General features: G+C 46.0%; 1 protein-coding gene across 1 annotated transcript; it reads left to right on the top strand.

Moving 5' to 3' along the window:
• The first annotated feature begins 63,655 nt into the window (after window positions 1-63,655).
• LOC135050099 (zona pellucida sperm-binding protein 4-like) lies at window positions 63,656-119,594 on the top strand. The gene is made up of 12 exons (XM_063956257.1): window positions 63,656-63,866; window positions 65,013-65,131; window positions 71,537-71,633; window positions 74,506-74,661; window positions 74,737-74,924; window positions 96,391-96,488; window positions 100,339-100,466; window positions 100,686-100,875; window positions 109,962-110,103; window positions 116,767-116,842; window positions 118,757-118,852; window positions 119,450-119,594. The coding sequence occupies exons 1-12, from the start codon at window positions 63,671-63,673 to the stop codon at window positions 119,584-119,586; spliced, it is 1,623 nt and encodes a 540-aa protein (XP_063812327.1). The 5' UTR covers window positions 63,656-63,670; the 3' UTR covers window positions 119,587-119,594.
• The last annotated feature ends 2,302 nt before the right edge of the window (window positions 119,595-121,896 follow it).

Here is a 121,896-nt window from a genome sequence, read left to right on the forward strand (position 1 = left end):
ACCATGGGGAATAGCGGCTCCGCAGGAGACTGGGCACAAACGTAAAAGCTTTAAGACTACCTGGTGTGCACTGGCTCCTCCCCCTATGACCCTCCTCCAAGCCTCAGTTAGATTTTTGTGCCCGAACGAGAAGGGTGCAGTCTAGGTGGCTCTCCTGAGCTGCTTAGAAAAAAGTTTAGTTTTAGGTTTTTTATTTTCAGTGAGACCTGCTGGCAACAGGCTCACTGCATCGAGGGACTAAGGGGAGAAGAAGCGAACTCACCTGCGTGCAGAGTGGATTGGGCTTCTTAGGCTACTGGACATTAGCTCCAGAGGGACGATCACAGGCCCAGCCATGGATGGGTCCCAGAGCCGCGCCGCCGTCCCCCTTACAGAGCCAGAAGAGCAGAAGAGGTCCGGAAAAATCGGCGGCAGAAGACGTCCTGTCTTCAATAAGGTAGCGCACAGCACCGCAGCTGTGCGCCATTGCTCTCAGCACACTTCACACTCCGGTCACTGAGGGTGCAGGGCGCTGGGTGGGGGCGCCCTGAGACGCAATATAAACACCTTAGGGGGCAAAAAATGCATCACATATAGCTCCTGGGCTATATGGATGCATTTAACTCATGCCTGTTTTTCCATAAAAAAGCGGGAGAACGGCCGCCGAGAAGGGGGCGGAGCCTATCTCCTCAGCACACTGGCGCCATTTTTCCTCACAGCTCCGTTGGAGGGAAGCTCCCTGACTCTCCCCTGCAGTCCTGCACTACAGAAACAGGGTAAAACAAGAGAGGGGGGGCACTAATTTGGCAGATAAATCTATACAGCAGCTATATAAGGGAAAAACACTTATATAAGGTTATCCCTGTATATATATAGCGCTCTGGTGTGTGCTGGCAAACTCTCCCTCTGTCTCCCCAAAGGGCTAGTGGGGTCCTGTCCTCTATCAGAGCATTCCCTGTGTGTGTGCTGGGTGTCGGTACGTTGTGTCGACATGTATGAGGAGGAAAATGGTATGGAGGCGGAGCAATTGCCTGTATTAGTGATGTCACCCCCTAGGGAGTCGACATCTGACTGGATGGTCTTATGGAAGGAATTACGTGATAGTGTCAGCACTTTACAAAAGACTGTTGACGACATGAGACAGCCGGCAAATCAGTTAATACCTGTCCAGGCGTCTCAAACACCGTCAGGGGCTCTAAAGCGCCCGTTACCTCAGGTGGTCGACACAAACCCAGACACGGACACTGACTCCAGTGTCGACGGTGAGGAAACAAACGTATTTTCCAGTAGGGCCACACGTTACATGATTACGGCAATGAAGGATGTTTTGAACATTTCTGATACTACAAGTACCACAAAAAAGGGTATTATGTGGGGTGTGAAAAAACTACCCGTAGTTTTTCCTGAATCAGATGAATTAAATGAGGTGTGTGATGAAGCGTGGGTTTCCCCCGATAAAAAACTGCTAATTTCTAAAAAATTATTGCCATTATACCCTTTCCCGCCAGAGGTTAGGGCGCGTTGGGAAACACCCCCTAGGGTAGATAAGGCGCTCACACGCTTATCAAAACAAGTGGCGTTACCGTCTCCTGATACGGCCGCCCTCAAGGAACCAGCTGATAGGAAGCTGGAAAATATCCTAAAAAGTATATACACACATACTGGTATTATACTGCGACCAGCAATCGCCTCAGCCTGGATGTGCAGTGCTGGGGTGGCTTGGTCGGATTCCCTGACTGAAAATATTGATACCCTGGACAGGGACAATATATTATTGACTATAGAGCATTTAAAGGATGCATTTCTATATATGAGAGATGCACAGAGGGATATTTGCACTCTGGCATCAAGAGTAAGTGCGCTGTCCATTTCTGCCAGAAGAGGGTTATGGACGCGACAGTGGTCAGGTGATGCGGATTCCAAACGGCATATGGAAGTATTGCAGTATAAAGGGGAGGAGTTATTTGGGGTCGGTCTATCGGATCTGGTGGCCACGGCAACGGCTGGGAAATCCACCTTTTTACCCCAGGTCACCTCTCAGCAGAAAAAGACACCGTCTTTTCAGGCTCAGTCCTTTCGTCCCCATAAGGGCAAGCGGGCAAAAGGCCACTCGTATCTGCCCCGGGGCAGAGGAAGGGGAAAAAGACTGCAGCAGACAGCCTCTTCCCAGGAACAGAAGCCCTCCCCCGCTTCTGCCAAGTCCTCAGCATGATGCTGGGGCCTTACAAGCGGACTCAGGCACGGTGGGGGCCCGTCTCAAGAATTTCAGCGCGCAGTGGGCTCACTCGCAAGTGGACCTCTGGATCCTGCAGGTAGTATCTCAGGGGTACAAATTGGAATTCGAGACGTCTCCCCCTCGCCGGTTCCTGAAGTCTGCTTTACCAACGTCTCCCCCCGACAGGGAGGCGGTATTGGAAGCCATTCACAAGCTGTATTCCCAGCAGGTGATAATCAAGGTACCCCTCCTACAACAGGGAAAGGGGTATTATTCCACGCTGTTTGTGGTACCGAAGCCGGACGGCTCGGTGAGACCTATTTTAAATCTGAAATCCTTGAACACTTACATACAAAGGTTCAAATTCAAGATGGAATCACTCAGAGCAGTGATAGCGAACCTGGAAGAAGGGGACTATATGGTGTCTCTGGACATCAAGGATGCTTACCTCCATGTCCCAATTTACCCTTCTCACCAAGGGTACCTCAGGTTTGTGGTACAGAACTGTCACTATCAGTTTCAGACGCTGCCGTTTGGATTGTCCACGGCACCCCGGGTCTTTACCAAGGTAATGGCCGAAATGATGATTCTTCTTCGAAGAAAAGGCGTCTTAATTATCCCTTACTTGGACGATCTCCTGATAAGGGCAAGGTCCAGAGAACAGTTAGAGGTCGGAGTAGCACTATCTCAAGTAGTACTACGACAGCACGGATGGATTCTAAATATTCCAAAATCGCAGCTGATTCCGACGACACGTCTGCTGTTCCTAGGGATGATTCTGGACACAGTACAGAAAAAGGTGTTTCTCCCGGAGGAGAAAGCCAGGGAGTTATCCGACCTAGTCAGGAACCTCCTAAAACCAGGCCAAGTGTCAGTGCATCAATGCACAAGGGTCCTGGGAAAAATGGTGGCTTCTTACGAAGCGATTCCATTCGGCAGATTCCACGCAAGAACTTTTCAGTGGGATCTGCTGGACAAATGGTCCGGATCGCATCTTCAAATGCATCAGCGGATAACCCTGTCTCCAAGGACAAGGGTGTCTCTCCTGTGGTGGTTGCAGAGTGCTCATCTTCTAGAGGGCCGCAGATTCGGCATTCAGGACTGGGTCCTGGTGACCACGGATGCCAGCCTGAGAGGCTGGGGAGCAGTCACACAGGGAAGAAATTTCCAGGGCTTGTGGTCAAGCATGGAAACGTCACTTCACATAAATATCCTGGAACTAAGGGCCATTTACAATGCCCTAAGTCAGGCAAGGCCTCTGCTTCAGGGTCAGCCGGTGCTGATCCAGTCGGACAACATCACGGCAGTCGCCCACGTAAACAGACAGGGCGGCACAAGAAGCAGGAGGGCAATGACGGAAGTTGCAAGGATTCTTCGCTGGGCGGAAAATCATGTGATAGCACTGTCAGCAGTGTTCATTCCGGGAGTGGACAACTGGGAAGCAGACTTCCTCAGCAGACACGATCTCCACCCGGGGGAGTGGGGACTTCACCCAGAAGTCTTCCACATGATTGTGAACCGTTGGGAAAAACCAAAGGTGGACATGATGGCGTCCCGCCTCAACAAAAAACTGGACAGATATTGCGCCAGGTCAAGGGACCCTCAAGCAATAGCTGTGGACGCTCTGGTAACACCGTGGGTGTACCAGTCAGTGTATGTGTTCCCTCCTCTGCCTCTCATACCCAAGGTACTGAGAATCATAAGAAGGAGAGGAGTAAGGACTATACTCGTGGCTCCGGATTGGCCAAGAAGGACTTGGTACCCTGAACTTCAAGAGATGCTCACGGAAGACCCGTGGCCTCTACCTCTAAGAAAGGACCTGCTCCAGCAGGGACCATGTCTGTTCCAAGACTTACCGCGGCTGCGTTTGACGGCATGGCGGTTGAACGTCGGATCCTGAAGGAAAAAGGCATTCCGGATGAAGTCATCCCTAGCCTGATCAAAGCCAGGAAGGATGTAACTGTGCAACATTATCACCGTATTTGGCGTAAATATGTTGCGTGGTGTGAGGCCAGGAAGGCCCCTACAGAGGAATTTCAACTGCGTCGTTTCCTGCATTTCCTGCAAACAGGACTGTCTATGGGCCTAAAATTAGGGTCCATTAAGGTTCAAATTTCGGCCCTGTCAATATTCTTCCAAAAAGAACTAGCTTCAGTTCCTGAAGTTCAGACGTTTGTCAAGGGGGTACTGCATATACAGCCTCCTTTTGTGCCTCCAGTGGCACCTTGGGATCTCAATGTAGTTTTGGGGTTCCTAAAATCACATTGGTTTGAACCACTCACCACTGTGGACTTAAAATATCTCACATGGAAAGTGGTAATGCTGTTAGCCCTGGCCTCAGCCAGGCGTGTCTCAGAATTGGCGGCTTTATCCTATAAAAGCCCTTACCTAATTTTTCATACGGACAGGGCAGAATTGAGGACTCCTCCTCAATTTCTCCCTAAGGTGGTTTCAGCATTTCACTTAAACCAGCCTATTGTGGTGCCTGCGGCTACTAGGGACTTGGAGGATTCCAAGTTGCTGGACGTAGTCAGGGCCCTGAAAATATATGTTTCCAGGACGGCTGGAGTCAGAAAATCTGACTCGCTGTTTATCCTGTATGCACCCAACAAGCTGGGTGCTCCTGCTTCTAAGCAGACTATTGCTCGTTGGATTTGTAGTACAATTCAGCTTGCACATTCTGTGGCAGGCCTGCCACAGCCAAAATCTGTAAAAGCCCATTCCACACGGAAAGTGGGCTCATCTTGGGCGGCTGCCCGAGGGGTCTCGGCTTTACAACTTTGCCGAGCAGCTACTTGGTCAGGGGCAAACACGTTTGCTAAATTCTACAAATTTGTTACCCTGGCTGAGGAGGACCTGGAGTTCTCTCATTCGGTGCTGCAGAGTCATCCGCACTCTCCCGCCCGTTTGGGAGCTTTGGTATAATCCCCATGGTCCTTTCGGAGTCCCCAGCATCCACTAGGACGTCAGAGAAAATAAGAATTTACTTACCGATAATTCTATTTCTCATAGTCCGTAGTGGATGCTGGGCGCCCATCCCAAGTGCGGATTGTCTGCAATACTTGTACATAGTTATTGTTACAAAAAATCGGGTTATTATTGTTGTGAGCCATCTTTTCAGAGGCTCCTCTGTTATCATGCTGTTAACTGGGTTCAGATCACAAGTTGTACGGTGTGATTGGTGTGGCTGGTATGAGTCTTACCCGGGATTCAAAATCCTTCCTTATTGTGTACGCTCGTCCGGGCACAGTATCCTAACTGAGGCTTGGAGGAGGGTCATAGGGGGAGGAGCCAGTGCACACCAGGTAGTCTTAAAGCTTTTACTTTTGTGCCCAGTCTCCTGCGGAGCCGCTATTCCCCATGGTCCTTTCGGAGTCCCCAGCATCCACTACGGACTATGAGAAATAGAATTATCGGTAAGTAAATTCTTATTATTACTCACACAGATTTGGTATCTGCACACTCAATACAATATTAATATTTTATGGGTGTGTGAGATTCATCACCACACATCCATTGGAAGAAAACCCCTCTTATTCCAAATAGTGGATAATATCCTATATTTACAGGGGGTGCTGTCAACTACAGTATGTATTAACTGAGGTTTGGAGAGAAAATAGAAACAGAAGAATCTGTAATATTGACGCACTTACTAGAACTATTATTAAAATATAACCTTTATTCGATATTCATTAAATGAGATTTATGTTGTGAATAATTGATCCAGACTACAGCGAAACATAGAATTAAAAAATAACAAGGACTAACATATATGTGAATTGAAGAAATGAAGAGATGTGAATAAAGATTTAAAAAGTGTGTCCACATGTGTGTTTCAATATGAGATCTTATCAGATAGCTGTGTGGGCATATATATTGCCAATATCTGTAATTTTTATTATCCCAAATGATCTATCCCCACTGAGTCTCTATTTAAATGCGTATATCACAAATCGCTGGGAAAGGATCCCTATTTATTGGGAAGATTCCTTCTATTGTGGTTTGTCTAAGATGAAAGTTATGGTCCTGACATTAGAGTGATGTTCCCTCAATTTAAGCTGATAAAGTTGTTTTAAAGATGTTTATTAAGGATTAAGGCAGTTCCTGTTTTCAAATCTCGCAGCCCACATTTATATCGATGTTTGGCCAATATTCAATCAGGCTGGAGATATCAACAATGTATATTGCTTTCATTAGAGGTATGCCAACCCCAATTTTATTAGAAAGCCAACTGTCTGTCAGCACAGAACATCACTTTCATTACTCACACTGTTAAAGGAAATGATCCTTATTTATCCTACAGTGTGATAAACTACCATATAGGGATGTAATAATCCTACTTTTTGTGTATATATAGTAGTAATAGTCTAGATTCAGTGGTTGGTAATATGGATAGAATCATTCATTTGATGGCAACATATGCCCTCCCACTAATATAAATGAGGAGAGTTTAATTTAAGTTGTATGGCTGGACAATTCAAATCTATGCATATTGAATATAGTTATATATATATAGAGAGTTGAATCCAATCTCTTAAAAAAAAATTGCATTAATAGTGAATGGATAAGAGCATTATATGTAGTCAATCAAATACTGACTTTATTATAGCATATCAATTAGATTGTGCTATCTCACTAATGGCTTGTATATTTTTCAGCTGCTAGCTGGCTCATAAATGTTGCCAGTGAGATTGTTACAATGTGCTCAGTTAACTGTGCCTGTGAAGTATGTTACTGTTTCTTGATTCTCCTGTATTGCCAGTTGTACTTGTTACAATGTATGACATTCCACTAGAGCATGAGACTGCTCACATCACATTGTTTACTATAAATCTGTAATTCTTCTGTGGTGCAGATATAGTAATTACCACAGGTACTTAAATAGCTGGTATTATTTTAGTGTATTATGACATATAAAGCATATTGCAGCTATCAGTTATGCCATTTACTCATTATCAATTATATATGTTCAGAGATATTATGGCATACACATTCATCCGTTTTTAATATTCAATCTAGAATCCAGTCAGGCTCTGCTGGATAGCTATTATATGATACAGTCAGACTCTGTCAGTGGATATATATCAGTGGTCTCTCCACTATCCACTGGCACTATTAACATGTAATAATCATAATATGCCTTCTCATCCATTCACTAGTTGTAAAGCCACATCTCTCTCATAAGTGGAAGCAGCTTTGTTTTATACACTCATATATATTCTTTTAACATTCATATATTTTGAGTACACACACGTGGACACCCTGTGTCTCTAGTGGAATGTCATACATTGTAAGAAGTACAACTGGCAATACAGGAGAATCAGGAAACAGTAACATACTTCACAGGCACAGTTAACTGAGCACATTGTAACAATCTCACTGGCAACATTTATGAGCCAGCTAGCAGCTGAAAAATATACAAGCCATTAGTGAGATAGCACAATCTAATTGATATGCTATAATAAAGTCAGTATTTGATTGACTACATATAATGCTATTATCCATCCACTATTAATGCTATTTTTTTTTAAGAGATTGGATTCAACTCTCTATATATATAACTATATTCAATATGCATAGATTTGAATTGTCCAGCCATACAACTTAAATTAAACTCTCCTCATTTATATTAGTGGGAGGGCATATGTTGCCATCAAATGAATGATTCTATCCATATTACCAACCACTGAATCTAGACTATTACTACTATATATACACAAAAAGTAGGATTATTACATCCCTATATGGTAGTTTATCACACTGTAGGATAAATAAGGATCATTTCCTTTAACAGTGTGAGTAATGAAAGTGATGTTCTGTGCTGACAGACAGTTGGCTTTCTAATAAAATTGGGGTTGGCATACCTCTAATGAAAGCAATATACAGTGCTGATACTCCCAGCCTGACGGAATATTAGCCTAATATAGAAACAATCGTGGGCTGTGAGACCTGAAAACGGGAACTGCCATATTCCTATCAGCTCAAAGTGAGGAAACATCACTCCAGTTTTAATTAGGATTATTATATCCTTATACAGCAGTTCGATCACACTGTAAGACAAATAAGGATTATCGTCTTTAACAGTGTGAGTAATGTAAGTGATGTTCTGATGTTTTGGCGTATGCAAATCCTTTCTCTAGTGAAATTATTCAAACTACAAGAAAATCTGTGCTGACAGATAGGAGGCTTTCTAACGAAATTGGGGTTGGTACACCCCTAATGAAAGCAATATACATTGTTGATATCTCCAGCCTGATTGAATATTGGCCAAACATCGATATAAATGTGGGCTGCGAGATTTGAAAACAGGAACTGCCTTAATCCTTAATAAACATCTTTAAAACAACTTTATCAGCTTAAATTGAGGGAACATCACTCTAATGTCAGGACCATAACTTTCATCTTAGACAAACCGCAATAGAAGGAATCTTCCCAATAAATAGGGATCCTTTCCCAGCGATTTGTGATATACGCATTTAAATAGAGACTCAGTGGGGATAGATCATTTGGGATAATAAAAATTACAGATATTGGCAATATATATGCCCTGATAAAGCTAAATATTTATCTTATATAATACCCTTTATGAGGTCTAAGAACACTGTACGCTATCTACGTATGAAGTACCGTAAGGGTACGCTCGTTGCGTAACAATCGCTTTGCCGTAGTCGAGACGCTCAAGCGTCACGTTCGCTCACGGCCAAGAGATCACAGGCAGGCACGCTATTGGCTGCCGACTAACGTAATGATTCGCTATAGCGTAGCGGACGCTCGGGACCACGAGGAGATCACCAGCGGCGCTGACGCTAACAATGTTAAACCTTTAAATCTAAACCATAAACAATGTAATATGCTGTAAAACCTTAGTGTATAGATAGAGTGTAAATGCAACACAGTGTAACCTTATTAACTCAAAAGCTGTATGAGCGTCACCGACGCTCTGAGAATACTTAACACTATAAGAAATACACAGATACCTGGGCTTAGGGTCCAACGCCTAATATATATATATTATGAATGATATACTTGCAAAAGAATTAATACAAATACAAATCATACACTACAATATAACATAGACTACCTAACCAGATAACTACACAGGAAATATAATACAATTACTATTTAAGAGAAAATAAGAGAGAAAGAGGAGAAGAGAGAGAGAGAGAGAGAAATTGGCCCACAATAACAAGAAGATCAATATAGTTGCGGAGAAACACTTACGCACAAGGGGAAATGATCGCATGCGCCTCGATATCCAGCTCCCGATTATCAGCAATGAGAACCGTTGAAGAGAGTGAACTGGATATGGTCGGCCTGCCTATTTATGCCCCACACACAATACAATTCAATGGTCCCTACAATCTCATTGTTCATTGGACACAGGAATTCGGCTTCGCATTATAACAAAGGGTCATAGGTTGATTCATACAGGTGGGCTGTGACTGCTTCCAACTGTTCAGGTGGGTGGGATACTGGGTTTCCCGCCGCATGACTAAATAAGAACAAATAATAGTAAATGGACATAAACTTCTTATATCCATAACTATTCGCACGAGCGATTAATCCGCTCCAAACCAACACCGGAATATTGCTATTTAAATACTCTTCCGATGGGTACCAAACACCACTGTATGACCCCTGTTAGACCCTTCGTACAATACAAAGAGGGATCTCTCTGTTCAGGAACATGCTATGTTAACTAAACTTTCAGAATCTATCAAAGGGACCATGATCTACAAAATACATTATATAGTGAAAATATGTAACGATTGAGTCGCACGCTACGATCACATAAACTCTACCGTAAATACGCATACCGTGCGCCTGCGGGTGCCCGCGACTGTGAGTATGCGCACGTATGGGAGAGCGTACGCATGCGCAGCACGGACCTGTGTGAGGTGCAAATATGGTAGTGTGCATAGAGATATTTTTCTGACTTTGACAGTCCACCCTTTGGCAGTCAACAATAACTGCCACCTTCTAAAACATTTCAAAAAGAGAAAAATATATGTCAGGGGTTAATACATTTACATGGTTGGGTAGGGGAGGAGAGGAGAAGGTAGGAAAAGGGTATGACCTAGTGAGATAGCAGAAGCATGTGTGTATGAATCCGTGTTTGGGGGTCATGTATCATCATGCCGTACGTGTTTTAAATCAAGCTTCGAGGTATTGCGAAGTATACATTTGAATTCCTTCTTATCCCGTGGTACGGGTCTGTGGATGGGCTGTCAAACTTTACCGAGCTCTTTTCGGCTTTGGTTGTAACAAAATGGGGGAGCACATTTTAGTTGATGATACATGAATGGGGGAGATATGTGATTGCTGATATCTGTGCCTGTATTCCCTATCGACTATGTGTGTCATTACCTGAGGGTTGTAGAAATGAAGAAAAGACATAATTACGGTAAATGCGGTGGTATTCTATGTCAGGTAAATGTACATTCGTCGATTGAGGTCTTGTTTGGTGTCTGTTGAATGCAGTCTTCTTTGTGCTTTTGCCCACAAGGTGCGAGCAAAAGCTGTCAATGTCCATAGATTTACAAAAGTGTTGGGCTAGCGTAATTTTAAAATTTCTAGGGAAACTGGGGATCCATGGCATAGTTCATCAAAAATCTGTGTATCAGGTTGTCAAAACTTCTTCTTTAATCCCTCTGTTGTCTGTATATCGGCTCATCAAATTCCTCGTCCAAGTGGGTCTTTTTACCTTGGAGGAAACGGAAAAACAGGTGAAAGAAACGGACCGTATAATCGCATTTTCATCACATCATTGTTTCTACATTTGGGTCGTAAATCAAATCCATTGGAATTACAGTTTCCTCACTCCTTAAACTCATTACCCTAGTACGACGATTGCACCTCATTAAAGCCTGACCGCATCTAAATATCAAACCAATCGTTATGACAACACCTAAGATACATAGGAGAAACTTCCCAACATCCATTATGACTCCTTGAGCCCAGTCTCCTAAACCAGAGAACCAATTTCGCGGGTTCAACCATGACACCCAACCAGTCAGCTCATTACCTACAGCAGCAAGAGTGAGATTGTGTCTCCTGCGAAATTCCCACTTCAGTTGGAGAATATCGTCCATCTTTTGGTCTATGACCTCGACCGGGTCCTCGGTGCTATTCGTAATATATGTGCAACATTTCACGCCGTATTGTGTTGCCAGTGTGACACAATATCCGCCTGTCACTGCTGTGAGGTAATTAAGAACCATTCTATGCTGTACCAGTTCTGTTTTATAAGCCTGAAGTTCTCTTCCAGTATACCTAAACGTGTCATCATACATTTCAGTGATATTATCTAACAAATTGGCGAGCGCAGATATGTATTTATAATTCAACACTCCTCTAGCGGTGCGAGTGATATCTAACGCGATTAGAAACTGAATCCCGGTGGATTCATGGATCATGTCAGAGGCCGGATGCTCTGTTCTTTCTATCAGGTGCCGTTTAACTACGTGCTCGTAATGGGTGTGAGTATAAGGAGTTTGGGCAACACGGTGTATGTCTTTCATTTTGTCATGTGATACAGTCATTACTTCAGGCAGTACTTTTCCAATATAACACAATCCTTCAGAGTTTGGGGCAAGCCACTTATACGCCTTTCTCCCGCATATGAAATATGCATCATCGGGGAGAACATATGGGACGGAGTAGGACATAACCATATTACACACCTTCCATGTGAAATCTCCTAACCCTAATTCTTCCATCTGCTTAGTACACGTATCAGGTTGTACGATATGTGCACAGTATCCTGGTGATACCTCTCCAACTCTCGTAATCCTATTTCCTAAGGTATACCTATACCGGAAAGATTTTCCTCTACTGGCTATGTGGCGTATAAGCTCTGTATCTGTAGGCATTCTATCTGCTCTATGCGAAAAGGTCATGGTTTGATTACTCCATGACACTTCCCAATTTCCCGGCTTTCGGGGATTGGAGATGTTAAAACATAATAGGGACCTATCCACATGGTATTGGTGGAGCTTCAAACTAGGAGGGCTGGAGATATTAAACCTCCTGTCCACCGGTCTCCCACCACTTAACTCAAGTACCTCCCCTAACGTTAAAGGAAATGGTACTAGCCCTGATTTGCTATGACCTTGAGGTACTTGAGAGCATACCCAACAATCTGTTTTATTTAACACACTACCCACTAAGGAGTGATAGTCACTCAATGGATGCCGGTCCATATGGATATTAAAACTGGATTGGCATTTCTTTATGCACCCATCCTCAATGACATTGTTACAGAGCCGACAGATACAGTTTTCTTCAGCTAACAATCCTTCACAATTCCTTCTATGGTCAATGCTATCGGATCGTTTTCTGATACTCGCCTTTGCTTGTTGATTATGATGTTCTTGGAAAACTACGCCTCCATCTCTGTCATCAGAACCCATTCCAGAACCTCTCTCGACCTCCATGGTACTCTCGCCGGAACAGACTGTTCTGGTCAACATCATGGTCAACAGGAAAATCCGGATCACAGTCTCTTGGGGCAAGTCCATCTTGTAGGAGGAAACTGAGAAGAATGAGAAGGGGGAAAAAATAATTTGAGGGAGAGGGGATGGGAAGTTGGAGAAAAACAATAAAAGGGCACAGGGGATCGACAACTGCTTTTGGTCTTGTGATTTTCAATGCTCAGGTGCCGCCTCAGTCCTCCTGGAACAGACACTCCAGTGATACAACCTCTACCGTCTGTTCCTTATCACGGGGCCTCTCTGGATCAGCAACCTTCTTACAGTGGGACGAATGAACCCAAGTCTCTCTCTCAGCAACCTTCAATGCTGTAGTGCTAGTCAATAAGACCTGGTATGGTCCTTCCCATCTGTCAATAAGGCAACCTGAGCGTAGAAAATTCCGTATCATTACATAATCCCCAGGTTCAATGTCATGACAATTACTATCTGGTAAATCAGGAATCACTAACTTCAGATTATCATTTTGATTCCTTAACTGTTTACTCATGTTAATCAAGTATTTTACAGTCACTTCATTGTTACACTTCAAATCATCCTGAGGGTTAATCATAACATGCGGTTGTCGACCAAACAAGATTTCAAAGGGAGACAGATTAAGAGGGGACCTGGGAGTGGTTCTGATGCTGTACAGTACAATGGGTAAAGCTTCTGGCCATGTCAATCCTGTCTCTGCCATCACTTTACTCAGTTTATTTTTAATAGTGCTGTTCACTCTTTCCACTTTCGCACTCGCCTGTGGACGGTATGGAGTGTGCAGCTTGCTATCAATTCCCATCAATTTACACATTCCTTGGAAGACATCACCTGTAAAATGGGTACCCCTATCACTTTCGATAATTCTAGGGATACCGTATCTACATACAAATTCCTGCACAATTTTCTTAGCAGTAAACATAGCGGTATTTGTGGCCGCTGGAAATGCTTCGACCCAATTTGAGAAAACATCTATACAAACAAGTACATATTTCAAATTTCGACAAGGGGGTAATTGAATAAAGTCAATCTGTATTACCTGGAAAGGGCCGCCGGCAGGTGGGATATGAGATGGTTCTGTAGGTATTGCCTTTCCGATGTTCTTTCTCAGACAGGTAAGGCATGACATTGCCCTTTTACTCGCATGAGATGAAAATCCTGGGGCACACCAATATGCTCTTACCAACTTGCACATCCCTTCCTTGCCCAGATGAGTCAGCCCGTGAGCTGCCTCAGCTAAACATGGAAGGTATGCTCTGGGGGCCACTGGTTTACCGTGTCCATCCGTCCAGAGTCCTGAGGACTCCTGGCCATATCCTTTTGCCTTCCAGACTGCCTTTTCCTGTGTGGAACACAAATTTTGCATCTCACACAACTTCTGTGTGTTGATGGTATTAAATACCATCAGTTGTGTGGTGTCTGTCTGTCTGGGGGTAGCAGCTACTAATTTAGCAGCTTCGTCTGCTCGGCTGTTACCAAGTGATACTGGGTCTTGGCTACATGTGTGTGCTTTACATTTGATAACAGCCACTCTGTCGGGTTCCTGTATCGCTGTTAGAAGCCTTTTTATGTGAGCTGCATGCGCTACCGGTGTACCAGCTGCCGTCATGAAATTTCTGAGGCGCCATAGGGCTCCGAAATCATGGACTACCCCGAATGCGTATCTAGAATCGGTGTAGATATTGGCTGATTTGCCCTTAGCCAATTCACATGCTCTGGTTAGGGCGACCAGTTCAGCAACCTGGGCTGAGTGAGGTGGGCCTAGCGGTTCCGCTTCTATGGTGCCTTGGTCATCTACGACTGCGTATCCAGTACACAAGTCTCCCGAGTCTGACTGTCTATGACAACTACCGTCCGTGTAGAACGTAAGTTCTACATCTTCCAGTGGGTTGTCACTGATGTCAGGCCTTGCGGTAAAATTTTGGGTCAAATATTCCATACAATCATGTGTGTCTTCCTTTGTATTAAATTCTCCTTCCCCACCACTCTCATCCTCCACCCTTTGTGCCTGTCCAGGCACACCTGGGAGATATGTTGCAGGATTTAATGCACTGCATCTCCTTATGGTGATGTTTACGGGGGCCATTAGTGCCAATTCCCATCTTGTAAACCGCGCTGATGAGACGTGTCTGGTTTGGGCAGAATTTAACAAGGCTGACACTGCATGTGGTGTATGAATTGTGAGGTTGTGACCTAGCACGACGTCTTCGCTTTTCGTTACTAGCAATGCTATCGCAGCAACGCTTCGCAAGCATGTGGGGAGGGATCGCGCTACCGTATCTAGCTGAGCGCTGTAATATGCTACCGGCCTGCTGGCATCACCGTGCTTTTGGGTTAGTACGCCTGCCGCGCAACCAGCACTTTCTGTTCCGTATAGTTCAAAGGGTTTCCCATAGTCTGGCATACCCAATGCTGGTGCCTGCGTTAGGCACTGTTTAAGTCTCTCGAATGCTGTCTCAGACTCGTCTGTATGCGAAATCCGATCAGGTTTGTTTGAGGAGACCATCTCCTGCAAGGGTAACGCTAGAATGGAAAACCCTGGGATCCAGTTACGGCAATACCCACACATTCCTAAAAATGTTCTGATCTGTTGTTGGGTTTGTGGCAGAGTCATGTCTCTAATTGCTTGAATTCTATCAGCGGTCAGGTGTCTCAGTCCTTGTGTTAGACAGTGTCCCAAATATTTTACCTTAGTTTGGCATAATTGCAACTTGTCTTTGGAAACCTTGTGTCCTGTGTCTGAAAGATGAAACAGGAGCTGTTTCGTATCCTTCAGGGATGCTTCCAATGAATCAGAACACAGTAGTAGATCATCCACGTACTGTATTAATACTGATCCACTCACTGGTTGGAAAGACTGTAAACAATCATGCAAAGCCTGAGAAAATATACTTGGGCTATCTATGAATCCTTGTGGTAATCGAGTCCATGTGTATTGGACTCCTCTGTATGTAAATGCAAACAAATATTGACTGTCAGGGTGCAGAGGTACCGAAAAGAAAGCGGAGCAGAGGTCAATAACAGTGAAAAATTTCGCAGTGGGAGGGATTTGCATTAGGATGACAGCTGGATTTGGCACTACGGGGAACTGACTCTCAACTATTTTGTTTATCCCCCTTAGATCCTGCACTAGCCGGTAACCCCTCCCCCCACTCTTTTTAACAGGGAAGATGGGACTATTGGCAGTGCTGGACGTTCTTACCAGAATGCCCTGTTGTAGCAAGCGCTCTATTACGGGATACACTCCTAACTCCACCTCTGGCTTCAGAGGGTACTGTGGGATTTTTGGAGCTATCCTACCATCTTTTACTTGTACAACTACCGGAGCTACGTTTGCCATTAATCCAGTGTCCTGTCCATCTTTAGTCCAAAGTGACTCTGGTATCTGAGATGTCATTTCTTCTACTTGGGAGGGAGTCCTATTTGTCATAATGGTATGTGACATTCATTTTGACGGGGAGTCTAACATGTCTCGCACTTCCTGAGCGTGATTCTCAGGTATGTCCAAGAATACACCTTCAGGAGTACAATAAATGACGCACCCCATTTTACACAGTAAGTCTCTTCCCAGGAGATTAGTCGGTGCCGATGCAGCCAGCAAAAAGGAATGCTTGGTATGTAAAGGCCCTACTGTAATCTCGGCTGGTTTGCTAACAGGGTAGTGCTGGACTACTCCCGTTACCCCTATGGCTGGAATTGTCTTACCAGTGGTTCTCATGCCCACTGTCGAATTTATCACTGATTTGGCCGCCCCTGTGTCTACAAGAAAGTTTAATGATTTACCAGCTACATTGATTGCAATTTCTGGTTCACTTCCAAGGCTTGCAATCAATTTTACTGGCTGCAGATTACAGGTATGGCCACACCCCTATTGGGTATGGTGACCTCCCTGAATCCCGCTGGCAGCAACTACTTGTGATGGAGTTAATTGGGAGCTACCAGAGGCTTGCCAGTCTCTGTTCGGGGGATATCTTTTTGTTTCCCCTGCCTGTGGCTCATAACTCCGTTTCTGCGGACCCTGATCCCAATGTCGTGTGTCGTGTTGTTGTCTAGGGGGTTGGTATGAGTTTCGTGAATTCTTCACTCTACAATCTCGTGCCATGTGTCCCTGTTTATGACAAGAATAACAAGTAACCACATTTGACTTACCCACAGGGTTTGGTGATATAAACAAAGGCTGCCTTGTGGTCAGGGCCTGTATACTTACTGCCATTAACTTATCACCTTGTTGTTCCCTGTGTCTGGTGATGTTCCTATCGTGATCAATAGCAGCCTCTCTCAAAGTAGCCACAGACAGACCTCGCCAACATGGTTGTGTGGTCTGTACCCTAGTCTTCAATGACTCTTTTAAACCATCCATCAGTACCGATACTGCTACTTCTCGATGGTTTATGTTTGTTTTAATGTCCTCTATGCCTGTGTATTTTGCCATTTCTGATAATGCTCTGTGAAAATACTCTGCAGCTGTTTCTGACTCCTTCTGTTTAATGGAGAATATTTTGTTCCATTTAACTACGGTTGGGAAATACTCCTTTAACTGTAAACTTATTCTTTTTACATTGTCTTTGTTGTATACTTCTGTAAGAGGTACATCCTGATCTAATCCACAGTCAGCTAAAAATTGAGCTGCGTCGACATTGGAGGGTAAACATGCTCTCAGCAATATCTGCCAGTCTTTATTGTTGGGCTCTACAGTGTTACCTAGGTCTCTGATGTATTTTTGGCTGGCAACTAAGTCTTTTCTAGGGTCAGGGAATTCAGACACTATCGTCCTTAATTCCATTCGGGAAAATGGGCTGTACATGGCAATGTTCCTAACAGGAGTGACTCCTGAAGTGTCTGTTTTCCCATTTGGAACTACTATTACCTTAACAGGATTAACTCTAACCACCTCATTCTGTGTAGATTCTACAGGCTGTGGTGAAATAGTTTCAGCATAGTGTATGGTGCCGTACTTACCCGTTGATACGACCTCACCTATCCCTCCGCTAGGGGCCTTTGTTACTAATCTCGGGGGTGGAGCTGTGCCTACTGTGGTCTCTGCTATGGTGGCTGCTAGAGAGAGCGCTGAAATTGTTGCCGACTCGTCCTCTTGATCACACTCCTGAGGAAAGTTCAAAACAGGGTACAACTTGCACGGGTTAATACTTGCATTGGTTAATTGGTTAACATTATCTTTAACATTTACACAGTTGCTAAGTGTTTGTTTGTTACACCTTAATGCGTCATTCTCCGCAACCAATTTTTCTCCCGATATACATGGTGGCGGTGGGGCCGTGGCTATCAGTTTTCTGATCGAGCCAGATCCCGCCGCCTGAGCCAATCCTCTCTGTATGTCACCCTCCTGTTGCCACAACTGTAAATAATCGTAATGTTTGATTCGTCTCTTGGCTGATTTAATGAGACATTTCCTTCTCCTTAAATTCGTTAACACTTCTGTGCTGAAGCTACCTACTCTTGGGAATTTCTCCCCGTCATGTACCGTCATTCTCTCCCATTCATCACATAAAGCTTCTGTGTGACTTCCGTATTTCTCACACATTACGTACCTTGCCGACCCGACTGGTCGGTTCACTGAATCAACCCGAACCGAGGTTGATCGCCCCCTACCTGAACAAGTGGCCCCCATAGTTCGAAGGTGTTGCTTTATTCAGCCAACCCTTACGCAAACCAAAATGTTCAAAATAGGCTGACGGTGGCGGTTTACCGAGTACCCCACTCACTCGCCCACGCCGACCAATACGACCTGATCACACCGATATGGTGCTGGCGTACTCGACCCAGGGCCCCTGCGACCTGAACCTCTATTTACTGGAACCTGTGAGGGTGATCCGAAGAACACTTACTCTTTCCAGTAACTATTGGTTGTTGGATAGTTCCTGAGTGAGCAGCGAACCTCCCTTAAAATAAAAAAAATTACACAAATCACGTTAGAATGTACAAATAGCGTTTATGGCCTTCGTACACAAATAGTACCGGTCAGGTTTACTAATGTACACAATTACGTGCGGTACAATCGTTCAGCACATAAGCAACTAATCTTATGTACGGAGCGACCAGTGGAATCGAAAATTACGGCTGCGAATTCCTTCAGCCAGAGCTTGTATGGCCTATATGGGTGTTGCACCAACCCTTTCTTGGTGTTGTGCCTGTGGACTGTATAGCGGACTTCCTTGTCTGCTGTACCTAAACCTGCTGGTCTGCTATGACCTCCTGGTCTGTTACAGTATGACCTCCTGGTCTGCTACACTCTAATGCTCAAATTGTATGTTTTAACCAGGGATGCCTCCCTAGCCACCATGTACGTCACTTACACGCATGTACCTCACGAGAACTCGACTTTTCTTGTGGTTCAACCTCAAAAATTGTAAAAACAAACACTCACTCACCACATATACACTTTTGTTTCTATTTCTATTTCTGCGCAGAAATTTTCTTTAGACCAGATGTGTTACCAATTAGGAGAAGGATCTGTTAATTTAAATTTCGAATGTTAAAATAGATTTGCGCGATTTATCGCCTTGCGTTATTTACCGCGTTGCGCTATTTATCGCGTTGAAAAAAAATTTAACACTTGTGATTTGAGTTACGTGGGCGTACCCGTACGCTCCGTTGCGTAATATACGCTGCGTGCGTCGGCCCTTGGGTTGCGTACGCAAGTCTCAGTCCTTTGTTAGAGACACGTGTACGCAAAGCAAAGATCCACCGTAACACAATTTATACGTTTATCAATGTAGATGATCCTTTATCATCTACCACGCACCACACTGACTTCGCGTTGTCTCTCAGGCACAGCTGTGTTTGTCTATACTTTAACTATATTACCTTTTTACTCTTAAACTATAAAATAGCAGCAAATCTCTCTTAGCACGTTTATCAACTATAAAACTGGCAAACAGGAGAGTGATATACGAAAATACACAAATGAAAAAAAAGAAATGCAGATATATATGTGTGCGTGCGTGTGTACGCAAGACAGAAAAATAAACAGTTTTAAAAGAGACTAGCGTGTTGTTCTTACCTCCGGTTCCCGGATTCCTTCAGCACCCTTTACTAAGAGAAGCAGACGCTTATCCAAACAGCACTACGAGGAATATGATCTCCCGCCCTTTGCTGCTGGATAATGTCTGCTGAAATTACCTAGTGCAGATATGTGAAGGACAGGACGAGCCCGCAATTGATAAAGCTAAATATTTATCTTATATAATACCCTTTATGAGGTCTAAGAACACTGTACGCTCTCTACGTATGAAGTACCGTAAGGGTACGCTCGTTGCGTAACAATCGCTTTGCCGTAGTCGAGACGCTCAAGCGTCACGTTCGCTCACGGCCAAGAGATCACAGGCAGGCACGCTATTGGCTGCCGACTAACGTAATGATTCGCTATAGCGTAGCGGACGCTCGGGACCACGAGGAGATCACCAGCGGCGCTGACGCTAACAATGTTAAACCTTTAAATCTAAACCATAAACAATGTAATATGCTGTAAAACCTTAGTGTATAGATAGAGTGTAAATGCAACACAGTGTAACCTTATTAACTCAAAAGCTGTATGAGCGTCACCGACGCTCTGAGAATACTTAACACTATAAGAAATACACAGATACCTGGGCTTAGGGTCCAACGCCTAATATATATATATTATGAATGATATACTTGCAAAAGAATTAATACAAATACAAATCATACACTACAATATAACATAGACTACCTAACCAGATAACTACACAGGAAATATAATACAATTACTATTTAAGAGAAAATAAGAGAGAAAGAGGAGAAGAGAGAGAGAGAGAGAAATTGGCCCACAATAACAAGAAGATCAATATAGTTGCGGAGAAACACTTACGCACAAGGGGAAACGATCGCATGCGCCTCGATATCCAGCTCCCGATTATCAGCAATGAGAACCGTTGAAGAGAGTGAACTGGATATGGTCGGCCTGCCTATTTATGCCCCACACACAATACAATTCAATGGTCCCTACAATCTCATTGTTCATTGGACACAGGAATTCGGCTTCGCATTATAACAAAAGGTCATAGGTTGATTCATACAGGTGGGCTGTGACTGCTTCCAACTGTTCAGGTGGGTGGGATACTGGGTTTCCCGCCGCATGACTAAATAAGAACAAATAATAGTAAATGGACATAAACTTCTTATGTCCATAACTATTCGCACGAGCGATTAATCCGCTCCAAACCAACACCGGAATATTGCTATTTAAATACTCTTCCGATGGGTACCAAACACCACTGTATGACCCCTGTTAGACCCTTCGTACAATACAAAGAGGGATCTCTCTGTTCAGGAACATGCTATGTTAACTAAACTTTCAGAATCTATCAAAGGGACCATGATCTACAAAATACATTATATAGTGAAAATATGTAACGATTGAGTCGCACGCTACGATCACATAAACTCTACCGTAAATACGCATACCGTGCGCCTGCGGGTGCCCGCGACTGTGAGTATGCGCACGTACGGGAGAGCGTACGCATGCGCAGCACGGACCTGTGTGAGGTGCAAATATGGTAGTGTGCATAGAGATATTTTTCTGACTTTGACAGCCCACACAGCTATCTGATAAGATCTCATATTGAAACACACACGTGGACACACTTTTTAAATCTTTATTCACATCTCTTCATTTCTTCAATTCACATATATGTTAGTCCTTGTTATTTTTTAATTCTATGTTTCGCTGTAGTCTGGATCAATTATTCACAACATAAATCTCATTTAATGAATATCGAATAAAGGTTATATTTTAATAATAGTTCTAGTAAGTGCGTCAATATTACAGATTCTTCTGTTTCTTTTTTCTCTCCAAACCTCAGTATATTACTCAGCCTTACATGTTTAGAGAACAGGATGGCAACACCTTTGGCCTTAGCCCCTGAGAAAGCATTAAAATATCCCTGTGGGAAATGGCAAGAACAGAACGTCGGGGAGGTACCTTTTTTTAAAATGCATCTCCTGGAGGAATACCACATCTGCTCTATCAGTATGCAGGGAGTGGAGGAGCCTAGATCTTTTCTCAGGAAGATTCAGGCCCTTCACATTAAACGATATTAGTTTTAAAGTAGCCATATGAAAAAAATAGTAAAAAACCGCCAAAGTATCTACAACACCATTGTATCATGTGAAAAGAGTAAACCTACATAAGGAGAGCGAAATGACTGCATAGGAATAGAGAGAGTTAAACCTCCTGTGAGGGGTGGACCTAACTGTGAGGAAAAGTACAGCCCATGGTAGAGAGGGGAGGGTTCAGTATATATAGGGACTGCTAGGCCAGCTTGGTCTCTCTTGCTGCTGAATTGCCTTTGGTGAGTGCTGCATTGCAGATTCACTAGACTGTTAGCTTGTTTTACTAGCTTTGCATTACTTTGTGTTTCTTGCCACCCTCCTTCAATCACACTCTGCTTGGGATGGCCGCCTCTTGCCCTCGCCGTGCCGCCGGGACCCCAGCTCGCTACCGCTCATCTGGCGGTGAGGCTGGGCCCGAGGATGGGCTGGCTGGCCCTGCTGCCGGCTACCCGTCTTCCGGGGCCGACGCCGGTGCCGGTGCATACGGGGCGCAGCGGACTCGGTCCTCCTTGCTGGTTTCCGGTCCGGTCTTACCGGCCGGGCGCGGGCGGCGGGAAGGGCTGGGGCACAAACAGGACGCCCTGAGGTGGCCGGGCATCGGCCCGTTCCTCCGGGTGCAGTGTTGGCGGCTCCGGTGCTGCGTTCGGGCGCCCGCGCGCCAAGTTGGGCGGCCGACAGAGGCTGCCATTTCGTCTCCCCTCTCTTCCCCCTTGTCGCGGCCGCAAGGTGGTGCCGGGCGAGGGGGGCAGAGCGGGCGGACGGCGGTGGCGAGTCGGACGAGGCCTGTCGCGGGGTCTCGTCCGACTATCCCCTCAGCGGGGCCCAGTAGTGGAAGGTTAGTGGCGGGAAGCGGTGGGCCGCGCGCACAGAGTGCACGCATGCCCGCGCTCTCGACAGATGGTGCTGTTCGCGCACGTGTGCGCGCAGCGGTGCCACTGGTGTCCTTATCTCCCCTGCTGCCTCCCTTGCAGCCGGAGTCCGGCGGGGAGCGGCGGCAGGGGGGACGTAACGGGGGCGAGCAGGGCAGCAGGGAGCTCCGGCCTGCAGGGGGAGGGCGCGCGCGGGAGGGCCGATAGCGGCAGGAGCAGCGCTAGCGACGGACAGCAGGCACAAGTTGGGAGCAGTGACTGGTGGGGGACCGCGCTGCTTGTGGTCAGGGGCGCCACCGGTTCCCCAGTGGGCCAGTCGGAGCTTCGGACATCGGGCCCCCTGTTGGCGCCTGCCAAGCGCCGGGCAGGGAGGCGCGCGCCGGCATCCGCGGGGGGCTCCCGCGGGTGCCGGCAGTGACTTTTGGGGAGGTCGGGACCCCTCCGGAGAGTTGGCGTCGGCCCTGTCAACGGTGGTGGCGGCATTGGGCCCGCTGGCCGCTGCCGCATCCCCGGGGGCGGCAAGGCATTCCGGTACGCGCGCGGTAGCGAGCGAGTCTGGTGCGCGGCCGGGGTTGGTGGCTCAGCGAATTGCTCGCGCTTGCCGTGATCTGGGGGCGGCTGCTGCGCAGCTGGGACACCGTCCCGTACGGGACGAGCGGGGGCGCAAGGTGGGGACACCTTCGCCCTGGAGTGCTAGGCATGCGCCCCGAGTGGTTTCTGGGTCCTTTGCTCCGTCTTCTTCTTCAGGTGATCGCGGTGAAGTCGAAGTGGTTGGGAGCGACGAGGAGGATTTCGCAGTTTCCACACCGGAGGATTCCCAGTCCGAGCAGTCGACAGCATCAGGTGAGGTTGAGCAGTCGGCGTCTGGCTCCAGCACGCGCTCCAGTTCTCTCAGTTCTTCCTCTTCTTCTTCCCTGTCGTCGCCGGCGTCCGAAGTCAGTAGCACGGCTAGGGCGAAAAAGCGCGCGACAAAATACGCCAAGATGGCGGCGGGGCAGCAGGAGAGGCGGAAGAGACGTAAGCGGCTTAGCGAGGACGCTCGCAGGGCAAAGAAGCGCCGCGATTTGCCTGGGGTAGTCCACTGCGATTACACGGCCGTGCTGCGGGATAGCTGCCGTAGGAAGATCTGCAGGGGCGATTACGTTGATATGTTTGTCCTGACGAAGGACGCAAAGAAGGACTATAAGTCAGCGACAGCTAAGAAGGGCATCGAAGCTGAGGCTTTCCGTACCTTCGACAACTGGCTGGCCGGTTTTTGCATCTTTGCGGCTTGTTACCTAGAAGATAGGCCTGACGAACATATGAACGTCATTAGATACCTGCACTTAATACACGATATGCAGCGCACATCGTCAGGCATCGAATGGCGGATGTATGACGAGAAATTCCGGGAGAAACAGGACTGCTTGCAGGTGATTGACTTTGGTTGCAAAGACGTGGAAGTCTGGCTCCAGGTCACCCGGACTTCTCAACCCGCTAGGGAGCCCCGAAATCCGGGGGCGGACGGGCACCGCGCAGGGTCGTCCGCCCAAGGGACCAGCGCGGTCGGCGGATCGGGCAAGACAGGTAGATTGGCCGTCCGTGTGGGGGGGGGGCAGGCCTCCGCGAAAGGGAAGTGCTTCGCATTTAACAATGCGTCCTGTTCCTTCGGCAAGCAGTGTCGGTTTCGACATTTGTGCTTGCAATGTGGCGGCTCCCACCCAGCCTCTACCTGTTTTAAAGGCACTCGCCAGGGTGCGCGGGGTAAGCAATGTTACGCAAGACCCGGCGCGAGCGGAAGCGCTCCGCAGGGCACCAACGCCAATTAATTTGGATGCAATGGCCAAATGGTTGGATTGGTATCCAAATAGTGCAGACGCTCAGTTTTTGTTTCAGGGTTTTCAGTTTGGTTTTCGCTTGCCTGTTGCGAGCGAGGTTTCGGTCCGGGCTCACCGGAACCTCCAGTCTGCTCGGGCCTTGCCGTCGGTTCTGCGAGAGAAAGTTGATAAGGAGTTACGGCTGGGTAGGATGGAGCCCCCCGGTGGATGACTTGGTCATCTCCCCAGTGGGGGTAGTTCCCAAGAAGACTCCAGGTGCTTTTCGGCTCATTCAGCATCTTTCTTACCCGTCGGGGTCGTCGGTCAACGACGCGATACCACCGGCTCATTGCTCTGTGGTGTACCAGTCGTTTGATGAGGCGCTAGAGTTGGTCCGTAGTTACGGCCCTGGGGCCCTGATGGCTAAGATCGATGTGGAATCCGCGTTTCGGTTGCTACCGTTGCATCCGGACTCATTCCGTTTTATGGGTTTTCGGATCGGAGCGGAGTATTTCATCGACAAATGTTTGCCGATGGGATGTTCCGTTTCCTGCTCGTTTTTTGAACGTTTTAGCACATTTTTACATTGGTGCGTGGAGTCTTCGTCAGGGGGTCATGGAGTCGCACATTACCTCGATGACTTCCTGTGTGTGGGTCCGGCGAATTCGCCACGCTGCGGCGACTTGCTGTTCAGCATCCGAGCTCTGTTTTTTCACTTTGGCGTTCCTGTGGCCGAAGATAAAACGGAGGGGCCGGTTTCCTGTTTGTCATTCTTGGGCATCGAAATTGACACGGTAGCGGGGTCGTGTCGCCTGCCTCAGGACAAGGTTGCGAAGCTCCGCGAAGCTATCTGCCAGTTCGTAAGGTCGCGCAAAGTCACGCTGCAGCAGGCGCAGTCCTTGCTGGGCCTTTTGAACTTTGCTTGTCGGGTAATCCCGATGGGCAGGGTTTTCTGCCGGAAGCTGGAGAGGGCGACTGCGGGGTGTGCCAGGCCGCATCATTTCATCCGCTTGTCCTCCGAGATTAAGAGGGATTTGGTCGTATGGGCCTCGTTCCTGGGGGACTTCAACGGGGTGCGTATCTGGCAGGCCCCAACGGTCGACAGCGCTCGGCTGCAGCTGTTTACCGACGCGGCGGGTTCCTCTGGGTTCGGTTGCTACCTTGAGGGATCTTGGTGCGTGGCCTCGTGGCCGGAGGAATGGCATCGCGAGGGTTTAACTAAGGACCTTTTGCTGCTGGAGCTTTTCCCCATTATGGTGGCGCTGGAGGTTTGGGGCGATCGTCTGGCTCATCGCAGCATCTTGTTTAGATGTGACAATATGGGCGTGGTGCATGCGATCAATAACCAGAGGGGGAAGTTGCTGGTGGTCCTGAGGGTGCTGGGGCGGTTGCTGCTGACATGCTTGCATAGGAATGTGTGGTTCCGCGCGCAGCATGTGCCTGGTCTGGAGAACGGAATTGCCGACGCGTTGTCACGAGGTCAGTGGGAGAGATTTCGTTTGTTGGCACCCGAGGCCGATGAGCAAGGGTTTCAATGTCCCGGTTATGTCTGGCAGGTGATCGGGCCGGACTGGAGGGTCTAGCGATGCGGTCAGTGGCTCCGAACACGCTCAAGGCTTACGGACAAGCTTGGAGCGAGTGGGAGGAGTTTGTCCGAGGACGAAGTCAACAAGGTAAGAGCGGGCATCGGATGATGCTTTCTTTTATTTGGCAGCTGTTTGTTACGGGTAGGTCCAGACCGGTGGTGTCCCGGTACTTAGCTGGTATTTCGTTCTTTAATAAAATCAAGGGTGTCCCTGACGTGACAAAGAGCGGGCTTCTGCTTAAGGCGATGAAGGGGTGGGCACGCGTGGCGCCAACGCCGCCTGATAGGCGGCGGTCATTGATGCGGCCTTGCTACCGGCTGTCATCAAGGCGGTTGGCGGTATCGCGTCGTCTATTTTTGAATCACTTCTGTTCCGGTTGGCGTTCTCCATGGCTTACCATGGAGCCTTTCGGGTTTCAGAGCTGGTAGCGCCATCTAAGCGGGCGGATTCGCGCATGCTTCTCGAGGACGTGGTGGTGGGTGAGAGGTCCTTGCTGTGCAGATTGCGTCGCTCTAAGACGGACCAAGTAGGTAGAGGTCGATGGGTCACCTTGGTTTCGTCGCTGGAGGAGAGCATTTGCCCGGTGAGGTTGGCATCGAAATATGCGGCAGTTCGGCCCAGTGGGCGGGGGTCGTGGTTGCTGCATTATGACGGTCTGCCCTTGACGAAATATCAGTTTCGTTGGATGCTGGGTCGCTGTCTGGTGAGCTTGGGCCTTCCACCCGCTGCTTTCGGGACGCATTCCTTCCGCATCGGGGCTGCGACGTCGGCTGTGTCGGCAGGGCTTTCCGTGGCGGAAATCCAGGCAGTGGGGCGATGGAAGTCGTCGAGATACAGACGATATATTCGCCCCGTTGCATGATTTGTTTGTTTGACTAACGGTTCTGTTTATTTGTAGTTGTATAAGTCATGTTGTAAAGTTCAGTACGTCCTTGTGTTGTGTGTCTGTTTGTGTCCCCTGTTTATCCTACTCAGGGATTAGCCACTCGCCGCTGCTGGCAGCGGGGGTCTGGAGTTCTTTTGCGATTTTTTGCCTAACTTGACGGACTGAATTCTAATGTACAATTCGGCTGATCAGTTCAAATCAAAGTCCCTCAGCAGGTTTTTACGCTTTCACCTCCAGCTGAGTTCTTACATGTTTTTTCCAATTTTATACCCCCCCCCTGTTTATTTTCCTTATATTATTTAGATTTTTCCCGTTGTGTTTTTATGTTCTGCTTCAATTGGCTGGAAGCTTGTGCAGATCGGCTAGGCCGTGATTCTGCAAGACACGAAAACCCCATTTTTTCTTTTGGCAGATCCTTCAGGTTAATGCGTTTAAGAAACTCTGCTTTAGATTCTTATTTACCGATTTTTTACCCCTTTCCTTCTCTTCAGGTTGGGTAGAAGATGATTTGGCAATCTGGGTGGTTGGCCACTCTTATGTGTACTGGGCAGTCAGGTTTTTGGCCTCGGAGGGGGCACAGATGCTTCCTAGGGCTCATGGCGTTCGTTGGCTTGGTTGGCGGGGGATGATGTGGAAAGATCTGAAGAGTAGATTGGTCAGTCAGGTCAGCGAGCATGGAGTCCCTAGGGTGCTGGTTGTCCATTTAGGTGGCAACGACCTGGGGAAGAGGACATCTTTGGAGCTGCAGTGGGCCATGATGAAGGATCTGGCCAGTGTGGCCGCAGCGTGGACCAATTGTGTCTTGGTGTTCTCTATGATGGTGCCAAGGTTGAGTTGGCGAGGTGTGGCGGACGGTCGCCTGATTGATGAGGCCAGGCAAAAGGTGAATGGGGCGGTGGCGAAGTGAGTGTTGACCCACGGAGGCAAAGTGGTTCGCCACCCTAGGATTCGGTTTCGTGACAGTCACCTTTTTCGGCCTGATGGTGTGCATCTGTCCAATGAGGGGATGATGCTTTTCCTGGAGGATCTGTTCCTGGTGTTGCAGGAGTTAGGTTGAGGGTATGGTGGCGGTGCGAAGACTCTGGGGAGGAGTCTTTCGCTGTTGGCGGAAAAGAACGGCAGGTTGTAGTTTGTCTTGTTAGTTGCAGTGATTTTCAGTTTGGTGTGGTTTAGGTGCACTCACCTCCATTGACTTTTAAGGCCGCTTGACCACCCGTCCGGGGGCAGCGTCATCGCCCATCAGGGTGGGTAGTCACCGTGGGGGTCTGAGTCGGGCACCTATTACCTATTTTATAGTTTGTGTTAAAATTAGGATCGTTTGGAAATTTAATGTTTTGAGGTTATCGTCAGTTGAATATAGCCGTTCTTTTTTCTGCCACCATATGCCGGCTGAATCGGCATGTTAACTAAAATTTTCATTTTACAGGTTTTCTAATGGTTAGGGTACAATAAATAGCTAACAATTTTCTGCCAAATTCAAGTCTCCGTGTCATTATTTCTTGGTATTAAAGGTACTGAATGCTTTACTTTTGAATAAGGGGTCCACACATTATCATTAGGAGGTTTAGGAGAGCGAAATGACTGCATAGGAATAGAGAGAGTTAAACCTCCTGTGAGGGGTGGACCTAACTGTGAGGAAAAGTACAGCCCATGGTAGAGAGGGGAGGGTTCAGTATATATAGGGACTGCTAGGCCAGCTTGGTCTCTATTGCTGCTGAATTGCCTTCCCGCCCTCCCACCCTGTTTGGTAGAGGTTCTGGCACGGAGTGCCTTGGCTTTGAATTGTTAGTATGGTTTTATCGTTGGCTATTTGTTGGCGGAAAAGAACGGCAGGTTGTAGTTTGTCTTGTTAGTTGCAGTGATTTACAGTTTGGTGTGGTTTAGGTGCACTCACCTCCATTGACTTTTAAGGCCACTTGACCACCCGTCCGGGGGGCAGCGTCATCACCCATCAGGGTGGGTAGTCACCGTGGGGGTCTGAGTCGAGCACCTATTACCTATTTTATAGTTTGTGTTAAAATTAGGATCGTTTGGAAATTTAATGTTTTGAGGTTATCGTCAGTTGAATATAGCCGTTCTTTTTTCTGCCACCATATGCCGGCTGAATCGGCATGTTAACTAAAATTTTCATTTTACAGGTTTTCTAATGGTTAGGGTACAATAAATAGCTAACAATTTTCTGCCAAATTCAAGTCTCCGTGTCATTATTTCTTGGTATTAAAGGTACTGAATGCTTTACTTTTGAATAAGGGGTCCACACATTATCATTAGGAGGTTTACACCATGCCCAATCAGGGGAGAGGAGGGGAAGGGTAAAAATAGGAAAACACAGGAGGAAAAACATGGGAAAAGAGACAATGAAAAACAAAAAAAGACTACTGTAGGTAGATGAATAATACTCTGCATTATTAGTTATGAGAAACCAAGGACGGCCCATGATCTACAAGTGTTACAGCAGAGCATGGGGGGAAGAGGGGAACAAAGACACATCACCAGTATATAGTAATAAAACGTTGAATAAAATTAAGTAGTAAATAGAATAGCTCGAAGAAACTAGTGAAAGCTGGACCAATACAACACAGAACTAAGTGAAAAAACTAAAGACCATATATAAATTGGTATGGCACATAATATCAAAAATCGTAGAACAGACAGCATACCCAAAGAAAACCGTATAGGGCAGGACAATGTCCAAAGAGCCTCTAAAGGTCGTTGGGTAACTACACAATCACGGACAGTGATTAGCTTATTTATCAATCGAAGGGTGTAGAGGAATATAACAGAAACAATATAAACATAAACAATATTCACGTGTCCATGGAGACCGAAGCAGGCACGTCAACCTGCTGGTGTCGTCTTGTGTCGCTGTTAACATTAGTGGCAAGTTCGGAGGCTCCATCTCGACGTCATCGTCTAGCATTACGGGCCTTCTGCCATTGTTCCTTATGAGGCGGAGACGATGTCGAGAGTTCCAATGGATCTAGCCAATTCGGGAGAACGGGGGCAGGGAATCCTAGAGCGGAGCAAAAGTCTTTCAGACTCTCAAAGTCCTGCAAAACAAGATGGGCCGCTTTAAGGGTTAATTGAATGCTCAAGGGGAATCCCTGGCGAAATTTGATATCACGTTTCTTGAGTTCCTCTGTAAGAGAGCGCAAGAGGCGCCTCTGTTGCAAAGTAGACCACGAGAGGTCTTGAAAGATTTGTATCCTATGGCCACTGAAATCTATGTCCGGAGCATGCCTGGCCACCCGAAGGATCTCCTCTTTTTCCTGAAAATAGTGGAGTCTACAGATAACGTCACGTGGGCTCTCCATTGGAGCTCCTCTAGGGCGTAAGGCCCGGTGTGCTCTGTCAAACACAATCTGGTAATCAGGATCTGCACCCAAGAGTTCATTAAATATTTTGGTCAGAGCATGTTCAATGTTTTGGGGAGCAACGTCTTCAGAGAGGCCCTGCACCCTGAGATTATTTCTATGCCCTCTGTTGTCTATATCATCCAATCTGCGACCCATGGTTAGCAGAGAGCGTGATTGATGAGCTATTAGATCATGCAAATCACACATCTTAGAGTCCACCTCCTCGCTGTGGTCTTCTAATGCCACCACTCTATCCATGACTTGTGTAACATCAGAATGAATAGAAGAGATACGAGCCTGTATGGAATCCTGTATCCGTTGTTCAATGGACTGTAGGTCTTGTTGCAGATCCTGACGGGTTGGAAGAGATCCACTGAAGACACAGATGGTGGATTGAGAGCAGGGGGCCCTGCAGCCACACTTTCCTCCATAATGCTGGGAGTCAGAGTGGTAGTCGAGGGGACTGACGAGGTGGAATCAGAAACAGGAGTCCCAAACAATGAGCGGAATGCCGCAGCTTGAGAGGAGGCGGCTGGAATATTCGTCAGTTTCTTGGAAAAACGACGTCTTGGCATGAGGCAAGGTCTCTTAAGTGCAATCAAAAGGAATTATTGTCGAGCTGAATAGTAACGTGTAGGTGATACATCACATGTTCCCCTCAGCGCGGTCTGGTCAGGTCATGAGAGCTCAAAGCACCGACATCACACAGGAAGTAGTAGATGCAGAGGCAGTCTGGGAGCAGGAAGGGCAGTTCAATAGAGCCTGAGACTTATGGAAAGGGTTTCAGCCACCTGAGCTCCAGTACCATATGATCCCCTCCTTTATCAGGGCAGGAAAGGCAAAACAGACAGTGAGAAATGATAGATGACCCTGTGGAGGCCAGTGGCCTATAGAAATGGTGTAAAGGGGCCCACACGGTGAGTAAAGGTATTACCGGAATCATTCGGTGTGATGTGCCGGACCACCACGCCGGATGTGCATCGCTACTGGGTCCCGGCTGGAATTGAAGACCGTGGCGCCACCAGGGAGGCTAGGCCGCAACTCGTAGGTGGCACCGACTGAGTCCATTTACCATGGGGAGGAGTCTGCAATGTCCAGGGGGGTCATTTAGCAATACAAGGTGCTCCCAGAGCGCAATCTCTTCGGTGCAATTGCATCCATGCCGTGTGTCCTCCGCCGCTGGGTCTCGCCCGTTATTCCAGGCCACATCTTCACTCTTCACCCAGGAGACCAGGCCGCGGATGGCAGTTGCAGGGTCACCTCACCTCAGGGATGTAACTATAAGGTCCAGGGGGGGCACTCTGCAACCCAGGGCACCCCCAAAGAGCAAGAGTTGTGGCGCGCTGGTCACCGCGCTGGGCACTCTCCGCTGCCAGTCCTGCTGGATATTCCAGGCCGTGGCTCCACCGGGGGGACCAGACCGCGACTTGCGGGTGGCAGCATCAGGGTCTCTCCAGCTCGGGGGTAAGTCTATGGGGTCCAGGGGGGTTCAGCAGTGACTCAGGGCACCTCCGAAGCATGGTATCTGTGGTGCATGGACCTTCACGCCAGACACCCCCCGCCGGCGGGTCTCGGCGAGTACTACAGGTAGTGGCTTCACCACCGAGGATAGGCCGCAGCTCGCGGGAGGTGACTTGCGGGTCCCCGGGCTCCAGGAGCAAGTCCACCCTGCTCAGCAGAGTCGTCGCAGGCGATTAGACAATAATGGGCTCTCCACAGGGCAATGTAGAGCCTGAGTTCATCCAGTGGAGCGGGAGCTCTCCAAAACAATTGCTACTCAGTATGCCGGCCGGGCCACGTCCCACGTACAATACATTTTGAAGTATATCTATCAAATAAAATGTACTTTCAATAAGAACATCAAATAAAGACATGCTATAGCCCAGGTTTTAAGAACAGACATACTTGAGCACAGGTGACTTAATTAGTACCTTAGTCAAATTGATTTAATCATCTAGACTCAAGCATGGATAACCTTAAACCATGGACTGTAATGGCGGAGTTTGAGAAACTCTGCCTTAAATACATTTTCAATATAATGACCCGTCATTGCTCTTCCATCCTATAAACTGTACAGACAATTGTCAGACTCATTTCAATCCAATAATATACATTGAATTGATCCCATGCAATTTGCAAAACCCAAGCAGAAAGCTAGAAGTAATGACTTTTATCATACATGTATGAATATTTATTCTTTACAACTAAGTAGTTCCTGTGTTTATAACGCACAATGACAGGTGTTTGCCTTTGCCAGGAGAGTTATACATGTTTCAGAGTACATTCATGTTTTATGATCTGTGCAGACAGTGAGGCCGGTCACTCGTTGATGTCAGGAAAACACCAGTGACGTTACATGTCAAAAGCCATCGCATGATTGGACATGTGGTGGTAACCAATGCTTTCACACACAGTCGGGGTGGACCAAATGGGTCCATTGACCCAGTAGCATTAAGTTGCAATTAATGTAAAGAAACAGAGCAGGCATTCAAAAGATGTGGCTGCACAACCGTGACTCATAACACTGCTGCAAGTGGGTACTGCTACTAAGAGATGTCACTATGGGGGTGCAGGGGGTGTGGACCACACCCAGAAGTCACCCTCGAAGGGGGTGACACCAATATGCCAGCTCCTCTACCGTTGCAGGGAACAGGGTGCAGCAGTGTGACATTAACTAGCAGCGCCTGGCTCCTGGTGGAGCACTGTAAGAGTCTCAAGGGGGATGGGTGGGCATCTTCCCAGAAGGCCATGTCCCCTTCCAGCTAGGCCATGCACCTGGATTGAGGCCATTATGCCACACATCAGTGTCCCCAGTACACCATAACGCCAAACATCTGTGTCTCCAGTACACCATAATGCACACATCAGTGCCCGAATACACTATAATGCCACACACCATTGTCCCCATTACACCATAATGCCACACACCAGTGTCCCCAGTACACCATAATGCCACACATCAGTGTCCCCAATACACCATAATGCCACACATCAGTGTTCCCAATACACCATGATGCCACACATCAGTGTCCCCAGCACACCATAATGCCACACATCAGTGTCCCCAATACACCATAATGCCACACATCAGTGTTCCCAATACACCATGATGCCACACATCAGTGTCCCCAGCACACCATAATGCCACACATCAGTGTCCCCAGCACACCATAATGCCACACATCAGTGTCCCCAGTACACCATAATGCCACACATCAGTGTCCCCAGCACACCATAATGCCACACATCAGTGTCCCCAGTACACCATAATGCCACACATCAGTGTCCCCAATACACCATAATGCCACACATCAGTGTTCCCAATACACCATGATGCCACACATCAGTGTCCCCAGCACACCATAATGCCACACATCAGTGTCCCAGTACACCATAATGCCACACATCAGTGTCCCCAGTACACCATAATGCCACACATCAGTGTACCCAGTACACCATAATGCCACACATCAGTGTCCCCAGTACACCATAATGCCACACATCAGTGTACCCAGTACACCATAATGCCACACATCAGTGTCCCCAGTACATCATAATGCCACACATCAGTGTACCCAGTACACCATAATGCCACACATCAGTGTCCCCAGTACACCATAATGCCACACATCAGTGTCCCCAGTACATCATAATGCCACACATCGGTGTATCCAGTATACCATAATGCCACACATCAGTGTCCCCAGTACACCATAACGCCAAACATCTGTGTCCCCAGTACACCATAATGCCACACATCAGTGTCCCCAATACACCATACTGTCACACATCAGTGTTCCCAGTACATCATAATGCCACACATCAGTGTCCCCAGTACACCATTTATTTCAAACATCGGTGTCCCCAGTACACCATAATCCCACACATCAGTGTCCCCAGTACACCATAATGCCACACATCAGTGTCCGAAATACACAATATGCCACACATCAGTGTTCCCAATACACCACAATGCCACACATCAGTGTCCCCAATACACCACAATGCCACACATCAGTGTCCCCAATACACCTTAATGCCACACATCAGTGTCCCCCATACACAATATGCCACACACCAGTGTCCCCAGTACACCATAATGCCACACATCAGTGTCCCCAATACACAATATGCCACACATCAGTCTCCCTAATAAACAATATGCCACACGTCAGTGTCCCCAGTACACCATAATGCCACACATCAGTGCAGAGGCGTAACTAGGGTAGGGCGAGTGGGGCACGTGCCCTGGGCGCCTTGGCAGGTCCAGGAGAGGGGGGCGCCACCGGCGGCCAGGGCATCATGCCCCACTCGCCCCCGTCACGCCGAAATGTGAGGGGAGGAGAGCGCAGCATCTCTCCCTCCCCGCACCGCTGCTGCCAGCACTAGCAGCACTGCGTGTTTCCGGTTCCGGCAACGTTAGCCATTCAGAGCTTGCGGGCCGGCTCCTGATTGGCTGTTGGTCCGCGAGCTCTGATTGGCTAGCGAACTGGCGCCACATAGCCGCCGCCGGAGACCTGCAGTGGTGAGGGGCAGGAGAGGCGCTGCGTTGCACTTTCCTCTCCTCACATAGCAGAGGGAAGCGCCGCAGCGGTGTGAGACTGACGGCCGGGGGGGGGGGGGGGGGGAGAGTCTAGTAACTGGCAGTGTGGGGCAATGTATCTGGCAATGTGGGGCATGTATCTGCAACTGTCGGGCACTGTATCTGGCACTGTGGGGCATTGTATCTGGCACTGTGGGGCATGTAACTGGCACTTTGGGGCATGTAACTGGCACTGTGGGGCATGTATCTGGCACTGTGGGGCATGTAACTGGCACTGTGGGGCATGTATCTGGCATGGTGGGGCATGTAACTGGCACTGTGGGGCATGTATCTGGCACTGTGGGGCAATGTAACTGGCACTGTGGGGCATTTTCAGTGGCTGCACCCCTTCTGGTGCGTGGCCACACCCCTGGTGTGTGGCCATGCCCATTTTTTCGCCGCACATACTTCATTTGGTGTGGTTTTTTTTTTTGGGGGGGGGCATTTTTTATCTTGCCCTGGGCTCCGAAAACCCTAGTTACGCCGCTGGTGGTGAGATCCTGTGTTGTGCTACATTACACCTGAAATACGGTGACTCTGATACCTTGAAGCACTTTACCAACTACACTTACATAGATTAGACTGTGTTCTGTTTTTAGGGGGTTGTACTGGCGTATAAGTCCAGTCCAGTGATTACTGCCGTATATGTCCAGTAATACTGCCGTACAAGTTCAGTGGTACTGCCGTATAATTCCAGTGGTCCTGCGTATAATTCCAGCGGTACTGCCGTATAAGTCATGGGGTACTGCCATATAAGTACAGTCCAGTGGTGCTGTCTTGTGCTGCCATAAGTCCAGTGGTGGTGTCCTGTGCTGTATATTATTTACTCTAAATAAAAGGCTTAAATACATTACTTATATAATTATCCAAATCATTTTTACTAGAGATGAGCGGGTTCGGTTTGTCGAGATCTGAACCCCCCCGAACTTCACGTGTTTTACACGGGTCCGAGGCAGCCTCGGATCTTCCCGCCTTGGTCGGTTAACCCGAACGAGGCTGAACATCATCATCCCGCTGTCGGATTCTCACGAGATTCGTATTCCATATAAAAGAGCCGCGCATCGCCGCCATTTTTACTCGTGCATTGGAAATTGAGCGGAGAGGACGTGGCTATGCTCTCTGCCTGAAAAGCTCAATATCTGTGCTCAGTGTGCTGCAAATATCTGTGCTCAGTGTGCTGACCACCAGTATATTATAGTAGTACAGTGCAGTAGGCCATTGCTGTATCTTGCAGCTCTGTGTCAGACTCCGTTCTAGACAGTATCGTGATAAGTGCTCAATATCTGCTGCATTGTTGTGTGACCAGTATATACTATATAGTAGTACAGTGCAGTATTTTGGTGACCACCAGTATAAAGTGGTACAGTACAGTAGGCCATTGCTGTATCTTGCAGCTGCGTGTCTCTTCAAGTATCCATATCTGTGCTGCATTGTTGTGAGCAGTATATAGTAGTGATGAGCGGGTTCGGTTTCTCGGAAACCGAACCCCCCCGAGCTTCACCCATTTTACACGGGTCCGAGGCAGGTTCGAACCTTCCCGCCTTGCTCGGCTAACCCGAGCGCGCCCGAACGTCATCATCCCGCTGTCGGATTCTCGCGGGATTCGAATTCTATATAAGCAGCCGCGCGTCGCCGCCATTTTCACTCGTGCATTGGAGATGATAGGTAGAGGACGTGGCTGGCGTCCTCTCCGTTTATTGTTGAACTTGATTGCTTTATTGCTTAATTGTGGGGAGGACTGGGGAGCAGCTGTTAGGAGGAGTACAGTGCAGAGTTTTGCTGATCAGTGACCACCAGTTTTATCCGTTCTCTGCCTGAAAAAAACGCTCCATATCTGTGCTCAGTGTGCTGCATAATATATCTGTGCTCACACTGCTTAATTGTGGGGACTGGGGAGCAGCTGTATTATATAGCAGGAGTACAGTGTAGAGTTTTGCTGACAGTGACCACCAGTATACGTTGTCTGCCTGAAAAACACTCCATATCTGTGCTCAGTGTGCTTCTTTATTGTGGGGACTGGGGACCACCAGTATAATTAATATTATATAGGAGGAGTACAGTGCAGAGTTTTGCTGACCAGTGACCACCAGTATACTATATATAGCAGTACGATACGGAAGGCCACTGCTGTGCCTACCTCTGTGTCGTCATTAAGTATACTATCCATCTACATTCTATACCTGTGGTGCATTTTAGTTTTGCAGTTTGCTGACACAGTGACCACCAGTATACTATATATAGCAGTACGATACGGAAGGCCACTGCTGTGCCTACCTCTGTGTCGTCATTAAGTATACTATACATCTACATTCCATACCTGTGGTGCATTTTAGTTTTGCAGTTTGCTGACACAGTGACCACCAGTATACTATATATAGCAGTACGATACAGAAGGCCACTGCTGTGCCTACCTCTGTGTCGTCATTAAGTATACTATCCATCTACATTCTATACCTGTGGTGCATTTTAGTTTTGCAGTTTGCTGACACAGTGACCACCAGTATACTATATATAGCAGTACGATACGGAAGGCCGATGCTGTGCCTACCTCTGTGTCGTCATTAAGTATACTATCCATCTACATTCTATACCTGTGGTGCATTTTAGTTTTGCAGTTTGCTGACACAGTGACCACCAGTATACTATATATAGCAGTACGATACGGAAGGCCACTGCTGTGCCTACCTCTGTGTCGTCATTAAGTATACCATTCATCTACATTCTATACCTGTGGTGCATTTTAGTTTTGCAGTTTGCTGACACAGTGACCACCAGTATACTATATATAGAAGTACAATACGGAAGGCCACTACTGTGCCTACCTCTGTGTCGTCATTAAGTATACTATCCATCTACATTCTATACCTGTGGTGCATTTTAGTTTTGCAGTTTGCTGACACAGTGACCACCAGTATACTATATATAGCAGTACGATACGGAAGGCCACTGCTGTGCCTACCTCTGTGTCGTCATTAAGTATACTATCCATCTACATTCTATACCTGTGGTGCATTTTAGTTTTGCAGTTTGCTGACACAGTGACCACCAGTATACTATATATAGCAGTACGATACGGAAGGCCACTGCTGTGCCTACCTCTGTGTCGTCATTAAGTATACTATCCATCTACATTCTATACCTGTGGTGCATTTTAGTTTTGCAGTTTGCTGACACAGTGACCACCAGTATACTATATATAGCAGTACGATACAGAAGGCCACTGCTGTGCCTACCTCTGTGTCATCATTAAATATACTATCCATCTACATTCTATACCTGTGGTGCATTTTAGTTTTGCAGTTTGCTGACACAGTGACCACCAGTATACTATATATAGCAGTACGATACGGAAGGCCACTGCTGTGCTTACCTCTGTGTCGTCATTAAGTATACTATCCATCTACATTCTATACCTGTGGTGCATTTTAGTTTTGCAGTTTGCTGACACAGTGACCACCAGTATACTATATATAGCAGTACGATATGGAAGGCCACTGCTGTGCCTACCTCTGTGTTGTCATTAAGTATACTATCAATCTACATTCTATACCTGTGGTGCATTTTAGTTTTGCAGTTTGCTGACACAGTGACCACCAGTATACTATATATAGCAGTACGATACGGAAGGCCACTGCTGTGCCTACCTCTGTGTCATCATTAAGTATACTATCCATCTACATTCTATACCTGTGGTGCATTTTAGTTTTGCAGTTTGCTGACACAGTGACCACCAGTATACTATATATAGCAGTACGATACGGAAGGCCACTGCTGTGCCTACCTCTGTGTCGTCATTAAGTATACTATCCATCTACATTCTATACCTGTGGTGCATTTTAGTTTTGCAGTTTGCTGACACAGTGACCACCAGTATACTATATATAGCAGTACGATATGGAAGGCCACTGCTGTGCCTACCTCTGTGTCATCATTAAGTATACTATCCATCTACATTCTATACCTGTGGTGCATTTTAGTTTTGCAGTTTGCTGACACAGTGACCACCAGTATACTATATATAGCAGTACGATACGGAAGGCCACTGCTGTGCCTACCTCTGTGTTGTCATTAAGTATACTATCCATCTACATTCTATACCTGTGGTGCATTTTAGTTGTGCGCAGTATATATAGTAGTAGGCCATTGCTATTGATACTGGCATATAATTCCACACATTAAAAAATGGAGAACAAAAATGTGGAGGGTAAAATAGGGAAAGATCAAGATCCACTTCCACCTCGTGCTGAAGCTGCTGCCACTAGTCATGGCCGAGACGATGAAATGCCATCAACGTCGTCTGCCAAGGCCGATGCCCAATGTCATAGTAGAGAGCATGTAAAATCCAAAAAACAAAAGTTCAGTAAAATGACCCAAAAATCTAAATTGAAAGCGTCTGAGGAGAAGCGTAAACTTGCCAATATGCCATTTACGACACGGAGTGGCAAGGAACGGCTGAGGCCCTGGCCTATGTTCATGGCTAGTGGTTCAACTTCACATGAGGATGGAAGCACTCATCCTCTCGCTAGAAAAATGAAAAGACTTAAGCTGGCAAAAGCACAGCAAAGAACTGTGCCTTCTTCTAAATCACAAATCCCCAAGGAGAGTCCAATTGTGTCGGTTGCGATGCCTGACCTTCCCAACACTGGACGGGAAGAGCTTGCGCCTTCCACCATTTGCACGCCCCCTGCAAGTGCTGGAAGGAGCACCCTCAGTCCAGTTCCTGATAGTCAAATTGAAGATGTGAGTGTTGAAGTACACCAGGATGAGGATATGGGTGTTGCTGGCGCTGGGGAGGAAATTGACAAGGAGGATTCTGATGGTGAGGTGGTTTGTTTAAGTCAGGCACCCGGGGATACACCTGTTGTCCGTGGGACGAATATGGTCATTGACATGCCTGGTCAAAATACAAAAAAAAATCACCTCTTCGGTGTGGAATTATTTCAACACAAATGCGGACAACAGGTGTCAAGCCGTGTGTTGCCTTTGTCAAGCTGTAATAAGTAGGGGTAAGGATGTTAACCACCTCGGAACATCCTCCCTTATACGTCACCTGCAGCGCATTCATAATAAGTCAGTGACAAGTTCAAAAACTTTGGATGACAGCGGAAGCAGTCCACTGACCACTAAATCCCTTCCTCTTGTAACCAAGCTCCTGCAAACCACACCACCAACTCCCTCAGTGTCAATTTCCTCCTTACACAGGAAAGCCAATAGTCCTGCAGGCCATGTCACTGGCAAGTCTGACGAGTCCTCTCCTGCCTGGGATTCCTCCGATGCATCCTTGAGTGTAACGCCTACTGCTGCTGCTGTTGTTGCTGCTGGGAGTCGATCGTCATCCCAGAGGGGAAGTCAGAAGACCACTTGTACTACTTCCAGTAAGCAATTGACTGTCCAACAGTCCTTTGCGAGGAAGATGAAATATCACAGCAGTCATCCTGCTGCAAAGCAGATAACTCAGGCCTTGGCAGCCTGGGCAGTGAGAAACGCGGTTCCGGTATCCATCGTTAATTCAGAGGCAACTATGGACTTGATTGAGGTACTGTGTCCCCGGTACCAAATACCATCTAGGTTCCATTTCTCTAGGCAGGCGATACCGAAAATGTACACAGACCTCAGAAAAAGACTCACCAGTGTCCTAAAAAATGCAGTTGTACCCAATGTCCACAAAACCACGGACATATGGACAAGTGGAGCAGGGCAGACTCAGGACTATATGACGGTGACAGCCCACTGGGTAGATGTATTGCCTCCCGCAGCAAGAACAGCAGCGGCGGCACCAGTAGCAGCATCTCGCAAACGCCAACTCGTTCCTAGGCAGGCTACGCTTTGTATCACCGCTTTCCATAAGAGGCACACAGCTGACAACCTCTTACGGGAACTGAGGAAGATCATCGCAGAATGGCTTACCCCAATTGGACTCTCCTGGGGATTTGTGACATCGGACAACGCCAGCAATATTGTGCGTGCATTACATCTGGGCAAATTCCAGCACGTCCCATGTTTTGCACATACATTGAATTTGGTGGTGCAGAATTATTTAAAAAACGACAGGGGCGTGCAAGAGATGCTGTCGGTGGCCCGAAGAATTGCGGGCCACTTTCGGCATTCAGGCACCGCGTACAGAAGACTGGAGCACCACCAAACATTCCTGAACCTGCCCTGCCATCATCTGAAGCAAGAGGTGGTAACGAGGTGGAATTCAACCCTCTATATGCTTCAGAGGATGGAGGAGCAGCAAAAGGCCATTCAAGCCTATACATCTGCCCACGATATAAGCAAAAGAGGGGGAATGCTCCTGACTCAAGCGCAGTGGAGAATGATTTCAACGTTGTGCAAGGTTCTGCAACCCTTTGAACTTGCCACACGTGAAGTCAGTTCAGACACTGCCAGCCTGAGTCAGGTCATTCCCCTCATCAGGCTTTTGCAGAAGAAGCTGGAGACATTGAAGGAGGAGCTAAAACAGAGCGATTCCGCTAGGCATGTGGGACTTGTGGATGGAGCCCTATATTCGCTTAACCAGGATTCACGGGTGGTCAATCTGTTGAAATCAGAGCACTACATTTTGGCCACCGTGCTCGATCCTAGATTTAAAAACTACGTTGTATCTCTCTTTCCAGCAGACACAAGTCTGCAGAGGTTCAAAGACCTGCTGGTGAGAAAATTGTCAAGTCAAGCGGAACGTGACCCGTTAACAGCTCCTGCTTCACATTCTCCCGCAACTGGGGGTGCGAGAAAAAGGTTAAGAATTCCGAGCCCACCTGCTGGCGGTGATGCAGGGCAGTCTGGAGCGAGTGCTGACATCTGGTCCGGACTGAAGGACCTGCCAACGATTACTGACATGTCGTCTACTGTCACTGCATATGATTCTGTCACCATTGAAAAAATGGTGGAGGATTATATGAGTGACCGCATCCAAGTAGGCATGTCAGACAGTCCGTACGTATACTGGCAGGAAAAAGAGGCAATTTGGAGGCCCTTGCACAAACTGGCTTTATTCTACCTAAGTTGCCCTCCCTCCAGTGTGTACTCCGAAAGAGTGTTTAGTGCAGCCGCTCACCTTGTCAGCAATCGGCGTACGAGGTTACTTCCAGAAAATGTGGAGAAGATGATGTTCATCAAAATGAATTATAATCAATTCCTCCGTGGAGACATTCACCAGCAGCAATTGCCTCCAGAAAGTACACGGGGACCTGAGATGGTGGATTCCAGTGGGGACGAATTAATAATCTGTGAGGAGGGGGATGTACACAGTGAAAGGGGTGAGGAATCGGAGGATGATGATGAGGTGGACATCTTGCCTCTGTTGAGCCAGTTTGTGCAAGGAGAGATTGACTGCTTCTTTTTTGGTGGGGGCCCAAACCAACCAGACAGACCCTGTCACTGAAATGATGGGTTCGTTAAAGTGTGCATGTCCTGTTTATACAACATAAGGGTGGGTGGGAGGGCCCAAGGACAATTCCATCTTGCACCTCTTTTTTCTTTCATTTTTCTTTGCATCATGTGCTGTTTGGGGACAATTTTTTTGAAGTGCCATCCTGCCTGACACTGCAGTGCCACTCCTAGATGGGCCAGGTGTTTGTGTCGGCCACTTGTGTCGCTTAGCTTAGCCATCCAGCGACCTTGGTGCGCCTCTTTTTTCTTTGCATCATGTGCTGTTTGGGGACTATTTTTTTGAAGTGCCATCCTGCCTGACACTGCAGTGCCACTCCTAGATGGGCCAGGTGTTTGTGTCGGCCACTTGTGTCGCTTAGCTTAGTCACACAGCCACCTTGGTGCGCCTCTTTTTTTCTTTGCATCATGTGCTGTTTGGGGACAATTTTTTTGAAGTGCCATCCTGCCTGACACTGCAGTGCCACTCCTAGATGGGCCAGGTGTTTGTGTCGGCCACTTGTGTCGCTTAGCTTAGTCACACAGCGACCTTGGTGCGCCTCTTTTTTTCTTTGCATCGTGTGCTGTTTGGGGACAATTTTTTTGAAGTGCCATCCTGCCTGACACTGCAGTGCCACTCCTAGATGGGCCAGGTGTTTGTGTCGGCCACTTGTGTCGCTTAGCTTAGCCATCCAGCGACCTCGGTGCAAATTGTAGGACTAAAAATAATATTGTGAGGTGTGAGGTGTTCAGAATAGACTGGAAATGAGTGGAAATTATGGTAATTGAGGTTAATAATACTATGAAACCAAAATGACCCCCAAATTCTATGATTTAAGCTGTTTTGTTAGGGTTTTTTGAAAAAAACACCCAAATCCAAAACACACCCGAATACGACAAAAAATTTTCGGTGAGGTTTTGCCAAAACGCGTCCGAATCCAAAACACGGCCGCGGAACCAAAACACAAAACCTGAAAAATTTCTAATCTTTACAGGGTTTGCCCTGTGTGGTGTAGGGGTATGCTCACCTGTGCTGCATATTGGGGGGTCATTCCGAGTTGATCCCTTGCTAGCTAGTTTTAGAAGCTATGCAAACGCTATGCCGCCGCCCACTGGGGAGTGTATTTTAGCTTAGCAAAAGTGTGAACGCTTGTGCAGCCGAGCTCTGCAAAAAAAGTTTGTGCAGTTTCAGAGTAGCTCTGACCCTACTCAGCGCTTGTGATCACTTCAGCCTATTCGTGTCCGGATTTGACGTCATACACCCGCCCAGCGAACGCCCAGCCACGCCTGCGTTTTTTCAGACATGCCTGCGTTTTTGCAAACACTCCCTGAAAGCGGTCAGTTGACACCCAGAAACGCCCCTTTCTGTCAATCTTCTTGCAGCCTTCAGTGCGAAGGAAAACTTAGCTAGAACCTGTGCACAACCACAACGGGCTTTGTACCCGTACGACGCACGTGCGCATTGCGGCCCATACGCATGCGCATAAATGCCGTTTTTGCACCTGATCGCTGTTAAAATCTTCAGCAAGCGATAAACTCGGAATGACCCCCATTATTATAATAGCTCCAAATAAAAGGGTTATTATTATCCAAATTAATTTTACAGGCTTTGCTGTGTGTGTGTGTGTGTCTGTGTGTGTGTGTGTGTGTGTGTGTGTGGTTTAGGGGTACGCTCTCCTGTGCCACCAAAATTGGTGGTCATTCCGAGTTGTTCGCTCGCAAGCTGCTTTTAGCAGCTTTGCACACGCTAAGCCGCCGCCTAGTGGGAGTGAATCTTAGCATAGTAAAATTGCGAACGAAAGATTAGCAGAATTGCGAATAGACACTTCTTAGCAGTTTCTGAGTAGCTCCAAACTTACTCGGCATCTGCGATCAGTTCAGTCAGTTTCGTTCCTGGTTTGACGTCACAAACACACCCAGCGTTCGCCCAGACACTCCTCCGTTTCTCCAGCCACTCCCGCGTTTTTCCCAGAAACGGTAGCGTTTTTTCACACACACCCATAAAATGGCCAGTTTCCGCCCAGAAACACCCACTTCCTGTCAATCACATTACGATCACCAGAACGAAGAAAAAAACCTCGTAATGCCGTGAGTAAAATACCTAACTGCATAGCAAATTTACTTGGCGCAGTCGCACTGCGGACATTGCGCATGCGCATTAGCGACTAATCGATCCGTTGCGAGAAAAAAATAACGAGCGAACAACTCGGAATGACCCCCGTTGTGCGTGTATTACATCAAATTCCAGCACGTCCCATGTTGTTTGTGCCGCTTAGCTTAGTCATACAGCTACCTCATTGCACCTCTTTTTCTTCTTTGCATGATGTGCTGTTTGGGGCCTAGTTTTTTTTAAGTGCCATCCTGTCTGCAACTGCAGTGCCAGTCCTAGATGGGCCAGGTGTTTCTGCCGCTCACTTGTGTCACTTAGCTTAGTCATACAGCCACCTTGGTGCAACCTTTTGGCCTAAAAACAATATTGTGAGGTGTGAGGTGTTCAGAAAAGACTGGAAATTAGTGGAAATGAATGTTATTGGGGTTAATAATACCGGATATGGGTCGTTAGGTCGACCCAACTTAGGTCGACACTCATTAGGTTGACAACTAAAGTTCGACATTGCCATTAGGTCGATATGGGAGTTAGGTCGAAATGTACTAGGTCGACAGGTCAAAATGTCGACAAGATGTTTTTGGTGTCGTTTTCTCTGTAAAGCAGGGGTGGGGAAACTTTTTTCTACCAAGGGCCATTTGGATATTTATAAAATCCTTTGGGGGCCATACAAAAATTATCAACTTAAAAATGAGCATGCCCCCAGTAGATATGCCCCCAGTAGTTATTCCCCCAGTCAGTAGTTATGACCCCAGTCAGTAGTTATGTCCCCAGTAGATATACCCCCAGTCAGTTGTTACGCCCCAGTAGATATGCCCCCAGCAAGTATGCCCCCAGTCACTTGTTATGCCGCATTAGATATGCCCCGTCACTTGTTCTGCCCCATTAGATATGCCATCAGTCACTTGTTATGCCCCATTAGATATGCCCCCTAGTAGCGATGCTTACGTACACACATTAAAAGAAAAGAAACACAATACTCACCAGCCCCGCTCCTGCTTCCGGACCGTTGCACTCCGCCTGGCCGCCCGCGCCTCAGAACTATGGGAGAGAAGTCATGACATCTCTCCCATAACACCGCACAGCAGCACACGCACGCTGCCAGAGCTGGAGCTCAGGAGTGAGCTCCTGCCTCCGGCTGCTACTGAGGGTAAGAAGCCAGACGCCCACTAGTAACAAAATCTCAGCGGGCACCCAACTAGGTGAGCCTGGCCGGGCCGGATCAAGTGGCTCTGCGAGCCTTATACTGCCCTCGGGCCTGAGGTTCCCCACCCCTGCTGTAAAGTGACGGGGAACCCAAATTAGTGCACCGTGTCACCTGGCATGGGCTTCGGGCAAGGTGCCTTGCTTCGCTTGGCACAGATTACCATTCCAATCGTAGTCCACGTGGATCATTAAGTATGAAAAAATCCAAAAAATGAAGAAGAAAAAGTGAAAAACTCATGTCGACCGTTTGACCTGTCGACCTAGTACATGTCGACCTAACGGCCATGTCGACCTAATGGTACTGTTGACCTTCAGTGGTCAACCTATAATAACAATAATAATACCGTGGGATAAAATTACCCCTAAATTCTGTGATTTTAGCTCTTTTTATGTTTTTTTCAAAAATCATCCAGATCCAAAACCAAAACCAAAACACGAAAGGATGGTTTTGGCAAAACCAATCCAGATCCAAAACACGAGGATGGAACCAGAACCAAAACACAAAACACGAAACGTGCCTGCCGCACATCTCTAATTTATATAGCAATACTGACATCTATGGGCAACAAGACGGAACTATGTAACAGTAAATAAAATAATATACAGTACCATGGAAATAAATGTATTTGGAAACTTCAACTCTGTACCTACAGTATGTATAGACTTGCCATGCTTTCCCATTAAATCAAGGCACTTGTGAATTACACAGGTTCTGTGGCTGGCTGACTGCAACCCTGAATATCAGCTGGTATAAACTAGAGATGAGCGCCTGAAATTTTTCGGGTTTTGTGTTTTGGTTTTGTGTTCGGTTCCGCGGCCGTGTTTTGGGTTCGAACGCGTTTTGGCAAAACCTCACCGAATTTTTTTTGTCGGATTCGGGTGTGTTTTGGATTCGGGTGTTTTTTTCAAAAAACACTAAAAAACAGCTTAAATCATAGAATTTGGGGGTCATTTTGATCCCAAAGTATTATTAACCTCAAAAACCATAATTTACACTCATTTTCAGTCTATTCTGAATACCTCACACCTCACAATATTATTTTTAGTCCTAAAATTTGCACCGAGGTCGCTGTGTGAGTAAGATAAGCGACCCTAGTGGCCGACACAAACACCGGGCCCATCTAGGAGTGGCACTGCAGTGTCACGCAGGATGTCCCTTCCAAAAAACCCTCCCCAAACAGCACATGACGCAAAGAAAAAAAGAGGCGCAATGAGGTAGCTGTGTGAGTAAGATTAGCGACCCTAGTGGCCGACACAAACACCGGGCCCATCTAGGAGTGGCACTGCAGTGTCACGCAGGATGGCCCTTCCAAAAAACCCTCCCCAAACAGCACATGACGCAAAGAAAAAAAGAGGCGCAATGAGGTAGCTGTGTGAGTAAGATTAGCGACCCTAGTGGCCGACACAAACACCGGGCCCATCTAGGAGTGGCACTGCAGTGTCACGCAGGATGTCCCTTCCAAAAAACCCTCCCCAAACAGCACATGACGCAAAGAAAAAAAGAGGCGCAATGAGGTAGCTGTGTGAGTAAGATTAGCGACCCTAGTGGCCGACACAAACACCGGGCCCATCTAGGAGTGGCACTGCAGTGTCACGCAGGATGTCCCTTCCAAAAAACCCTCCCCAAACAGCACATGACGCAAAGAAAAAAAGAGGCGCAATGAGGTAGCTGACTGTGTGAGTAAGATTAGCGACCCTAGTGGCCGACACAAACACCGGGCCCATCTAGGAGTGGCACTGCAGTGTCACGCAGGATGTCCCTTCCAAAAAACCATCCCCAATCAGCACATGATGCAAAGAAAAAGAAAAGAAAAAAGAGGTGCAAGATGGAATTGTCCTTGGGCCCTCCCACCCACCCTTATGTTGTATAAACAAAACAGGACATGCACACTTTAACCAACCCATCATTTCAGTGACAGGGTCTGCCACACGACTGTGACTGATATGACGGGTTGGTTTGGACCCCCCCCAAAAAAGAAGCAATTAATCTCTCCTTGCACAAACTGGCTCTACAGAGGCAAGATGTCCACCTCATCTTCACCCTCCGATATATCACCGTGTACATCCCCCTCCTCACAGATTATCAATTCGTCCCCACTGGAATCCACCATCTCAGCTCCCTGTGTACTTTGTGGAGGCAATTGCTGCTGGTCAATGTCTCCGCGGAGGAATTGATTATAATTCATTTTAATGAACATCATCTTCTCCACATTTTCTGGATGTAACCTCGTACGCCGATTGCTGACAAGGTGAGCGGCGGCACTAAACACTCTTTCGGAGTACACACTTGTGGGAGGGCAACTTAGGTAGAATAAAGCCAGTTTGTGCAAGGGCCTCCAAATTGCCTCTTTTTCCTGCCAGTATAAGTACGGACTGTGTGACGTGCCTACTTGGATGCGGTCACTCATATAATCCTCCACCATTCTATCAATGTTGAGAGAATCATATGCAGTGACAGTAGACGACATGTCCGTAATCGTTGTCAGGTCCTTCAGTCCGGACCAGATGTCAGCATCAGCAGTCGCTCCAGACTGCCCTGCATCACCGCCAGCGGGTGGGCTCGGAATTCTGAGCCTTTTCCTCGCACCCCCAGTTGCGGGAGAATGTGAAGGAGGAGATGTTGACAGGTCGCGTTCCGCTTGACTTGACAATTTTGTCACCAGCAGGTCTTTCAACCCCAGCAGACCTGTGTCTGCCGGAAAGAGAGATCCAAGGTAGGCTTTAAATCTAGGATCGAGCACGGTGGCCAAAATGTAGTGCTCTGATTTCAACAGATTGACCACCCGTGAATCCTTGTTAAGCGAATTAAGGGCTGCATCCACAAGTCCCACATGCCTAGCGGAATCGCTCCCTTTTAGCTCCTTCTTCAATGCCTCCAGCTTCTTCTGCAAAAGCCTGATGAGGGGAATGACCTGACTCAGGCTGGCAGTGTCTGAACTGACTTCACGTGTGGCAAGTTCAAAGGGCATCAGAACCTTGCACAACGTTGAAATCATTCTCCACTGCACTTGAGACAGGTGCATTCCACCTACTATATCGTGCTCAATTGTATAGGCTTGAATGGCCTTTTGCTGCTCCTCCAACCTCTGAAGCATATAGAGGGTTGAATTCCACCTCGTTACCACTTCTTGCTTCAGATGATGGCAGGGCAGGTTCAGTAGTTTTTGGTGGTGCTCCAGTCTTCTGTACGTGGTGCCTGTACGCCGAAAGTGTCCCGCAATTTTTCTGGCCACCGACAGCATCTCTTGCACGCCCCTGTCGTTTTTTAAAAAATTCTGCACCACCAAATTCAAGGTATGTGCAAAACATGGGACGTGCTGGAATTTGCCCATATTTAATGCACACACAATATTGCTGGCGTTGTCCGATGCCACAAATCCACAGGAGAGTCCAATTGGGGTAAGCCATTCCGCGATGATCTTCCTCAGTTGCCGTAAGAGGTTTTCAGCTGTGTGCGTATTCTGGAAAGCGGTGATACAAAGCGTAGCCTGCCTAGGAAAGAGTTGGCGTTTGCGAGATGCTGCTACTGGTGCCGCCGCTGCTGTTCTTGCGGCGGGAGTCCATACATCTACCCAGTGGGCTGTCACAGTCATATAGTCCTGACCCTGCCCTGCTCCACTTGTCCACATGTCCGTGGTTAAGTGGACATTGGGTACAACTGCATTTTTTAGGACACTGGTGAGTCTTTTTCTGACGTCCGTGTACATTCTCGGTATCGCCTGCCTAGAGAAGTGGAACCTAGATGGTATTTGGTAACGGGGGCACACTGCCTCAATAAATTGTCTAGTTCCCTGTGAACTAACGGCGGATACCGGACGCACGTCTAACACCAACATAGTTGTCAAGGACTCAGTTATCCGCTTTGCAGTAGGATGACTGCTGTGATATTTCATCTTCCTCGCAAAGGACTGTTGAACAGTCAATTGCTTACTGGAAGTAGTACAAGTGGGCTTACGACTTCCCCTCTGGGATGACCATCGACTCCCAGCGGCAACAACAGCAGCGCCAGCAGCAGTAGGCGTTACACGCAAGGATGCATCGGAGGAATCCCAGGCAGGAGAGGACTCGTCAGAATTGCCAGTGACATGGCCTGCAGGACTATTGGCATTCCTGGGGAAGGAGGAAATTGACACTGAGGGAGTTGGTGGGGTGGTTTGCGTGAGCTTGGTTACAAGAGGAAGGGATTTACTGGTCAGTGGACTGCTTCCGCTGTCACCCAAAGTTTTTGAACTTGTCACTGACTTATTATGAATGCGCTGCAGGTGACGTATAAGGGAGGATGTTCCGAGGTGGTTAACGTCCTTACCCCTACTTATTACAGCTTGACAAAGGGAACACACGGCTTGACACCTGTTGTCCGCATTTCTGGTGAAATACCTCCACACCGAAGAGCTGATTTTTTTGGTATTTTCACCTGGCATGTCAACGGCCATATTCCTCCCACGGACAACAGGTGTCTCCCCGGGTGCCTGACTTAAACAAACCACCTCACCATCAGAATCCTCCTGGTCAATTTCCTCCCCAGCGCCAGCAACACCCATATCCTCCTCATCCTGGTGTACTTCAACACTGACATCTTCAATCTGACTATCAGGAACTGGACTGCGGGTGCTCCTTCCAGCACTTGCAGGGGGCGTGCAAATGGTGGAAGGCGCATGCTCTTCACGTCCAGTGTTGGGAAGGTCAGGCATCGCAACCGACACAATTGGACTCTCCTTGTGGATTTGGGATTTCAAAGAACGCACAGTTCTTTGCGGTGCTTTTGCCAGCTTGAGTCTTTTCAGTTTTCTAGCGAGAGGCTGAGTGCTTCCATCCTCATGTGAAGCTGAACCACTAGCCATGAACATAGGCCAGGGCCTCAGCCGTTCCTTGCCACTCCGTGTGGTAAATGGCATATTGGCAAGTTTACGCTTCTCCTCCGACAATTTTATTTTAGGTTTTGGAGTCCTTTTTTTACTGATATTTGGTGTTTTGGTTTTGACATGCTCTGTACTATGCCATTGGGCATCGGCCTTGGCAGACGACGTTGCTGGCATTTCATCGTCTCGGCCATGACTAGTGGCAGCAGCTTCAGCACGAGGTGGAAGTGGATCTTGATCTTTCCCTAATTTTGGAACCTCAACATTTTTGTTCTCCATATTTTAATAGGCACAACTAAAAGGCACCTCAGGTAAACAATGGAGATGGATGGATTGGATACTAGTATACAATTATGGACGGGCTGCCGAGTGCCGACACAGAGGTAGCCACAGCCGTGAACTACCGCACTGTACTGTGTCTGCTGCTAATATATAGACTGGTTGATAAAGAGATAGTATACTCGTAACTAGTATGTATGTATAAAGAAAGAAAAAAAAAACACGGTTAGGTGGTATATACAATTATGGACGGGCTGCCGAGTGCCGACACAGAGGTAGCCACAGCCGTGAACTACCGCACTGTACTGTGTCTGCTGCTAATATATAGACTGGTTGATAAAGAGATAGTATACTCGTAACTAGTATGTATGTATAAAGAAAGAAAAAAAAACCACGGTTAGGTGGTATATACAATTATGGACGGGCTGCCGAGTGCCGACACAGAGGTAGCCACAGCCGTGAACTACCGCACTGTACTGTGTCTGCTGCTAATATATAGACTGGTTGATAAAGAGATAGTATACTCGTAACTAGTATGTATGTATAAAGAAAGAAAAAAAAACCACGGTTAGGTGGTATATACAATTATGGACGGGCTGCCGAGTGCCGACACAGAGGTAGCCACAGCCGTGAACTACCGCACTGTACTGTGTCTGCTGCTAATATATAGACTGGTTGATAAAGAGATAGTATACTCGTAACTAGTATGTATGTATAAAGAAAGAAAAAAAAACCACGGTTAGGTGGTATATACAATTATGGACGGGCTGCCGAGTGCCGACACAGAGGTAGCCACAGCCGTGAACTACCGCACTGTACTGTGTCTGCTGCTAATATATAGACTGGTTGATAAAGAGATAGTATACTCGTAACTAGTATGTATGTATAAAGAAAGAAAAAAAAACCACGGTTAGGTGGTATATACAATTATGGACGGGCTGCCGAGTGCCGACACAGAGGTAGCCACAGCCGTGAACTACCGCACTGTACTGTGTCTGCTGCTAATATATAGACTGGTTGATAAAGAGATAGTATACTCGTAACTAGTATGTATGTATAAAGAAAGCAAAAAAAAACACGGTTAGGTGGTATATACAATTATGGACGGGCTGCCGAGTGCCGACACAGAGGTAGCCACAGCCGTGAACTACCGCACTGTACTGTGTCTGCTGCTAATATATAGACTGGTTGATAAAGAGATAGTATACTCGTAACTAGTATGTATGTATAAAGAAAGAAAAAAAAACCACGGTTAGGTGGTATATACAATTATGGACGGGCTGCCGAGTGCCGACACAGAGGTAGCCACAGCCGTGAACTACCGCACTGTACTGTGTCTGCTGCTAATATAGACTGGTTGATAAAGAGATAGTATACTCGTAACTAGTATGTATGTATAAAGAAAGAAAAAAAAACCACGGTTAGGTGGTATATACAATTATGGACGGGCTGCCGAGTGCCGACACAGAGGTAGCCACAGCCGTGAACTACCGCACTGTACTGTGTCTGCTGCTAATATAGACTGGTTGATAAAGAGATAGTATACTACTAATATTATATATACTGGTGGTCAGGTCACTGGTCACTAGTCACACTGGCAGAGATGAGCGCCTGAAATTTTTCGGGTTTTGTGTTTTGGTTTTGGGTTCGGTTCCGCGGCCGTGTTTTGGGTTCGAACGCGTTTTGGCAAAACCTCACCGAATTATTTTTGTCGGATTCGGGTGTGTTTTGGATTCGGGTGTTTTTTTTCCAAAAACACTAAAAAACAGCTTAAATCATAGAATTTGGGGGTCATTTTGATCCCAAAGTATTATTAACCTCAAAAACCATAATTTACACTCATTTTCAGTCTATTCTGAATACCTCACACCTCACAATATTATTTTTAGTCCTAAAATTTGCACCGAGGTCGCTGTGTGAGTAAGATAAGCGACCCTAGTGGCCGACACAAACACCGGGCCCATCTAGGAGTGGCACTGCAGTGTCACGCAGGATGTCCCTTCCAAAAAACCCTCCCCAAACAGCACATGACGCAAAGAAAAAAAGAGGCGCAATGAGGTAGCTGTGTGAGTAAGATTAGCGACCCTAGTGGCCGACACAAACACCGGGCCCATCTAGGAGTGGCACTGCAGTGTCACGTAGGATGTCCCTTCCAAAAAACCCTCCCCAAACAGCACATGACGCAAAGAAAAAAAGAGGCGCAATGAGGTAGCTGTGTGAGTAAGATTAGCGACCGTAGTGGCCGACACAAACACCGGGCCCATTTAGGAGTGGCACTGCAGTGTCACGTAGGATGTCCCTTCCAAAAAACCCTCCCCAAACAGCACATGACGCAAAGAAAAAGAGATAGTATACTCGTAACTAGTATGTATGTATAAAGAAAGAAAAAAAAACCACGGTTAGGTGGTATATACAATTATGGACGGGCTGCCGAGTGCCGACACAGAGGTAGCCACAGCCGTGAACTACCGCACTGTACTGTGTCTGCTGCTAATATATAGACTGGTTGATAAAGAGATAGTATACTCGTAACTAGTATGTATGTATAAAGAAAGAAAAAAAAACCACGGTTAGGTGGTATATACAATTATGGACGGGCTGCCGAGTGCCGACACAGAGGTAGCCACAGCCGTGAACTACCGCACTGTACTGTGTCTGCTGCTAATATATAGACTGGTTGATAAAGAGATAGTATACTCGTAACTAGTATGTATGTATAAAGAAAGAAAAAAAAACCACGGTTAGGTGGTATATACAATTATGGACGGGCTGCCGAGTGCCGACACAGAGGTAGCCACAGCCGTGAACTACCGCACTGTACTGTGTCTGCTGCTAATATATAGACTGGTTGATAAAGAGATAGTATACTCGTAACTAGTATGTATGTATAAAGAAAGAAAAAAAAACCACGGTTAGGTCACTGGTATATACAATTATGGACGGGCTGCGGAGTGCCGACACAGAGGTAGCCACAGCCGTGAACTACCGCACTGTACTGTGTCTGCTGCTAATATATAGACTGGTTGATAAAGAGATAGTATACTCGTAACTAGTATGTATGTATAAAGAAAGAAAAAAAAACCACGGTTAGGTGGTATATACAATTATGGACGGGCTGCCGAGTGCCGACACAGAGGTAGCCACAGCCGTGAACTACCGCACTGTACTGTGTCTGCTGCTAATATATAGACTGGTTGATAAAGAGATAGTATACTCGTAACTAGTATGTATGTATAAAGAAAGAAAAAAAAACCACGGTTAGGTCACTGGTATATACAATTATGGACGGGCTGCCGAGTGCCGACACAGAGGTAGCCACAGCCGTGAACTACCGCACTGTACTGTGTCTGCTGCTAATATATAGACTGGTTGATAAAGAGATAGTATACTCGTAACTAGTATGTATGTATAAAGAAAGAAAAAAAAACCACGGTTAGGTCACTGGTATATACAATTATGGACGGGCTGCCGAGTGCCGACACAGAGGTAGCCACAGCCGTGAACTACCGCACTGTACTGTGTCTGCTGCTAATATATAGACTGGTTGATAAAGAGATAGTATACTCGTAACTAGTATGTATGTATAAAGAAAGAAAAAAAAACCACGGTTAGGTCACTGGTATATACAATTATGGACGGGCTGCCGAGTGCCGACACAGAGGTAGCCACAGCCGTGAACTACCGCACTGTACTGTGTCTGCTGCTAATATATAGACTGGTTGATAAAGAGATAGTATACTCGTAACTAGTATGTATGTATAAAGAAAGAAAAAAAAACCACGGTTAGGTCACTGGTATATACAATTATGGACGGGCTGCCGAGTGCCGACACAGAGGTAGCCACAGCCGTGAACTACCGCACTGTACTGTGTCTGCTGCTAATATAGACTGGTTGATAAAGAGATAGTATACTACTAATATTATATACTGGTGGTCAGGTCACTGGTCACTAGTCACACTGGCAGTGGCACTCCTGCAGCAAAAGTGTGCACTGTTTAATTTTAATATAATATTATGTACTCCTGGCTCCTGCTATAACCTATAACTGGCACTGCAGTAGTGCTCCCCAGTCTCCCCCACAATTATAAGCTGTGTGAGCTGAGCAGTGAGACAGATATATAATATATATAGATGATGCAGCACACTGGCCTGAGCCTGAGCAGTGCACACAGATATGGTATGTATGTGACTGAGTCACTGTGTGCTGTGTATCGCTTTTTTCAGGCAGAGAACGGATTATAAATAAAAGTGGTGGTCACTGGTCACTATCAGCAAAACTCTGCACTGTACACTACTGAGTACTCCTAATGCTCCCCAAAATTAGTAAATCAAGTGTCTAAACGGAGAGGACGCCAGCCACGTCCTCTCCCTATCAATCTCAATGCACGTGTGAAAATGGCTGCGACGCGCGGCTCCTTATATAGAATCCGAGTCTCGCGATAGAATCCGAGCCTCGCGAGAATCCGACAGCGTCATGATGACGTTCGGGCGCGCTCGGGTTAACCGAGCAAGGCGGGAAGATCCGAGTCGCTCGGACTCGTGAAAAAAACCATGAAGTTCTGGCGGGTTCGGATTCAGAGAAACCGAACCCGCTCATCTCTAAGTGGCACTCCTGCAGCAAAAGTGTGCACTGTTTTAATATAATATTATGTACTCCTGGCTCCTGCTATAACCTATAACTGGCACTGCAGTAGTGCTCCCCAGTCTCCCCCACAATTATAAGCTGTGTGAGCTGAGCAGTCAGACAGATATATAATATATATAGATGATGCAGCACACTGGCCTGAGCCTGAGCAGTGCACACAGATATGGTATGTGACTGACTGAGTCACTGTGTGTATCGCTTTTTTCAGGCAGAGAACGGATATATTAAATAAACTGCACTGTGTGTCTGGTGGTCACTCACTATATAATATATTATGTACTCCTGGCTCCTGCTATAACCTATAACTGGCACTGCAGTAGTGCTCCCCAGTCTCCCCCACAATTATAAGCTGTGTGAGCTGAGCAGTCAGACAGATAATCAGATATATATAATATTATATATAGATAATAGATGATGCAGCACACTGGCCTGAGCCTGAGCAGTGCACACAGATATGGTATGTGACTGAGTCACTGTGTGCTGTGTATCGCTTTTTTCAGGCAGAGAACGGATTATAAATAAAACTGGTGGTCACTATCAGCAAAACTCTGCACTGTACTGAGTACTCCTAATGCTCCCCAAAATTAGTAAATCAAGTGTCTCTCTAATCTATTCTAAACGGAGAGGACGCCAGCCACGTCCTCTCCCTATCAATCTCAATGCACGTGTGAAAATGGCGGCGACGCGCGGCTCCTTATATAGAATCCGAGTCTCGCGATAGAATCCGAGCCTCGCGAGAATCCGACAGCGTCATGATGACGTTCGGGCGCGCTCGGGTTAACCGAGCAAGGCGGGAAGATCCGAGTCGCTCGGACCCGTGAAAAAAAACATGAAGTTCGTGCGGGTTCGGATTCAGAGAAACCGAACCCGCTCATCTCTAGTATAAACAAGAGGTTTTGTCCATTTTCCAGTGTTTGGTAGCAAATGGTGGATTGTCATTTGCTCTCATCCATTACCAGGATTTCATTTCAACCACATATTATCCATACCTCCCAGCATGACCCTCTCCAGGAGGGACAGAATGCTCTGTTCCTGGACTTTTCTCTTAATTTATGATTGCCACCACCTGTGCTGAAACACCTTTCTTATCCATTAACCTGTTCAACACAGGTGCTGGCAATTTTAAATTAAGAGAAAAGTCCAGAAGCAGAGCATTGTGTCCCTCCTGGAGAGGGTCATGTTGGGATGTATGGATTATCTGAAAGATAATTGTATAGTGTATGCCCAGTTTTATATTTGGGTGGGGTGTGTTCAAACTGAAATCTAAATTGCAGTGTAAAAAAATAAAGCAGCCAGTATTTACCCTGCACAGAAACAATATAACCCACCCAAATCTAACTCTCTCTGCACATGTTATATCTGCTACACCCAGGCCCGGCGCTACCCGCTCAGCGAAGGGATGCAGCGCAGGGAGGCGCTGGGACGGAGAGGCGCTCCCCCTGCTCTGCATTCCTTCCCTGCTGCGCCGTCCTGGCCAGGGCCGGATTAACAATGGGGCTGATGGAGCTGCAGCTCCAGGCCCATCCTCCAAATTTAGGCCCACAGATCTCTGTGCTACAGTAGGCAGGAAAGAAAATTCCTTCAACTTAAGCAGCCTGCGGTGTCCTAAGGGGGCCGCGCCCCCTCCGCCCTCAACATCGGAGAGGGGACCCCACTCTCACGGCCGCGCCACTGGCGCCACTCACACGGGGACAGAAAGCTTTCCCTGCACCGCATACACAGTTGAATCGGCGGCACCTGAGGCAGGTGACGTCACAGCGCGTGACGTCTAAAAGGGTCCGCCCCGCTACTATCGCACCCAGCCTCCAGGACTCCACTACACACTCACCAGCCCAGGGCTCTAAAAGCAAAGCAGCCCCTCAGTGAAGGCATCCTGGGGTCGACTCAACAGCAGGGTGTCTGATATCCTCCAAACTAAGGTGAGGCATCAGACCTGTCACCTGCTGGCTGCTGCTGATGTAATATAGTAATGTGGCATACTGATGCACTATTGATTACACAGGTATGTATATATATATATATATATATATATATACTATATAAAAAAAAAATATATATGTTTGTGTCTGTATGTGATATATATATATATATATATATATATATATATATAATGGTGTATATTTTTTAAAGGAAGACCAGTATGTATAAATGTATGTGTGTATATAAATATATTTATTTCCAATCAGGTGGTTGCCCACCCCACCACCTGACGGGGAATATAATAGTATGGCGAGCAAAGATCTAATAGTGTGGCCACTGGGCCCAGAGCGTGGTGAGCCTGCAAGGACAGTCACTGCGCTTGCTGCCGGGATTATCATTCCAGCTGTCGGGATCCCGGCGTTGGTCTCCTGACCACTGGGCTCTCGACCGCTGGCATTTCTTTCTTACCGAATCCATTTTTACCAAAGAGAACTGCCAGCACTCACAATAACAATGGCAGCTTGCCCTGAAGCACAATTATAATGGGACATACAGATAGAGCCACCCTTGCGGCAAAGTAGTCTCGCTACGTGTGCCAGTGAATGGCTGTGTGCGTGTGTATGTGCACGGCCATAGCGAATACATTAACTAGGCACCGGGTGCAAATAATTGCAGCTCAGCGCACCAAATTGCACCATAATGCATACGCCCACGGACGAGGCTGGCTACATCTGTATGTCTCCAACAAACAGCACCCAGAGACTTCTTGCTGGCAAACAAGTATATTCCACTATTAACATTTGGACATTTACCCTGTTGTCAGGACCACATACAATGCATTGTATGTACTGTATGTGGTCCTGACAACTGTGCGGATGCCCTGAAACATTCATTGTGAAATATATTTGTTTGCCAGTATATACAGTACATAGTGTTCACAATGGGCTGTTTTAGCCCTTCAGCAACACCCTGCTAAAATAACCTGCCGCGCCGCCATCTCCACCGTGTAAATAGGTTCACATGACATCATGGCATCACTGATGCCGAGAGCAAGACCCTGCACCTATATATATTAGAGATGAACGGGTTCGGTTCCCTGAGAACCGAACCCTACCGAACTTCACTACCCGAGCCAGGACGAGGCAAAACGTCATCATCCCGCTGCTGGATTCTCGTGGGGCTTCGATTCCATATAAGAAGCCGCCCATCGCCGCCATTTTCACTCCGGCATTGGAGAGTGTAGAGACAGGACATGTCTCCGTCCTAAGTGTCTGTGTGGGAGGGAAAGTGGGGTGGTGATTCCAGTGCTGTCTTGCGCTGCTCAGTCCAGTGTAGTGTCTTATGTTGCATCATTCCAGTCACAGTGGTGGTGTCCTCTGCTGCCATATGTCCAGTGCTGCTGTATAAGTCCAGTCCATTGCAGTGGTGCTGTGTTGTCCTGCATCAGTACAGTGGTAGTGTCCCTGTGCTGCCGTATAAGTCCAGTGGTACTGCCGTATAAGTCCAGTGGTATTGCCGTATAAGTCCAGTGGTACTGCCGTATAAGTCCAGTGGTACTGGCATAGAAATCCAGTCCAGTGATTCTGCCGTATATGTCCAGTGATACTGCCGTATAAGTCCAGTGGTACTGCCGTATAAGTCCAGTGGTACTGCCGTATAAGTCCAGTGGTACTGCCGTATATGTCCAGTGGTACTGGCATAGAAATCCAGTCCAGTGATTCTGCCGTATATGTCCAGTGATACTGCCGTATAAGTCCAGTGGTACTGCTGTATAAGTCCAGTGGTACTGCCGTATAAGTCCAGTGGTACTGCCGTATAAGTCCAGTGGTACTGCCGTATAAGTCCAGTGATACTGCCGTATAAGTCCAGTGGTACTGGCGTAGAAATCCAGTGGTACTGGCGTAGAAATCCAGTCCAGTGATAATGCCGTATATGTCCAGTGGTACTGCCGTATATGTCCAGTGGTACTGCCGTGTAAATCCAGTGGTACTGGCGTATAAATCCAGCCCAGTGATATTGCCGTATATGTCCAGTGGTACTGGCGGATAAATCCAGTCCATTGGTACTGCCGTATAAGTCGAGTCCAGTGGTGCTGCCATATAAGTTCAGTGGTGCTGTTGTATATTATTTACTCCAAATAAAGGGGTTACTAATATTTAATCCAAATAATTTTTACAGGGTTTGCCCTATGTGGTGTAGAGGTACGGTCTCCTTTGCTGCATTTTGTCATATAACTCCAGAAAAATAATGGAGAACAAAAATTTGGAGTATAAAACAGGGAAAGATCAAGAACCAATTCCTCCTACTGCTGGCGCTGCTGTTGTTGCTGCTGGGAGTCGATCGTCATCCCAGAGGGGAAGTCGGAAGACCACTTGTGCTACTTTAACTAAGCAAATGACTGTCCAACAGTCCTTTGCGAGGAAGATGAAATATCACAGCAGTCATCCTGTTGCAAAGCGGATAACTGAGGCCTTGGCAGCTATGTTGGTGTTAGACGTGCGTCCGGTATCCTCCATTAGTGCAGTGGGACTGTAGTGCCAACCCTAGATGGGCCAGGTGTTTGTGCCGCACACTTGTGTCGCTTAGCTTAGTCATACAGCCACCTCGGTGGAACCTTTTGACCTAAAAACAATATTGTGAGGTGTGAGGTGTTCAGAATAGGATGGAAATGAGCGGAAATGAATGTTATTGTGGATCAAAAGTTACCCCCAAATTCTGTGATTTTAGCTGTTATGCTTTTTTCAAAAATCATCCAGATCCAAAAACCAAAATGCGAAAGGGTGTATGTATATATGTGTGTATGTGTGTATGTATGTATGTATGTATGTATGTGGTTTCGGTTCAGTAGAACTACAGTAGTAAGGTCTACAACAATAGGTTGACACATGAAAACGTGTCGTATTTGCTGTCAGAGCACAGGGAACCCCAATGAGTGCTTACTATTCCCAATCGTAGTCCATGAGGATGGTAAAGGATGAAAAAAAAATCCAAAACAAAACATATTGACCATTTCAACCTGTCAACCTTATGTACATATCGACCATTTACACATTGACCATGTCGACTATTTGGTGTCAACCCATTGACTGTCTACCTAGACACTAGACCTATAGATTGCATTATATATATATATATATATATATATATATATATACACAGGGTGAGTCTCCCATATCCAAAATGCTTGGGACCAGGAGTAGTTTGGATATCGGATTTTTCCGTATTTTGGAATAATTGCATACCATAATGAGATATCATGACGATGGGACCCAAGTCTAAGCACAGAATGCATTTATGTTTCATATACACCTTATACACACAGCCTGAAGGTCATTTTAGCCAATATTTGTAATAACTTTGTGTACATTGAGCCATCAGAAAACAAAGGTTTCACTATCTCACTCTCACTCAAAAAATTCCGTATTTCGGAATATTCCGTATTTCGGAATATTTGGATATGGGATACTCAACCTGTATATATATTTTAGTAAATCCGTGTATCCAGCATTAGATTGAGATGTTTGAAGGTAGGTGGATCGCTATGTTCTCCGTGATGCCACACCCTGCGGCACAGGCCACACCCCCATATCAGTAGTCACTCCCCCACCATACTGGTCACACACTCTGTGGCGACGCACAATAGGCCTTTTATACATTTCAGCTCCAGGCCCATCAAGACCTTAATCTGGCACTGGTCCTGGCCCCCCTGCTGCTGCTGCTGTGTCTGTCACTGTATGACTGTGACAGTCACTGGCAGCGGAGCCTGCAGCGTGAAAAGCCTCCTCCCTCCCCTCCCCTCACCTCACCTGTGTGGCAGCGGCTGTGTACGGGACGGAAGGGGGCGGAGCTAAACGGGACGGAAGGGGGCGGAGCTAAACGGTCCAGAAGGGGGCGGGGCTACACTGACCAGGCTGCTGTACCGAGGGAGACTGGCTTAGGTAAGTAGAGGGTGAGAGAGAAGTGTGTGTGTGTGTGTGTGTGTGTGTGTGTGTGTGTGTGTGTGTATATGGTGGGTATATATGTGTGAATTGTGTGTGTGTGTGAGGTATGTCTGTGTACGCGCACTTTATGGATGGTAGTACTGGGGGGGCATTACGTATAATGACGCTATTACTGGGGGGGGGGCATTACATGTAAGGACGCTACTACTACTGGGGGGCATTTTGTGAAACAACGCTACTACTGGGGGGGCCATTACGTATAAGGACGATACTACTACTAGGGGGGGAATTACGTATAAGGACGCTTCTACTACTGGGGGTGCACTACGTATAAGGACGCTACTACTACAGGGGGGCATTACGCGTAATGACGCTACTACTACTGGGGGGGGGCATTACGTATAAGGACGATACTACTACTAGGGGGAAATTACGTATAAGGACGCTTCTACTACTGGGGGTGCACTACGTATAAGGACGCGTCTACTACTGGGGGCGCACTACATATAAGGATGCTACTACTACTGGGGGGGCATTATGTATAAGGATACTACTACTACTGGGGGGCATTATGTATAAAGATGCTACTACTACTGGCGTGCATTACATATGACGATACTACTACGGGTGGGGCATTATGTATAAGAGGAATAAGATTGTGCTACATTGTGGCGTAATTTTAAATGGGGGTACTATTGTGTGGCCATGCCCCTTACTTGTGAGCCCACACCCCTTTTCCCGGCGCGAATATGGGAGGGCGCAAATTTATAGTTTGCAGGGGGGCGCCGAACACCCTAGCACCGGCCCTGGCTACACCTGCACTGAAACATGGTTTGCCCAGTTCCTTACATTTTTGCTTTGCTATCCAACCTGAATAGCTCCCAATGTCATACCTCCTAACTGTCCCGATTTTCGCGGGACAGTCCCGTTTTTTTGGGACTGTCCCGCTGTCCCACGGTAGGGGGGCAGTTGGGAGCCTCCTGTAGTCACTGCTCTGCTTAGCAGAGCAGCGCTGAATAGACGCTGTGCACATGCGCACAGCATCTATTCACAGGAGACAGAGGGAGAGGGGGTATGCCAGAAGCTCACAGAGCGCTGGCCATGCCCCCAGAGTGACAGAAAATAGGGGGCGTGGCAGGCAGTTGTGGCATTGCCGCGAAGCCACGCCCCTTTAGTCGTGGTCATGCCACCTTTTCAGGCGGCCGCGGCTTCACTGCAGAAAGGAGTCCCGCTTCAACTTAATTCAAAGTTAGGAGGGATGCAATGTACACATACATACCTCCTAACATGACCCTCTCCAGTAGGGACAAAATGCTCTGCTCCTGGACTTTACTCTTACTTTAATTTAGGATTGCCATCACTTGTTTTGAACAGGGTAATTGATAACAATGGTGTTTCAACACAGGTGCTGGCAATCCTAAATTAAGAAGGAAGTGCAGGAACAGAGCATTTTGTCCCTCGTGGAAAGGGTCATGTTGGGAGGTATGTTGTATACGTATAACCTAAAAAGTCCAACAACCTGGAACGCATGGAATTTTGTAAAAAATCATACATACTGCAACAGAGAAATAACTATTTAAATGGAAATAATAATGGTATATTGCAAAAATTGCTTTCAAATATCTCCACACAGTATCATATATACATAGTCTTATTATATTATCCCTTTACACTGTGACACTCATGAATTACACAGATTCTGTGGCTGGCTCAATTCAAGCCTGCATTTCACTTCATTTTAATCAGCCACAGAAGTTGAACCTGTGTAATTCATGAGTGTTCAGGGTTAAAGGGATGGTATGCTAAGCCTACATATATACAGCATACTTGCCTACCTGACCCTCTCCATGAGGGAGAAAATGCTCTGTTCCTGGACTTTCCTGGTAATGTATGATTGCCATCACATGTGGTGAGCTAGTTAATTGATAAGAAAGGTGTTTCACCACAGGTGATGGCAATCATACATTACCAGGAGAGTCCAGGAACAGAGCATTTTCTCCCTCATGGAGAGGGTCAGGTAGGCAAGTATGATATACAGTATATACCCCTTTCAGACTTACCCAGCAAACTCTCAAGTCTCAGCCCTGACCATGGTAAAGAGCAGGGCCAGACCTACCAATATCCCTGGCTGATGCACATTCATGCGTAAAATCCCGGGATTTAGATGCTAGTGTGACAGGAGTAATAGACACAGCCCAGTACCCCAATAAACCATTTAATAGCTTTTTTAATAGTAATGTTCCAGTCTGAGTTCTATGGAAGTACATATAAAATAGATCACTAGTGAGAGGCTTTTTCCATTGTACAGTATTAGTACAAACACATCAGTAACATGTTGCTATTCCACATGCAGCCTGACCACTAGTGCTCCTTATAACACTACTGCAGGGATCGTACAATGACAGCTGCTAACTGATGGGACTACACAGCCCTAATGTTATGCTAGCAACACCTGAGCCGGCTCTGCCCTCCAGCAGGGAATAAATACAGGCTATCTGCTGCTCAACTGTGAGTGCAATGTCTGGGTGGGGGAAATGGTTGTGGGTCTGGGGTACAGCCTTGTTAGGGGGTTGGTTTCTTGCTAGTGCACAGAGGTTTACTACAAGTAGTTCTTTTTATGAGGAGCCCTCTCTGGTCTGTGGGGATGACAGCTTGGAGTATAGTCTTCAAGTTATGACCAGTGCAAATGGTTCTGTTAGACTTTCAGTTCAAGGTAAGGCTATATGTTCTGTTGTGTCTACTAAATTGAAAAAGGTAGCAGTGGTGGACTCTTACATGTGTCCCTTCCTTTTTCTTCTATGCAGTCAAGCCCACTTGTGCATGTGCTGTACCACTTCTGAACTGGTGGGGTGCTCACAAGCTACTGTACTTGCCTTACTACCCCACCATGGGGGTAATTCTGAGTTGATCGCAGCAGGATTTTTGTTAGCAGTTGGGCAAAACCATGTGCACTGCAGGGGAGGCAGATTTAACATGTGCAGAGAGAGTTAGATTTGAGTGTGGTGTGTTCAATCTGCAATCTAAATTGCAGTTTAAAAATAAAGCAGACAGTATTTACCCTGCACAGAAACAAAATAACCCACCCAAATATAACTCTCTCTGCACATGTTATATCTGCCTCCCCTGCAGTGCACATGGTTTTGCCCAACTGCTAACAAAATTCCTGCTGCGATCAACTCAGAATTGCCCCCATATCTTAAACCGGTCCCTGGTAGCAGTAGCAACACTGTGACATGCAGGCTAAGTCTGTAACATCTGAATGTGTTCCTTCTGTTTCTTATAGGGCTGCATTTCATGGCAACCAATTTGGTTTTACGTAACCTTTTTCAAATGCATTCTATAAAACTGTACGGAGCAGCTGATTGGTTGCCATGGAAAACTTCTCCACTGGTTCACTTCTCCACTCTTTTCACTGCTTTATGAATAGACCCCGCTCTGTATCATAGCGGAACCCAAAGCAGAAAATCCATTATTAACCAGGGAGTGACAATGTGACAAACCCACTTCTGATTATTTAGAGCGTGCTGTCAAGCCTCATAAAGACTGTAGAAGTTGCCCATAGCAATCAATTCACATTTACTTTAACACTGGGATATTGTCATAATGTTAACACATTAAATTAAAGTAAGACTGCAGTAAAAATGTTGACCGTCCTATTTTAGCCTAACCTAAACTGTTGACATTGACTATGAATGTCAACATTACGTACTAAGTCCCTGTAATTTTATTGAATGTACTTTTATAAATGCTAACTAGAAGCGGTCAGCTGTCTCTGCCTGGGTCATAATTTGTCTTGAACGTTTGTACACTTCCTGGGAAAGGTGACCAGAAGTGACTTATGCCTGCTTTATATTTCTAGATGCTGAAGGTGAGCTAACTCCTCTCATTACTGAGGAGTCCTGTGGTATTTGGGCTGTCCCAGAGTCTGGATCCATGCAAATTCTGGTGCGTTATGACAGCTGCTACATGAAAAAGATGGTGAGGATTTGGCTATGTTCTGTTCAGTAAACTAAGGCCCTGCCTACATGGGGCAATCTTAATTGGATCAGGGTCTTGCAACACAACCAAAAACTGTGTGGCTTCCTTCCAGAATAACTATATAACTGAAGTTTGAGAGTGCCAGTTAAAATGAACTACAAACCAACTTGTTGATAATGTCAAGTAATGGGGGGAACTATTGTTAACGCCATCATAGTCTAGTAGATGGCCCAGGTGTAATCGGTACTGGCTTGGTTAATATTAGAGATGTGCACCGGACATTTTACGGGTTTTGGATTCGGTTCCACGGCCGTGTTTTGGATACGGAGGCCTTTTGGCAAAACCTCCCTGAAAATTTTTTTGTCGGATCCGGGTATTTTTAATTTTTTTAAAAACCCTCAAAAACAGCTTAAATCATAGAATTTGGGGGTAATTATGATCCTATAGTATTATTAACCTCAATAACCACAATTTCCACTCCTTTCCAGTCTATTCTGAACACCTCACAATACTATTTTTAGTCCTAAAATTTGCACCGAGGTCGCTGGATGACTAAGCAAAGCGACCCAATAGGGCGGCACAAACACCTGGCCCATCTAGGAGTGGCACTGCAGTGTCAGACAGGATGGCACTTAAAAAAATTGGCCCTAAACAGCACATGATGCAAAGAAAAGAGAAAAAGAGGTCCACTGTGGTCGCTGGACGGCTAAGCTAAGCGACACAAACACCTCAATTTCACAGCAATTATTCGTTCTAATCAATGGTATTATTGGTCCAAATCACTGGAAGAAAATGACAATCACAGGAATTATTCGTTCTAATCAATAGTTATTGGTCCAAATCACTGGAAGAAGACTGACTTTTTGGGATTATGGAGACATAATGGTTTTTGAATATAAATCCTAAAGCAGGTGGTGTATTAGAGCAAAAGAGTGCAAGAGACCAGCCATGCAGTTTCTGAAATATTATGACAAAATGTTACTGTATTTCATAAGCACTCATTCCTAACTCTGCTAAGTACTGTTTGGTATACTGTATCTGGCTTCCATGAGGTAGTTGTCCATTATTTTAGCTTCCATTGACCTTTTTGAAAGCGGTAGAAGTTATCGATTTTTTTTTTATTTTTATGTTCCCCTATTTTTAATTTTCTCCTGCATAGCCCAGTAAAATGTTGCAATGTTAAGTATTGACTTGTGCCTTCTGGGGGTCCACTTCTTCACCAAACCAAGCCAAATCTCATCCTGATTCCTAACCCTCTGTTCCACGTTCTCTATGTACCCCATGTCTGTCTACCCCTCCCCTTTAGATTGTAAGCTCTCACGAGCAGGGCCCTCTTCCCTCATGTGCTTATATACTGTTGGTCACCAAAATGCTGCACTATAATACTATATATACTGCTCACAAAAATGCAGCACAGATATGGAATGGATACTTGCAGTGACACAGAGCTGCAAGATACAGCAATGGCCTACTGTACTGTACTACTAGTATAATTATATACTGGTGGTCCCCACAATGCAGCACACTGAGCACAGATATGGAGCGTTTTCAGGCAGAGAACGTAGATATTTTCAGCACACTGAGCACAGATTTGCAGCACACTGAGCAGATTACGGAGCTTTTCAGGGAGAGAACGCTACCACGTCCTCTCCGTTCAATCTTCAATGCACGAGTGAAAATGGCGGCGACGCGCAGCTCCTTATATAGAATATGAATCTCGCGAGAATCCGACAGCGGGATGATGCCGTTCGGGCACATTCTGGTTAACTGAGCAAGGCGGGAAGATCCGAGGCTGCCTCGGACCCATGTAAAATAGGTGAAGTTCGGGGGGGGGGGGGTTTGAATCCCGAGGAACCGAACCCGCTCATCTCTAGTTAATATGCTACCTCCAGTGTTAGTACCTGTAATGTTACGTAATTATAACATTGTCTAGGTAGAATATTAATTTTACTTGTTTAAAAAGTAATTAGTTAATATGATGTGGAGCCACAAGGGGTCAGTTCAGGAGTGTTACAAAGTACATAAGCAGAGGCCACAAGGGTGCAAAAGACGTGCAGTCCAAAGCATTACAGGACATGGGTACAATCTTGAAAAACATTGCTTCCTATACAGTCCTAATACCCAAACTCAAGAGGGGGAGGGGTGGGCAGCGGCACTGGGCAAGATGCATGTTGTGTTATGGTACCCATACACTTGTGCAATGCCCCACGACGTGACATCGCGGGGCATCACACCGGCAGTTCAGATGCGATGAAATCGCACCTGAACTGTCAAAGTGATTATCATGCGACAGATCACATGGTAATCACGTGATGGGCACGTCACTGCCGAGTGGGAGCGATGTCTGGCCGCTTCCGGCGGGTGCCCATCGCAGTGCGATATATTGCATGTGTTTTAAAAATCACTGCGATTCAAAAAATATTAAGTGCAGCACACACTATCTTGAGACACGAGATTCGACCAGTGTGCACGCGCATTGCGTCGCATGGTACCTAAAATGTGCATACAATCCTTCGATTTCTCTCACAGATCTGGTGGAAATTGAAGGTTAGCACCGATTATCACAAGTGTATGGGCACCATTAGGATGAGAGCTGGAAAGGCTTCTATGAAGAAGTGGAGTTTAATAAACTGTTTGAAGCTTTGGAGAAGGAGAGAGATCAGTGGTGCTGAGCAGGAGGAATACATCGTTTGGGAGGAGAGATGGTAGTTGTTTGCAAAGTGGGTGGGCATGTGGAGGGAGTTGCTGTGGTAGATGTAGTGGGGAGAGGATTGGTTGAGGGCTATATAAGTGAGTAGGAGGAGTCTGAATTGTGGTCTGTATTGGCAGACCCTAAAGCTGGTATAGGTGGCAGCAGTACATGATGGCGGTCTGTCCATTTGATATATAACTTAAGCGGGTCTTTGGTTTATTAACCATGTAGAACAAGGTGACCATTAATGCAACAGACTTGTAGATCAGGTACATAGCACCAGGGCCATAATTAGGGCGGTGTGGTTGGTGTTGCTGCACACAGTGCAGGTGCCCTGTGGGCAGAACCGCTCACAACAATATCTGTTTGCCAATACAATGGATATTAATAGTGGTGCACCCGGCTCCTTTTCTGACAGACGCACCACTACGAATATACAGTGACTGCAGTAACAGTCCATATCTCAATGCTGAGCTCCACCTCCCCCTGTTCCCGCACGGTCTGCAGGGAGACACCATGCCAACCTGAGTATCGAGTGTGGAGCGCAAGCAAGGTAGCTTCATACTCTGCAAAGTCCCGGTGGCTTGGATATGTGCAGAGTCCAGGCAGACTGAGGCTAAAGTCACAGATATATTGGCTGGGTGAGTTCTGTGTGGGAAGGGAGAGGGGGAGGCCTCTTTAAGGGACTTTACTGTGTGGCACAATGTGTATAAGGGTACTACTAATGTTTGGCATTATGTGTATAAGGGTGCTACTACTGTGAGGCGTAATGTGAGTAAGGGACACTGCATGTGGTGTAATGTGAATAAGGAACAAAACTGTGACGTAATGTAAATAAGGTTGCACTACTGAGTGATGTAAATTGAATTGGGAGTACTATTGTGTGTGTGGCCATCTTCCTTCCCAGTGAGACCACACCCCTTCTTTGGGGCACACCCTGTCCCTATTCAGAATATTGGTGAGTGGGGATAGTGTCGCACCAAACTTTTGCTGACATAGGGCACTAGGTGGTGTAGGAGGGTGCAGGTGGTGTACAGACTAACATGAGCGCACAATTGTGTGTTTGCATGCACTGGCTCATATATTGTCTCTGCAAAGGAGTGTATGAGACCATTTCAGGGGCAAGTACTTTCAGTATGGAGAATAGAGCTGAAGATGTGTGGCATGGTTGCGCATGCACAGTAGCGCACAAGGTTAGAGGTCGCACCTCTGGCAGTCCACTGTCATAGTGCCGGACGTGCGGCGCAGGGCGATCTCGCCTAACAGTCTGAAGGTGAGCTAGTGTAGGGCATGTATAGAGGGGAGCAGAAGCAGTGCTTTGTAGAGGGAAATGAGACAGAATTTAAGTCAGATTAGAGAGGAAACAAACAGGTCTAAGGCAGGCCAGATGAGAGGAAGATACGGTAGTCCATTTTAAAGGTGACCAATGAGTGGTTGAGGATCTTAAGATGGGTAAAAACCTGACCGATATGGTGGCGAACCTGCCATTGCATCGACCAAGTGGCCAATCCAGGTAAGTATACTCACTTGCTATCAGCTGCTCGACGTGTCTGTCAGAACACCCAGCTGGGCGGGCATGTAGATTTTCCCAGATGTGACGTCAGCCCTCCGCAACAAGTGTATGGACAGTTGGCAGATCGCCCATACACACAGCCAGATGTGGTGATGTATCGACCATAAGCTATGCTGCTCAGACTTATCGGTCTACACCCGCTGACGGGCTTGTGATATATCACCTGTTGTGTACATAGCTTTAGTTGCCTCCTCTGATCCTGGAGATATTTTGAAGGCTGAAGTGGCAAGAATGGGATAGGGACTTGAAGGCAGAGTTGGACTGGCCCACAGGGATCAGGTTCCAGACTGTGCACTTGAATTATACATGTTACCAGTGGTTAAAGTGGGGGGACACGAGGCGGAACTAAGTTCCACCTTCTTTAATTGTAGGGGGAACTTGTTCCCCCTCCTCCATTGCCCTGCACAGTTATTCCAACAGAAAAGCCTGCCCCATCACCTATGTCAATCGATGATGCCGGCAGCGCTAGTGTTGCTGATGAGCTGCAGCCACCTCCCATTTCCTCAGGTGGCTCCATGGTCATCCATCTACAGCCCACCCCTCCTGGTAATCGCACATGCTGTGTCTGTTGGACAGCATTCATCCCCTCCTCAGGTCCCAGTGGCTTTCTTTTTCTGGAACTGCGTATATGAGGTCATGCTGTCATCGCTGCTGAAGTGAAGAAGAGCCATGAAGTGAAGCAGGTGCTGTACATCTTGAAGACTCTGTGTGATGTAATTTGAATTGGGGGTACTATTATGTGACCACACTGCTTCTTTGTGAGATCAATGTCCCTTTAAAATGTATGGGAAGTAGTGCACTAACTTGTAATTTGCAGGGGGGTGCCATAAACACTAGCACTGGCCCTGGCTCCGCTTAATGCAGACCTGGGCAAAGTACGGCCCACGGGCCACATACGGCCCTTTGGCAATCCCTGTGTGGCCCGCGTAGGCTCTCCGCCCACAGGCTCCCTGCACCATGGATGCTCGGGTCCTGCAGGACGCGCTGTGAATCAGTCCTGTGTGTACCTGCCCTCAGCCAATACTGAAATGCTATTGGCTGAGGCGCACACAGGACGAGTGACTCACAGCGCATCCTGCAGGACACAATCGTTCCCCATTGCCTGCCCCCCCTTTCAGTCACCGCCAGCATGTTCCAAAGGCGCCTCCTAATACGTCTGTCATCCTTCCTTGCCTGACAGTGCGCTGCTCAGTCAGCACCATGCTGTGTGACAACTGCACACAGCAAGATCAGTCCGGGGGCCGGCACGTACTGTATGTAACCGGTTCGATTGACTCTTAATTTTCTCCTATAAATACCCAGCGCTGGATCTGGTGCACTTAAGACCTTCTTAATTAGGTTGGCATCTTCCCCTTATTCCCGTATCCACCGTCATCAGGTAATGTGTGCAACTCGATTAAAAAGAACCACAGTGCATAAAACCACAAATTTATTAGGACAACCACGTACAATTAAGTATAGAATCACGTACTAACAGTGGCGGTATAAACCACCGTAAGTTACATCAGCATCATTGGTTCGGCCCTCCAACACAGTTCAGATTTTTCATATGGCCCCCTATAGAAATTAATTGCCCACCCCTGGCTTAATGTGAGGGAGAGGAGATAGGTGGTGGGTTAATGAGTGCCCCCACCTCTCCAGGACCCCATTCAGCCCTGCATGTTACATTATATTGCACAGGACTACTGTATGTTGTGGTCTCTAGAGTGCAATGCTTTTATTAATCCGATCTATAAAATGCTCAGACCATACACTCTCGTGGTTACCCAAGCTGGCCACACCCCCTCTGTAGGCTGGTAACACCCTAAGTATGGGCCTCTATCAATGCATTCTCCCGATGGGCCCTTCATGCCCCAGTCTGACGCAGCTTGAAGGAGAGGGTGGAGTCAACAATAACATAAAGACAAAACTTGTGGGATAAAATGCATAAAGAAAGTGTGTAGATGTTGCCTATACTTGATGTTTAGGTTATTATTGGGGCCATAGCAGATCACTTAATGTTTCTAAGAATAAAATAATGGAAATTATTCCATGCATGCTGTTAATGGGGGAATCTGTTAGGTTAACACTTTAATAAGTACGTTGCAGATATATTATATATAGGATTTTTTTTTAAATTTATTTATTTTTTCTTATGCAGGCTGACTACTACATAATGGCTATCGTCCTGGAGGTCAACATCACAGGCTACTGGGAGGTCTATGAGAAAGAGGATCTGAGGTGCCCAGTATTTCAAGGTTGGCACTCGGGAAGCTTTTTTTTTTATTTTTTGTTTTTCCTGCACATTATATATTTGTATTTTTTAGCATTATTGACAAAAAATGAAAATATAACCAAGCACAGGGACATTGCATGAAAAGTCAATAACTATTCAACGAAACATGTACAAATGCCACGTCTAAGAAAATTAAAACATAACATTTTATTCAGTATACAGTGTGTCACCTGTGCACAATAACAACAAAATGGTAAACATTGTTATAAAACTCATAACGTAGTTTTGTATCAAATAAGGAATACAAAGAAAAGAGGAAAAACTTAGCAGAAAAAAAGAATATGGAGACAGGAGGAAAAAAGGGACAAGCTAAGAAAGAAGAAGGAAAGGAGAGGAGTCTCGCATCCGGAGATAAAGGAAAGTCATCCTAATAAGAAGTGGATAACCTGTCCAATCAAGATGAGGAAATTCAGATTGTAGAAGCCCAGTCAGTCTGGTGTTTCCATCCACCCACTAATTGTTTTTTTCCATGCAAGGACTTCTAATGGTCAGGAACCAAGTCATAGTAAAATTCCTACGGTGTGAGGACAAAGATGAGTTCATCCATAGTCCTATCATGGTCTATACGAGCGCACTATTCAAACGGGTATGGGACTTTTTGTGTCATTTTCTTCTTAAAGTGACCCGGAACCCCAATCAGTGAACCGTGTCCCCTTAGAACAATTAAGCTGTGCGCTCGGTGAGTGGTGGTGTATGTGATTGTCAGCAGCGACTTGGAAAGGGAATGCCAATCCCTCATAAAAACACTCAATAGTACAAAAACCAAGTTGCGCTCAACAATCAAAGATGAAAAACATTTATTTTAAAATTTTACAACAATTCTCCCGGGAGTACAAATAAAATGAATCAATTATCATAAATCTACACGGTACAAAATCACTGTGCCCAAATGGGTTGTAATAGTGGAATTCTTATTAGGCAATTCCTGATGTTCTAAAACATATGACCCTGAGAATATTGTAGTAAATACAACAACAATAATAATTTTTGGACTCTTATGATCAACAAATGGGTCTATGTGCCGATGGTAACTCACTTATTATGTGGAAGTCCCAAACAGTCCTTATTCCGTACGGACGTGTATCAATTCCAATATTCCTATAGTGGAAAGAACCCTTGCAATAGGATTTTGATGCTCAAATGGATGCAAGGGTAGATAGACTGTGTCCGACAAAACCAGGCTGCTGTGATGGTAATAGCAGGGAGAGCCCGGAGTGATGTTAATACAGCCAGCCGTTTGCCCCCGCATGGAGGAGGGAGAGCAGTGTCTGCAATAACCGCCGGGTTGAGGTGGAATGCAGCCGTGTGCAGGCTGTCGGACCCGGACCGCTGGATGTTGCCTGTGCGACACGATGTCAGTGAGCTCTCACCTGACCTCCCACGGGCAGCTCCGATTGAGCCTCCCTGCACTTCACCTTGTGTAGAAGGAGAATGGTGTTGGAGCCACGGATGTGTTGCGCTGGCTGTGTGTGGAAGCCAGCCACGCTCTGAATAGCGGTGTTGGGGCTGCGCTTCCACGCCGGGCTCCAAATCAGCCTCACTGGAGTGTGCCGCCGACTGGATCAGAAGGCACCGGAGCCCCGGCACCTGAACGTAAGCTGGGCAGTGGAGGGCTGTAAGACACAGCGGCCGTTGAGGACTGGTCGTCTGTGGTGGCTCAGACTGAGCCTGACTTCAAATGATGAAAGGGTACACCTGTATCCTTAACGAGTTTCAACGCCAACAGGGCGTCTTTTTCCAAAAGGCAGGTAACCGTGTCCCCTTGCGTGGCTCTTTGCTAACCATGCTTCGGGCAAGGTACCTCGCACAGGTTACCGTTCCCAATCGTAGTCCACATGGTTGTAAAGTATGGGAAGAAAAAAGTTCCAAGAAAAATGCATGTCGACCTATTCACTGTCTACCAATGGGTCGACCTAAGTGGTGTCGAACCAGAGTCCAGATACCATTCAACTATGGTAGGGATAGACCGATTTCCAGTGCATTGGTACGACTGCCTAAGAAGCACTAAGAATATGTCTGAGCTGCTTCCTTTTACCGAAATATGGGCATGGAGAGATTGAGGTGAGAAAGGGCAACAATCCAAAACCTCATTAAAAGCCAAAGCATCATGGGTGTCAGAAGATCACCAAACCTCTTAAAATATGCAATAGAGTAACCATCCAGGCCTGGGTTTTCACCATTCGGAATAGACTGACTAGCCTTCTCCAATTCAGTTAAGGTGAACGAGGTCTCCAAGGCTTTTGTCTCTGCCTCAGTAAGAGTCGGAAAACCGACCTCCGTAAAGTGAGCTTTAATAGAGGCCTTCCGAGACGACTCCTCTATCTCCCCAGTCTGGCCACTCAGATTATATAATTGGGAGTAATAAGACTGAAAGCGCGCAGCTATGTCTATTGAGTTACAAACCAGATCCGGTATGGAATTTTATTTGGGCAACAAACGAAGCTGCACTCAGTGCCTTGACCAGCATCTTGCCTGGTTTATTTCCCCAAAGAAAATACTTACTACGGCACTTGCAGGTGTTGAGATAGTTCCAAGCATTGGTGAGGGAATGAAGATTCTCTGGAGAGAGGGATGATTTGTGTAATAGTTCTAGTATCTGTATCTTTTGCAATAATGCCTCCGTGCTTTCTCAAATATGCCCCAACTGGATAAGTTTACAGTGGATTCATTTTATAGGCTTTCTTATTGGTGTAGGTACTGATAATATTCTCAATGTAATGTAGAATATAATTCCCTGATCTCGATGCAATTGAAGACCTTACTTTTAAACTTCCATAGACTGAAAATTGCAAATCTTACATCTACAAATGACCATTGTCTTTCTGACTTTCTAGTAAAGGATTCTCCAACCTCTGGTGAGTGCTCCGATGTCCCTATAGGAAGCAGACTCCCATGTGCTAGTTCTGCAGTTACCCAAGACATTTGCCTGCAGAATGGCTGCTGTTATGACCAAACTAATTCCATGGCTCCCTGCTACTATGGCAACAAAGGCAAGTAATTCTCGTTTCTATGTTCCCAATTAAAGTGATCTTTAATAATTAACATGTATTTCTATTTCCTTGCAGTTACTGCCCAGTGCACTACTGACGGGAAACTTACAGTTGCTATTTCCATGGGTGTAACTGTGCCGGCACTAATACTGGCGTCTGTCAAGTTTCAAAGAGCAAGTGGTCCGGAATGTGACCCTATTGTTAAAAATGATGCATTTCTACTCTTCAGTATTCCACTCTCAGCCTGCGGTACCAGGCAAACTGTAAGTGACCATTTGGTATTAGTACAATACTCTAAAACTTGTCCTCTTTACAGCTTGTCGTTTTGCTTATACATATACGTAAAATAATGTTCTGTCCATTTATAAAGCCTCAGTAGCTCTTCTTAACTGGCTAGCCATGATGTTTACATATATCAGTCTCCTCCTAGACTCACAAATAAACAAGATTTTCAGGTATTGAGAATAGACCAATCTTAAGTTGAAAGGCGAAAATTCCCAGGTGATTCTTAACAAATTTGATATTTGAACTTCAGCTAACTTTCAAGAATCTCTCCATTATAAACGATACTTTATAGTAGAGTCAGGTCTTGTCCAAGGAGGAGGTGTGAGCAGATTTATTGTGGGATGTGTTAAAAAGATGAAAATAACTGTTTGTTACAATCCAAGGACTGGAGGAGCAGGCACAGCTTTATCTTGTGTTCTTACGCCCAGAACCTTTGTCTTGGATTAATTCTCTAGCTCAGAGGTTCTCAGACGCAGTCCTCAATGGTCCAGGTTTTAGTTATACCCATGGCTCAGCACAGATGGTTAAATGAATTTGACTGAGGTGCTAATTAAGTCACCTGTGGCAAAGCATGGATAACCTTAAAAGCCGGACTGATCCTTGAGAACAGTATTTGAGGACCTCTGGTCTAGCTGTAATGTCTGTCATCAAGTTGGTAGTTAATACAACCATGTGCTTCATTAAAATGATACCGGTTTAATTTCTCCCTAAGTAAAAGATCTATCAAACCTTCTAAAAAGGCAAGAGATGTTGCCCACAGCAATTAATCCTATTCTAGCAGTCGAGAAAATTATAGCTAGAGTCTGGTTGCTATGGGCAACACATCTACTCTTCCTTAGAAGGCTTGATAAAGGTCTGCTCAAATCTTTAACTGGAATTCTTGCTGTTCCAGTTTTCAATTTGATATATTCTGTTTTCTGAGTATCGACCTAATGACTAATGTGATATCTGGATGGTAGGTCAACATAATAAAGTCAACAGATTCAATAGGTCAACACAAGTTTTTTTTTTGGTGGGGGTAAGGGGAGGTTTGTTCGTTGTTGTGGTACTTGCTTTACCACTAGCTCACATTAGTAATTGTAATTGGTGTGGTAAAGCATAGTGATTACCTACAAGACAATGACTACATGCGGTGGTGTATAATATAATATAATATAATATATATAATTTTTAGAGATGTGCAGCGGGCATTTTTCAGGGTTTGGTTCCGCGGTCATGTTTTGGATTCGGACGCATTTTGGCAAAACCACCCTTTCGAATTTTTGTCTGATTCGGATGCGTTTTGGATTCGGGTGTGTTTGAAAGGGGGGAAAAAAACTGCTTAAATCATAGAATTTGGGGGTAATTTTGATCCTATAGTATTAAGCTCAATAACAATCATTTCCAGTCTATTCTGAACACCTCACAATTTTTTAGTCCTAAAATTTGCACCGAGGTCGCTGGATGACTAAGCTAAGCGACCCAAGTGGGCGGCACAAACACCTGGCCCATCTAGGAGTGGCACTGCAGTGTCAGACAGGATGGCACTTAAAAATAAAAAAAAATAAAAAAATAGTCTCCAAACAGCACACAGGACATGTACACTTTAACAAACCCATCATTTCAGCGACTGGGTCTGCCACATGACTGGCTGAAATGACTGGTTGGTTGGTTTGGGCCCCCACCATAAAAGAAGCAATCAATCTCTCCTTGCACAAACTGGCTCTACAGAGGCAAGATGTCCACCTCATCCTCATCACCCGATTCCTCACCCCTTTCACTGTGTACATCCTCCTCCGAGTATTAAATCCTCCCCATTGGAATCCACCATCACAGGTCCCTGTGTACTTTCTAGAGGCAATTGCTGGTAAATGTCTCCATGGAGGAATTGATTTTAATTCATTTTGATGAACATCATCTTCTCCACATTTTCTGGAAGTAACCTCCTACGCCGATTGCTGACAAAGTTACCGGCTGCACTAAACACTCTTTCGGAGTACACAATGGAGGGGGGGGCAACTTAAGTAAAATAAAGCCAGTTTGTGCAAGGGCCTCCAAATTACCTCTTTTTCCTGCCAGTATATGTACGGACTGTCTGACATGCCTACAGTGATGCTGTCACTCATGTAATCCCCCACCATTCTTTCAATGGTGTGACAGCCTAATATTTATCCTATATTAAACACTATAAAAGGTTAAGAGACACAGTACGCAATTGGCGCACGAGGTACCGTAAGGGTACGCCCTTAGCGTAGCGGACGCTGTATCGGGAGCGAGCCGCTCGAGCGACACAAACGCTCGCGAGAATACGCTGTTGGTATCGGGCACACTATAGGCGGCTGATCACCGTAATGTTACGCTAATAGCGTAACGGACGCTTGTGAACAGGAAACGAACACAAGCGGCACTGACGCTCACAGAATTAAACCCTAATAACTATACCTTAAGGAATGTACTTATACTGTAAACCTTTGTGCAGTGATAATGTGTAGATGCAATGCAGTGTAACCTTGTTAGTTCAAAAGCTGTATGAGCGACTGAGACGCTCAGAGAACCCTTAGCAATATAATAAACACTCAAATACCGGTCTAAGGTTCCAACACCTTTAAGGGAGAGAATGAACGTTCAATTGCAAAAGAATACACAATACAGTTTATACACTACCATGCTAACATTAATACCTAACAGAATAACTACACATTAATATACAATAGTGGCACAATAACATTTAAGGGGGAGGAGAAAAGAATGGCTTACAACAAATAGGAGGTAAAATGTCTGTAGAGAACTTACACATGTGGGAACGATCGCTGCGCAGTTAGTCAATGCTGAGAACCTTTGTGGAGAGAAAAGTGAGCTGGCCCAGGCTGGCTGTCCTTATATACACAACATACAGTAACAATACAATGGTCCCTACAATACCGCATGGGACAGAAGCTAGACTCCATTTTGGGAAAAACTCCCATGATTCCAAAGTCTGTAACATATGGTTCAAAAGGGAATGCCAGCAGCCATTTTTAGATTTGCAAGTCCAAACACATGGCATTCTTTGCTACACCATAATCACTTAGCAGAAGACATAAGACTCCACTATATTCCAAAATGTCTAAGCTTCAATATAATGCATATGTGCTGATTTTACAATTCCAAACAATCTAATCACCTTTCACAATTTCAAGCCAACACAGAATCTCAATAACCAGAGCATATGGTATGCGGACTATGCTATCCTTCCAGAATCAGCACCACATATCTCATGCTGTCCATATGAGCCATCACAAGACCAGATCACCAGGTACCCACAAGTATCAGCATGCCATTGCTACAAGCACATGACTACAGTAACAAAAGGAAGTATGTTTTGACTTCTAACCTTCAGCAAGATGCATCATGTAAAACTACTATAATCTGTTATAAATCACCATCCATAAATGTATACCAGAGATGCTATGCTACAGATTGTCTACTGTTCCAATTCATTACAGATTTCATAGAGTATCATCACAAACACACAACAATCACATAACTGCACAAGCACCACCAACCCCAAGCCATTTGTATCTCCATATCAACTATTCTATGATAATCATTTCACAACTACTTTACCACAAACACATATTTAACTATTCTATGTTATTTATCTATGAGATATTGGGTATGATACTTAGCCTTAGTAAGGAGATCGGTCCCGGTGAGGAGCATGCCATGCTTCTGGATGCTAGGTTGGTTCTCAGTGAGAGTGAGCTCTGATTTCAAGTGAGTACAGTATATTCATACCGGTGGGTGTGTCCCTCACAGCATGCGGGCCAGCTGCATCAGTGAGCTGAGCTGGCCATGTGATCTTGGTTATTCAAAACGTTGGGTGATGACTAACACTTGTTGTTATTTCAAATTCCTGTCTTGTGGGAAGCTATTGTTTGGGGAATACAAAACAAACCCTGTCTCTGGGTTTTGTTTTGTTTTCTCACTGTCTACTTTCAGTTGAGACAATGACATCTCAGCAATCATTCTTCTGGAGAGAAACCTAGAGCCATTCATAAACAAAGGTGTCAGCCCTCTTCATAGAATCTCAAAGCTTAGTGTAATTAGAGGCTATTGTATTCCGTCTGCGGGAAAGAAACTGACTGGTCTTAGGTGTAATTTATTCGGAATACAATTAATCTTCAATTACTATTCCTGTGCTTAACTATGCATAAGAACATGTGAAGCCCTCCCAACATGCAAAGGGGAATCTCTAAGGTCAAAGAGCCATTTCAGACCCACTGATACCTGCTGAACTCAGGGGAATATTAACTTCTAAAATACATTATTTTGATTAAATATGTAGCGATCGAGTCGCATGCTAGACGCGCACAAACTCTACCGTAAATGCACATACCGTGCGCCTGAGCATGCACGTGACTGCGAATATGCACACACACGGGAGGGCCCGTGCATGTGCAGCGGGCACACGCATGGGGATAAAACAAGGCAATGTAGGTTTCTATATTTTTCGACTTTGACAGGTGACAGAATCATATGCAGTGACCGTAGACGACATGTCCGTAATTGTTGGCATGTCCTTCAGTCCGGACCAGATGTCAGCACTTGCTCCTGACTGCCCTGCATCACCGCCAGCGGGTGGTTTGGGAAATTTTATCCTTTTCCTGGCAGCTCCAGTGGCGGTAGAAAATGAAGGAGGAGCTGTTGGCGGGTCACGTTCCGCTTGACTTGATAAGTGTCTCATCAGCAGGTCTTGTGTCTGCCGGAAAGAGATACAACGTAGGCTTTAAACCTAGGATCAAGCACGGTGGCCAAAATGTAGTGCTCTGATTTTCAACAGATTGACTACCTGTGAATCCTGGTTAAGCGAATTAAGGGCTCCATCCACAAGTCCTACATGCCTAGCGTAATCTCTCCATTTTAGCTCCTCCTTCAATCTCTCCAGCTGCTTCTGCAAAAGCCTGATGAGGTGAATGACCTGACTCAAGCTGGCAGTGTCTGAACTGACTTCATGTGTGGCAAGTTCAAAGGGTTGGAGAACCTTGCACAACATGGAAATCATTCTCCACTGCGCTTAAGTCAGGTGCATTCCCCCTCCTTTGCCTATATCGTAGGCAGATGTATAGGCTTGAATGGCCTTTTGCTGCTCCTCCATCCTCTGAAGCATATAGAGTGTTGAATTCCACCTAGTTACCACCTCTTGCTTCAGCTGATGGCAGGGCATGTTCATGAGTGTTTGCTGGTGCTCCAGTCTTCAGAACGCGGCGTCTGAATGCCGAAAGTGGCCTGCAATTCTTCGGGCCACCGACAGCATCTCCTGTACACCCCTGTCGTTTTTTTAAAAATTATGTACCACCAAATTCATTGTATGTGCAAAACATGGGACATGCTGGAATTTACCCACAATTAATGCACGCACAATATTGTTGGCATTGTCCGATATCACAAATACCCAGGAGAGTCTAATTGGGGTAAGCCAATCTGCAATGTTCCTCAGTTTCCGTAAGAGGTTGTCAGCTGTGTGCCTCTCATGGAAAGCGGTGATACAAAGCGTAGCCTGCCTAGGAACGAGTTGGTGTTTGCAAGATGCTGCTACTGGTGCCGCCGCTGTTGCTGCAGGAGACGATACATCTACCCAGGGGGCTGTCAGTCATATAGTCCTTAGTCTGCCCTGCTCCACTTGTCCACATGTCCGTGGTTAAGTGGACAGTGGGTACAACTGCATTTTTTAGGACACTGGTGACTCTTTCTGACGTCTGTGTACATTCTCGGTATCGCCTGCCTAGAGAAGTGGAACCTAGATGGGATTTGGTACCGGGGACACACTACCTCAAGCAATTCTCTAAGTCCCTGTGAACTAACGGTGAATGTCGGACGCACGTCTAACACCGACATAGCTGTCAAGTCCTGAGTTATCCGCTTTGCAACAGGATGACTGCTGTGATATTTCTTCTTCCTCGCAAAGGACTGTTGGACAGTCAATTGCTTACTGGAAGTAGTACAAGTGGTCTTCCGACTTCCCCTCTGGGATGACGATCGACTCCCAGCAGCAGCAACAACAGCAGCAGTAGTAGGCGTTCCACTCAAGGATCCATCGGAGGAATCCCAGTTAGAGCACTCGTCAGACTTGCCAGTGACATGGCCTGCAGGATTATTGGCGTTCCTGTCTAAGGAGGAAATTAACATTGAGGGAGTTGGTGGGGTGGTTTGCAGGAGCTTGGGTACAAGAGAGAGAAGGGATTTAGTTGTCAGTGGACTGCTTCCGCTGTCGCCCAAAGTTTTTGAATTTGTCAATGACTTCATTGACACATTGACTTCAATGACGCATTATTCCAGGTGACTTATAAGGGAGGATGTTCCTAGGTGGTTAACATCCTTACCGCTACTTATTACAGCTTGACAAAGGCAACACACGGCTTGACACCAGTTGTCCGCATTTCTGTTGAAATAATTCCACACCGAAGAGGTGGGGTGTTTATTTAAAAAAAAAAAAATATATATATATATATATATATAATTTTTTTTTTTTTTTGTGTGTGTGTATTTTGACCAGGCATGTCAATGGCCTTATCCCATGGACAACAGGTGTCTCCCCGGGTGCCTGACTTAAGCAAACCACCTAACCATCAGAATCCTCCTTGTCCATTTCCTCCTCAGCGCCAGCAACACCCATATCCTCATCCTGGTGTACTTTCAACAGTGACATCTTCAATTTTAATATCAGGAACTGGACTGTGGGTGCTCCTTCCAGCACTTGCAGGGGGCATGCAAATGGTGGAAGGAGCCACCTCTTCCCGTCCAGTATTGGGAAGGTCGGGCATCGCACCCGCCGACACATTTGGACTCTCCTTGGGGATTTGTGATTTAGAACACACAATTCTTTGCTGTGCTTTTGCCAGCTTAACTCCTGGGTTTTTTTTTTTTTTTTTCATTTTACTAGCGGGAGCATGAGTGCTTCCATCCTCATGTGAAGCTGAACCACTAGCCATGAACATAGACCAGGGCCTCAGCCGTTCCTTGCCACTCCATGTCGTAAATGGCATATTGGCAAGTTTACGCTTCTCCTCAGACGCTTTTAATTTAGATTTTTGGGTCAATTGACTGAACTTTTGCTTTTTGGATTTTACATGCTCTCTACTATGACTTGGGCATCGGCCTTGGCAAACTACGTTGATGGCATTGAATCGTCTCTGCCATGACTAGTGGCAGCAGCTTCAGCACTAGGTGGAAGTGGATCTTGAGCTTTCCCTATTTCACCCTCCACATTTTTGTTCTCCAATTTTTAATGTGTGGAATTATATACCAGTAATATATCTGGAATTAGACGGTGGTAATGTCTGGCATTAGATACCACTAGATACCAAATACCACTGTGACTGGAATGGAAGACCTATGCACAGTGACAGGGCACTACCACAGCACCCTACAGCAGCAAGATGCAGCACTGGACTATTGGTAATGTACTGTAGTATACTGAGCACCACAATGCAGCACAAGACAATGGGGGTCATTCCGAGTTGTTCGCTCGTTGCTGATTTTTGCAACGGAGCGATTAAGGCAAAATTGCGCATGATACGCAGTGCGCATGCGCTAAGTAATTAAGCACAAAACTTAGTAGATTTACTCGCGTCCGAACGAAGAATTTTCATCTTTGAAGTGATCGGAGTGTGATTGACAGGAAGTGGGTATTTCTGGGTGGAAACTGACCGTTTTCTTGGAGTGTGCAGAAAAACGCAGGCGTGCCAGGATAAAACGAGTGTCTGGAAAAACGGGGGAGTGGCTGGCCGAATGCAGGGCGTGTTTGTGACGTCAAACCAGGAACGAAACGGGCTGAGCTGATTGCAGTGTAGGAATAAGTCTCGAGCTACTCAGAAACTGCTAAGAATTATTTATTTGCAATTCTGCTACTCTTTCGTTCGCAATTCTGCTAAGCGAAGATACACTCCCAGAGGGCGGCAGCCTAGCATGTGCAATGATGCTAAAAGAAGCTAGCAAGCGAACAGCTCTGAATGAGGGCCTATGAGCAGTGATACTGAGCACTGATGAGGATAATACTGAGAACTGACACTGAGCAGCAAGATGAAGCACAAGACACTGGACTATTAGTAATGTACTGCAGTATACTGAGCACCACACTGCAGCACCAGACAATGAGCAGTGATACTGAACACTGATAAGGATACTACTGAGAAGTTGTGCTGCATCTTGCTGCTCAGTGTCCGTTCAAGAGAGACACACTACTAGTATTACTGAGCAGCAATAAGTAAGCACTGATACGGAGTACTGTTATTGAGATTTCCACTGAGAGAATGTAACCACGTCCTCTCCGCTCTCTACAATGCGCGAGTGAAAATGGTGGCGACGCGCGGCTCTTTATATGGAATCCGAATCTCTCGAGAATCCGACAGCAGGATGATGACGTTTTCCGAGTCAGGCGGGAACAACCGAGCCTGAATCGGACCCGTGTACTGGAGTTCGGGAACCGAACCCGCTCATCTCTAATAATTTTGTAATTTTTTTATTTTTATGGTTTACAATAACTCTCCAATGCCTAGCTTCCATACATTTTACCTTCAGCAAACTTAAGTGATACACACTTAATTAAACCTAAAATGTAGCGATGAGCAGGTTCGGATTTAACGCCAGAATTAACACCAGTTTGGTTTTATCTGGATTTTTCTTGTTGGCTAACCAAAACATGTGACATCCGTGAGCCAATAAGATGCCGTTTTGAGATCCGAGTAAATCCGAACCCGCTCATCTCTACTAAATTAATATCCCCCCCCCCCCCTTCTGTGTCACCCTGGTCTGTCAGCCCTTCACCTTTTTTAGATTGTAAGCTCGTAAGAGCAGGGCCTTCTTTCCTCATGTACCTTTCCTTTTTTTACTTGCACTATCTTACACTGCATACTCTTTGATGGCACCTAACCCCTGGTTTTTGTCAAAGTCAGAAAAATATCTCTATGCACACTGCCATATTTGCACCTCATTCAGGTCCGCGCTGCGCATGCGTGCGCTCTCCCGTGAGTGCGCATACCCGCTGTTGCGTGCACCCGCTGGTGCTCGGTATGCGTATTTACGGTAAAGTTTGTGTAGTCGTAGCGTGCGACTCAATCGTTACATATTTTCACTAATAAGGTATTTTATAGATCATGGTCCCTTTGATAGATTCTGAAAGTTTGGTTAACATAGCATGTTCCTGAACAGAGAGATCCCTCTTTGTATTGTACGAAGGGTCTAACAGGGGTCATACAGTAGTGTTTGGTACCCATCGGAAGAGTATTTAAATAGCAATATTCCGGTGTTGGTTTGGAGCGGATTAATCGCTCGTGCGAATAGTTATGGACATAAGAAGTTTATGTCCATTTACTATTATTTGTTCTTACTTAGTCATGCGGCGGGAAACCCAGTATCCCACCCACCTGAACAGTTGGAAACAGTCACAGCCCACCTGTATGAATCAACCTATGACCTTTTGTTATAATGCGAAGCCGAATTCCTGTGTCCAATGGACAATGAGATTGTAGGGACCATTGAATTGTATTGTGTGTGTGGGGCATAAATAGGCAGGCCAACCATATCCAGATTCACTCTCATCAACGGTTCTCATTGCTGATAATCGGGAGCTGGATATCGAGGCGCATGCGATCGTTCCCCTTGTGCGTAAGTTTTCTCCGTAATCATATTGTCTTACTGTGAGCCATCTCTCTCTCTCTCCCTACTCTTTCTCTCGTATTTTCCTTTAATTGTATTGTATTTCCAGTGTAGTTATCTGGTTAGTTGGTTTATGTTATATTGTAGTGTATCATTTGTACTGTGATTCCTTTTGCAAGTATAATAGTTAAAATACATATAATAGGTTTTGGACCCTAAGCCCAGGTATCTGTGTATTCTTTATAGTGTTAAGTATTCTCTGAGCATCGGTGACGCTCAAGCAGCTTTGTAGTTAATCAGGTTACACCAGGTTGCACTTACACTCTGTCTCTACACTAAGGTATACTGTGTATCTCATTGTTAAAGGTATAGATATAAAGGTTTTAACGTTGTAAGCGTCTGCACCGCTGGTGATCTCCTCGTGGTCCCGAGCGTACGCTACGCTATAGCGAATCATTACGTTAGTCGGCAGCCAATAGCGTGCCTGCCTGTGATCACTGGGCCGTAAGCGAACGTGACGCTTGAGCGTCTCGACTACGGTTGAGCGATCGCTACACAACTTGCGTACCCTTACGGTACTTCTTACGTAGATAGCGTACAGTGTTCTTAGACCTCTTAAAGTGTTTTATATACGATAAATATTTAGCTTTATCAATTGGCGGCTCGCCCGTCCTTCACATATCTGCACTAGGTAGATCAGCAGACATTATCCCTCAGCAAAGGGCGGGAGGTTGTATCCCTCGTAGTGCTGACAGGATAAGCGTCTGCTTCGCTTAGGTAAAGAGTGCTGAAGGAATCCGGGAACCGGAGGTAAGAACAAAACGCTAGTGTCCTTTTAAAACTGTTTATTTTTCTGTCTTGCGTACACACGCACGCACACATATATATATCTGCATTTCTTTTTCATTTGTGTATTTTCGTATATCACTCTCCTGTCTGCCAGTTTTATAGTTGATAAAAGTGCTAAAAGAGAGTTGCCGTTATTTCATAGTTTAAGAATAGATAACATAGTTAAAGGATAGACAAACACACAGTTTTGCCTGGGAGATAAGGCGAAGTCAGTGTGTTGTGTGGTAGATGATCAAGGATCATCTACATTGATAAAAGCATAAATTGTGTTACGGTGGATCTTTGCTTTGCGTATACGTGTCTATAACAAAGACTTGCGTACGCAATCCAAAGGCCGACGCACGCAGCGTATATTACGCAACGGAGCGTCCGGTTACGCCCACGTAGCTCAAGTCACGATAAGTTGATAAATAACGCAAAGCGATAAATAACGCGAGGCGAGAAATAACGCAAGTCTATTTTTGGGTGTCCGAAATTTAATTAACAGATCCTGCTCCTAATTGGTAACACACCTGATCTAAAGAAAAATTTCTGCGCAGAAATAGAAATAGAAACAAAAGTGTACATGTGATGAGTGAGTGTTTTTACAATTTTTAAAGGTTGAACCACAAGAAAAGTCGAGTACTCGTGAGGTACATGCGTGTAAGTGACGTGCACGGTGGCTAGGGAGGCATCCCTGGTTAAATATACAATTTTGAGCATTAGAGTATAGCAGACCAGGAGGTCATACTGTAACAAGACCAGGAGGTCATAGCAGACCAGGAGGTCCAGGTACAGCCGACAAGGAAGTCCGCTATACAGTTCACAGGCACAACACCGAAAAGGGTTGGTGCAACACCCATATAGGCCATATAAGCTCTGGCTGAAGGAATTCGCAGCCGTAATTTTCGATTCCATTGGTCTTTCCGTACATAAGCTTAGTTGTTTGTGTACTGAACGATTGGACCGCACGTAATTGTGTACACTAGTTAGTAATCTGACCTAATACCATTAGAGTAAAGGGGTCACAAACGCTATTTGTACACTCTAACATGATTTGTGTAATTTTTTTTATTTTAAGGGAAGTTTGCTGCTCACTCAGGAACTATCCAGCAACCAATAGTTACTGGAAAGAGTAAGTGTTCTTCGGATAACCCTCGCAGGTTCCAGTAAATAGAGGTTCAGGTCGCAGGGGCCCTAGGTCGAGTACGCCAGCACCATATCGGTGTGATCAGGTCGTATTGGTCGGCGTGGGCGAGTGAGTGGGGTACTCGGTAAACCGCCACCGTCAGCCTATTGTGGACATTTGGTTTTGCGTAAGGGTTGGCTAAATAAAGCAACACTTTCGAACTATGGGGGCCACTTGTTCAGGTAGGGGGCGATCAACCTCGGTTCGGGTTGATTCAGTGGTCCGACCAATTGGGTCGGCCAGGTATATAATGTGTGAGAAATACGGAAGTCACACAGAAACTTTATGTGATGAATGGGAGAGAATGACTGTACATGACGGGGAAAAATTCCCAAGAGTAGGGAGCTTCAGCTCAGAAGTGTTACAAAATTTAAGGAGGAGGATATGTCTCATAAAATCAACAAAGAGACGAATCCAGCATTATGATTATTTACAGTTGTGGCAACAGGAAGGTGAGATACAGAGAGGTTTGGCTCAGGCGGCGGGATCTGGCTCTAACAGAAAATTGATTGCCACGGCCCCACCGCCACCATATATATCAGGAGAGAAGTTGATTGCGGAGAAAGACGCACTAAGGTGTAACACAAAATCACTTAGTAACTGTGTAAATGTTAATGATAATGTTAACCCATTAACCCATGCAAGTATTAACCCGTGCAAGTTGTACCCTGTTTTGAACTTTCCTCAGGAGTGTGATCAAGAGGACGAATCGGCAACGATTTCAGCGCTCTCTAGCAGCCACCATAGCAGAGACCACAGTAGGCACAGCTCCACCCACGAGATTAGTAAAGGCCCCTAGCGGAGGGATAGGTGAGGTCGTATCAACTGGTAAGTACGGCACCATGCATTATGCTGAGACTATTTCACCACAGCCTGTAGAATCTACCCAGAATGAGGTTGTTAGAATTACACCTGTTAGAGTAATAGCAGTGCCAAATGGGAAAACAGACACATCAGGAGCCACTCCCATTAGGAACATTGCCATGTACACTCCATTTTCCCGAATGGAATTAAGGACCATAGTGTCCGAATTTCCTGACCCCAGAAAAGACTTAGTTGCCAGTCAAAAATACATCAGAGACTTAGGTAACACTGTAGAGCCCAACAATAAAGACTGGCAGATATTGCTGAGAGCATGTTTACCCTCAAATGTCGACGCAACTCAATTTTTAGCTGATTGCGGACTAGATCATGATGTACCTCTTACTGATGTGTACAACCAAGATAATGTGAAAAGAATAAACTTGCAGTTAAAAGAGTATTTCCCAGCAGTAGCTAAATGGAATAAGATATTCTCCATTAAACAGAAGGAGTCCGAGACAGCTGCAGAGTATTTTCACAGAGCATTATTAGAAATGGCAAAATACACAGGCATAGAGGACATTAAAACAGACACAAACCATCGGGAAGTAGCAGTATCGGTACTGATGGATGGTTTAAAAGAGTCATTGAAGACTAGGGTACAGACCACACAACCATGTTGGCGAGGTCTGTCTGTGGCTACTTTGAGAGAGGCTGCTATTGATCACGATAGAAACATCACCAGACACAGGGAACAACAAGGTGATAAATTAATGTCCGTAAGTATACAGGCTCTGACCACAAGGCAGCCTTTGTTTGTATCACCAAATCCTGTGGGTAAGTCAAGTATGGTTACTTGTTATTCTTGTCACAAACAGGGACACATGGCACGAGATTGTAGAGTAAAGAATCCACGAAACTCATACCAACCCCCTAGACAACGACACGACACACGACATTGGGATCGGGGTCCACAGAAACGGAGTTATGAGCCACATACAGGGGAAACAAAAAGATATCCCCCGAACAGAGACTGGCATGCCTCTGGTAGTTCCCAGCTAACTCCCTCACAAGTAGTTGCTGCCAGCGGGATTCAGGAAGGTCACCATACCCAATAGGGGTGTGGCCATACCTGTAATCTGCAGCCAGTAAAATTAATTGCCAACCTTGGAAGTGAACCCGAGATCGCAATTAATGTAGCTGGTAAAACTTTAAACTTTCTTGTAGACACAGGGGCGGCCAAGTCAGTGATAAATTCGACAGTGGGCATGAGAACCACTGGTAGGACAATTCCAGCCATGGGAGTAACAGGAGTAGTCCAGCACTACCCTGTTGGCAAACCAGCCGAGATTACAATAGGGCCTTTGCATACCAAGCATTCCTTTTTGCTTGCTGCATCGGCACCAACCAATCTCCTGGGAAGAGACTTACTGTGTAAAATGGGGTGCGTCATTTATTGTACTCCTGAAGGTGTATTCTTGGACATACCTGAGAAACACGCTCAGGAAGTGCGAGACATGTTAGACTCCCCATCAAAATTAATGTCACATACCATTATGACAAATAGGAATCCATCCCAAATAGAAGAGATGACATCTCAGATACCAGAGTCACTTTGGACAAAAGACGGACAAGACACTGAATTAATGGCAAACGTAGCTCCAGTAGTTGTACAAGTAAAAGATGGTAGGATAGCTCCAAAAATCCCACAGTACCCTCTGAAGCCAGAGGTGGAGTTAGGAGTTTACCCAGTAATAGAGCGCTTGCTACAACAGGGCATTCTGGTAAGAACGTCCAGCACTGCCAATAGTCCCATCTTCCCTGTTAAAAAGAGTGGGGGGAGGGGTTACAGACTAGTGTAGGATCTAAGGGGGATTAACAAAATAGTTGAGTCAGTTCCCCGTAGTGCCAAATCCAGCTGTCATCCTAATGCAAATCCCTCCCACTGCCAAATTTTTCACTGTTATTGACCTCTGCTCCGCTTTCTTTTCGGTACCTCTGCACCCTGACAGCCAATATTTGTTTGCATTTACATACAGAGGAGTCCAATACACGTGGACTCGATTACCCCAAGGTTTCATAGATAGTCCAAGTATATTTTCTCAGGCTTTGCATGATTGTTTACAGTCTTTCCAACCAGACAGTGGATCAGTATTGATACAGTATGTGGACGATTTACTGCTGTGTTCAGATTCACTGGAAGCATCTCTGAAGGATACGAAACAGCTCCTGTTTCATCTTTCAGACACAGGACACAAGGTGTCCAAAGACAAGTTACAATTATGCCAAACTAAGGTAAAATATTTGGGACACTGTCTAGCACAAGGACTGAGACACCTGACCGCTGATAGAATCCAAGCAATTAGAGACATGACTCTGCCACAAACCCAGCAACAGATCAGAACGTTTTTAGGAATGTGTGGGTATTGCCGTAATTGGATCCCAGGGTTTTCCATTTTGGCGTTACCTTTGCAGGAAATGGTCTCCTCAAACAAACCTGATAGGATTTCGCATACAGACGAGTCCGAAACAGCATTTGAGAGACTCAAACAGTGCCTAACGCAGGCACCAGCACTAGGTATGCCAGACTATGGGAAACCCTTTGAACTATACGGAACAGAAAGTGCTGGTTGCGCGGCAGGTGTACTAACCCAAAAAAACACGGTGATGCCAGTAGGCCAGTTGCATACTACAGCGCTCAGCTAGACACGGTAGCGCGATCCCTCCCCACATGCTTGCGAAGCGTTGCTGCGATAGCATTGCTAGTGACAAAAAGCGAAGATGTCGTGCTAGGCCACAACCTCACAATCCATACGCCACATGCAGTATCAGCCTTATTGAATTCTGCCCAAACCAGACACGTCTCATCAGCGAGGTTTACAAGATGGGAATTGGCACTAATGGCCCCCGTAAACATCACCATAAGGAGATGCAGTGCATTAAATCCTGCAACGTATCTCCCAGGTGTGCCTGGTCAGGCACAAAGGGTGGAAGGTGAGAGTGATGGGGAAGGAAGATTTAATATAAAGGAAGATACACATGATTGCATGGAATATTTGACCCAAAATTTTACCGCAAGGCCTGACATCAGTGACAACCCACTGGAAGATGCAGAACTCACGTTCTACACGGACGGTAGTTGTCATAGACAGTCAGACTCGGGAGACTTGTGTACTGGATACGCAGTCGTAGATGACCAAGACACCATAGAAGCGGAACCGCTAGGCCCACCTCACTCAGCCCAGGTTGCTGAACTGGTCGCCCTAACCAGAGCATGTGAATTGGCTAAGGGTAAGTCAGCCAATATCTACACCGATTCTAGATACGCATTCGGGGTAGTCCATGATTTCGGAGCCCTATGGCGTCTCAGAAATTTCATGACGGCCGCTGGTACACCGGTAGCGCATGCAACTCACATAAAAAGGCTTCTAACAGCGATACAGGAACCCGACAGAGTGGCTGTTATCAAATGTAAAGCACACACATATAGCCAAGACCCGGTATCACTTGGTAACAGCCGAGCAGACGAAGCTGCTAAGTTAGCAGCTGCTACCCCCATACAGACAGACACCACACAATTGATGGTATTGAATACCATTAACACACAGAAGTTGTGTGAAATGCAAAATTTGTGTTCCACACAGGAAAAGGCAGTCTGGAAGGCAAAGGGATATGGCCAGGAGTCCTCAGGACTCTGGACGGATGGACATGGTAAACCAGTGGCCCCCAGAGCATATCTTCCATGTCTGACTGAAGCAGCTCACGGGCTGACTCATCTAGGCAAGGAAGGGATGTGCAAATTGGTGAGAGCATATTGGTGCGCCCCAGGATTCTCCTCTCATGCGAGTAAAAGAGCAATGTCATGCCTTACCTGTTTGAGAAAGAATATTGGAAAGGCAATACCTACAGAACCATCCCATATCCCACCTGCCGGCGGCCCTTTCCAGGTAATACAAATTGACTTTATACAATTACCCCCTTGTCGGAATTTGAAATATGTACTTGTTTGTATAGATGTTTTCTCAAATTGGGTCGAAGCATTTCCTGCGGCTACAAATACCGCTATGTTTACTGCTAAGAAAATTGTGCAGGAATTTGTATGTAGATATGGTATCCCTAGAATAATCGAAAGTGATAGGGGTACCCATTTTACAGGTGATGTCTTTCAAGGAATGTGTAAGTTGATGGGAATTGATAGCAAGCTGCACACTCCGTACCGTCCACAGGCGAGTGCGAAGGTCGAAAGAGTGAACAGCACTATTAAAAATAAATTGAGTAAAGTGATGGCAGAGACAGGATTGACATGGCCAGAAGCTTTACCCATTGTATTGTACAGTATCAGAACCACTCCCAGGTCCCCTCTTAATCTGTCTCCCTTTGAAATCTTGTTTGGTCGACAACCGCATGCCATGATTAACCCTCAGGATGATTTGAAATGTAACAATGAAGTAACTGTAAAGTACTTGATTAACATGAGTAAACAGTTAAGGAATCAAAATGATAATCTGAAGTTGGTGATTCCTGATCTACCTGATAGTAATTGTCATGACATTGAACCTGGGGATTATGTAATGATACGGAATTTTCTACGCTCAGGTTGCCTTATTGACAGATGGGAAGGACCATACCAGGTCTTATTGACTAGCACTACAGCATTGAAGGTTGCTGAGAGAGAGACTTGGGTCCATTCATCCCACTGCAAGAAGGTTGCTGATCCAGAGAAGTCCCGTGATAAGGAACAGACGGTAGAGGTTGTATCACTGGAGTGTCTGTTCCAGGTGGACTGAGGCGGCACCTGAGCCTTGAAGACCGAGAGCTGTTGTCGACTCCCCACTCCCTTTTATTGTTTTCCTCCACTTCCCATCCCCTCTCCCTCAAATTTCTTTTTCCTCCTTCTCATTCTTCTCCGTTTCCTCCTATAAGATGGACTTGCCCCAAGAGACTGTGATCCGGATTTTCCTGTTGACCAGAGCAGTCTGTTCCGGCGAGAGTACCATGGAGGTCGATAGAGGTTCTGGAATGGGTTCTGATGATAAAGATGGAGGCATAGTTTTCCAAGATCAACCTAACCAACAAGCAAAGGCGAGTATCAGAAAACGATCCGATAGCATTGACCATAGAAGGAATTGTGACGGATTGTTAGCTGAGGAAAACTGTATCTGTAGGCTCTGTAACAATGTCATTGAAGATGGGTGCATTAAGAAATGCCAATCCAGTTTTAATATCCATATGGACCGGCATCCATTGAGTGACTATCACTCCTTAGTGGGTAATGTGTTAAACAAAACAGATTGTTGGGTATGCTCTCAAGTACCTCAAGGTCATAGCAAATCAGGGCTAGTACCATTTCCTTTAACGATAGGGGAGGTACTTGAGTTAAATGGTGGGAGACCGGTGGACAGGAGGTTTAATATCTCCAGCCCTCCTAGTTTGAAGCTCCACCAATACCATGTGGATAGGTCCCTATTATGTTTCAACATCTCCAATCCCAGAAAGCCGGGAAATTGGGAAGTGTCATGGAGTAACCACACCATGACCTTTTCGCATAGAGCAGATAGAATGCCTACAGATACAGAGCTTGTACGCCACATAGCTAGTAGAGGAAAATCTTTCCGGTATAGGTACACCTTAGGAAATAGGATTACGAGAGTTGGAGAAGTATCACCAGGATACTGTGCACATATCATACAACCTGATACGTGTATTAAGCAGATGGAAGAATTAGGGTTAGGAGAGTTCACCTGGAAGGTGTGTAATATGGTTATGTCCTTCTCCGTCCCATATGTTCTCCCCGATGATGCATATTTCATATGCGGGAGAAAGGCGTACAAGTGGCTTGCCCCAAACTCTGAAGGATTGTGTTATATTGGAAAAGTATTGCCTGAAGTAATGACTGTAACACATGATAAAATGAAAGACATACACCGTGGTGCCCAAGCTCCTTATACTCACACCCATTACGAGCACGTTGTTAAAAGGCACCTGATAGAGAAGACAGAGCATCCGGCCTCTGATCTGATAAGTGAATCCACCGGGATTCAATTCTTAATCGCGTTAGATTTCACCCGCACCGCTAGAGGAGTGCTAAATTATAAATACATTTCTGCGCTCGCAAATTTGTTAGATAATATCACTGAAATGTATGATGACACATTTAGATATACTGGAAGGGAACTTCAAGCTTATAAAACAGAACTGGTGCAGCATAGAATGGTTCTTAATTACCTCACAGCAGTGACAGGCGGATATTGTGTTACATTGGCAACACAGTACGGCGTGAAGTGTTGCACGTATATCACGAATAGCACCGAGGATCCGGTCGAGGTCATAGACCAAAAGATGGACGATATTCTCCAATTGAAGTGGGAATTTCGCCGAAAACACAATCTCACTCTTGCTGCTGTAGGTAATGAGCTGACTGGTTGGGTGTCATGGTTGAACCCGCGAAATTGGTTCTCCGGTTTGGGAGACTGGGCTCAAGGAGTCATAATGGATGTTGGGAAGTTTCTCCTATGTATCTTAGGTGTTGTCATATCAATTGGCTTGATATTTAGATGCGGTCAGGCTTTAATGAAGTGCAAACATCGTACCAGGGTAATGAGTTTGAGGAGTGAGGAAACTGTAATTAACCTGGATTTGATTTATGACCCAATGATAGAAATAATGATGTAATGAAAATGCGATTATACGGTCTGTTTCTTTCACCTGTTTTTCTGGTTTTTCTCCAAGATAAAAAGACCCACTTGGACGAGGAAGTTGACGAGACGCTATACAGACAACGGATAGACCAAAGAAGAAGTTTTGACCACTTGAGATACGGACATTTGATGAACTTTGCCATGGATCCCCAGTTTCCCTAGAATTCTTAAACTTACGCTAGCCCAACATTTTTTGTAAATCTAATGGCATTGACAAAGCTTTTTGCTCACACCTAATGGGCAACACAGCGCAAAGAAGACAACTTTCAACTGATACCGAACAAAACTTCAACCGACAGATGTACATTAACCTGACATAGAATACCACCGCATTTACCGTAATTATGTCTTTTCTTCATTTCTACAACCCTCAGGTAATGACACACATAGTATAGGGAATACAGGCACAGATATCAGCAATCACATATTCCCCCATTCATGTATCATCAACTAAAATGTGCTCCCCATTTTGTTCAAAATCCGAAAAGAGCTCGGTAAAGTTTGACAGCCCATCCACAGACCCGTACCACGGGATAAGAAGGAATTCAAATGTATACTTCGCAATACCTCGAAGCTTGATTTACAACACGTACGGCACGATGATACTTGACCCACCCAAACATGGACTCATACACACATGCTTCTGCTATCTCACTAGGTCATACCCTCTTCCCACCTACTCCTCTCTCCTCCCTTACCCAACCATGGAAATGAATTAACCCCTGACATATATTTTTCTCCTTTTGAAATGTTTTAGAAGGTGGCAGTTATTGACTGCCAAAGGGTGGACTGTCAAAGTCAGAAAAATATCTCTATGCACACTGCCATATTTGCACCTCATTCAGGTCCGCGCTGCGCATGCGTGCGCTCTCCCGTGAGTGCGCATACCCGCTGTTGCGTGCACCCGCTGGTGCTCGGTATGCGTATTTACGGTAAAGTTTGTGTAGTCGTAGCGTGCGACTCAATCGTTACATATTTTCACTAATAAGGTATTTTATAGATCATGGTCCCTTTGATAGATTCTGAAAGTTTGGTTAACATAGCATGTTCCTGAACAGAGAGATCCCTCTTTGTATTGTACGAAGGGTCTAACAGGGGTCATACAGTAGTGTTTGGTACCCATCGGAAGAGTATTTAAATAGCAATATTCCGGTGTTGGTTTGGAGCGGATTAATCGCTCGTGCGAATAGTTATGGACATAAGAAGTTTATGTCCATTTACTATTATTTGTTCTTACTTAGTCATGCGGCGGGAAACCCAGTATCCCACCCACCTGAACAGTTGGAAACAGTCACAGCCCACCTGTATGAATCAACCTATGACCTTTTGTTATAATGCGAAGCCGAATTCCTGTGTCCAATGGACAATGAGATTGTAGGGACCATTGAATTGTATTGTGTGTGGGGCATAAATAGGCAGGCCAACCATATCCAGATTCACTCTCATCAACGGTTCTCATTGCTGATAATCGGGAGCTGGATATCGAGGCGCATGCGATCGTTCCCCTTGTGCGTAAGTTTTTTCCGTAATCATATTGTCTTACTGTGAGGCTTCTCTCTCTCTCTCTCCCTACTCTTTCTCTCGTATTTTCTTTTAATTGTATTGTATTGTATTGTATTTCCAGTGTAGTTATCTGGTTAGTTGGTTTATGTTATATTGTAGTGTATCATTTGTACTGTGATTCCTTTTGCAAGTATAATAGTTAAAATACATATAATAGGTTTTGGACCCTAAGCCCAGGTATCTGTGTATTCTTTATAGTGTTAAGTATTCTCTGAGCATCGGTGACGCTCAAGCAGCTTTGTAGTTAATCAGGTTACACCAGGTTGCACTTACACTCTGTCTCTACACTAAGGTATACTGTGTATCTCATTGTTAAAGGTATAGATATAAAGGTTTTAACGTTGTAAGCGTCTGCACCGCTGGTGATCTCCTCGTGGTCCCGAGCGTACGCTACGCTATAGCGAATCATTACGTTAGTCGGCAGCCAATAGCGTGCCTGCCTGTGATCACTGGGCCGTAAGCGAACGTGACGCTTGAGCGTCTCGACTACGGTTGAGCGATCGCTACACAACTTGCGTACCCTTACGGTACTTCTTACGTAGATAGCGTACAGTGTTCTTAGACCTCTTAAAGTGTTTTATATACGATAAATATTTAGCTTTATCATTTTCCATACCTGTCCTAAATTGTCTTGAACTGTAAGTGCTGTTTTCTTGTTTGCTCATTTGATTATGTACTGTGTAATGGGTGCTGCAGATCCCTTGTGGCGCCATATAAATAAAGGATAATATTGATTTTATCTTTTCAAAGGCGGATGGTACCACAGTGGTTTATGAGAATGACCTGGTAGCTGATAGGGATGTAATAACTTGGGGAGGATCATCAATAACCAGAGACAGCCTCCTCAGGTGAGCAATAAAGATTGTTTCCAATCTCCTTAAACAAGGGAGAGAAAAAAGTGTGGCAATTGCAAAACTTCTCCCTTACCTGATGTGTGTTTACAACCAAAACTACAGGGTGATTCAAAAGTTGCAGCACACCCTTTTGTTTCAAAAACTGCAGGAAATGGGGGGGGGAAATGAATACTCGAGTAAGGTATGGGTGAGGTGGGCTATCTTTTAGGGTATGTACCGAACATGGGCGCCAACTTGAAATCGACCATCTTTATCGAAGTCAGTTTTTTTTTTTTTTTTTTTCCCCCCCAAACCTCAGAATTTGCTTTAAAGTGTATTGCTGCAAACAGATTTGAAATGGCAGTTATGGTTCAAAAGTTTCAACACTTTTTTTTTTTTTTGCAGGTAACTGAAGGTGGCTTTGACAAAAGAGGAGAGAATTGAGGTCCTTTTGATGTCTGGAGAATAAACGTTGTGGGCTCTTCACGAATGATGCCAAAATCATTGATGTTGTCTCGTCAGTAGCACTTTTTGGACGACCATACCGTGACTTGTGAGCCACAGTCCCAGTTTCTCGGAATTTGGAAATTAGGCACCTGACAGTGTCTTGAGAAAGTTGGAGGTCTTTCTGGGTGCCGGTTGTTAAAATCTGCAGCTATGACATGGAAACTTCATTCTCCAGTCCTCAAATGACCTCCATTTTCTCCTCTTTAGTCAAAGCCATCTTCAGTTACAGGCAACAAAAAAGTGTTGTAAATTTTGAACCATAACGGCTATTTCAAATCTGTAAAACTTTTCAGAAAATTCTGATAGACATGTTACACGACCCCCTTTCCATTTAAAAAAAACAAACAAAAAAACAAAAACTGACTTGGATTCAAGATGGTGCCTCGCCCATACCTTACTGGAGTATTCAGTTTTCCCATTTCCTACAGTTTTTGAAACAAAAGGGTGTGTACTGCGACTTTTGAATCACCCTGTAGAATAAATCCTGTATTGGCAGCATGGTTCATACCATGTTCCCTGTGGGCAGGATTTTTATTCCCTTGCTCCTTTAACTCCATGGCAGCCATTCACAAATGGCATAACACCTCATTCAGCTCTGTAAAGATGAGGAAATGCCCTGGGAAGTATATAGCCACTCCTCCTGTCCAGTGCAGTTAAGTCGCTGACACCTATAGTACGTGTGATGGGGTGTTTTTTTTTTTTTTTTAGGGTAGTGTGCTTAGCCCACTGCCAAGAAGCTTAAGATCACTATGCCCATCAAATACCTTGGTTGGAGTACTTTGTTGTATCATCTAATTTAAAATGGGTAGATTTGATAGTTGCTTGTATCTTCTGTGGAGCCTGCTAAAATAAAATTCTAAATATAGGGTATATGTGATATCCTAATTGGATTATGTTGGGCAATTGTACAAACTGTATTTCTAAGGCTGCTCAGCCACCTGGAGAAATTTTAGAAATGTCCTGACATTAATGAGAGAATATAATTAATACATAAGTGGAGGTGAGACTCAGATGCCCAGAGTAGTTCCCCAGGAGCAAATGAAACCCTTGGTCCTCAAGTGGATTGTACACAATGATTTAAAGTCAATGGAGGGAAAGTCCAATAAATTTGCCTTAAGATAGAAGTATAAAGTTTACCTTGGTCTTCTCCCTAATAGTTCCTAAAACAAAGCTTTCTAGTAGGATAATGATTAAATGGCCTTTTCATTCCTCCAGGAATAGGGAAGATTAAGCAGCCCCCTCACCCTTCACCTTCCTCTGAATAATTTTCATTTACCATAGGCAGTAGTCCTTGGGCAAAGTTGCCTAGAAACTTAATTTGGACATGCGTAGTCTGGATCACAAACATCTCTAAATCAACTCTTCAAACGGACCCTGGTCACAAAACTAGTTTAGACAAACTACAGTACTTAATGGATTATGGAGTTGTCCCTGTTGGGGCCAAAATGGATTTTGATCACCAGGTGTGGATTCTCCTCCATTTGTACAAGTTGATCAGTGAGTGCGGCTACAGCACACGGTCAGCAGGCAAACATTCTGGAAATTATTGCAATATGACCTAAATAAAAAAAACTTGCCGCACTGTTTTCTGATAACCAGACATTGCTTTCATAAAACGGTGGCACAAGAAGCAGGACCACAATGGTGGAAGCAGCAACAATAGGGTAATGGACCTTTAAAGGCTTTTAATTGTCTGAATTGTAGCGGATCTTCTGTTTTTGCGAAACCACCTGTTTGAAGTGGTTTTGGTAATGCTGCTGGAACAGCCTTAGACTATACTACAGGTTTAGTCTCCCATATTCAAAAGTCTGAAATACAGAATTTTTTTTTTGCGCACAACTGAGCTAGTGACACCTTTTTGCTTTCTGGTAGCTTAATGTACAAAAATATTATGGTGTATAAAATTTATTGCATGAAATTCTCTTCAGGCTGTGTCTATATAACACATAAATGCATTCTGTGTTTAGACTTGGATCCTATCAAGCGATATCATTATGGTATGCAAATATTCCAAATACAGAAAAATATGATATCCAAAATACTTCTTGTCCCAAGCATGTTGGGTGTAGGAGGCTCCACCTGTACGTGAATAACAAGTAGCTGATGTACTTTAGAGCTAGAAAGCCATATTCTTCTATATACTACAACATTTGGGAAACTTTCATTCTCTGGTGCAAAACTAAATAAGGGGTGTGTACTGGGCCATTTTTTCGGGTTTTGGATCTGGATTGGTTTTGTCAATACCACCCTTGCTTGTTTTGGACTTTGTTTTCGAAGGGGGGGGGGGGAATAATCATCAAAACAGCTGAAATAACAGACTTCAGGGGTGTTTTTGTTCCTACAGTATTAACCTCAATAACATTCATTTTGGTCTATTATGAACAGCTCGCAATATTTTTAGGCCAAAAGGCTGCACCGAGGTAGCAGGATGACTAAACTAAGCGACAGAAGTGGGCGGCACAAACGCGTGGCACTGCAGTGGCAGGATGGCAGCTTTACAAACTATGCCCAAACTACGCACCAATGGAAATATAATTTTTGCTTTGGATCACACACAGATATATAGCAGTAATGTACGGCAGTACTGGTAGTCGTCACTGAGTGACGCACCAATAGAAATATATTTTTTGCTTTGGATCATACACAGAGGATATAGCAGTAGTGTATGGCATAGTGGCTTTTTAGTTTTCTATTTGATTAGCTATCATCAAATGAGAGCTTACAACCAAAGTAATAAAATTAGGCAAGGGGAGGGGCTTTACTGTTGTGCCTAGGTGCACTCTCATCCCTAATTCCACCCCTGCATACAAGGGAGAACCGCTAAAAGGTTACAGAAGCAACAAGTGCTTTCTACAAGAGCAGTGGCAATCTCCTGGGGCATCTTGGGCTCAGGCTTCAGCAGATTTATGTAAAGCAGAGCCCAGAGTTTTGGTTCCTTTTTCTAGACCTTTATCTTTTATGTGAGATCTTCTGCCCATGCTCAGTCTGGCAAGATTATCATCCACACCGTTATAAAAGGATAGTTTTCAGTTGCATTTATTTGTACTGTTGGTAGTAACACACTGTTCTTGTATACTGATTGGGTATGTTTCATTCACTGATGCCTCCAATGGAGTATGACATTAGTTTTCATCAAAGTCCATGGCAGCTCTACTTTTCTACGTGTTGCTGAATAGCTTCCCAAGCTGTACTAAACGGGCACCAAAGGGAAGGAAAAATCCTTACCTTCCTGTGTGTGGGGATTCCAACCTCCCATAATGTTGAAGAATTTTCCCATTAGTGGATGGCTGAAATGGAGTGTTTCCAAAAAATGAGTTAAGGGTAACAATCTATAAAACATTGTTTGTTATTCTTTTAGATTGCACATCCGCTGTAGATTCATTGCCCGTGGATCAGTCCCTCTGAAGGTAGAAGTATTCACGTTGCCACCTCCACGTCTAGGAATAACTTCTGGCCGATTGACCTTAGAAATGAGGATAGCCCAAGGTACAATTAGTAACTTGTTTCATGATATACTGTAGTCACTCTGAATTTGTATGTCTGGTGTTCCAGCCCTAAGGCTGCATATGATGAGGGAGGGGATATACTGTATCTAGCTGGCTCTACTAGAACCATTATTTCCAGGAGGCTGTGTATGGGTTATAATTAAAATGATGTGACTAAACGTCCTAATGTTTAATCTCTCATCTTTGTATGAATGTATAGACGCTCGGTACACTCCGTATTATGCTGATGGGGACTACCCTATATTGAAGGTCCTGAGGGATCCAGTTTTTATTGAAGTGCGTATCCTAAGGCGCAATGACCTTAACTTGGTGCTGATGTTGGAACAATGTTGGGCCACCACATCTGAAAGCCCTGTAGAGCTACCACAGTGGCCTATCCTAGTAGATGGGTAAGAATGAATTTTACTTTACTTTTTATTTTTTTACATTGCATGATTTAGGGGCCTATTTACACGGTTCTTCACAAAATGAAATGCAGCAGTTTCTGTATTACTTTATGTATTCCCAATATTTACTGACTGCCTGCTGCAGGAGATTTCACAGTAATATCCTGCAGTATGCTAATTGGTGCTGCAGATGGCAGTCCCCATTATTATCAATGAATACTACGGTCTGACCCCTAATCAACAAAGTCCGAAAAGTAAATCTTTTGGGAGTTTGGCCTCGTTATTTTACTTTATCCTCAGATGGTGAAAATTACTCTTACTACAGTATCCCTCTCCCACTGCTCGTCTGTCTATGGAAGCACATTGTGTACACCAGGGACGTGTGGCTCAGGAGGCACTATCGAGTACCAGAGCTAGATTTACACTCAAAATATGAGCCCAAGGGTACATGTGGTCATTATACACAGGTGCAGCAGTATATACATCTGGGCATTATACACAGGTGCAGCAGTATATACTGCTGGAAATTTGGTGGGTTTTGATCAGAGATGTACAGAAAGGGTAGATGGGGGTGGAACTGCCTCACCTGCCGTAGACTTTTAACTCCAAAGTTTTGACTAGAAAAAGTATTAGGATAATGTAAAGAAGATATTTCAAATATATTCTTTGTATTTTTCATAAACTTTATATAGTCTAACTACTGGTGTATACAGTAGGTTAGTATGACACTAAAGGCTCTTACTCCCCTCACGTCACTGGTGTACACAAGCAGTGTCTGATTCCCAGGAGGAGTCTTTCAAAAAATGTGACTCCCCCTATGTTGCCAGAGATGTAACTCGTAGGGACAGCGGTTCTCGCGGGATGCAGTTAATATCCCGAAGGATGGGATCCCAGTGGTCGATATACGGACGCCGGAATCCTGAAGGACGCCATAAGCCCGCTGTCTAAATCCCGATGGAGATCGGGATCCCAGCATAAAAATGCAGACAGCCAGTTAACCGATCGTTCGTTCTTCCAGCTGCCACGGTGGGTGGGAGGTTAGGTTTAGCCGTTAGAAGGGTGTTATGGTGTAGAGACAGGAAGGGTTTGGTTGGGTACCGAGGAGGGAAAGTTAAGTTTGGGCACTTAGAAGGGGAGGTTAGGGTTATGCTCCAAGCTGGGGAGGGTTAGGCAGCGGGGAAGGTAGGTGTAGAGGAGGGTTAGGGTACTTTCCGGGGGGCTGCTGGGATTCTGATGGTTGGGATGACGTTGTCTGTATTCTGATCACCGGCATCCCTTCCATCATAATGAATCCGTTCTCGCAATATCTATCCCTGTGTTACGTTTAGTACATAGCCTTTTTTGTTAAAATCAAATCCAATACAAGACTGTTAATAAATATAATTGTAGAAGTTCTGCGATTATTAATACATAGGCCCTATATTCTGTTTGATGTAGTTGGCCCTTTGAAAAATCTAATAAAACTACTGTACTCTGATTTTCTACTGTTACTTAATGTGAGTTTGACTATTAATGAAATTATCTTTGATACAGTATTATGCTGATTTCTGTAGTATAAAGTTTAATTTAAAAGTCCATAGGGCCTGATTCATGTTTTGTAAGTAAAGCAAATAAGCCCACAACTGGGCAAAACCATACTGGACTGCAGGTGGGGCAGATGTAACTGTGTATACAGACAGTGGTATCCCGTCAATCAGAATCCAGACAGCCCTCCAGAGTGCCCTAACCCTCCCTTGTGGGTGCCCAACCCTAGCCCTCCCACCTAAACCTAAACTCCCACCCACCGCTGCTAATAGAACTATCTGGATTCCAAGCATCTGTATTTATCTAACGTCCTGGTGGATGCTGGGGACTCCGTAAGGACCATGGGGAATAGACTGGCTCCGCAGGAGACATGGGCACTTTAAGAAAGAATTTAGGTTCTGGTGTGCACTGGCTCCTCCCTCTATGCCCCTCCTCCAGACCTCAGTTTGATACTGTGCCCAGACGAGCTGGGTGCTTTTCAGTGAGCTCTCCTGAGTTTGCTGAGAGAAAGTATTTTGTTAGGTTTTTTATTTTCAGCTCTACTGGCAACACACTCCCTTCATTGTGGGACTGAGGGGAGAGAAGCAGCCCTACTCTCTGAAGCTAGGTCCTGCTTCTTAGGCTACTGGACACCATTAGCTCCAGAGGGATCAGTACGCAGGATCTCACCCTCGCCGTCCGGTCCCGGAGCAGCGCCGCCGTCCCCCTCGCAGAGCCGGAAGACAGAAGCCGGGTGAGTATGAGCAGCAAAGAAGACTTAACAGGCGGCAGAAGACTCCGTGTTTTTCACTGAGGTAACGCACAGCACTGCAGCTGTGCGCCATTGCTCCACACACCTACACATACTCTGGTCACTGTAAGGGTGCAGGGCGCGGGGGGGCACCACCCTGGGCAGCATTTGGGACCTCTTTTGGCAAAGTTAAGCATATATACAGCTGGGCACTGTATGTATGGGCCCCCGCCAAAAAATTGCATATTTAAGCGGGACAGAAGCCCGCCGACGAGGGGGCGGGGCTTCTTCCTCAGCACTCACCAGCGCCATTTTTTTTCTCCACAGCTCCGCTGAGAGGAAGCTCCCCAGGCTCTCCCCTGCAGATACACGGTAGAAGAGGGTAAAAAGAGAGGGGGGGCACATAATTAGGCGCAAAAAGCAATATAAACAGCAGCTACTGGGTTAACATTAAGTTACTGTGTTATTCCTGGGTTTAAAGCGCTGGGGTGTGTGCTGGCATACTCTCTCTCTGTCTCTCCAAAGGGCCTTGTGGGGGAACTGTCTTCAGAGAGGGCATTCCCTGTGTGTGTGGTGTCGGTACGCTTGTGTCGACATGTCTGAGGAGGAAGGCTGTGGAAGCAGAGCGGGAGCAAATGAATGTGGTGTCTCCGCTGACGGCGCCGACACCTGATTGGATGGATATGTGGAAGGTTTTAAATGATGTTAATTCCTTGCATAAAAAGTTAGAAAAAGCTGAAGCCTCTGGACAATCGGGGTCCCAACCAGTGCCTGATCCTATGTCGCAGAGGCCGTCAGGGTCTCAGAAGCGCCCACTATCCCAAACGGTTTACACAGATACCGACATGGATTCTGACTCCAGTGTCGATTACGATGATGCAAAGTTACAGCCAAAATTGGCTAAATCCATCCGTTATATGATTATAGCAATTAAGGATGTGTTGCACATCAGAGGAAACCCCAGTCCCTGACAAGAGGGTGCATATGTATGGGGAAAAGAAGCCGGAGGTAACCTTTCCCCCCTCACACGAGCTAAATGAGTTATGTGAAAAGGCTTGGGAATCTTCAGATAAAAAAACTGCAGATTTCCAAAAGGATTCTTATGGCGTATCCTTTCCCGCCAACGGACAGGTTACGCTGGGAATCCTCCCCTAGGGTGGACAAAGCTTTAACACGCTTATCCAAGAAGGTAGCCCTGCCGTCACAGGATACGGCTACCCTCAAAGATGCTGCGGATCGCAAACAGGAGGTTACCCTGAAATCCATTTATACACATTCAGGTACCTTACTGAGGCCGGCAATCTCGTCTGCCTGGGTGTGTAGTGCTGTAGCAGCATGGACGGATACCTTATCTGAGGAAATTGATACCTTAGACAAGGATACTGTATTGTTGACCCTGGGGCATATTAAAGACGCTGTCCTATATATGAGAGATGCTCAAAGAGACATTAGTCTACTGGGTTCTAGAATAAATGGCATGCTATGTCGATTTCTGCCAGAAGGGTCCTGTGGACTCTGCAATGGACAGGTGATGCCGACTCAAAAAGGCATATGGAGGTTTTACCTTACAAGGGTGAGGAATTGTTTGGGGAGGGTCTCTCGGACCTAGTCTCCACAGCTACAGCTGGAAAGTCAAATGTTTTGCCTTTTAATCCCTCACAGCCTAAGAGAGCACCGTATTATCAAATGCAGTCCTTTCGATCACAAAGAAACAAAGTCCGAGGTGCGTCCTTTCTTGCCAGAGGCAGGGGCAGAGGTAAGAAGCTGCACAACACAGCTAGTTCCCAGGAACAGAAGTCACTCCCCGGCCTCTACAAAATCCACCGCATGACGCTGGGGCTCCGCAGGCGGAGCTAGGCCCGGTGGGGGCACGTCTTCGAAATTTCAGTCACTAGTGGGTTCACTCCCAGGTGGATCCCTGGGCGATAGAAATTGTGTCTCAGGGATACAAGCTGGAATTCGAAGAGATGCCCCCTCACCGATACCTCAAATCGGCCCTACCAACTTCCCCCCACGAGAGGGAAATAGTGTTAACTGCAATTCACAAATTGTATCTTCAACAGGTGGTGGTCAAGGTTCCCCTCCTTCAACAGGGAAGGCTTTATTATTCGACCATGTTTGTAGTCCCGAAACCGGACGGTTCGGTCAGACCCATATTGAATTTAAAATCCCTGAACATATACCTGAAAAGGTTCAAGATGGAATCGCTGAGAGCGGTCATCGCAAGCCTGGAAAGGGGGGGATTTTATGGTGTCTCTGGACATAAAGGATGCATACCTTCATGTCCCCATTTATCCACCTCATCAGGCATACCTCAGATTTGTGGTACAGGATTGTCCTTACCAATTTCAGACGTTGCCGTTTGGTCTCTCCAGGGCACCGAGCATATTTACCAAGGTAATGGCGGAAATGATGGTACTCCTGCGGAAGCAAGGGGTCACCATTATCCCGTACTTGGACGATCTCCTCATAAAAGCGAGATCAAGAGAGCAGTTGCTGAACAGCGTCGCACTTTCTCTGGAAGTGTTACGGCAACACGGCTGGATTCTGAATATTCCGAAGTCGCAGTTGGTTCCTACGACTCGTCTGCCTTTCCTGGGCATGATTCTAGACACAGACCAGAAAAGGGTTTATCTCCCGATGGAGAAAGCTCAGGAACTCGTGACACTGGTCAGGAACCTATTGAAACCAAAACAGGTGTCAGTACATCACTGCACTCGAGTCCTGGGAAAGATGGTGGCATCATACGAGGCCATTCCCTTCGGCAGGTTCTATGCAAGGACCTTTCAATGGGACTTACTGGACAAGTGGTCCGGATCACATCTTCAGATGCATCAGTTAATCACCCTATCCCCCAGGGCCAGGGTGTCACTCCTGTGGTGGCTGCAGAGCGCTCACCTTCTCGAGGGCCGCAGATTCGGCATTCAGGACTGGGTCCTGGTGACCACGGACGCAAGCCTCCGAGGTTGGGGAGCAGTCACACAGGGAAGAAATTTCCAAGGTCTGTGGTCAAGTCAAGAGACTTGCCTTCACATCAACATCCTGGAACTAAGGGCCATATACAACGCCCTACGTCAAGCGGAGACCCTGCTTCGCGACCAACCGGTTCTGATTCAGTCAGACAACATCACCGCAGTGGCTCATGTAAACCGACAAGGTGGCACGAGGAGCAGGGTGGCGATGGCGGAAGCCACCAGAATTCTTCGCTGGGCGGAGAATCACGTAAGCGCACTGTCAGCAGTGTTCATCCCGGGAGTGGACAACTGGGAAGCAGACTTCCTCAGCAGACACGACCTCCACCCGGGAGAGTGGGGACTTCATCAGGATGTCTTCGCACAGATTACAAGTTGGTGGGAACTGCCACAGGTGGACATGATAGCATCCCGCCTCAACAAAAAGCTACAGAAGTATTGCGCCAGGTTAAGAGACCCTCAGGCGATAGCTGTGGATGCCCTGGTCACACCGTGGGTGTTCCAGTCGGTCTATGTATTTCCTCCTCTTCCTGTCATACCCAAGGTGCTGAGGATAATAAGAAAAAGAGGAGTGAGAACAATCCTCATTGTTCCAGATTGGCCACGAAGGACTTGGTATCCAGATCTGCAAGAAATGCTCACAGAGGACCCATGGCCTCTTCCTCTAAGACAGGACTTGTTGCAACAGGGGCCCTGTCTGTTCCAAGACTTACCGCGGCTGCGTTTGACGGCATGGTGGTTGAACGCCGCATCCTAGCAGAGAAAGGCATTCCGGATGAGGTCATTCCTACGCTGATGAAGGCTAGGAAGGACGTGACAGCTCAACATTATCACTGTATATGGCGAAAATATGTTGCTTGGTGTGAGGCCAGGAATGCTCCTACGGAGAAATTCCAGCTGGGCCGTTTCCTTCACTTCCTACAGTCCGGAGTGAATTTGGGCCTAAAATTGGGTTCCATTAAGGTCCAGATTTTGGCCCTATCCATTTTCTTTCAAAAGGAGTTGGCTTCTCTACCTGAAGTTCAGACGTTTGTAAAGGGAGTGCTGCATATTCAGCCTCCTTTTGTGCCTCCAGTGGCACCTTGGGATCGTAAGTTTACCGTGGTGTTAAGTTTCCTGAAATCCCACTGGTTTGAACCACTTAAAACGGTGGAGTTGCAATATCTCACGTGGAAGGTGGTCATGCTATTAGCCTTGGCTTCGGCTAGGCGTGTGTCAGAGTTGGCGGCTTTGTCACATAAAAGCCCCTATCTGGTTTTCCATGTGGATAGAGCAGAATTGCGGACCCGTCCACAATTTCTGCCGAAAGTGGTTTCATCTTTTCATATAAACCAGTGTTTCCCAACCTCGGTCCTCAAGGCACACTAACAGTCCTGGTTTTAGTGATATCCAGGCTTGAACACAGGTGACTTAATTAGTACCTCAGTTATTATGATTTAACCATCTGTGCTGAAGCCTGGATATTACTAAAACCTGCACTGTTGGTGTGCCTTAAGGACCGCGGTTGGGAATGCCTGATATAAACCAACCTATTGTGGTGCCTGTGGCTACTACTGACTTGGAGGATTCCGAGTTGCTTGATGTGGTCAGGGCTTTGAAGGTTTATGTAGCCAGAACGGCTAGGGTCAGGAAAACAGTCGTTGTTTATCCTGTATGCATCCAACAAGCTTGGTGCTCCTGCTTCAAAGCAAACTATTGCTCGCTGGATCTGTAACACGATTCAGCAGGCTCATTCTGCGGCTGGATTGCCGCTGCCAAAATCAGTTAAGGCCCATTCCACTAGGAAGGTGGGCTCTTCTTGGGAGGCTGCCCGAGGGGTCTCTGCATTACAATTATTGCCGAGCTGCTACTTGGTCAGGTTCAAACACTTTTTTTTTGCAAAGTTCTACAAGTTTGACACCCTGGCTGAGGAGGACCTCTTGTTTGCTCAATCGGTGCTGCAGAGTCATCCGCACTCTCCCGCCCGTTTGGGAGCTTTGGTATAATCCCCATGGCCCTTACGGAGTCCCCAGCATCCACTAGGACGTTAGAGAAAATAAGATTTTACTTACCGGTAAATCTATTTCTCGTAGTCCGTAGTGGATGCTGGGCGCCCGTCCCAAGTGCGGACTTCTGCAATGCTTGTATATAGTTATTGCTTCAATAAGGGTTATGTTATGGTTGCATCAGGGTTTGACCTGATGCTCTGTCGTTTGTCATGCTGTTAACTGGTTGTTTTCACATGTTATACGGTGTGATTGGTGTGGCTGGTATGAATCTTGCCCTGGATTACCAAAATCCTTTCCTTGTACTGTCAGCTCTTCTGGGCACAGTTTCTCTAACTGAGGTCTGGAGGAGGGGCATAGAGGGAGGAGCCAGTCACACCAGAGCCTAAATACTTAAAGTGCCCATGTCTCCTGCAGAGCCCGTCTATTCCCCATGGTCCTTACAGAGTCCCCAGCATCCACTACGGACTACGAGAAATAGATTTACCGGTAAGTAAAATCTTATTTTTAATGCCGGGATCCCGGCCACTGCTGGGATTTTGATGCCGGCATTATCCTGGGATTCCAGCGTCTGTATTTTGACCGCCGGGATCCTGTCTGGTGGAAGTTTAATTATATCCCAATGTAACATGTGCAGAGAAATTTAAATGTGGGTGGGATATATATTATATTATATTTATTTTTTTCTGTACTGGGTAAATACTGTCTGCTTTTTCACGTAAACCACAAATGTTGCAGCTTTATTTCCACACTGCAATTTAGATTTCAGTTTGAACGCACCCCACCCAAATCTAACTCTCTGCACATGTTACACCTGCCCCATCTGCTGTGCAACATATCTTTGCCCAGTTGTTTACTACTTTGCTTTACTTACAAACATGAATCGGGACTATAGTTTAACATTTTTAAAAAAGAACCATACATATCTATAATTTAGGTCCAGTTCCTCTAGAATACTGAATTTCTGCAGATGAATGTGACCTCCCCATGTTTCATCTCCTGGCTCTAGTTCATAACTCTGCTTAATACAAAGCCAGCTCTGTATTCCTTCTATACTTTATCATTTTGTATCAAATATACACTGCTCCTGGACTGGCAAGAGACAGAGGTACTGGTCTCTATAGCCACCTATAGACTGGAGCTTTTAATGAGCTCAGTGCTGACTAGGGGGGTCATTCAGAGTTGATGGCTAGCTAGTTTTAGCAGCCGTGCAAACGCTATGCCGCCGCCCAATGGGGAGTGTATTTTGGCTTAGCAGAAGTGCGAACGCATGTGCAGCCGAGCTCTGCAAAAATGGATTGTGCAGTTCCTGAGTTGCTCAGAACCTACTCGGCGCTTGCGATTACTTCAGCCTATTCGTGTCCGGATTTGATGTCATACACCCGCCCAGCCACGCCTGCATTTTTTCGGACACTCCTGCGTTTTTGCAAACGCTCCCTGAAAACTGTCAGTTGACACCCAGAAACGCCCCCATCCTGTCGATCTTCAAGTGGCCGCCAGTGCGAAGGAAAACTTTGCTAGAACCTGAGCAAAACCACAAAGGGCTTTGTACCCATACATTGCGCGTGCGCATTGTGGGTCATACGCATGCGCAGAAATGCCCTTTTTTTTTTTTTTTTTTTCTTTCTTTCACCTGATCGATGCGCAGCAAAAAAACGGCAGTGAGCAATCAACTCTGAATGACCCCCTAGGTACAGTAGATTGTGAATTCTATGTAATAGCAGGAATTGGCTTAACACAAACATATCTTAACTCCACGTTCATATTAATTGCAGACATTTTGGCTATGCTGGGGTAATATCAACTGAAACATTCTTAGTGTTGATAGAAAGCTCTATTATATAATAAGGGTAACATTAACGTTTCTCCCCTTATTAGATGCCCATTTGAAGGAGACAACTATAAGACCCAGCTGGTACCTGTTGGGAGTGCAGTGGATTTTCCTTCTCATTATAAACGCTTCGTTGTGAGCACTTTCACATTTGTTGACCAAGCCTCTCAACTGGCATTAGGTGGACTGGTAAGTTCAATTTTACAGACAACTGGTCCCGGACAGTCTACTGATGGTCCCTGCTGTTGAGGGGGCATGTCCTGGGATTTTAAAATTGATAAAACAGATGCACTGCAGTCAGGGCCAAGCAGATGACGGGCAAACGGTATTGGTTTCCTCATTACACAGTACCCCATGACACTGACTGGCACCTCCTTACCCCTCACCTCCCCATAGCAGCGCATGTCTCTTTGCACACTGTATTGTGCACTTAAATAAAATTAACATTTCTCTGACGTCCTAGTGGATGCTGGGTACTCCGTAAGGACCATGGTGTATAGACGGGCTCTGCAGGAGACTGGGCACTCTTAAAAGAAAGATTAGGTACTATATCTGGTGTGCACTGGCTCCTCCCTCTATGCCCCTCCTCCAGACCTCAGTTAGTATCTGTGCCCGGCCAGAGCTGGATGCACCCTAGGGGCTCTCCTAAGCTTCCTAGAAAAGAAAGTATTTGTTAGGTTTTTTATTTTCAGTGAGATCTGCTGGCAACAGACTCACTGCTACGTGGGACTGAGGGGAGAGAAGCGAACCTACCTGCTTGCAGCTAGCTTGGGCTTCTAAGGCTACTGGACACCATTAGCTCCAGAGGGATCGAACACAGGCCCAGTCCTCAGTCGTCCGGTCCCGGAGCCGCGCCGCCGTCCCCCTTGCAGAGCCAGAAGAACGAAGAGAAGTTGAAAATCGGCGGCTGAAGACTCCGGTCTTCATTAAGGTAGCGCACAGCACTGCAGCTGGGCAGCAATTAGATTACCTTACTTGGCGAAAAGCACATAATACAGTCTGAAACTGTATATGTGCATTAACCCCCGCCATTAAAGAACATAAAAGGACAGAAGCCCGCCGCTGAGGGGGCCGGGCCTTCTTCCTCAGCACACCGGCGCCATTTTCTCTTCACAGCTCAGCTGGAAGGAAGCTCCCCAGGCTCTCCCCTGCAGTATCCTGGTACACAAAGGGTAAAAAAGAGAGGGGGGGGCACATAAATTTAGGCGCAAAACTGTGTATATAAGCTGCTATAGGGGAAAAATCACTCGGTATAGTGTACATCCCTGTATTATATAGCGCTGTGGTGTGTGCTGGCATACTCTGTCTCTCCAAAGGGCCTTGTGGGGGAACGGTCTTCAAATAGAGCATCCCCTGTGTGTGTGGTGTGTCGGTACGCGTGTGTCGACATGTCTGAGGTAAAAGGCTCCTTTAAGGAGGTGATAGAGCGGATAAGTGTGTGGGAGGGTGTCTCCGTCAACAACGCCGACACCTGTTTGGATATGTGTAAGTGCTGAGGTAAAATTATTGCACAAAAGGTTAGGGAACAGAAAGGAAATCTACCCTGGTCTGTCCCTATGTCGGAGTCCTTCAGAGTCTCTCTATGTTCACTATCCAAAATAACAAAGTATCGACACAGAGTTTGACTCCACTGTCGACTACGATAATGCAAAGTTACAGCCAAGAGGGCTAAAAGATATTCAATATATGATTATTGGAATAAAAGATGATTTGCATATCACTGATGACTCATCTGTCCCTGACACGAGAGTACACATGTTAAGGGGAAGAATGCTGAGGTAAATTTCCCTCCTCTCATGAGGAAAAAGACCAGGAATCTCCAGACAAGAGACGGCAGCTTCCCACAAGAGAATTCTCAGGCTGTATCCTTTCCCCACTAGGGCCAGGATGTGTTGAGAATCTTCCCCTCGGGTGTCCTGTTTGCACTAGCTATTCTCAGGGATCCTGCAGATAGTGTGCACATTCTAGTATACTACCCAGACCGGCGATTGTGTCGGCATGGGTTTATAGCGCTGTGGCAGCGTGGACAGGTACCTTATCAGCAGAGATTGAGACCCTAGTATGCATATAAATATTTTAAGATGCTGTCTTAAGTGATAGATATATAATTATAAAGCATGCCCAAAGGGACATGAGTATACTGGGTCCTAGAGACAAAAGCTATGTCGATTTCTGCTTGACGTGTCCTGTAGAATATACATTGGACAGATGATGCCGCATATGGAAGGCTGAGGATTGTGTGGAGAAAGGTTCTCTGGCCTGGTCTCCACAGCTATAGCTGGTAATTCTGATATTTTGCCTTATATTCCTGCACAGCCTAGGAAAGCACGACATTATTAAATGCAGCTTTTCGAATAAAGAAACCAGAAAGTCTGAGGTGCGTCCTTTCTTGTCAGAGCCGGGGGCAGAGGAAAGAAGCTGTACAACACAGCTAGTCCCCAGGAACAGAAGTCCTCCCCGGCCTCTACAAAAATCCACCGCATGTCGCTGGGGCTCCACAGGTGGAGCTAGGCCCGGTGGGGACACGCCTTCGTAAGTTCAGCCACAAGTGGGTTCACTCCCTGTTAGATCCCTGGGCAATAGAAATTGTATTGCAGGGATACAGGCTGGACTGTGAGAAGATGCCGCCTCACCGAGGACCCGGCGGGCTTCCCCCCAAGAGAGGGAGCCAGTGTTAACTGCAATTCGTAAATTGTATCTTCAACAGGTGGTGGTCAAGGGTCCCCTCCTTCAACAAGAGGGTGTTATTATTCGACCATGTTATAATCCCGAAACCAGACGGTTCGGTTAGACCCATATTGAATTAAAATCCCTGAACATATACCTGAAAAGGTTCAGGTTCAAGATGGAATCGCTGAGAGCGGTCATTGCAAGCCTGAAATGAATCGGGACATAAGGGATGCATACCTTCGTGTCCCCATTTATCCACCTCATCAGGCGTACCTCAGAATTGCGGTGCGGGATTGTCATTACCAATTTCACCAAGGTAATGGCGGATATGATGGTGCTCCTGAGGAAGCAAGGTGTCACTATTATCACATACTTGGATGATCTCCTCATAAAAGCGAGATCAAGAGAGCAGTTGCTGGACAGCGTATCACCTTCTCTGGAAGTGAAACGGCAACACGACTGGATTCTATATATTCCGAAGTCGCAGTTGGTTCCTACAGCTCATCTGCTTCGCCTAGGCATGATCCTAGACACAGACCAGAAGAGGGTTTATCTCCCGATAGAGAGAGCTCAGGAGCTCATGACACTGGTCAGGAATCTATTGAAAACCAAAACAGGTGTCAGTGCTTCACTGCACTCGAGTCCTGGGAAGGATGATGGCATCATACGAGGCCATCCCCTTCGGCTGGTTCCATGCAAGGACAATGGAACTTACTGGACAAGTGGTCCGGATCACATCTTCAGATGCATCGGTTAATCACCCTATCCCCCAGGGCCAGGGTGTCTCTCCTGTGGTGGCTGCGGAGTGCTCACCTTCTCGAGGGCCGCAGATTCGGCATTCAGGACTGGGTCCTGGTGACCACGGATGCAAGCCTCCGAGGGTGGGGGGCAGTTACACAGGGAAGAAAATTCCAAGGTTTGTGGTCAAGCCAACAGACTTGCCTTCACATCAATAGACTGGAACTAAGGGCAATATACAACGCCCTAAGTCAAGCGGAGTTCCTGCTTCGCGACCAATCTGTTCTGATCCAGTCAGACCGCAGGGGCTCATGTAAACTGCCAGGGCGGCACAAGGAGCAGGGTGGCGAGGGTAGAAGCCACCAGAATTCTTTGCTGGGCGGAGAATCAAGTAAGCGCACTGTCAGCAGTGTTCATTCCGGGAGTGGACACGACCTCCACCCGGGAAAGTGGTGACTTCATCAGGAAGTCTTCACGCAGTTTTGCAAATTGATGGAAACTGCCTCAGGTGGACTACATGGCGTCCCACCTCAATAAAAAGATTTAAAAAAAAGATTTTACGCTGGGTCAAGGGACTCTCAGGCGATAGCTGTGGTCGCACTAGTAACACTGTGGGTGTTCCAGTCGGTCTATATATTCCCTCCTCTTCCTCTCAGACCCAAGGGCTGAGAATTGTAATAAACTGAGGAGTGTGAACAATATTCTTTGCTCCGGATTGGCCAAGAAGGACTCGGTACCCGGAACTGCAAGAAATGCTCTCAGGACCCATGGCCTCTCCCTCTCAGTCAGGACATGTTGCAACAGGGACCCTGTCTGATCCAAGACTTACCGCGGCTGCGTTGGACGGCATGGCGGTTGAACGCCAGATCCTAGCGGAAAAGGGCATTCCGGATGCAGTTATTCCTACGCTGATAAAGGCTAGGAAAGACGTGACAGCAAGACTTTTTCACTGTATATGGCGAAAATAGGTTGCTTGGTGTGTGGCCGGGAAGGCCCTACAGAGGAATTCCAGGGGGGTCGATTCCTACACTTCCTACAGTCAGGAGTGACTATGGGCCTAAAATTAGGATCCATAAAGGCCAAGATTTCGGCCCTATCCCTTTTTCTCTCAAAAAGAACTGGCTTCACTGCCTGAAGTTCGGACGTTGTTACAGGGGTGCTGCATATTCAGCCCCTTTTGTGCCTCCAGTGGCACCTTGGGATCTTAACGTGTGTTGGATTCCTAAAATCCCACTGGTTTGAGCCACTTAAGACCGTGGAGCTAAAATATCTCACGTGGAAAGTGGTCATGCTTTTGGCCTTAGCTTGGACTAGGCGTGTGTCAGAATTGGCGGCTTTGTCATGTAAAAGCCCATATCTGATCTTCCATATGGAAAGGGCAGAATGGAGGACTCGTCCCCAATTTCTCCCTAAGATGGTATCATCGTTTCATTTGAACCAACCTATTGTGGTGCCTGTGGCTACTAGGGACTTGGAGGATTCCAAGTTGCTGGACGTAGTCCGGGCCCTGAAACTTTGTTTCCAGGACGGCTAGAGTGAGAAAAACTGACTCGCTATTTATCCTGCATGCACCCAACAAGCTGGGTGCTCCTGCTTCAAAGCAGACTACTGCTCGCTGGATCTGTAGCACGATTCAGCTTGCACATTCTGCGGCTGGACTGCCGCATCCTAAATCAGTAAAAGCCCATTCCACGAGGAAGGTGGGCTCTTCTTGGGCGGCTGCCCGAGGGGTCTCGGCTTTACAACTTTGCCGAGCTGCTACTTGGTCGGGTTCAAACACTTTTGCAAAATTCTACAAGTTTGATACCCTGGCTGAGGAGGACCTTGAGTTTGCTCATTCGGTGCTGCAGAGTCATCCGCACTCTCCCGCCCGTTTGGGAGCTTTGGTATAATCCCCATGGTCCTTACGGAGTACCCAGCATCCACTAGGACGTCGGGGAAAATAAGAATTTACTCACCGGTAATTCTATTTCTCGTAGTCCGTAGTGGATGCTGGGAGCCCGTCCCAAGTGCGGACTCTCTGCAATACATGTGTATATAGTTATTGCTTAACTAAAGGGTTATTGTATGAGCCATCTGTTGAGAGAGGCTGTTATTGTTCATACTGTTAACTGGGTATAGTTATCACGAGTTGTACGGTGTGATTGGTGTGGCTGGTATGAGTCTTACCCTGGATTCCAAATCCTTTCCTAGTAATGTCAGCTCTTCCGGGCACAGTTTCCCTAACTGAGGTCTGGAGGAGGGGCATAGAGGGAGGAGCCAGGGCACACCAGATATAGTACCTAATCTTTCTTTTAAGAGTGCCAAGTCTCCTGCGGAGCCCGTCTATACCCCATGGTCCTTACGGAGTACCCAGCATCCACTACGGACTACGAGAAATAGAATTACCGGTGAGTAAATTCTTATTTTCTAATGATCGGGGGGCCCTTAACCCATGTGGGGCTCTGACCCCTGCTTTACCTGCTCTGTGACATGACGACTGATTCAATGTGTAGATTATTTAGTTTGCTAATTAACATGATAGTGAGATGATGCATGGTTTGTTACCCTGGGTATCTAAAGCAGGCCTGACTAACCTATCTCTCTTCAGCTGTTGTGAAACTACAAGTCCCAGCAATATTATTATCTTTTATTTATATGGCGCCACAAGAGTTCCACAGCGCCCAATTACAGAGTACATAAATAATCAAACAGGAAAACAGCAACTTACAGTTGATGACAGTATAGGACAAGTACAGGGTAAATAAACATGGCTACAGCCGCAGATGACACTGGAATAAGTATCGGGGTGGCAGAAGACTGCTGGATGTGGTACAGTTGAAGATTATTAAAGTAAGACAAAGGCTAAGCACATGAGGGCCCTGCTCGTGAGAGCTTACAATCTAAAGGAATACCTACCACAGTTTTGCTATTTGGAAATGCTAAATCTGTGGCAGGGCATGCTGGGATGTGTAGTTTCACAACAGCTGGAGAGCCACAGGTTGGCCAGGCCTGATCTAAAGAAACATTTCAGTGAAACACTATTTAAAATTGGTTTACTAGTTCGAGTTTATCGTAGATATACATACAAACACAATTTTTGTAGATAGGTGTGTGTGTGTGTGTGTGTGTGTGTGTGTGTGTGTGTGTGTGTGTGTGTGTGTGTGTATTCTACTATTTGGCTACAATATGTCCTCAGGCTGTTGATTTTGTTTAAGTAGCTAACTTGATAACGATATGATTCATAGCCTCTGTTACTTGGAGGAACATTTCAGTGAAAACCCTGTGAAACTGTTCAGTAGTTATTGTGCTTACCCCGCACATAAATACAACAATTTAAATGTATGTACTGTCCCATATAAGCAATGCGAGGGCTGTTAAATGGTTAGTCGAAATATGTATCATTTGTAGTCTCTAAAATTGTGTTCATATACCCCATAACTAATTGAACTAATGTCTTTTTAGGTGTACTTCCACTGCAGTGCATCAGTTTGTGTACCATCTTCACAGGGCCAATGTGTGTCTACATGCACCAACAGAAGTAAGTTGTTGGTGGACACACACACACACACTACTCGTGTTGAGGACACTAATGCATATTATTAATAATGATTTTTATTTATATACCAGTCTTTCTCCAATAGGAAGCAATTATTAGCTATTCTATTTGTTTACAAAAGGGCTGATTTTTGGGAGCAAAGCAAAATACAGAAGTAACTTTGCACCTTAATTTATTGCATGCAGGATAAATAATTGCTGCTTTTACATGTATCTCACAAATGGACAGCTTTCTTTAAACTTCAGATTTGAGTTTAGACCTACTCCTCTGACCACTAATGGGGAAATTCAATTGTCTATTCATGCCCGATATCCCATCTACAGTGGCAAACGCAGGATTTTCATACGGGGGTTTCCGTACATGTTTATGTGTGTACACACACACACACACACACACACACACACACACACACACACACACACACACACACACACACACACACACACACACCGAAGAAAAAGGCAGCGCCTACCCTCCACACACAAATATATCTATAATGTATGTAAATAATGTAATAAGCACCAAAATTATATGAATCAAAATAAATAAAACAAAGTTAATTTTATCATATAAAACAAATAACAGTCCTGATAAGTCATATATGGAAATTCAGCAATTGCAGGTATATTCACCATTAACAGTACATAAGTATTTCCATAGTGGTAAAAACTTTTATTTTATTTTTTTTAAGTTCTGTTACACATTTTTTTTTTTATCACACACTATATCAGGAACATTGGGGTCCCAAAAGCTCACCAGCTATATAGTACTCCAGTCCTTCTATATGTTTCCCAGAAAGGAAGATCAAGGTAGAATTGTATGCTGGTTGCTGTCTGTGTACAGGTTGTAAATCCAGCAGGGACAGCCTGCTGATGAGAGAGGACCTTGGAGCTCCATGTCTCCTGTTTCACACTCTTGGTAGAGCTGTGTTAAGTTCCCTACAATGTGCAGCAGTAGGGTTCCGTGTACAGGATCTTACACTGGCAAATTGTACCAGGATGGCAGTCCACTGGGATTACAGGTTATCACTGCTTTACATTCCGATGCAGGATGGAGCGCAGACGATCGGAGCTCTGAGTTATCACACCAGCGGGTGGGCTGCTGCTGTTTGACGAGATGGAGACACGGCTGTCCCCATATGTCGGGGGGGGGGGGGGGATGGGGAAAAGTCTCCATCAGGGGGGTTTCTGGGTACTCAGAAACCCCACCTGCGTGCGCCACTGATCTAAACAGTGACGGAAAATCAGGGGGCGCTATTAAAACATTTTATTTTTTTAATTGTGCCCGGGTTTAGTCTGGATTAGCCGTTTCACATGGCTAAAGTTCTGGGCGCTACGTGAAAAGTGCTGTTTTGGTGCCCAAATGGGTCACATTGCGCACACACTTCTTCTTGCCAGCACAGGGGTTTGTGGGAAGAAATGTTGATGCTGGCAGCATGAACACACACACATGGCAGCACAACTGAATTGCTGCTGGTGGACGCCATCTAATGGCGGGTGCCCATTAAACAATTGCATTCCCCCCCTTTCCTTCTTAACTCTGCACTACTATAGGTAGAAAAAAAAAAAAAAAAACACCAGGTAGAGATTTATGTTGTGCCCCTTTCCAAACTCTTAATCAGATCCAGCACTGACAATATACTGTTCTAGATATCTGGTTTCTCCATGTTCTGATACAGGGACTAGCACATGATATATATGGTGAAGCACAAAATTGTGCGGGTTATTATCATTAGTCTTTATATTTAATGTCTGATATCGTGCCCAGGCCCTTTATTCCATACAGTATGATCTTTTTCCCTATAAGATAACCAAATTGCATCTTGCCATACACACAAGTCATCGAAATGAATGTTAAATGCTTCTATGCAATTAGGTCTGTGTTTATTCTTTGCAGAAAGAAGAGATCTTGACAGCTTGGAGCCGGGGACTCTGGTATCTGCACATGGGGCAATTGACTTCAGCTTGGATGAAAAAGTCATTCTGACAAAAGGTAATGGAAGGTGACCACTATCTTACACTAATATGTTAACACTTGGAAGCTACTTGGCTGACTCTAGATGCTTGTGAAGTATACCTACCCAGTGCAGAAAGTACTCCCAAGAGTCTGATAAGTGGGGATGCCTTCTATGAAGGGGAGGAACTGACACACTACAACATGGAATTGTTTCCTCTTGGAAAGATAATTTGATCATGAAATAACTGGATGCCAGTGATTTGTTACACTGAGAATGGGATTTTTGCTCCATTTCTGTAATCTATCAACTGCTACATTGCCAATTTACAGCTGGCCAACTAATATCTACAGGACATGTCTTCTTCATGGGACATCTGTCCAGATCATCTAACCTTATCTACAGGGATTAGATTTGGGAAGGGAAATCTTCCTATCATGCCTCTACTTATAAACTTTGTAATCCTAACTGGACAAGTCTATGCTCAATAGGCACTTACCTAGGATACCTTAAAGACTAGAGAAATAGAGGGAGCTCCAAGGGAGGGCTACAGGGGCGGTCCTTTTTCTGTGTGCATCTATATAAATATGCCCAAATAATTGTAACACTCTTCTATTGTCTATTCTTCCTTCTAGACCTCCGCAATGGTTACCTCTCAAGGATGGAATGGATTGTCATCTGGGCATTTATAGGCGGAAGCACTACATGCATGATTTTATTTTTTATATTACTTAAAAAAAGGAATGGATATATTAAAAAAATCTATATTTAATGACGCAAGTTATGTGCAGTATGCTGGGGTTCCCAGACAGGTGGAAAATATCATAATACAGTATATTCCCTGCTAATGGATGCTGTCCACGCTTCTGCTGGAATATATAATAGGGGGACAATTCTGCTGCCATAATAGGTGTACCCTTAGCGCCTAACGTGGTGTGGGGGCCCTGTCTCTTATACCATTATATCATCATCATCATCATCCTTGGCATATGAGGCTGTATGCTTCTACCGTAAATTGGATTGTGCCAAAGCAAATGTTAGTGGCATCAGCAGCCAAGTCTACAACCCCAACCCAGACACACAAACCATAGCATTAAGGTTTTCCAGATAATGCATAACTGACATACAATGTCCACAGACTTAACCATACAGTAGTTTATACTCCTCACATAATTGCCGCTATGTATCAAAGCTTGGAGAGAAAGTGGAAAGAGATAAATTACCAACCAATCAACTAATAACTGTCATTTTTCAAACAGTCTATATACTGACAGTTAGGAGCTGAATGGTTGGTAATTTATCTCACTCCACTTTCCCTCTCCAAACTTTAATACATATGTGCCAATATCTTATATATTTTGCAGATAAGAAATTGCATATTAAGGGGGACATTTATTAAGCAGTGATAAGAGCGAAGAAGTGAGCCAGTGGAGAAGTTGCCCCATCAACCAATCAGCAGCTCTGTATAATTTTATAGTATGCAAATGTTACGTCAGTGCTGATTGGTTGCCATGGGCAACTTCTCCACTGGCTCACTTCTCCGCTCTTATCACTGCTTAGTAAATGTCCCCCTTAGACTATTACATGTTACTGCACAAAAAATGAATACACAAAGTAACCCTACTAGAGGAACAGATGTAAAGGGAACATTGCAATAGGTGTAAAATAAAAGAACACTGTGAAAAGTAAAAAATGATCAAGAACATATTACAGGTGCAAAACATTAGGGAAAAATCTGGCAATACGCAGGGGCGGATACAGAAGAAAATGACAGGATGGCCACCACAATAAGAGGGAAGCAGTGTGGGAATAGCCGCAACAGGGATATTGCATATTCCTGGGAAAGTGGGTGTGGCAACAGGATATAATGTCCCCACAAGCCACACCCCTCACTTTCGTCATGCTAGAGGCATGGGGTACACACAATAAACAATGTCAAGACCCTTACCTGCTAGCCAGTGGCGGAACTAGCGAGCGGTGGGCCCAGGTGCGACAAAATGCTTTGGGCCCCCCACATCCCATCCAAGTCCACCCTCTCATCCCTGGAGAGGATCTGGTGAGGGGGACCTACTCAGGGCCAGAGAAATGGATACCTAGCAACAGTGCCGTAACTAGACATTTTAGCACTGTGTGCAAAAAACGGCATCGGAGCCCCACCCACCCATGCATGCAAAACAGGGGCAGTGCGCGCCGTAGGCGAGCGCAAAAGTACATAGTGGCGTGGCTTCGTGGTGAAGGCTTGTGGCCACAAAATAATACCAATACATAAAACGGTGCACAGTAGTCTCCATTATTCAAATTACGCCGCACAGTAGCACCACTACACCAGGTAGAGACCCTTTTACACCTTACAGCGGACAGATTCTACTTGTTACACATAATGGCAGACAGCGTGCCCTTGTTACACATAATGGCAGACGTGGTGCCTGTGGCTACGCGTGACTTGGAGGATTCCGAGTCCCTTGATGTGGTCAGGTCTTTGAAAATTTACGTGGCCAGAACGGCTAGAGTCAGAAAAACAGAAGCACTGTTTGTCTGGTATGCAGCCAATAAGATTGGCGCCCCTGCTTCAAAGCAAACTATTGCTCGCTGGATCTGTAACACGATTCAGCAGGCACATTCTACGGCGGGATTGCCGTTACCTAAATCGGTCAAGGCCCATTCCACTAGGAAGGTGGGCTCTTCTTGGGCGGCTGCCCGAGGGGTCTCGGCACTACAGCAGTGCCGAGCTGCTACTTGGTCTGGTTTAAACACCTTTGCAAAGTTCTATAAGTTTGATACCCTGGCTGAGGAGGACCTCCTGTTTGCTCAATCGGTTCTGCAGAGCCATCCGCACTCTCCCGCCCGTTTGGGAGCTTTGGTATAGTCCCCATGGTCCTTACGGAGTCCCCAGCATCCTCTAGGACGTAAGAGAAAATAAGATTTTAAACCTACCGGTAAATCTTTTTCTCGTAGTCCGTAGAGGATGCTGGGCGCCCGTCCCAAGTGCTGACTACTTCTGCAAGACTTGTATATAGTTATTGCTTACATAAGGGTTATGTTATAGTTTTCATCGGTCTTGGACTGATGCTATGTTGTTTTC

Source organism: Pseudophryne corroboree, chromosome 2 (genome assembly GCF_028390025.1).
Source record: "Pseudophryne corroboree isolate aPseCor3 chromosome 2, aPseCor3.hap2, whole genome shotgun sequence".
Taxonomy (NCBI): Eukaryota; Metazoa; Chordata; class Amphibia; order Anura; family Myobatrachidae; genus Pseudophryne; species Pseudophryne corroboree.

Bases quoted from the DNA above. Each gene is read 5' to 3' on its own strand.
- LOC135050099 (XM_063956257.1), top strand. From the start codon at position 63,671: ATGTCTGGGTGGGGGAAATGGTTGTGGGTCTGGGGTACAGCCTTGTTA. The intron at 74,925-96,390 runs GTAAGTGACCAT...ATCTTTTCAAAG, and splicing joins CCTGCGGTACCAGGCAAACT to GCGGATGGTACCACAGTGGT. The intron at 100,876-109,961 runs GTAAGAATGAAT...TCCCCTTATTAG, and splicing joins TGGCCTATCCTAGTAGATGG to ATGCCCATTTGAAGGAGACA.